We start from the raw sequence: 115726 nt of genomic DNA, 5'->3' as shown, positions 1-115726 counted from the left end.
TTTGACTGCAAGTATAGAAACCGCAACAGATGAGTGTTTAATTCAGGGGTCCTCAAACTTTTTAAACAGGTGGCCAGTTCACTGTCCCTCAGACCGTCAGAGGGCCAGACTATAGTTTAAAAAAAACCAAAAAACTATGAACAAATTCCTATGCACACTGCACATATCTTATTTTGAAGTAAAAAAAAACAACGGGAACAAATACAATATTTGTATTTGCATGTGGCCCGTGGGCCGTAGTTTGAGGACCCCTGGATTGAATAGGAGTTTATTTTACTCATATAACAAATCTATATGGTTCCAGGGTAGTGCTACAGTCCAGTAAAGTCAAACATGAGGTTGGCATGTCTGAGATTTTCTTAGTCTTTCCCTCATTGTTACAAAATGGTTGCTGTAGCTCCAAACATCACATCCTCAGTTAATGGTCACCAAACTGGAAAGAAGGGAGAAGGACAGAGGAGAGTAAAGGGCGGGGGGACTTACCTTGTAGAAGAAATCTTTCCCAGAAAGATCCCAGAGGGGTCCCCTTCTTTCTCATTGCCTGGGAATAGCTCATCTGGTTACCTCTAGTTGCAGTGGAGGTTGCCCAGGCAAATATTAACAAAGGGCAGAGGTGCTGCCACAACTGCCTACAGAGTGATGACCCACCCCCTGTCTGGGCACATTGCCACCCAGCCAAATCAGGGTGTGAAAAGAGAATGCCTGCCAGGTGGGAGACTGATGGGGGGGCCTGACGTGTCCAGGGTCAGGCAGGGACTGGTGGAGAAGGCAGGACTAGAGCCCCAATTCCCTCTCCACCGATCTCTGGGTGGGAAGAACCGTTCTGACCTGGTGCAGCAGATGCTGCTGAGCTGTGCTGGAGTATCAGAAGCCCGTTGCTGTGGGGGTCGATCCTGCCCTCAAGCCAGTCATGGTTTTCCTGTGCCCTTTGCTGGAGGCTGACCGAGAACGGGTGTGACGCAATTCTGACCGGTGAAATAGGACAGAAGCTGCTACGGGGATTCTGGGGAAAGTTCCCTAACTCTTACTAGTAAAAAGACATATCCAGGAAGAGGTGGTCCCTCTGCTGGGTGTGGTCATGTCTGAATGTGATGCCTGGAGCAGTGGCAGCAAGCTGGTGGTCACGAGGGAGACTGGCCCGAGAGCAGAGCTGGCCCACTGAGGGCAGCATGGGATGCAGATGACACCGGGCCTCTGTGGCTGTCACTGCAGACTGAGCGGACTGGCCTTGGGCTGTTGTACCTCAGGGCTTGTTCGTGCTGGAGACGCATCTCCTTCCTTGTTCAAGGCCCTGCCCGTTGGGCCTTCTGTTCCTTGCAGCTGAGAGCACTCTAACTAATTCACTGTTCCTTCTGCTCCACTTCCTGCTCCTGAGGCAGGTGCGGGCCAGAACCGAGCAGCTCCACTCTGGGGAAAGCAGCACTGCCCGTTCTCTGCCCACAGGCTGGGGGCAGGGCCTTGGGGGGCTGGCTGCGCATTTCATAATGACGCTGCCCAGCAGAGCCAGAGAGAGGGCGAGAACTGTGTTCAAAACTCCAGGCAGCGGGGAGGAGTGGTTTGGGTGGGAGGTGTTGTGGGGGCCGCATAAAGAAAGGCCATTCCTGACCGTCAGAACCCCATGTGGCCCCCACCGTGGCCCTGCCCAGCCCAGTATGGCCCCTGTGTCCCAGAGACAATGCCAGCAGCCACCCACCAGCTGCTGTGGGCGGGCGGGGCAGGAAGGCTGGTGGTTAGGTGCCAGAGAAACCAGACCCTGGATCTGGCCCAAATAGGCTATTGTCGAGGAGGTATGACCATTCTCTCTCTGAAGCCGCCTGGTGCAGGATGAACAGAGGCCAGTTAAGTACTTTCCTGGCAACTGAGTTTATAGATTTGCTTCCACAAGAGCTCTTTCTTGCAATGACCCAGGACGCCTGGAGGGCCCGCCCCCCGATGTTTGTGTTGAAAGCATTCTGAGCAGGCCAGCCCCTTTGCTCTCAGGGAAAGGGGCTCTTTTACAGGTAGAAGGACCTGGGAAGAAATGCTAGAGGGCCTGAATGCCACCACTCCCACCAGGCCACCCACCATTAGCTGCCGAGTGAAGCCTGCAAATTGCAGATCCCTGATCGGGGGTGCTGATGGTGCCTGCTGACCCTGAACTGCTATGCCTGCTCCGGGCAGCCCGCTGTGCTGCTGTTCCAGCTTCATGGTGCTGGGCCTTTGCTCATGCCATTCCCTGTGCCAGAATTCCCTTACTGTCCCAGGTGGCTGTGCCACCCCGATGTGGTCATCAGTCATAAGGGTTGGTTCAGGCATGGGCCTGCGACTTTCCACGGGCCAAAGAGAGTCAGCCCTGAGGCCTTTGGGGGAACCTTTGGAAAGGCACCCCACACAGGTGGCATTGCTTCGACCATGTCTGTCCCCCGTGTGGTCAGCTTAAGAATGAAACCAACCCAGAAGAAAGCAAATCAGAAAGGCATCAGGGGGCATCATTATTTAAGCACCAGAATCTACCTATAATTCTTTACTTTTCAGTCATTTGAATAAATAAGTGTCTTAGTGTTTGTTGTTGTTTTAAATATATTTTTATTGGTTTCAGAGAGGGAGGGGAAGAGAGAGATTGAAACATCAATGATGAGAAAGAATCACTGATTGGCTGCCTCTTGCATGCCCCCCACTGGGGATCAAGCCCGCAACCAGGGTATGTGCCCTTGACCAAAATCAAACCTGGGACCCTTCTGTCCCCTGGCCGATGCTCTATCCACTGAGGCAAATCGGCCAGGGCTGTTGTTTTTAAAATAAAACCACAACACGCCCTGGCTGGTGTGGCTCGGTTGGGCGTCATCCTGTGCACTGAAGAGTTGCTGGTTCAATTCCTGGTACATGCCTGGTACATCCCTGGCGGGGGGCATGCTGGAGGCAGCCAGTCAATGTGTTGCTCCCATATTAATGTTTCTCTCTGTCTCTCTCTATCTATCTTGCTCTAAAAATCAATAAAAACTCTTAAAAACAAAACAAAACAGTTTGAGCTGGGCTGTCACTCACGTTGAAAGTCATTACTAACATAAAGGTGTGACACCATGAGGCAGACTCAGTCTGTCCTTTGCTGCTCCCACCTCAGCGGCTTTCCTGGTTTCCTTCTCTACCTGCCCAACAGAGCTATTCCCTCTGGGGGAGTGGACAGTGCTGCGCCTCAGCTTCCCCTGGACCTCGGGTGGGTTTATTTTCTTCTTCAGTCGCCTTAAACTCGGCACATTGCCTTTGGTCCATATAAGACTCCTCCCTTGTGTTTTTATTCTTTCATTTCTGGACTCTCTCCTGTTCCTTCCTCTGCATAGGCAATGTGCTAACAAGTCTTTTCCCCCCTTGTATGTGCTCCTGCAAAAGGAGTATTATCTTTAGGTGGTTTTTGTTTCTGCAAATGGTAGTATTTTGGTTCTCATGTTGTGTCTTACTTTTTTTTTTTTTTTTTTAACTCAGCATCGTTTTAAGGCTCATCCCTGTTGCTCTCCTAGCTGCTACGGCATTCTCCGTGCTGTGAACCATTCTCATTCTTCTTCCCAATAGCCCTGAGATGGACCCCTCGGTTGCCTCCAACAGCCTCTGCCCCCCCTCACCACCATAAAGAACTCTGGAGTGATCATAGTGAAATGCATGTCCCATGCAACTGTGTCAATTCTGTTTGCGTCTCTACCTGGATATGGAATTGCAGGGGTGTGGGGGATGCGTACTATAGACTAACTACCCCCACTGTGACCTCACTGCTCTACCTTAGCATAAGCAGCGCTGTCACCAGCATCCCCACATGTCCACCCAACACCAACACTTGTCTCTATCCAGCTAAGTTTGGCCTGCTTCACAGATTGCATTAGTTCTCTACCACTGGGTAACAAGTTACCACAAACTGAGTAGCTTAAAATAATACCCAGTTTTTTTCTCCTTTTTTTTTTGTGGACCAGGAATTGGCACAGTGTAGCTGGGTCCTCTGCTCAAACTGCAATCGAGGCATCAGCCAGCCTGCCTTGTTATCAGAGGCTGGATTAGAGAAAGAGCCACTTCCAGGCTGCCTCCGGTTGTTGGCAGAATTTGTCTCCCCGTGGCTGTAAAATTCAAGGTGACTTGCTTCTTCCAGGTCAGCAGGAGAGTCTCTGACCTCTACATCCTTTTTTAAGGGGCTCACCTGATTAGGTGCGGCCCACCTAGGTTCATCTCCTCTTTGATTAATTTAAGGTCAATCATTAAGGGTTTTAATTACATCAGAAAATTCCTATCATCTTTTCCATAAATTGTAACCTAATCAGAGGTGGTGCCCCATAACTTTTGTTAAATTCTATTGATTAGAAGCAAATTACAGGTCCTGCACACTCAAGGGAGATAATTATATAAGGGCATGGGCACTGGGGCTCATCTTAGAATTCTGCCTATACATAGGTGTAATGTGATATCTTATTGTTTTTAAAATTGTGGTAAAATATACATAACATAAAACTTACCATCTTAACCACTTTTAAGTGTACAGTTCAGTGATAGTAAGTACATTCACACTGCTGTGCAGCCACAACCACCATCCATCTCCAGAACTTCTCATCTTGCAAAACTGAAACTTTGTACCCATTAAACACTAACTTCCCATTTCTCCCTCCCTTCATCCCTGGTGACCACCATTCTACTTTTTAATTTTATTTTATGAATTGGATTATTTTATGTCTCATAGTATTTGTGTTTCTGTGACTGGTTTATTTCATTTAGCATAATGTCCTCAAGGCTCATCAATGTTATAGCATGTGTCAAAATGTCCTTCCTTTTTAAGGCTGAATAATATTTCATTGTATGTATCTACCACATTTTGTATACCATTCATCAGTCAGTGCACACTTGGGTTTCATCCATTTTTTGGCTGTTGTGAATAGTGCTGCTATGAACATGGGAGTACAAATATATCTTTGAGATCCTGCTTTCAATTCTTTGGGGGTATATACCCAAAAGAGGAATTCCTGAGCCAGGTGATAATTCTATTCTTAGATTTTTGAGGAACTGATATACAGTTTTTCTAGTGGCTGCACCATTTTACATTCCCAACAGTGCACAAGGGTTCCAGTTTCTCCAATCCTCAACCAACACATTATTTTCTGTTGTTGTTGTTTTTACAATAGCCATCCTAATGGGTGTGAGTTGGTACCTCACTGTGGTTTTTTTCATTTCCTTACTTAGTAGTGATGTTGAGCACTTTTTCATGTGCTTATTGGCCATTTGTATGTCTTCTTTGGAGAAAAGCCTGTTCAAGTATTTTATTATAATCTGCATTTCTCTACTAATGATTTTGCCCATCTTCTCATGTATTTCTTCCAAAAATTGCCTGCTCATAACCTTTGTCCATTTATTTTTCTTGTTAATTTGTAGGAGTTCCTTGTATATTGAGGCTCTACTAATCTTGTAAATTTTAGACTATGCATATTTCTTCTTTCATTTTGTGACGTGTCATTTGGAACAAATAGCTTTTATGTTGACATAATAAAGCGGGCCCCCGCCCCCGCCATGTTTTTTTTTTTTTTTTTGCATGAATTGTGCTTTGATAGTTTGTCTAAGAAATCTTTTCCTCCCTCTAGGTCTCAAAGATGATCCCCTCCATGTTATTTTCTACCAATGTTATAATTTAACCGTTCAGACTGACTTTTTTTTCTATTATTAATCCTCGCCTGAGGGTATTTTTTTCCATTGAGTTTTAGAGAGAGTGGGAGGGAGGAAAAGGGAGAAAGAGAAACATTGAGGTGAGACACATTGATTGGTTGTTTCCTTCGCGTGCCCAGACCTGAGCCAGGATCATTCCCAGGTACATGCCCTTGACCGGGAATCGAGCCCACTCACAACCCTTTGGCCCGGAGGCCGACGCTCTACCACTGAGCCACACCAGCCAGGGCCACCTTGACTTTTTAATCCACCTTCTCAGCACCCATCTTTTATGGGACTACATTGTGGCTTTTTTCTATAAAGCCAGAGTTTCCCCAGTAAGAACAACTCTTTCCCCACTGACTTGTGATGTATTTTTTTAAAAATATATTTTATTGATTTTTTACAGAGAGGAAGGGAGAGAGACAGAGAGTCAGAAACATCGATGAGAGAGAAACATCAATCAGCCGCCTCCTGCACATCCCCCACCAGGGATGTGCCCGGAACTCAGGTACATGCCCTTAACCGGAATCAAACCTGGGACCTTTCAGTCCGCAGGCCGATGCTCTATCCACTGAGCCAAACCGGTTTCGGCTGTATTTTTTTATTGTACCTAAACTCCCCTATAGCCAGGATCCATCTCTGAACTCGCCATACTGACCCAGTGGGTTGTCCATTCTTCCACTAACACCATACTGGGGATTTTAAAACAATGTCATTGTATGTCTGAATCTCTGGGTGGGAGGGGGAGTTTCCTGTAGGCCTTTCTCCCTCCTCACACATTTCAAAATAAGTTCATGTAGCTGGAACTTTTATTAGGATTACAGTGAAGTTATAGATAAATTTAGGGAGAATTGACATTATATATTAGGCCTCCTCTCCTTGATAGCAGATCCAGGTCTGAAAGGTGATGCTTCTTTTGAAATGTCTAATTGCAGCAAACAAAAATTACTCACATTTCTTCCAAAGATGCAACATAACAGGCAGAACTCTACTAGATGACAGACGGGTCTCTGCCATCCCAATCTGTCCAACTGTCATGTCTGAAGCGTCTGTCTTCAGATGACTTCTCAGCATCAAATCTCCCTACTGACCACTGCAAAACCCCACTGCCTCTTTACATGGAGTTCCTAGAGCAAAGAGGTATTGGGTAAATTCAAGTCTGTACTCTCAGGAGGCAACTTACGACTTCAAAATAGAGGTGTTTCTGTTTTGGAGCTTCAGAATCCCGGGGTTTAGTTGTGGGCAGTGTATTCCGATACAAAGAAAGACAAGAGGAGGGAAAAAATGGAGACTGCAAGTGCTAAAAGGACATTGCCAACGTGGGTGGTTATGGATAGACAGCCTGGGTAGATAGACACAAAGTGGAACAAAAAAAGGGAACTATGGCTCCACCCTGGAGAGGAAGGGTGGCGGCAGTCCCATCAGGGTGGTGTGTCAGAGAAGAGGGGGGAATGCGACCCGCCTTGGACTCTCAGGCCCAGCCAGGCTCCGCTGTGGCTTTGTTCATGGGATTCTCTGGCATCTGAAGTGCGCGCATCACATAGGTGCTGGGTGGGAACAGATCACAGTCATCCCCTTTCCTAGTCCGCAGGGCTTGCTGGTCCCCTGCGGGTGCTGGGAACGGCGGGAGGAGGCGAGCGCTCGTTCACCCGAGCTTCAGGCTGAGGTAGGAGTCAGGTATTAATCAAATGACCGCCGGAATAAAGACACCCTGGTCATAGCACCAGCTGCAGCCCGGGCAGCTCGTGGCTGCAGCTTTCCCTGACTATGATCTGGAGTTCTAATCAACAAAGGAAATGACACCGGCTCGGCTTGATTTGTGTTTTCACGACCCAAAACTTGTTTCTGGTGACTTTCTGTCTTTTCTAAGTGTCCCCAACTCGGAATTTTGCTAGAACCTAAACTCCAGCTTGGCGGCGTGTGTACCTGGAAACTCTTTCATTAGAACCTGGCTGTCCTCATCCACCCTGGGGGACCCGGGGCCTCGCGGATGTCTCCGGGCCCAGCGCGGGGACCCGGGGCCTCGAGGATGTCTCCGGGGCCAGCGTGGGGACCCGGGGCCTCGCTGATGTCTCCGGGGCCCAGCGTGGGGACCCGGGGCCTCGCTGATGTCTCCGGGGCCCAGCGTGGGGACCCGGGGCCTCGCTGATGTCTCCGGGGCCCAGCGTGGGGACCCGGGGCCTCGCTGATGTCTCCGGGGCCCAGCGCGGGGACCCAGGGCCTCGCGGATGTCTCCGGGCCCAGCGTGGGGACCCGGGGCCTCGCTGATGTCTCCGGGGCCCAGCGTGGGGACCCGGGGCCTCGCGGATGTCTCCGGGCCCAGCGCGGGGACCCGGGGCCTCGAGGATGTCTCCGGGGCCCAGCGTGGGGACCCGGGGCCTCGCTGATGTCTCCGGGGCCCAGCGTGGGGACCCGGGGCCTCGCTGATGTCTCCGGGGCCCAGCGTGGGGACCCGGGGCCTCGCTGATGTCTCCGGGGCCCAGAGTGGGGAGCCAGGGCCTCGCGGATGTCTCCGGGGCCCAGCGCGGGGACCCAGGGCCTCGCGGATGTCTCCGGGCCCAGCGTGGGGACCCGGGGCCTCGCTGATGTCTCCGGGGCCCAGCGTGGGGACCCGGGGCCTCGTGGATGTCTCCGGGCCCAGCGCGGGGACCCGGGGCCTCGAGGATGTCTCCGGGGCCCAGCGTGGGGACCCGGGGCCTCGCTGATGTCTCCGGGGCCCAGCGTGGGGACCCGGGGCCTCGCTGATGTCTCCGGGGCCCAGCGTGGGGACCCGGGGCCTCGCTGATGTCTCCGGGGCCCAGAGTGGGGACCCGGGGCCTCGCGGATGTCTCCGGGCCCAGCGCGGGGACCCGGGGCCTCGCTGATGTCTCCGGGGCCCAGCGTGGGGACCCGGGGGCCTCGCTGATGTCTCCGGGGCCCAGCGTGGGGACCCGGGGCCTCGCGGATGTCTCCGGGCCCAGCGTGGGGACCCGGGGCCTCGCTGATGTCTCCGGGGCCCATCACGCTGGCAGGCGCCCAGTGACAGGCCAGGGGCACAGTCAGCCCCGCCCCTCCCGCCCTAGGCGCGGGTCACGTGGCCAAGCAGCACGCTGAGGGGGCGGGACGTCGGGCCCAGCGCGCCTTCCCATTGGCTCTCAGAGCTGCCTCCCAGAAGGCGCGCAGAGCCTCCATCCATGACTTCCGCTTTCTGTGAGGCTGAGGCTTTGGCGGGAGTTGGTCGCCGGTGTGAGGTAAGACCCTTGGGTTGGCTGCTGGGCCGGGTCGGACCGGGCCTGGGATCGTCCAGGGCCCTGTCCGCTTCAGGAGCCACCTGGGCGCCCTTGGGGGGCGGGGGGGGGGGCAGGGGGAGGAGCGGGGGCCCTGTGGGCCTGCTGAGCCGCGAGTGCTTCCCGCCGCCATGGTGTGAGGGCCACACTGGCGACACCGCTGCGCTGGGCCTGGCCTATGGTCACCCTAGACAGGTGTGTGTGTGTGAGAGAGAGAGAGAGAGAGCGAGAGAGCGAGCCGCCCTCTCCTCAGCCTCAGGCCGAGCAGGGAGCACGCGCCGTGCGCCTGGCGAGGGCCAGGTTCTGAGGGCCAGGGCTGGGGCCTAAGGGTGAAGAGGTCCGTTCAGGCCGTGCTTCTTTGTAGGGGACAGAGCGGGATGTCACCCTCTGATGGAAGGAAGGCTTCAAACTTAGGTGTGGTGGCCGGTTGGTCCCGTTGCCGCCGGCCGGAGGCCTGTGCGCTGCCTCCCACAGAGGCCCGGCCAGGGCTCAGGGCTGTTTTCTTCACCGCAGCAGCCGGACACCATGCGCTTTAACCTAACAAGCTCCAGTTTCATCATCATGTTCCAGAATATTGTGTGGCGGCAAGGAGGTGTGTGGCTGCATTTGGCCCTCGGGATGGCAGCTTGCCGCCTGGGGAGGGGAGTCCAAGTAGGAGCTGCAGACGACACAGACCCCCTTGGGGGCTCCGGTGCCGGGTGGGAGGGTATCTCCCAGAACCGACCTCTGGATTGTGTGTGCCAAGTAGGTGCCGCCGTTGGCGAGTGGGAGTTACCCTGGCCCTGACTTTTCTTCTTTCAGGCCCCTTCAGGGTGAGCACGGATCTAGTGGGTTTAGATTCTGAGTGAGGTGGCCTGGGGCTGGGGGAAGGCACCCTCCTTGCAAAGCAAGCAGAGTTCCCCAGATTGCAGTCCTGGCTTGGGAGCTCCCTGTGCCCAGTGTCTGTGCGTGGGGCTGTGAGAACATTTTCAAAGTAGGAGGTGCATTTGGGATGAGTCTGCCCGAGCTCCTGCACTGCAGGAATCGTGACCCTGGTACCACTTGGCTTCCTGGTTTTAAATAGTGCTAATTGGGGGGGGGGGGGGGCAGAGGAAAGTACGGCCAGTCATTGCGCACTTCCTGGGTCCCTCGCCTGTGCAGGGCAGACTGCTCGGCAGAGATGAGGCAGCTGCCGCCCTGGCCACAGGACACTGGCAGACCATGAGAGGAAGTGAAACTCAGCTCTGGAGGAGGCTCCCACCCAGCCCAGCAAGGAGGAGAGGAAAACCCTAGAGCAGGGGTGGGGAACCTTTTTTCTGCCAAGGGCCACTTGGATATTTATAACATCATTCGTGGGCCATACAGAATTATCAGCTTAAAAGTTAGCCCGCTGTAGTTGGTCAAACATTTCATTAACTCACCCCTCATGCCTAGGCAAGGCCAGACCACACGATTTCACGGGCCGGACATTGCCCACCCCTGTCCTAACGGGCGATCCAGAAGCATCGTGGACTTAGAGCCATGGACAGAATTTGGTGGGAAGGGAGAAGGCACCTCTGCATGGGCATGTGCAGCGTGTGGTGGGGCAGGGATAACATGAGTAACTGGCCCGGCCTACCCCTCAGGGACACGGTAGAGGGGTTTTTAGGGCCTAATTTCGGGGCCAGGAGGGATTCCGTGCTGCTTTATGGAATAGGCATTTGTTAGTTCAGGGGAGTATTATGGGAAGGAGCGGCTGAGGAGCAACCCAGTGGATCGTCTACTTAGAGGGCTCTATGGGAGGATGGATTTCAGAAAAATCTGTCTTGTTTCCAATAAGAAGAGCATTCCTTGGAGACAGATCTGTGTGGTATTTCTCCGTGTTCTGACTCCCCAGCTATCCCCACCTAGTACCTGGTCCACATTCGGGTGATGGTTGAGTAGGTGAAGTGCCATCTTCTGGTGTGGAGGAGAAGAGCAGCTGAGCAGGACCCGGTGGTCTTGCCGCCATGGTCCTGTTCCTCTTTGGCCGTCTCATAACTCCCTCCTGCCAACCCAGCCTTGTTCTTTCCCTCTGCACAGAAGGGTCTGACTCTCCAGTGCAGCCCTCATCTGTGCTGGGATATGGCAGGGTGGGTGCTGATGTAAGACAACTGGCCTCTGTTACGTTAACCCTCAGGTTGGCCCCGATCTGGACTCTGAGACTTTTTGAGGACAGCTGGCTCCGTGGTGGGTCCAGTGGAGTAAAGGGCATGGCTTTGGTCTAAGTCAGCTTCCTGCCTCGTTTCTCACCACTGCTGGCCTGGGTGTCGTCTCTCTATCCCAGGGATGGGAATTTGGTGGTCACATCAGGACTTCCAGGTTGTGGCTCAGACTCCAGTACCCCCTCTGTCCTTCCATCTCTCCCCAGGTCATTTTGCTGTGGTGAGAGGAAGAGAGGCAGAAGTGGCTGGTTCTCAGATCTTACAGCCCTCCCAACCCCCCATGGACACCATGTTGGGAACCAGACTCCAAGCTCAGCAGAGCAGTAGCCAGAATGGCCAGGAGGTAGTATGGCCCCTTCCATTCCCAGAACACCTTCTGCCCTCTCCCCTCCCCTCCTGTACACCTCACTCTTAGAGCCTCCCTCCTTCTGCCAAGGACTTTGAGTCTTTTCACCCCTCCCTGTGGCCACTTTCCAGACTAGCCCATGGACCTCGGGCTTGGGGATGAAGCTGGAGGCTGTCACCCCATTCCTCGGGAAATATCGCCCCTTTGTGGGTCGCTGCTGCCAGACCTGCACCCCCAAGAGCTGGGTGAGTAGTGTAGAGCTGGGCCCCAGCCTGGGGAGCTTGAGGTAGCTTGGTTGTGGTTCCCTTATGCCCTTCCAGGTTTGGCCCTCCCTGCCCATGCCTTTGTTCTTGTCTTAGCGGGAATGGAAGCACTGGTACTGGCTGTGTGGTTGGCCTGGGGCTGGCTCGCAGCCCTGGGAGAGTTGGGTGGGGAAGTGCGAGGCACCTGAGAGGACAGGGTGTGGTCAGAGAGCTAGGATCTGACCATGCCTGCACAGTCCCGTTGTTCAGTTTGGGGGACCTGCCCACTTAGAGTCACCCAGCACTCAGCACGGGCTTGAAGTCCTACTGTGTGGGTCCACGCCTCGTGTGCTGGTGCTTATGGAACCCACAGTTCTGGTGGAGATCCAGGCTACGTGAATGTTCTCTGCGGTAGACGAGAGACCTTCTCAGAGGCTTGAATATGCCACTCTGCAGGGGGGCGGTGCTGTAGAGAATGCAGCCCTTCCGCTTTGGCCGCAGAACCCCTTTTCCTGAGTGAGCGTCAGGATCTTTGGGGAAATGCTGTATACAGTCCTGTTTCCTGGTAGACACGGTAGTCCATCAGGCAGAGACTACAGAAGGCAGAGCAGGGGCTTTCCTTTGCCGTTTGCAAAGGCCCCCAAAGACATGCCATCCCTGCCCCTCTTGGGCAGGAGTCCCTCTTCCACAGAAGCATAATGGATCTGGGCTTCTGCAATGTGATCCTGGTAAAGGAGGAGAACACCAGGTAGGCAAAGCCGGGGGTGGGCAGGGCCCTGAGGTGTGGGACTGCTAGGCTCCTGCTTGTGGTGTCATTTTCTTTATTCAGTGGGGAAGAAGGGCCCCTACCCTTTGCTCCATACCCACAGGCAGGAAAGTCAGGGAACTGCGGAAACACCTGTGCTTCCTTCTGTTAGTATTGATGGGCTGCCCACTATGTGTCAGGCCCTGAACCTGTACCCCACTCAGTGGCGAGTGGGTGGGAATGGGGCACAGGTGGGCAGGTGCTTCCTCATCCTGCTCTGTGATAAGCCAAACTCAGGTGTTCCCTGGCCATGGGATTGGGTGTGATTCCTCCCTGACGCACTGCCCTCTGTGGGCCTTAGTGGGAGGTAAGCTCTCTGAAAGATCTTCCTCTTGCTTCCGGGGCTGTGTTCAGGTTTCGGGGCTGGCTGGTTCGGAGGCTCTGCTATTTCTTGTGGTCCCTGGAGCAGCACATACCCCCCTGCTGGGATGCCTCACAGAAAGTCATGGAAAGCACTGGGTGAGGAGCAGGGACTGGGGTTGGGCTGCCACTCCTGGGATCCTTGAAGGGATGACACCTCTAGGCAGGGGAGGTTGGGAGGGCTGGCTTCGAGAGTGTTAGCTTTGCCTAGGTCTGAAGCTATGCCCTGGGCTGAGGGAAGTGACCTGAGGGACCTTAGCCATGCCCCAGCCTGACACCGCTCCCTTCACACCATAGGGTACAGGATGTCATCTCAGGGAGGGCTCCAGGGGGAGCTGGGGAAGGCCAGGTGCCCAGCTCAGTGAAGAAGGAGGTACAGCGCATCCTGGGTCACATCCAGGCCCCGCCTCGCCCCTTCCTGCTCAGGTAACTGTGCTGAGGGACATTCAGTCCCTAGGCTAGGCCTCTGCCCTTTTGGAGAGTGAGTGTTGACTGTGCTTGGGGAAGGACTGGACTCCCCCACTGGGGAGCCAGATGGTGTGTTTACCAGAGGGCCTGAGGGAGCCCCTGATCTGGACACTGGCCTTTTGAGGACATCTGGCTCCATGGTGGGACCAGTTGGATATGGGATGGGGCTTTGATCTGAGCCAGCCCCCAGCTTCCAGCCCAGTTTCTCACCACTGCTGGCCTGGGTGTTGACTGTCCTGGGTTGGGAATTTTGGGTTCACCCAGGAGCCTCTGGTTGTGGCCCAGATTCCAGTACCCACCTCGAGCTTTTCACCTCTTCCCAGGTCAGGTTCCTGTGGAGAGAGGGAGACAGGCAGTGGTTTCCCCATCTTATAGGTCCCCATGCTCCCTCCCGAATTCATCCTGTTGTCATCACTTGCTCCCTCTCACATTCATTTGCACAGTCTGGGCTCTTTTTAGATACAGTGTTGTTCCCGGGGGAATGAAGGGGTACACATGTCAAAGCGAACAGAGATACATATGGCTGCAAGAACGGGATAAGTGCTGGGACTCAGAGAACCTGGAGGGCAGTAAGAGACCTGAAAGCCAGACATGAAAGGGGGAAAGGGAGCCAGCCTTGGAGGAAGGGGTGCAAGGATGGGACCAACAGTCCCACTAGAGCGAAGAGCATGAGCTGTGGCCACAGAAAAGGGCCGGGATTGCTCATGAAGCTGTGGTAGCTGGAAGCTGGCAGTGAGCTGCTGAAGATGAAATCAGAGGTAGAAGGGACCAGATACACAGGGCCATACAGGAAGTTTGTATTTGACTTCTAAGTGCAGTGACAACTAATGGAAAGTAGGGAATGACAACAAGATTAATTGAGATCAAGAGTAGAGATCAGAAGACTGTCTGGGAAGCTGTTTTGTTAGTCCAGGTGAGACATGGTGATGGCTTTGATGGGAGGTGATAGTAGAGGTTGGAAAAAGGGACTGAGAGACCAATCTGAAACTAACAGGACTCACTGACGGATTGGAGGTCAGGGTGGGACAGTGAGGGAAAGGGGAGAACTCATGGGAGAGCCGTTTTCTGGTCAAGCACCTGGTGGTGTGGATGGAGGGTGCGGGTTTGGGAGGAGTGTGTTTGGCCCACAAAGGATGTTTGGATACAGAGTTTCAGACACCTGACATGCTGGTGGAGGCATTTGTTTATGTGAGTCTGGAACTCAGAAGAGGGCTGAGACCAGGGATGTACATTTGCAAAGCTTTAGCACACGATGATGGTTAAAGTTAAGCCAGAGGATGAGTGAGTTACGGAGGGAAAAAGGGTGCAGGGAAGTGTGTGTCAGACTCAGCTGTCCTGACAGAACTGAAACGTTAACTGGGAAGGATCGAGAGTAGAGGAGGTTGGTGACTGTGACCAGCCTCCACATGAAAATCCTTTTGACTTTGTTGAGACATCCAGTCCCCTGACCTGGCCACCTTTATAGTATCAGCTACTCCTGGTGCAGCTTCAATTCCAGGGCTCCTCATGAGGATAGCGCCCCTGTGAAGGAGTCACTGGGCACAATCACAGGCACCTTTGAACCCCGGTACCTGCCTTCTCTGTACTGAGCAGCCAGACATTGGTAGAGAAGAACACACTGTGTGGCTTTGCTTCCTTCTGAGTGCAGTTCTGCAAGGGGCACAGGCTCCGATCCAGACTGTCTTTCTCATCCTGACCCGCTGTCAGTTGATGCTCCATCTTGTGCCATCAGATGAGGACATGATGCTTGTCCACCACATCTTCAGGCTAGCTGCACCTATGCGCCCGCCCTCATTTTAAGCCAGTCCCCTTCAACTATCCCTTTTCCTTCTCATATCACAAACTCCTCCCTTTTTATTTCACCTTTCCCAGCAGTTGGCAAAGAGCCGGCCAGGCTATGCCTGGAGTGAGTCTTAGTCCTCTAATCTCCTTTGGGGTAAACGGGGGCAGGGAGATGCTCTGAAGCTGATGTGAAGCAGCTGCACCATGAGGTCTTCCTGGGGGGGCGGGGGTGTCAGCATCTCACAGGCATGGGCTGTGGTGTCAGGCCCACCTGCCAGTCCAGTACCTCTTAGCTTTCTCTACTACTCAGCAGTTTCTGTAATCTCTCTGAGCCTCACTTTCCTCTTCTGTAAAGTGGGGACAGTATTGGAGGCTCAGGGAGATGCTGAGGGGCCCTGTGTCATGGGCAGTGCATGCCACACCTCAGACGGGGCCTCGCTGCTCTCCAGGCTGTTCAGCTGGGTGGTTCTGCGGTTCCTGAACTGCCTCTTCCTGAACGTGCAGCTCCACAAGGGCCACATGAAGATGGTCCACAAGGCCGCCCAGACGGTAAGCCCTCCTCACGATGGGATGGGATGGGATGAGATGGCAGGAGCAGAGCTAGGCCGAGCCCTTAGTCAGGACCAGCCTCACTGCCTGGTGGGAAAACGCCATTGCTCTTTGATGGCCATCTCTTCGTGTCTCAAGCTCTGCTCCCAGGGGGCTTCCTCTAATGTCTTTTCGTCACGGTCTTAACAATCATTACATCAGTGCGTTACCTTAAAAGTTGTCGACAGAGCTCCTCTCCTTTTGGGAAATGTGCTCCAAGGAAGAACTACCCAGCTGAACCCTTTGTCACTCTGTGGCTGGTTTCAGCTCCCTGCATCGTCAGGGTGGAGGCGGGTTGGCACTTCCTTCTGGCTCTCCCCAAGCAGGGCTCGCCGCTCGTCCTCCTTTCTACCCACAAGTCACTCCTGGATGGGCTCCTGCTGCCCTTTGTCCTGCTTTCCCAGGGCTTGGGCGTGGTCCGTGTGGCTTGGGACCCATGTGCCTGCTCCCCCATCCTCAGGTAAAAGCTTTGTGCCCCCAGACATGCATGGGGATGTGGGGATGTGGATGGGGGTGTGCTGGCAGCAGCTACCCCCAGACCCTCTTCCTGGCCTCTTTGTTCCCAACCTTCTACCAGTTCAGCCTGTGGGCTCAGATGGTCAGCTATGGGTTCTGGGGCCATACCTGGTTTCAGCATGTTCTGGCAGGACCCAGGCTGCCCTGGGTGGACTGAGGCTCTTTCTAGCCTCCTGCTTGGTCCCATCTCCTGAGCCCCTTCTCTCATCAGGCTCTGTCTGCCCTGTGCCCCACAGAGCTCTGCTGAGGAAGCTTGGGGCGCTTTTCCTGCCCCCAGAGGCCAACCTCTCCCTGGACAGCTCCGAAGGGATTCTTGCAAGGGCTGTGGTCCAAGCGGTGAGTGCCCCCAGTGGTTTTGTTTGGGGCCCAGGCCAGGGTATCAGTGCCTGTTGCAGCTCTGGCCTTGACACCTGCCTCTGCTACCATCCCCCCACCCCTTCCAGGTTGTGGAGCAGCTGCTGGTCAGTGGGCAGCCCCTGCTCATCTTCCTGGAAGAGCTCCCTGGGACCCAGGGGCCTTGGCTGTCAGCCCTGGGCCAGGCCTGGCTGGGACTGGTGGTGCAGGCGGTCCAGATGGGTGTTGTCCAAGATGCTATGCTGGTGCCGGTGGCCATCACCTATGACCTGGTTCCAGATGCATGTGATACACACCATGTGAGACCCTCCTGTCACTTGGGACTCCAAGTGGACACCAACTCCAGAGAGGAGGCACAATGTATTATGTCCTATGGCTGAGTGCCCCTCAGCGCTAGGGTCAGGGAGGTGCAAAGGAATTCTCCCCCTACAGTCATCATCCCGTGGCGCCTGCCCGGCTGATACAGAAATCCTCTATTTCATCCTCAAAGACCCCACTAGGGAGGGATTTCTCGTTTCATGGATGCGAACATGAGCTTGGAGAGGTCCTGGTCATGTACCAGTTTGCAAGATAAAGTTGAGCAGAGAGCATTGCTCCAGGTGAGCCAGCTCCCTTAGCCCCTTCCTTCCTGCAGGCCACAGCCCCACAGGGGCTGTGGACAGGAGCTCTGGCTGTCCTACGAAGCCTGCGAGGCTGGTGCTGTGGCCCCCGGGTCTGTGCCCGTGTGCACCTGGCCCAGCCTTTCTCCCTGCAGGTATGATGTCTGTTGGGCAAAATTGGGAGGATCTGTGGTCTGTCGTGGGGCTTCTGGCAGCTTGGCCCTCAGAGCCACTGCAGGGAGTGTCTCACCTACCTCCGTGGGCTGTGTGCAGGTGTCCTGGTGGGCAGGTAGGCCACCTGAGAGTCTTGTTCTGGGCAGGAATACACCATCAATTCAAGAAGCTGCTGGGGCAGCAGGCAGACCATGGAGCAGCTGCTGCAGCCCATTGTGCTGGGCCAAAGGTAGGGATAGCGGCAGGGGAGGGTGTGGATCTCGGGGGCCCAGCAAGCAGTCCTTCAACACATACCCATAGACGTTACCAGCTCCAGCCTCCTCTCATCAGATATTCTGGGTCATCTAGAACAGCCTGACACCCCTCCTTACCTCTAATCTCAGTGTGGGAAATGGCAGGGGCTGGAAAGGGCTGGGGAGCCATCCCTGCCCTGGGGCTGGGCTGGGGAAACACCCTTTTTTGAGAAAGCTCTGGGCTTCCCCAAGATTGTCTTTAGGCTGGCTCCCCTCATCCTATGATCTGTCTCTATCCCAGTACTGTCGTCCCAGACACTGAGAAGGAGCAGGAGTGGACCCCAATAACTGGGCCCCTTCTGGCCCTCAAGGAAGAAGACCAGCTCCTGGTCAGGAGGCTGAGCCGTCACATCCTGAATGGTGAGGGGAACTAGGTCTGGGCATTTGGGGAGGGTCCTGGGCTGTTCCTTCTCTCTGGGTTAGCAGGTTTTAGGGGCCCTCCATTCTAAGTGGGTTTCTGTACCTGACCCTCCCTCACGTGTGGCCCACCTGGGATATGTGAGGAGTGAGGCAGCCAGGGGGAACATGAGGGGCCCCTAGCGAGCGCCCACAGGTGGCTGCCTGAGCTGCAGAGTATGGGTTGTGCAGAGTGCAGGTGCCTGGATCCAAGGTCACCCTGGCCCTGTCTCAAGTTCACCGCTTCACCTCTCTGATCTGCACTGTAAATGGCTGACTGACTGGGACAATGCACGTGAGGGACTTAACACAGTGCCTGGAACAGAGGGACTCTTAACAAAATGGTCATTACTACTGTCTTCTTAGGTGCCCCTCTGTGGCAGAGACTGTGGGTTGGTGGGTAGACCTATAAGGCAGGGAAGGTCCCTGGGCTCCCTGCCTGTCTCCGTATACATTTGGTAAACGCCAGTTCTCCACTGGGAAGGTGGTTCCCCAAGCACCCGGCAGGGAGGGTGGCCACAACTCCCTGGGGTAGAGTTGTAGGGGAGGCAGGCTGCTGCCAGGGAGGCAGGGCAGGACTGTTCTTAGCACAAACATTGGGTGATGGAACCGGCTACTGGACCTAGGCCCCTGACCAGCATCCCCCAATCCCGGCTACAGCCAGTGTGGCAAGCTCTGCAGTGATGAGCACAGCCATTATGGCGACGCTGCTGCTGTTTAAACACCAGAAGGTAGGCAGTGTGACAGGGGAAGATGGGGGGTGGCTGGGGAAGGGATGTGACCCTGCTGCTCAGCCCTGGTGCTGCCCACCAGGGTGTGTACCTGTCGCAGCTCCTGGGGGAGTTCTCCTGGCTGACAGAGGAAACGCTGCTGCGTGGCTTTGACGTGGGCTTCTCAGGTCAGCTGCGGTGCCTGGTGCGGCACACTCTGAGCCTGCTGCGAGCACACGTGGCTCTACTGCGCATCCACCAGGGGGACTTGCTGGTGGTCACTCGGCCCGGCCCAGGCCTCATGCACTTGGCACGCCTGAGCACCCAGCTGCTGCCTGCCTTCCTGAGCGAGGCCCTGGGTGGTGAGTCCTGAGGGCTCAGGGATGGGTAGGGTGTCAGATTAGGGGATGGCTTCCTCCTCATGCCTGGCCCCCTCTCTAGCCTGTGCAGTTCGGGCGCTGCTGGCAAGCAAGGTGCCACCAGAGGGGCCCTGGGAGCTGCAGGGCATCGAGCTGCTGAGCCAGAACGAGCTGTACCGCCAGGTCCTGCTGCTGCTGCATTTGCTGCCACAGGACATGCTGCTGCTGCAGGTCAGGCCTCCCACCGACCCACTTGGGCCTGGCACCCCTTCAGTTATAGGAGGGGCTGTGCCTGCCCCTCCCCTGCCCTTAAGCCCTGCCTGGCTCTCCTGAAGCTACATGGACGCCTTTCTCCCCAGCCTTGCCAGTCTTCCTACTGCTACTGTCAGGAGGTGCTGGACCGTCTCATCCAATGTGGGCTTCTGGTTGCTGAGGAGGTAGGCAGGGCCGCTGAAGACAGAGCCCCTGCCTCTGCCATTCTGTGCCTTGGGACTTGGTGGACCATCCCAGCCCTGGGCCCATGTAGCTATCATGACAGGGCTGCACAGTTGTACCGCTCAGGGTCTCTGCACTCCTCCTGCCCCCACATTTCTTATCCACAGGGCCGTGGACCTTGAGGGTGGGTGCCTATTTCCTCCCACCCTGCAAGTTGGCTCAGCAGGTCTTGTGTGGCCCCAAGAGGCCTCTTGAGGTCCCTAGGTCTGCTTTTACTGGTTTTCCTCCATGTGCCTGGTCTGCCATGTACCTGATCTGGGGGCTCAGGGCTGAATCTTGGCCAGCCTGACAGAGACCAATGGCTCCTCCGGCTCCCAGACCCCAGGCTCCCGGCAGGCTTGTGACACAGGGCGACAGCGTTTGAGGGCCAAGCTGCTGTGGAAACAGAGTGGGGACTTTACTGATAGTGACAGTGACAGCGATGACTTCGAGGAGGCTGAGGGCCGGTACTTCAGGGTGCGTTGGGAGAAGCCACTGGGGAAGGAGGCAGGGGAGACAGTGGGAGCTGCCCTGACCTGGTCTGTCCCCCTCCAGCTCAGTCAGCAGTCTCGCTGCCCCGACTTCTTCCTCTTCCTGTGCCGCCTGCTTAACCCGCTGCTCAAGGCCTTTGCACAGGCTGCCACCTTTCTCCACCAGGGCCAGCTGCCCGACACTGGTGAGGCCCGAATTCTCCTGGCCATCCTTACGGAGGGGCTGAGAGCTTAGGCTCTGCCTGTGCCAGCAGGCCTAAGTGTCCTCTGCCCCACAGAGTCGGGCTACGTGGAGCAGCTGTTCCAGTTCTTGCAGGCCACTGCCCAGGAGGACGGGTTTTTCGGTGAGTCCCCAGCAGCCAGGTGGCACCCAGGAGGCAGGGGCTTGCTGGTGGTTGCTGCCCTCTACTGGGCAGTGACAGCCCCACTCCAGGAAGGAGGGCTGGAGTAGAAAGGCCTTTAGGTGCAGTGCAGTCTGAGCCCTGCCCTGGGTTGTTCCTTCTTTTGACAAAAGAGACACGTAAGCCAGTAGCTCTCTGTACCCACTAGAGCTCAACTTCTTTCTTTCACCAGAGTGTGCGGATCCAAGTCTCGCCATCAAAGCTGTCTGGACCTTCAGAGACTTGGGGGTGAGCGGAGCCATTCTCACCCTCCTCCTATGCCCCCTGCCTCCATCTTGATAGAGCTGCTCAGGGAAGCCCACCTATGCCCACCCTGGGTCTTCCCCAGTGTCTCCCAAGAACAGGTGTGACAGGAGTTGGAGATGGGATGGTTTCCCTGTCCTTGGTCTCCCAAACCACCACTTTATTCTACTGGGACAGTGTAAGAGGCTGCATTGTGTTCAAACCCTATGGCCTAAGGGGCCAGAGGTCTCACTGCAGGTTTCCCCATGGTGAGTGCTCACAGTCCTTCTCATGGCACAGGTGCTGCAGCAGAAGCCCAGCCCTGCAGGCCCCATGCTCCACCTGTCCCCTACATTTGCCAGACAGGACAACCAGGAGAAGCTGGAACAGTTCATCCAGCAATTCATTTGTGACTAGAACTGTGGATTAAGCCTGTGCTGAGACTTCTCAGCCCCAGAACACACCAAGCCCTGGAGCCAGAGGCTGCCCATAAAATCATTGAGGTTTGATTGTCTCATTGCCTCTTGCTTTCTCCGTCCCTTGGTGTGATAAATGAGAGGCCTGGACTGGACAAGTCCTCTTTCCAAGCCCAGCAGTGTGATTTGAGGTATGTAGTGTTTGCTCTCCTTCCCCACCCTGTGGCAATGTCCTATCTTGATCCCTGAAACAAACCTTAAAAGACAGGCAGAAGTCAAGCTACTGACTTAGTCTGAGAAGTTTATTGAAGAGGAGAGGCTCCCTCCACCCACAACACACACTAGATGAGGAGCCTTGAGGGGGCAAGCACTGGGCCTTGCCCCATACAGTGAGAATGGATGCCCGCCTCTTAAGTCCAGGACCTGCAGCAGGAGCCATCACACCACCTTGTTGATGATGACACCCAGTTCTTCAATCTCACACTGGACTTCATCGCCCTTCTGCAATGGAGTGGTCGCCAGGTTGTCAGTCCTTAGTCTGACACACACAAATCTACACATACATACACAGGCTTGGGTTTCTCAAGCCTGAGCCACACCTGTCAGCCTCTGGGTCCTTCTCCCTTTCCTCCTTTCAGCCAACCTACCTTGAGAAAGACAGGAGGTTTCCTGAATACACCAACACCTGGTGGGGTACCCGTCAGGATGATGTCCCCGGGGTAAAGGGTGACGAACCTGGGCAGGCAAAAGGGCCAGGTGGGACCAGGGGCTGAGGGGCCACAGCCAGGGATGGAGGGCTCGGCTCAGCTGCAGGTAGCTGTGGTGGGGCAGGGCTTCATCTCACTTACTGGGAGACCCAGGCTATCAGCTCTTCTGTCTTAAACACCATCTGATTGGTGTTGCTGCTCTGGACCACCGCCCCATTCACCCGGCAGCAGATCTTTAAGTTGTGTGGATCTGAAATGCATAAAACACCACCTTGGGCCTCTTCCTGCTCTTCCTCAACCCTACCTGGATGTGTCCCAGACCCTCCAGGGTGAGGGAAAAAATGGCAATTTTGCCTTAAAAAATGGACGTCTATCCACAGCAAAGGCTGACAATAATAAAAAGGACTCAGCACCTGTAATGCAAAAAGGAAACTGCAGGAGCAGGGCAGTGAGCCTCCTGCACCTGACTGGCAGGTGGTGGCTCACTAGTAAGTGTCCTGGCTCACCACATTTTTATCTTAACTTTTGTTTCACACATTTACAAACACACCCTCTTAGAGCTTGCCAGAACACAACTTCACTGTTGACGGCTAAACCCCCCAGACACACACCCCAACCCAAATGGCTATGCTCTGCCCTCTGCACCACGGCCTTTCTTCCTGGCACCTGGTGCCCTTGCTACTGGTAGCCAGTGTCGCCCTGGCCACAGTGGCTGGGCAAGGTCCTGTCTCCCTGACAGGAAAATGCATGGGCTTTGTGACAGCCATTCCTTGTGATGCTCAAGGGCCAGCCTTGCTTCCTTCCAACCTAAAGACTCCCAGATGGTGGCAGCCAGAGAGCCTAACCACCACTAGGGGAACACTGTGGCCTGTAATTCGCCTGATGAAGGCAGATTCACCACCTCTGGCTGTGGTCCCCTAGAGGGTGAGGGGATGTGGAAGAAGGCCCACGAGCCCAGGTTGAGACTTGCTCTGTAAGGAATCAGGGAAAGGCAGCTGGGGAGGGGGCTCCACATTGAACTGTCCCCACACTCCCATTTCCTGAACGTTGCTATTTCTTGGCTCTGACATATCCGAGCAGAGCAAGGTGCGTCGTCATGGGTGTTGTCCGAGACCTACCTGCTACACTGTCCTTGGTCACCAAAGCAGGACCCAGGGGACAGAAGGTGTCAAAGGTTTTTCCCAGCAGCCACTGCCTTCCATTGCGTCTCATTTGCCAGTCACGAGCACTTACGTCATGTGCCACAGTGAAGCCAGCCACGTAAGCCATGGCATCTGTGGCCTATGGGGGCAGGGGATTTGGCCAGATTGGAGGTTAGATAACAGTGACACCAGCCCCATAACAAAGCCTTTATCCCAGGCTAGTAGCCAGAGCTCACCAAAAGTGTTAGGCCAGGAACAAGGCAAGTGCCCAAGCCAACCACTTCCTAAGGCCAGGGATAGTGGGTACCACCCACTCAACCTCACCTTGATGTGCTTGCCTTTCTTCCCAATGACCACGGCCAGCTCCACTTCCCAGTCCACCTCCTGCAGTGGGAAAGGAGCAGTAAACTGCCTGGCCCTGGGCCTCTCCCAGTGCTGAGGAACTGCATGCATGTCTTGGGGCCTGGGCCCCCACCAGTGGGGTCAACTGCTGGCCCACAGTCGTAAAACGAACCACAGGGGCAGGGGGAGTGACTTGTACACCCATAAACCTTGGGCAACAGCAGGCAGCACCACTGATGCAGGTACAGTTCCCATGCTGACTAGAGGAGCAACGCTAGTCTGGGGACTGAATTTAAAAGTCATTCTTGCCCAGCCGGCATGGCTCAGTGGTTGAGCGTCAACCTATGAACCAGGAGGTCACGGTTTGATTCCTGGTCACGCCCTATTCCTGGGTTGTGGGCTCGATCCCCAGCGAGGGGCATGCAGGAAGCAGCCAATCAATGATTATCTCTCATCATTAATGTCTCTATCTCTTTCCCACTCCCTTCTCTGCAATCAATACAAGTATCTATCTATCTATCTATATTTTTAAAAGTCACTCTTAATACTTCCAAAAAGGGATGGATACCAAGTAATAATAGCTAATCCTACTGTGTGCCAGGCGCCATTCTAGTGCATTAATGCATTAACTCATTTAAATGATAAAAAGATCAACATGCTAAAATTAAGGTGGGCAAAAGGCTTGAATAAACAATTCCCAAAAATACACAGGCCACAGAAAATGAAAACATAATCAGCTTTTCCCATTTTAGCAAAGTGCTACAAAAAAGAAACAATCTAACTTTTTAAATTGGCTGCTCTTTGGAATGGTCCAGAGCTACTATGAGTACACCTGACACTGACTGTGATCTCTAGCATTGCACCCCACTAGAAAGAACCAGGTTCCCTGGAGAAATGGCTAATTCCAGGTCTAATATACTAATGAGCCTGTACTAGACAGAAAGCAAGGAAGTGCTCAAAAACGGATGGGGCTGAAGGCCAACCTGAACCTCCCGCTGGCTAAACAGATCATTTGCATGTAAAAACTGTAAATGATGGATTACAACATGTTGGATAAAAATCAAATTCATGATACTAAAGGAATGGACAAAAAAAAGAGGAGGCATCTCTTGTTCACAGAATGCCAGCTAATAAAGAATAGAAGGCATGGTGAGAAATCACATTTTTCTAACCCCCGGGGCAATAGAGTAAGGTAAGGATGACCAGGGAATCCTTAGATGAATCAGTGGGGCAATAAGATAGTCCCATGGTCTCAAACAACTACAGACTGCTTAGTACCAGACCAGAGAAATGCACCTTCACAATGGAGAGGTCTAATGAACAGCCAGTAAACCAAGTGATCAAACTTCAAGCACCTGACAGGAGTCTCCCAGTGGGACGCAGTGTGAGGATACATCTGTGCTATAGACTGCATGTTTGTGTCCCTCCAAATTCATGTCTTAAAACCTACCCCTCACTCAATGTGGTGGTATTCGGAGGTGGGGTCTTTGGAAGGTGATTGTCATGAGGGCAGAGCCCCCATGAGTAGGATTATGCCTTTATAAAAGAGACCCCAGAGACTCCCTGTCCCTTTTTACCATGTGAGGACACAGGGAAAGACATCTTCTAGGAACCAGGAAATGGCCTTCCCAGACACAAATTTATCAGTGCCTTGATCTTGCACTTCCAGGCTCCAGAACTGTGAGAAATAAATGTTTATAAGCCACCCAGTATATTTTGTTATCATAGCCCGAATGGACTGAGACACTTGTGTAGAACTCGACAAAAATGTTTAACCTGGATCTGATCATGAAGACACAATCAGACAAGTCCAGACCATGGGACATGCTGAGACAACTTGTGTCACAACAGATAGAAAACGGGCTCGGCCAGGGTGGCTCAGTGGTTGAGCATCCACCTATGAACCAAGAAATCCCAGTTTGATGCCTGGGTTGCAGGCTCAATCCCCAGTGGAGGGTGTGCAAGAGGCAGCTGATCAATGATTCTCATCATTGATGTTCCTATCTCCCTCTTCCTTCCTCTCTGAAATCAATAAAAACATTTTTTAAAAAAAAAAGGGAAAGAAAATGACAGTAGGCTGTTGGTCAGAGACAGAGGTCAGCAAAGTACGGCCTGTGGGTGAATCCAGGTTGCTGCCAGTTTCTGTAGATAAAGCTTTCCTGGAACACAGCCATGTTCATTCATTTATGTATCAGCCATGACTGTGTTCACACTGCAGTGGCAAAGTTGAACTGTTGCAACAGACACTACTGGCATTCAAACTCTAATACTTACTAACAGGCCCTTTGAGAAAAAGTCCATGGATTCCTGTGGATCTGTAAATTACAGGTCCCAAAGAGACATAACCAAATGCAATGTGTGACCTTGTTTGATCCTGGGTCAGCAAACAATAAAACTACCCAAATTGAAAGTCACCTCCCAGTTGGACTTTGTATCAGAGGTTATTCATGATAATATTCTTGGTTGTGATAAAGGTATTATGGTCACGTAGGACATTGTCCTTTTTCTTAGAAGGTGCATGCTGAGTTTTATAAGTCCCTACGATGAAAGTATATTACTTTTGTAATCCAACTAGAAATAACGGAAAGCTCTCTTCTATTAACTTTTTTTCCTGAGGCCAGGCTTATTACTGTATAACCCCCTGTAGTTTCTGTTTAATGCACTGCAGGTGGCTCCTGTAAGCTGGGTGCTGCGCCTCTGTGATGGGCCCCCGTGACTTGAGAGGGCCATGGGGAGGCACCGACCTGGCTCTCAGGAGGGAGGATGACCTCATCGTAGGGCCCCACGATGGAGCTGGCAAACTTGCTGAAGATGATGGGTTCCTTGGGCACGGGCACGTTCTGTTCCTTGCAGTGGTCCACGTAATTCATGCCCACACACACCACCTTGTCTGGCCGTGTGACGGGAGCCAGGAAGGTCACCTCTGACCGTGGTAAGACTGGCAATTGGGCAGCCAGGGCTCTGCAGAGACCGGAGCAGGAGAGAGGGGCTGGATGGGAGCAGCCGGCAGTCCTGGGCACGCTGGGGAGATCCCACAGCAGCTGCAAGTTTTGCTGTTTATATTTTTTAGATCTATCAACCATCAGAGTCAGTGTGAAAATCAAGGCCAGTATTGTTCTTTGACATCAGAGCACGGTTTAAAATTTATCCAATGTGAGTTTCCTTTCCCCCATCAGGCAATACATGTCCATGTAAAGGAATTCAGAAGGTGCAGATGGGAGTAACTGGGAAGGCCTTTCTTCTACCCTTTCTCCTAGTCACCCGCTGTAGCCTTGGAGAGACACAGTGTCCTATGCAGCTCTTCACAGCTACTCTATTCTTCTCCTCCTGTCATTTTATACAAATGATAGCACACTATATACACCTTACTAAAAATATAGATATATTTTAAAGATCTCGCCATAACAGTTTATTACGGCTGTGTACTACTGCACTATAGAGACAAACTCAATTCCCTGTTGACAGATATGGAAGTAGGTTCCAATCTTAGGAGAACATGAAGTTTGGGAAACATATTCTTACCAACACTGTATACTGTCAAACATTTGTATTTTTGCCAGTTTAATAGGTAAAACGATATCTCAAAGTGGTCTTTACTGTTCATCAATACCTTTAGACCAAATGCCAAGGGCTCCTCCACTTCTGGGAAGTCACCATCTAATCTAGGCCAAACCCAAGAATCATCTTTAAGAAAACCTCCATGCAATTCTCTTTCCCCTAAGAAGCCAAGAGTCCAATCACTCCTCCAACTTTTCAAGATGCTATTTAGGACTCCTGGTCCCACACCCCTCAGGCAGGCAGCAACTTCACCCCCAGGGAAGTTGTGATGAAGTGGAGTTTGTGGTCTTTGGATAATCACCCTTGCTGGGCCTTAGTTTCCCCCACTGTACACTGAGGCTGCTGTCATGTAACATTTCTAAGAATCTTTACTAAGAGAACAGGTGAGAAAAGAAAGCTGAGGCTACCCTGCTTCCTTGCAAAAGAGCTCCCTGCTGGTTCTGTTTCCCAGGGCAACCACCACAGGGTGATGCTGCCTGCTGATTTACCTTCTCGCCACTGAGAGAGTGGACTCTCCCTGCTCCAGGAACTCTACCATGGTCTTGGGCAGTGTGGGGTCAAAGGCATTGAGGTTGATGACCCCTCCGCCATTCCCTGACTCCAGGCCCAGGTGAGGTCCGGTCAGGTGGGGTGCCTGGAACTGCACCAGCCTCATGTCTCTGGAGGGTTGAAAGGGCCAGCGCTGAGCCTGCAGCAGAGCCGTGAGCAACCTCCTTCTAGCAGGGAACAGCATCCGTCTATGGAGAAAACAGTGGGTCACAGGGTACAGAGGGAGTGGGAGCCATCATCAGGATCCCCATGTTCCTCGAGTTCCAGCCCAAGTTCCTGGCACACCATGGAAGTGGTCTGGATTTATAAGTTATTTCACCCTCTATGCGTCATAAGGTGGTTTTTTGCTCAATTCAATGCATATAATGAAACCTTTCTAGGGGAGCAACTACTTCATGTCAGGCCCTACGCTAGGTGCCAGGGAAGCCAGCGTTACTTCAACCAGCGCTTTCTGAAAGCACACACTGTACCTGCACCACTAAGGCAAACATATAGAAGAGACATACTCAGCCCTGCCATTCTGCTCACAAGGAAAACTGATGTTAACAGCTGATAAGATTCAGCAATGGGGCTCCTGCTGTGACAATCAAGGGTCCTGCAAGGGTGACCAAGGCAGTGTGACACAGGGGTTTTGTGACCGTGGATCATCAGCCCTCCACGGCCTCAGCTCGCCCCTTTATTAACTGAAGCTGCTGTCATGTAAGATTTCTAAGGCTCTTCAGTAAGACAGGTGAGAAAGGAAAGCTGAGGCTACCCTGCTCCCTTGCAAAGAGCTCCCTGCTGGTCTGGTTTCCCAGGGTAGGGCTTGGACTAGTTTCTTGAAGTGATGCTGAGCTGCGCTGGGCTAAGATGAGCAGGACTAGCCCTGACCGGTTTGGCTCAGTGGATAGAGCGTCGGCCTGCGGACTCAAGGGTCCCGGGTTCGATTCCGGCCAAGGGCATGTACCTTGGTTGCGAGCACATCCCCAGTGGGGAGTGTGCAGGAGGCAGCTGATTGATGTTTCTCTCTCATCAATGTTTCTAACTCTCTATCCCTCTCCCTTCCTCTCTGTAAAAAATCAATAAAATATGTTAAAAAAAAAAAAAAAAAGATGAGCAGGACTAGGCATTAGGTAAGAGTGGGGCCCACCATTCGCAAATGACCACTGGGAAAATGGCTTCACACCTGCCATAGCAGTTCTTTAAATGGCAATCTGATGGTTACCCTCCTACTTAAAATGCTTCCCACCGCTCCCATTACCAAGCCATAACCCCCTGCTCCAGCCTTCCAGGGGCAGCCCCCACCTGCCTCTCCAGACAGTAAATGTTTAGTTTTTCCTGCCGGAGCCCAGGCTGCCTGAGGGAAAAGGCTGCAAAGGGCAGGGCCTAGGCCTGACGGGCATCACCAGGCTGTCTCCTCTGGTCCACTGTGCCTGGCACGCAGAGGCTCTCCGCTGTTCTCTGCTGAGTGAACAAATGCCTGAGCAGGGGCTGACTTTTCGTTACTTGGGAAGCTTGGTGAGTGTCAACCTCAGGAGGCATGGCTGTGCCTCCCTCTTCAAATCACCTGGAAGGTACCAAAGGGCTCAAACCCTGCTTCAAGTTCCAGTTCGCTCAACGAGAAATCCCTTTTGTTTTGTTTCTAACCTAAGTCTGACCTCCAAACAGTCCCTCCCCTACCTGGCTCCTTGCTTTTAAATTCAGCCCTTTATGCTCAGGCATGTGGCGGTTAGTCCCAGACTCCGAGACCCCATCTAATGATTCCATCGGCTTTGTTCAGTTAGAGACACATTAGACGCATGTAACTGATCTAACTACTGTGTTGGCCAATGAATTTGACCAGAAAAATGGGGCTTCAAGCCTCCTGCCCTTTATAAGCCTAACCATGCCACCGATAAAGGTTGGTCTAGCCCAGTAGTTCTCAACTTTGGCTGCACATTAGAATCACCTGGGAATCTTTTTAAAATCCTGATTTCTAGGCCTCATTCTCCGGTAATTCTGTTTCTTTGTTACTAATGTTATGGCCCCACCCCATAACAAAGAAACAATTTCCGGAGGATGAGGCCCAGAAATCAGGATTTTAAAAAGATTCCCAGGTGATTCTAATGTGCAGCCAAGGTTGAGATCCACTGGTCTAGCCAAAGTGGGTGCGTTCAGACACTCTACCAGCTAAAATATATACAACAGTAATCACTCCCACTGAATGCCAGGTGTCATTTAAGTGCTTTATCCACAGTCTGATTGATTTTGATAATTGTGAAAGGTAGGTATTGTTAGTCCATTTTGCAGATGTAAAAACTAAGAGAGAGGTTAATGGATTTTCAATCCATGTCCAGGTGACACTGAAGTTCTTGGTTCAGAAACCAGGCGGTGTGCCAGCAACATACTCTAGCTTTAGCCCACCCCGCCTAGGGCACTTCAGCCCAGAAGACTGGTGAGAAGCAGGGTCCTCCAAAAGAGCCTCATGCCAGGCACGCTGCCTGCTCTCGGCCACGCTCCGGGAACCTGGTCACCTGCCGGCTGCCGCCTCAGGGTAAGGCTGGTTGCTCACCCGCTCTCCCCCGGCCCACACTGACTGTGCCCTCCCACGTGAACCGCACATGCAGGTTCTCACTCGTCCTACCACAATCCCCTCGGGCAGTGCGCCCCCTTTTACGGGAAGGGGCACTGAGGCCTCAAGAGGAGCCGTCACCTGCCAAGGTGTCCGTCAGAAGGGGGCCCCGGCGCATCAGCTGTTCCCTCCGCCCCAAAGCCCGAGCTCGATCCAACCCTGACAACGGATGCAGCGACGTGAGGAGGAAACAGCACACAGTGTGTGCCTGGGACAGCGTCCCACCCTCAGTCCCCACGCCCTGCGCCCGGGCCGTCCCTCGGTTTCCCTACGTGCTCAGCTAGGTCCCCTGCACTCAGTGGGCGCCCACGAGCCCGGAGGCGTGGTCCGAGGGGCGGGCCCGAGGATGCCCCCACGCCGGCGGAACCCGACCTACCTGGCAGCGGCGGCGGTCGGGAGTGCGCCCTGCGCTATCGGACCAGGCTCGCGGGGTGCGGTCTGGAGTTGGCCAAGGGACTTGTGTCAAGTCGCCAGACTAGGACCCGCAGGGGGACCTCAGTTGCAGCGCGTCCTCGGCTTCTCGAATTAGACGTGGGCAGAGGCGGCGCTCTTGGTGACGTCCAGAACGACGGCCAGAGCGATGGCCAGCAGCAGGACGCTGCGTCCTGTCTCGGAAGTCACGTGCGGAGGGCGGGCCCACGCTGGAGGGGCGGGCCCACGCTGGGGGCGGGCCCACGCTGGAGGGGCGGGTCCAACGCTGGGGGCGGGCCCACGGTGGAGGGGCGGGCCCAACGCTGGGGGCGGGCCCAACGCTGGGGGGCGGGCCCAACGCTGGGGGCGGGTCCAACGCTGGGGGCGGGCCCACGATGGAGGGGCGGGCCCACGATGGAGCCTTCAGGCCTCTAGTGGTATCTGCGGAAGCCGGCAGGACGGCGCCCTTCCCTCACAGCGACCTGAGTGGGTGCTTCCTGACGTTTTGTGCCCTGGGCCTGGGCGCCGCTCTCCCCTCCCCCGTGTCGGGTCCCTGCCTCTGAGCAGGGCACCATTCCCATCGTTGGGCAAATGCGGCAGAAGAAACCAAATTATAGCGCGCTGGCTGACAAAGGCAAACCTCTGGCTTATTATTGAGGAGAGGAGGGGTGATGGCACCGTTTTACATAGGGGACACCTGAGGCTGGAAGTGCTTTGCGCAAGCTGACACAGGCAGTGGGGAGGGGAACCACCTTTGACCCCGGGTCCAGCCTTTTACACCATCTGAGCAGCCCTGTCTCACATGCACTGTGTTGAGCTCAGGACGGGGTAGTGGGAGGCAAAATCTCCAGCTCAGAGGACAGGCATTCTCCCGAAGAGGTGGTTTAATTAGCAGGCTCTCCAGCCTCTGGCAGGTGAGGACCCGTAAAGGGGCTCTGGGCAAGAGGTCCGAGATTTAATCAAGGGCCACATGCTCAAGGGCTTCAGTTGTCCCCGGAAGGCGTTTGGAGCCTTACCTCGCACACAGGAGGCCCCTGGGCAGTTTTACACTGGTCCTCCTCCAAGGAAAGGGGTCTGAATGGGGGCGCGGATGAGAGCAATGGTGGCTGGTGTGCAACGGAGATGATGAGCGTTCAGAGATGTTCAGGAGGTAGAACTGACCGTCGTTAGTGATGACAGGAGTTGGGAGTGAGGGGGAAGGAGGGGCCAGGCTGCCTCCTAGGTCTCTGGCTGTGATGGCAGTGCTAGTCATGCAAACAAGTTCTGGAGAGACAGCAGCTCTGGGGGGAGGCTGGTGAGCTGGGTGTTGGATGGGTTGTATTTAATGTGCCTGGGGGACATTCAAGTGGGTACTGCAGAGCGGCAGTCGCAGCGTGGGGCTCTAGTCTGGCTTCAAGGGAGAAAGAGGTCAGCATAGAGATAGAAATGAAGACTGAGGGAGGGAGTGTGAACAGGGGGAATGTCCTAGAGAGCCTGGCATAAACCCTAGTCAGGAGACACACCCTGTAAGGGTGGGCAGCACCAGAGGAGCAATCAGAAGAACTGCAGGGAACCGGGAGACAGGGGAGCACATAACTTAGGCAGAGTCGGGGAGCCACGCCTTCCAAATGGCAAGGAGAGGAGGACTTCTGCTTTTGGACAAGATCAAGTGAGAGGGACAGATTTACCCTGCATGAAACAAGAAACTCAGACAAAATATGCAAAACAATGGTTTTCAAGAAATTGGACATCAAGTAACGAAGAACAGGGATATCAGACAGGAAACAAATGAGACCCTGTGGTCGCCCCTGCTTAATGCTGTGAGAGAGTTTCCGGGCTGTGGCAGAGGGAGGGTGGACCCAAGTGGAGCCTGCATTCGCCATGAGTTGCAGAAATGGAGCTGAGGCCCGGTACGACCCAGGAAGCTGGAGTTCACAGGACAAAGCACTGGAGTGGGCATTCTGTGGAGGTTCCCCCTCAAGCGTCCAGCAGAGTCCTGAGCGGGGCATGTCTGTGAGGCAACTACCTGAGAGCAGGGAAAGAATCACCAAGCAGAATCAGAGGGAATGGTGTCAAGAGATTGCACCAGGCCAGGAACAGCGCCTCTTCCCACTAGTCAGATTGGGAAACTCAGAAATCCCGGACACGGGGTAGAGCACTCATGAAGGTGTTGCCTCCACAGGGAGGTGGGGAGTAATGCCCCACACATCATAAAACCAGGATCCACCAGGACCAAATGCTGCACGTAGCTTAATTACATCACAGCCCAAGCTCAGTAATGTTTATAGAAATAGTAAAAAATACCCAGCAACCAACAAGATCAAATTCACAAGTTCTGATATCTAATCAAAGATAACCCAGTCTTGGAAGGAAGCAGGAAAACATGACCCATACCGAGAAGAATCTAGCATTTTAGTGGAACTCAGAACTGACAGATGTCAGAATTAACAGACAAGAATATTACAACAGTTACTATAACTGTACCCCATCTGTTCAAAGTTAATTAGAAACATGGAAGATAGTTTTTAAAGGGATCCAAAGCAAACTTCCATTGATGGAAACTACAATATCTGAGATGAAAAATGCACTAGATGGGTTAGTGGCAGAGTCGACATTGCGGAAGAAAAGATGAGTGAATTTGCAAACAGGTTAATTTGCACTCACCTGCTGGCTGGAGCCGAAGTTACCAACACAAAGGGCAAGAAGAGAGGCATCCATTCTGCTCGCCCTGCCTTTTAGAAGCACAGAGTTGCTGTTTTGGCCACAACATGCGAATGTACAAAAAGATGGCGCTGTAGACATGGGGGCCTGGGGACTGCCCAAATAGGAGTGCCCCAGAAGTGTGACCATGGCAAAGCTGGAAGAGCACCAGCCTGCTCCTCTTGGAGAAACAAAACGGAGAAATGGGGCCTCCGCTCTGGGAGCCCGTGCACAGGGGCCTGGAGGACTTCGCAGTCGTAGTTGGCTGGCCGCTGGCGGGCAGTGGGCAGCCTGGGGCTGACGGATGGCCTGCTCTTGGGGCCTTATTTGTAGCTCCTGGATGGCTTCCTGTATTTGGTGATTTTTCAAAACGGGAAAAGCGCTGCCTGGTTTTGTTGGTGAAACTCGCAGGAATGGGATTCAGCCAGAATTTGTCAGGACAGGAAAGTGGGTGGGAGAGAGCTGGGCTGGGTGGGTAGGGGTGGGTGCTCAGAAGGAGGTGCCCTTCAGTGCAGGCCACATGTTTCAAACAGACTTTGACCCTGGTGCCTCCCGAGCTGGCCCGTGACCCAGCAAGCTCACCTGGGCTGTCTGCTCCCCAGCAGCCGCTCCTCCCTGTAACCTTTGGCGCAGCAGCATTACTGGCCACTCCCTCCCGGTGTGACCCCCAGGGCTTTTGCTGGCAAGAGGCCCACAGTCTGGCGGGGATACAGGCTGGGCATGGTGTCCCGACCCCCTCCCCTCAGGGCTCACTGACGTCTGGAAAGCACATTCCGCCCCACGACTGAGCTTGACATTAAGGGCTGCAGTAGATGAGACGTGTTAAGCGAGCTTGGGGTGGGGTGTTGGGGTGGGGAACCTATGAGTGGCTCACATAGCAATGGATCTGAGATCGGGAGGGGCTTGCTTAAGGGACAGTTTGGTTTTGAGCTGAAGGGCTGAACCCTGCCCCCTCCCCCTTGCTCTCTCTGTCGCCATCCCTCAGCCAGCTTACCCTTCTTCTGCTCTGGCCTCATTCCCTGGCTCCTCCAGTCACCAACTAGCAGCCCCAGCCCCACGACTCGGGTCCCTGAAGCCTCAGGTGGTGAGGAGCAGAGGCGTTACCAGCATTCCCGCTGGGTTCCCGTGGCCCCCTTCGCCCCAGGTGCCCACCCTCAACCAGCCACTCTGAGCAGGGAAGACAGGTACCAACGGGCTGAGGGCTGGCCTTGGAGGTCGGGTCCCTGACTTTCTGGACAGAGAGCGGGAGGGATCCCAGGGAGACTGGGGGCTACTGCCCGAGGAGGGGAATGCGAGAGAGGCGGCAGGCCGGTGTCCAATCAGCTGACCTTCCTCAGCGCACACACGAGACCGCATGGGACAGAAACTCCCGAGGCCTTTACTGCCGGGGCAGTGGACGGGCCATCTCGGCAGACGGTGGGGCAGACATGGATTCTGCACCCAAAGGCCAGTTTGCAATCTTCAAAGCCAGCCCCGAGAGCCGAGCAGAGGGGCCCCGGGCCTGCGTCCAGCTGTGAGAGCAAAGAGGGGCAGGGCAGGTGTGGGTGAGTTAGAGGATGCTGGGATTCCTGGTCAAGGAATAGACAGAACCAAAAGGCACCCAGCAGACAGCAGGGAGCCCAGTTCTAGCACTGATGGCCCTTGGCGGTCAGGGGAGCCGTCGGGGGGAGTTTGTGGGTGGCATGGCCTCCACCGCCTCCCAAGAGAGGGCTGCCTGCAGTGCCTGCTCAGGCTGAGCCTGCGGCGGTTCCAGGGCCATTCCAGGCCTCCTGTCAGGCCCGCTCCCATCACAGGACCCTCAACTCTGGGCAAGGTCTACTTAGGCCTTTATCTTCTCTTGGAGGTTTATGCGATTTCCCCATGTGAGTGGGCAGGGTCTGAGTGAGATGGTAGAGTTTCTTCCAGACGCCCCCATCTTGGCCCTATGTAGGCACAGGATAACTGCTGGCCCTGCTGGCTCTGGTTCTGGCCGTAGTCTCCTCCCTGTGCAGATTGGGCCCCACCTGTATCCCACTCTCCTCTCCAATCTCAGAACCTGGCTGAGCTCGCTCTGCAGGCAGCTGGCCTCTGCATGTTCCCTTTACAGCCAGCTGGTCAGACGGTCCCTGTGATTGTCGCTGACCCAGGTGAAACCAGAATGTGTGTTGTTTTCAGTGGAAAGAGTAATGTAGATTCTAGGTTCCTGCATACTCCATATTATTGGAAACTAGTGAGCCTGTATTTTTTTTCATCCTCACCCGAGGATATTTTTTTCCATTAATTTTTAGAGAAATTGGAAGGGAGGGGAAGAGACAGAGAGAGAGAAAAACATCAATGTGAGAGAGATGCATCAACTGGTTGCTTCCTGCATAAGCCCTGACCGGGGCTGTACGTGCCCTAGACCGGAATTGAACCTTAGACCCTCAGTCCATGGGCTGATGCTCTCAACACCGAGCAAAATCGGCTCGGCCAACAGCTTGTGTTTTGTGTGTGTGTGTGTTTTAATGTTAAACCTTGCATTTCTTGGATAAATCCAAATATGGGATATGTTACATATATCATGTATATGCATATTATTGAAATGACTAATATTTTGATTTTTACATCTTTGCTTATAATTGACAATATCTTGTAATTTTCCCCTAATCCTATCCATGACTGATTGCTCAGGGGTGCTTCTAGACTCCTCACTGTCATTATAGCCACACAGAGGACACAGCCAGCTGTCCCCTCTGCACTGAGTGTCAGGAACAGGAAAGTGCTGAGTAGATTTACAAATTGATGGATGGTGGATGGATGGATGGTGGATGAATGGATGGATGATGGATGGATGGTGGATGAATGGATGGATGATGGATGGATGGTGGATGAATGGATGGTGGATGGATGGTGGATGGATGATGGATGGATGGATGGTGGATGGATGGATGATGGATGGATGGATGGTGGATGGATGGATGATGGATGGATAGTGGATGGATGATGGATGGATGGTGGATGGATGGTGGATGGATGATGGATGGGCTTTCCCTAATTTGAGCTCTCTGGCCCATCATGAATGGGGTATTTCAGTGCTTACACCCAGCCTGACTCCATTCTTTAATGGCTTGGAGGTCTTAACACCTTTCAGCTCAGCTTCCCCATCCCGCCCGACAGGCTGTGGCCAGGGTGAACGGGCTCCACATAGTGGCCAGCCAATGGCAAATGCAGGCCATCCCACCCCAACAGCAAAGTCAGGCGGCTCCCTTGCCAGGATGGTGCCAAGGCCCTCGGTTTCAGGTGGGGTGGAACTTTCGGTGTGTGTGGTGGTAGGGAGTCCTCTCCTCTGACCTCCTCGCTCCTGCTGAGATGCTCATCAGGCAAAGCTGGTGACCCAGAGAGGCTTGGGTCTCGTCACTGTGATGATGTCACATGGCCTTGGGTCTGGCCCTTGAAGCACTACCAATACCCCCAGAACCTACCTCTTCTCTATCTCCAAGTTAGGGACCCCCTCTCACTCCTTCCCCCAGGTTTTCATTCCTTGCCCCTCCCCTGGTGTAATCCTTCCTGAGTTTACACTTTTGAAAATAAAAAGCAGGAAAGGAAGACATTTTCAGGCAAATTCTGTTTCCGCGCTGTAGCCTTTGCCCTCCAGCCCAGGGGACATGCAGAAATGACATCCTGGAACTGGTAAAGAAGAGTGACCTGGGAGTGAGATATAAATGGCACCTCAAGAAGGTGCCCTGCCCGCTGGCTCCGTGTGGAGGCTGCAGGGCTGGCATTTCTCATAAAGGCTTCCAACTGCGGCCTTCAGTGACATTACCTCAGGAGCTTGCAATCAGCATGGGAATTGGCACAGGCTACAATGAGGGGCCTGTTACACACTTACCAGCACAGCACTGGGCAGGAGCCATGGATAGCAGCAGAGGTGGGAGGGGCTGGACCAACACTCACAGGATAAGCCAAGGTGAGCCCCACGCCTTTGTCAAGTTTCTTTTATTAAAATATACAGGACTGATGTTGGTGGGCGCTGAGAACAGGCACCACCCTCCCAGGTGTGCCCAGGGGAGACGCTTCTGCCATGCAGACATGCGGCCAGTCCTCGTCCCAGCGTGGGAGACAGGCCTCTGGCCGAGGCCACGGGGGACAGGGGGATGGTGGCCACCCTCTCCTATGACCTGGGCTCCTGAGAAGCAGAGCGACACCAGCTGGGAGGACCGGGCTGGGGGCGGGGGGAGGAGATCCCTGAGCCAGGGAAAGCTGATGCCTCCTGGAGGAAGGGAGGGACCCCAGTCAGACTGGAGATGGGGTGTCAGTGCATCTCCAAGCCGAAGACCACCTGTGGGTGCCCAGGAGTCCCCGTGGCCGAACCAGACCAGTCTCCAGGGCCTCCGCCGTCCCACCCTTTCTGGAAGGCCCTGCTCACTCCGGGCCAGGCTGAGCAGAGGCGGGGCGGTAGCCGATGGAATGTATGTTTGGGAATGTTCCTCAGAAGTCCCCGCTGCCTGGGCAGGAGCAGTCATCGCTCTGTGTGTCCTGGAGGCCCTGTGGACCTCCCGCCGGCCTCAGACCCTCAGCCCTCACTGCTGCCTCTGGCCCCATCCCAGGGCAGAACCCAGCCAAGCAGAGTCCGGGGTTTGTGCTTTTGAATGTTGGTGAGCTGGGCTGGGGAGGGGCTTGAGCCCCGACTGCTCTGAGTCACAGAACAGACCCCCGCTTCCTTCCCTGGGCCACCCACAGGCCACCGGTACCAGGGCTCCCAGGCCCAGGCTCAGCCCACCAGGAGGGCGTCTCGGAAAAGCGGTGTCCTCAGCTCCTCGCGGCTCCACCTGAGCTCTGGGGGTGCTTGTGCTTTGTGTATGGGTTGGGGGGAGCCCCTGTGGAGGTGGCCACACTGCTTCAGGACCCACCAGAGGGGAGCTCAACCCAACTGCTGGGCCACGGGAGACGGAGGCTGGGGGACAAAGGACCGAGAAGCCCTTCCTGGGCTGGCTGCCACCGGGCTCCTGGGGGGCCAGTCCCTGAGCCACACGGCCTCTTCTTGGAACCTACGATGACTTGGGGCGAACAGTTCAGAGCCTGAGGGGTGGGGGCAGCGCCACCACTGTGTCCCCACTGAGCCTGGCCTGGGCAAGCAGGGGAGGGCTTCTCCCATCTCCTGGGGTCGGCACAGCCTCCTCACTTTCTCCACCAGGAAACCCAACCCTGAGCTTAAAGGGCCCCCTTCCTGGGACGGAGGGACAGCAGGGATGGCCCCTCCTCCTCGCAGCAGAGCTCACCAGGAATCCTTCCCAGGAAGCAGCAGGCTCTGCCTCCATCACTTCTTTCCTAGTCTGAACACCCTTTATCCCGGCTGCCCCTCAGGGTTCTGCGGTGAGGTGCATCCTGGGAGTGTGGGCTGGGAATGGCTGGGAGACAAGGAGACCAGAGCCTGGCCCATGGGTGGTGGCAAAGAAGGGAAGCGGGAGGGAGGGGCCTTCACTCTGGAGACTGGACCCTCCTTTGCAGGGGAGCTGAGCACTTCCCTGCGCACACCCAGCAGCCAATGGCTGCAGACACTGCTCTTCCCTCGGCCGCTGCAGAGGCAGCCTCACTCCGCTGGCCCGGGATGGGCTGGCTGAGGGTGTAGCTCATGTCACCTGGACCCAGCTCCCAACCGGATGCCGCACCCCTCCCCCACCTAGCCCAGAGGAATGGTGCACGCACGTGTGTGTGTGTGTGTGTGTGTGTGTGTGTGTGTGTGTGTGTGTAGCACACTGTTCACTTTTTGCAAATATATTAGAAAAAAGTTTCTCATGGAGGCTGTTCCTGGCAGGTTGAGGTGGTGATGACGGCCACTTGGGGATCCCGATGTGTCCTAGATGACGTTCTCGAACAGCTGCATGGAGCTCATGATGTTCTCGTCCTGCGTGGAGAGGGGACGAGAAGCCCGGTCAGACCCAGGTGGACAGGACGGGCGGTGCCCACCTCTGGTAACCTTGAGCGGATTCTGGTCAGGGACCGGCCTCTGCAGGGGCCACTCGGTCTATGTCCCTGGCTGGGAGGAGCTGGTCAGGCCCAGCCCATCTTCAGCCCGAAGGCCTGACTGCAGCCCACCTGGGATCGGTTAACTCACTGAAGGACAAACCTCCCTGGCTGCTCGCCCAGCGGAGGCCACGGGCCATGGACAGGTCACTCTGGGAGCGAGGCAAGTGGCAGAGGTCTGATGCCCTGCCTCCCCGACCCCAAGGGCTCTGCAGAGGGAGGCTCCAGGTGCCTGTCCCCCCGTGTGACCTGCCCAAGGGCCACACTGCCTCATCACCCCTGCGGGCCCACATCTGCCCCCTCTGACTCAAAGCACGCAAGGGCAGGGCTGAGCTACGGTGCCCACGTGGGCTGTGGCTGGCAGGAGCCAGGGGAGGGGTTCAGAAGAAAGAGTGAAAGTGGAGCTCGGAAAAGTGGTGTCTTCAGCCCCTCATGGGCTCCACCTGAGCTCTGGGGGTGCTTGTGCTTTGTGCAGGGGGTTGGGGTGAGCCCCTGTGGAGGTGGCCACACTGCTTCAGGACCCCACCAGAGGGGAGCTCAACCCAACTGCTGGGCCACGGGGAGTGGCCTGAGGACTGGCCGGGGAGGACACAGTGTTCTCAACTCCCGAGGACACCTACCTTCTGACAGGTCTCCAGGAACTCATCAATGGTCACTACCCCGTCCTGATTCCGGTCCATTTTCTGCAACCCAAGCCACACCCTCGGTGAGTCTGTGTCTCACCAGGCACAGTCCCTGTCCCAGGCCTGAGGACGTGCAGATGTTGGGCCTCCTCCACCCCCACCTCTCCCCGCTGTCCCCTACACTGGGTCCTCAGCCCTCGCACCCCACAGCTGCCCTCTCCCGAGTCTGCCCTCCAGCCCCAGAGGCTTCTGACGGCCTCCTGGGCCTACAATTCCCAGAATTCACCCCGACAGGCAAGTAGGACAGGTGGAGCAACCAAGGCACAAAAGGGCCACATGTCCCACGGAGACACAGAGAAGTCACCCCAACCCCATTCCTCCTGCAGACAGTTTCCCTGGAGGAGCTGGGGGGGCACTTGGAAGGCACCAGGACATGGCCAAGATGTCAGCCGCCTTGGAATCTGTGAGCCCAGCCGGCCCTGAGCCGAGGCTCAGCTGCCGGGCACGGCCATTGACCCTCCTGTGGGAGGGGAGGCTCAGGTGGCTCACCCAGGTGCCCTGAGCGGGAGCCCCTTTCTCTTCCGGCCGCACATCCAGCTGGAGCGCTCACCTGGAAGAACCGCTCCACGTGCTCCAGAGGCGCGTCCTCCCGCAGGAGGGGGTAGGTGTGCCGGCCCATCATGTCATAGATGGACTTCATGATGGCCAGCATCTCCTGCAGGGGCGGAGGGGCTGGCATGAGTCCAGCTGCAAGGATGGGGGAGGGTGCAAGGGCCAGAGGGGAGGGGGCTGCACCCATGGGTGGAGAACCCCTCCAGGGCAGGTCTGAGCCAGCTGGAGGCCGCCCTGCTCTGCCCCCGCCCCGGCTCTGCCCAGTGACAGCTCTGACTCTTCAAGAAAAGGCAGAAGTAGATTTTTGTCTCCAAAATTTGAGACTGTAGCTACTATTTCATATATAAAAAGTGTTTGGGCCAAAAGAACCCACCTGTGGCCCCATGTGGTGAGGATTGCCCCTTGATTGGTGGGAGCCAAGGCCAGCCCCACCCTAGGCTTCTCCACCCGTGTCTCCCCAGGCCCTTCTGTAAGAAGGACTGGTCCTAGGACACTTGCAGAACTGAACCCGATGTGTGGTGAGGGGCACACAGCCCCATGCTCCCTGCACTCAGGGGCCCAGGACAGAGCCCAGGAGAGGAGGAAGCCCCCTGGTGGCTGTCCCCCACCTGGTCTCTGGGTGGGGAGGGGAGGGGAGGCAGGACAGCCTGGGCAGGAGGGAGGGCAGACGGGCCAGGCCTCAGTCCCCGTACCTCTTTGGTGATGCAGCCATCCTTGTTGATGTCGTAGAGGTTAAAGGCCCACTTGAGCTTCTCCTGGACTGTTCCTCGCAGGAGGATGGAGAGGCCAACCACAAAGTCCTGGGAGGAGGGAGGGTGAGGCGTGCCGATCTGACCCCAGGTTCTATTTCCAGATCGCTGTGGGCCTCCACTGAGCCACAGCTCCAGAGTGAGGGGCTTCCATTACAGAGCAGGCAGGGGCCCACGGGGTTGACAGTGTGTGCGCATGTGCATGTGTATGTGCATGTGTGTACATATGTGTAAATGTGTGTGTGTGTGTGTGTGTGTGTGTGTGTGTGGTGGGGATGACATGGTGGCTGATACTGATCTTCTCAAGTAAAGCCATTCGAACATATGGTGTCTCAGACCATAATGCATTGCTCTGATGGAGGACGCCTGGGGGCACTCTTTAAGAAGGGGTGCCCTCCCTGTAGTTTGCCAGGATCTGCATGTCAGGGTGTTTGAAACTCCCAGCTTCCAAAGCTAAGCTAACAGCGCTCAATTCTGGGCCAGGACAAGCCTCTGAGTGTGGTGGATACCGATCACTAACGTGACAAGACAGACGTTCCCACGGCTCCCACTGGAAACGTCCACTGTTGTGTCACAACAGCTGGGGGGGACGAGCCTTTCCCTCCGCTCCCGGGAGCCTGCAGGCCGAGCCTCCCGCCCGCGGTCCTCCCGGGGCTTCCTGAGGGAGGGGGGCAGAGAAGGCCGGTCCCAGGAAGGCGGAGGGGCAGCCTGTGGAGGGACAGGCCGTACACCCGGGGCTTAGTCCCCACTCAAACCGCATACTTCCTGGAGCTGAGGACGCCCGGGTCACAGAGAGAGAGCCGAGGAAACAGAGAAAAGCGACTTGGAAGAAACAAAATTATTACAGGAGGAAAACACTTAACAACAACTTTTGGATTTGGAGATTGGAAATCTGACATTCCTAAAATAAGAACAAGATGCTATAAAAAAGGAATGACTAAGAACAAGAAATAGCTTTTGGAAATAAAAAATAAGAAAGCAAATGACACACTCGGAAGCATGGTTGGAGAAGCACGTGGAATCTTCCGTGAAGTGGGGGGGGGGGGGCAGAGCTGGAAAGTAGGGGAGAAATGGCGGTGAAGAGAGGCCCCGGAGCAGGAGCAGCAGGAGTGCCAGGAAGAAGGGGGGACACGAGGCGTGAAGGGCGCGAAGGGAGGGAAGACCGGCCACAACGGAAGGCTGTGCCTGTGCAGGGCCTGCCGAGGCCTCGCGCCTGCAAACAGCCCGCAGTGTCACCTGCGGGCATGTATCCCGATGCCATTCAGAAAACTGGGTGCAAAGAGAGCCTCCAGGCTTCCAGAGAGAAAAACAAAGCCAAAGAGAAAGGCAGAATCAAGCCCGTCCACAGGGCCGGGGTCAGCAGGCTTTGCCTTCAGGGCAACACTCGGAGGAGGAGGCCAGGGGCCTGGTGGCCACCATCCTGAAGGACCGCAGCTTCCCACCACGCTCTGGTCCCGCACAACACGTCAAACAAGAGAACAGAATCAAGACCCTCCCAGACCTCTACCTCCCACATACTTTCTTCCTAGATGGTTGCTGGGAGACGTGCGCCTGAGAAGAAAGAGTAAAGTAGGCAGGAGGAGGGTGCTGGGACCCGGAGACCTGAACCAGGCCACCCAAAGCAGGGGAGAGGGGACGGGACGCCCAGGAGGTGCCCAGCCCCAGTGGATGCTGGAGCCTTGAGGCTGGGGAGGCGTGTCCTCCGGGAGGTGCCCGTCCCGGTGACTGGAGAAGGACCTGGGTGAGTTAATGATGAGGTCCAGAACCCAGGCAAGTGAAAACTCAGGAAATTGCCAATGGCAGGCAGAATGAGAATGTGTGCAGAAGAGGAGAGGCCGCCACAGTTTACTGCAAGGCTTACTGGGCTCAAACGCCCATGATCAGGCGAACCGCGAGTCCTTGTCCAATCGGAATCCTGTGCTGTGGGAAGCTGGGGATGGAAAAGTGTGTGCCTGCGAGGCCGCGTCCCCACCACCAGGGCAGACGGCCGTGTCTGAGATGGACAGTCAGGAAGGAGGAGTGGAGGCGTGCTGCTGTGAGAACAGTCAATCAGCTAAAACAAGGCTGCCTCCTCGGGGATGTGGTGTTCCTGCTGTTTCCCAAGGTCTATACCCTGTAACCTGCGGGACTCTTGACATCACGTGTGTTTAGGTGAAGGAGATGAGAGTATGTCTAGGAAAACCATGGCCAGTCCTCAGAGTCGAGGGCACCGCTGACTCCTGCTGGCGGTTTCCTCAGCCGTGAAGAGTCAAAGCATCTGAGTTCACGCCCTCCCTCTCCTCTGGGGTCCGACAGGCTCCCTGGTGGGAGGGGAAGGACTGGAATCCCACACAGGACCCGTCTCGCGTGGGCCCCGGGGGCACCACTGTCCCCCCTCTGGCCTTCAGACGTGGGTCTGTGGTGCGGAAGCCCTCGTGGTCAACCACCCTGGGGACTGTCCCGTTCAGGGTCCCTCCGTGTGTGTCGTATGGCAGCGGTGGTGCCAGGAGAGGGGTGGTGGCAGTGTGCCCTGGGCCCACTGGACCATCCTCGGTGACACACAGATGATCCCACGTCCAGACCACTTTCGAGTTCTAAATTGCCACCCCAAACAGCACAGTATGGGTGGGGCCAGCGCTGGTTCTGCGACTCCTTGCCCTTATGTCCGAGGCATAAGCCACCTGTCACATCCACAGCCCTGCTCTCCGGCTGCCCCCGAGGCAGAGCCCCGGGAGGCTGAGGGGCTCCTATAGCGACACAGCGATGCAGAGAGGCCTCCGCACTAAGACACCCAGCGTGGCTCCATGCTAAGGTTGGCTGGTCTTGCCCATCTACTTTCTGGTAGTCTCTGGTGAGGGCAGAGAAGTTATAACGTTTTCCCATATCAGTCAATTTTAATTAATATGGGTCTTGTCTCTCAAGAACATACGAAAGCATCGGGATCCCTGTAAATGCCCATAAACTGACCTGAGTGTCCATTTCCAGAACACGCCGAGTCTGAGCCATGAGGGGGCTGAGGGTCATCCCAACCTGCCGGGACCCTCCTGGCCTGTGAGCAGCCGGCATGGAGCGCTGCTGGTTGGGAGGACCCTGGGGAGACACACGCCCTCCTCCCTTCCTGGAGCACCTCCCCACAGCAGACCCCGGGTCAAGAGGAAGTTAGTCATGGAGAACACACACCGTGTGGACCCAGAGGCGCTACCTTCACAGGCAGAGCGGCACATGGGAGGCCAGATGACACCGGAGGGGACAACCTGAGAGGTGCCAAGCAGAGGGGCCTCAGCACCAGCACCCTCAACTCAGCCACTGACAGCAGCCCCCCAAGACCCACCACCACCTTAAAGGTATCAAAAGACCCCTCCCTCGGGGGATGGGGAGTGATGGCCACAGGGGAGGAACCTGGACCTTCCTGACACCCCCTGGGCACAGAGGGGCCCTGCTGAGCCGTCGGATCCTCCGATTTCAGAACAAGAGGAACCACCACCACGCCCTGGCGTGTCCCTCACACTAGCCCCTTCCCACACCCCCTTCCCAGACGTCTCAGGTGCCTCCAGAAGGATCTGCAGAAACTGGTCACAGGGAGGGGCCCTGGGGACAGTGGGTGTTCCCTGCTGTCTCCCCCTCTGCACGGACGGGATCTGTACTGTGTGCAGGCATCACTGAGAACAGGGAAGCTGGGAACACTGCACGTTCTCACACGCACAGGAGCCCTGAGAGCGTGGCCAAGGGGGCGGGCCTGTGGTCACCCAGGCGGTGTCAGTGCAGCAGTGGGCGGGCGGGCACACGGAGGAATGCAGCAACGCCAGGATGCGATGTTAGAGCCATTATCTCCCCCGGCCTCTCGGGTCCGAGGCTTTCCTGTCACCGCCCTTGGCCGAGTGGTTATCGATCACGCCTGGCTCTCAGCATGGGTTTCCTCCCCAAAGAGGTTTCAGCTTTTCACCTGCAGCTATTTTTAGGGGCCTAGGCTCCGCAGACCTGCCTCCTTCAAATGATCTTGTGGCCTGGCCGGGGTGGGACCCACGGCCGCCCACACTGAGCCAGGCGAGGCCCTGCTGGGGACACGGTGGGGGGCAGGCTCCCCTTCCCGACAGCGGAGACACCAGGCTGGGATGGCAGGAGCCTGCTCAGGCCGGGTGCTCTGTGTGTTTTCTGACAAAGGCGGTGAGTCTGGGGCTGGGGCCTGAAACCCGCTGTCAGCACAGATCTCTCAGTGGAGCCTCATCTCTTTCTCCCGTGCAAACCCACCCTGGGTCCCTGCCACCTCAGGGTGCTGCGGTGGCTCCCTGGGCTCCCTGGGGCTGGACTGGAAGACAAGGCAGGGAATAGGAGCCCAGACAGCAAAACCAAATTCTACTGACTTCAGAGTTAGGCCCGGGCCAGCCAAACACAGCCCACCTGTTCCCCAGGGGACACGTGGACCATGCACACCAGGATCAGCCAGACCCTCTAGAGAGCCCAAGGGTGTGGCACCAGGGCAGAGGGACGCCTGGCATGCCACAGGGGATGTGGGAGGGTACAGCAGAGACCTACCTCGAAGCAGATGGCCCCGTTCCCGTCAGCGTCGAAGGCATTGAAGAGGAAGTGTGCGTAGGTGGTGGCATCTGGAGGAGACAAGGGCACTGGCTGGGGTGAGGGGGGCCTCCTGGCAGCCAAGCCCCCACCTCAGGCAGCCCCACTGGGGGTCCACCTGTGTCCTGAGCTGGGGTACCCCCTTCCAGTGGGATGAGGCAGCATCAGGCCTCCAGGAAGCAAGTGGTGGCGGGGAGCATAGAGGTGGGGGTGAGGGTCCCCTCCCCATAAAGGGACACCCGCCCTCTGCAGAACTGCCATAGGGACAAAGTGGGGGCATCGGGAGAAGCGGGAGCAGGGGTCTGGCCTCAGACTCACCTCCCTGAGGGAAGAACTGTGCGTAAATGAGTTTGAAGGTGTCTTCATCCACCAGGCCCGAGGGACACTCCTGCAGCAGTAAGTCACCCTCAGCAGCCTCGGCCACCCCCAGCCCCGCACCCTGACTCCTCCCTCTGAAGGATGCCTACTGTCCAAGGCACTGCTGGGCTCTACTGAGCCCCCAGGAAAGTCTGATGGTTGGGGGGGGAGGTGGCGAGGCAGGAAGGGTAGGTGTGTGTGTGGGGGGGGGGGTGGGGGCGGTGGCTAGTCCCCTTGGGCCAATCTGGTCCTTCCCTTGCGCCAGCGCATAGACACGCAGAAAGGAGACACGGACTCTGGGCTCGGCCCACACACTCCCCAGACAGGCCTCCCGCAAAACATGAGCCTCATCAAGGCCCCAGGATATTTGCTGTTCCATGAAGTTTCTAGAAGGTCCGCCTGAGCCCGAATTCCCCTTCCTGGAGCCAAGGATAAACGGGTGGGGTGGGTCAGGGCCTCTCCTGACGGGTGGGGATCACTCACATTCTTGAAGCCCCTATACAGGGACTGCAGCTCCATCTTGGTGAACTTGGTCTGTGCCTGCAGCTGCTCCAGCCCCTCTGGCTGGTGGCGCACCATGGACAGCTCCAGCTCAGTGTCGCTGGTATCTGGAGGGGCACACAGACCCAGGAGGGTGGAACATGCACCCCTCCCCCGCCCTTCTCCTTCCTGCTAGGGAGTGGGTGCCAGGCCAGGGGCTGATGTTGGGGGTGGAGGGACGCTCCTCGCAGACTGCTGTGTGTGACCACACAGGCTCGCACTGCACAAACGGAGGGGCTGTCGTGGAGCAGCACGCTCAGGCCGCTCTGCCTCCCTGTCCTCACACAGGGTGGGCCGTCCCTACTCATCTCTCCTGCAGCAGGACCACCCTATTCGCCACACAGTAGGACAGGGGCTGGGAGCTAGCTCTGCCCTTAGAAGACACTGAACAAGGGGAGACAGGAGGGATAAAGACAGCAAGACAGGCTTGAGGGACCCGCAACCTTCAAGACCCAATTCATGGCCACCCCCTCCATGCAGGCCTCCCTGACTTCTGCCGGGAATGGGGAGAGGACCCCTATGGCCCATTCAGCCTACCACACTGTTGCTTGCCTACATTTTGTGGGGGGACGTACTCACATTTGGACATGAGGTCAAATCTCAAAGGCCCATTGGGCAGGGACAGCCCTTTTCTTTAATAATAAGACATCCAAGTGTTAACTATCGTAGCTGCCTCTCAGCAGGGTGGGGAGAGCATGGATTTCAGATGATCTACTTTTTTACTTATCTTTTTTTTTTACCTCTTCCTAAATTTTCTTGATGTGGCATGCATCACTTTTATAATACAAAACAGAGCTATAGACAGAGAAGCACTGAGTACCTACACCTGCTGAGCAACCTGTTCACATAATTACAGACCTTCCACCACACTGTCACCACCCCCGCCTCCCCAACACCCCACAGAATGATGAGTCTGTGGTGATCTGTAGCCCCTTTGAATTGCCCACCCTGTGCCCACAGAGCGCAGAACAGTGCCAGGCATGGAGTACTGCTAACCTGAGCCTTTAGAACCCTTTGCTGGACCTGCTCCATGCCCGACCTCTCCCAGAAGCACTGCCCACTCTCACTGGCCCAAGAGCAGCCTGCACACTGCCCGGCAAGTGGACTCTGTTGCCCTGGTCATGCACACTCCCAGTCTCCAAGACAGCTGTTTCATACCTTTCCCTCTTTGAACTGCCAGTACCGCCTCCCCATCCTGCCCCTCAGGCTGCTTCCTATATCACCAACAAAATAGAAGCCACAGAAGAAAATTTTCTGCCACAACACCGACCCATCTACCTGCATCTGGCCCAGACCTCCGCTTTTCCTCTTTCTCTGGGGATGAACTGTTCCTGTTCTTGGCTAACTCCTCCACTTACACTGTGGGTACTGTCCCTTCTCACCTACTCAAGCATGAGGCTCCAGAAATTCTCCCCACTCTTTCCTCTCTCCTCACCATTATTCTTTCCTCACTTGAGGATCATCCTATCATCATATGGACATCTGCCAATCCTCAGTCAAGTTTAGTATAGGCAAACCTTGCAAGCCAGCAATTCTACTCTGGGTTCTAACATCCCAAATAAAATCTTTCCCAGCTAAGGCAGCCTGTAGAAGGATGCTCATGGCAACTGCATTTTTTTAAGGGGAGCTAGAGGCATCCCAGGAGTTTGTCAAAGACAGGATGGGGAACCACACTATGAGGGATGCATACCAGGAAGCACTGTGCAGTGGATTAGAGGTACACCCCAATACACAGATCCAAGAAGCTCAGTGAACCCCAAGAAGGAAAAGTAAAAAGACAAACACATGTAGGAACAGCATGGTCAAGCTGAAGAAAACCAAAAATAAAGAGGCAATCTTAAAAGTATCTATCTAGTGGGGAAATGGAGACTCTACAAAAGAAGAACAATAAGAAAACAACTAACCTCTCACAAGAAATTATGTAGACCAAGAGACAATGGAGCAACACTTCATATTGATGAAAGGAAAAATCTGCTAACCTAGAATTTTGTATCCATTGATACAAAAAACAATGTGAAAGGCATTTTCCAGTAAATCAAGCATGTCAAACTCAAAGGCTAACACAGGCCAAATAAACAAGGTGTAAGTGTATGTGGGCTGCAAAAAACCAAAAGCTTCAATTTCCATAGAAATGTAGATTTATTTCGATAGAGACATGCTGAATACAAAGGGCTGAAATAAATGAGACATCGTTAACATAAAATAGAGCATTTTAATAAAAATTAATATTTTTTCTTGAACATTAACTTACCAGACACGGAATAACTGCACAAATTAATAAGTATAATGCAAATACAGTGGGGCCTTGACTTACGAGTGTCCAGACTAACGAGTTTTTTGAGATACCAGCTGTCTCTCGGCAGATTTTTTGCATTGAGTTGATAGAGTAATTTGAATTAACGAACTCCTTAACGAGCTCCGTCTCAGAACAAATTAAAATTGTAAGTCAAGGCCCCACTGTAAAACTATTTTTCTTGTTCTCTGAAAGCAAAATATTTCCTGTTGTGCACACCAAACAAGTCAGTCCAAGACTAATGACATGGCCATCGGCTGCTAAAATATTTGCTGCTAGTATTAGTGGAGAGAAATGGTGCGCCTGTGTGTAAGGGAAATGAATGCAACATGATTATACTAATCAGTCATTAGCGAACGTTGTAGTTCGTTATTAATAATTATGTATAACAGGATAAAAATTAAGTTATGAAATTTTCATTAAAACATTTCTTACATACCATTATATTTGCTGGGCTGCAAAAATATCCGTTGTAGGCCACATGTGGCCCGCGGGCTGGGAGTTTGACATGCTTGCAGTAAATGAATGCTAGGGAGTTTTTTGCCAGCAGAATTGCATTACAAGAAATGCTAAAGGAAGTACTTCAGGATGAAGGAAAATGGTATCAAATAAAAATCAAGATCAGCAAGAAAATAAGAGGAAGTTATAAGAGGAAATATTTTGAATTGAATTTTTGAAAAGATAACATCAAAATTTGTGGCAAGCAGGTAAATTACTTAGAGTGAAATTGAAAGCATTAAATACCTATTTTAGAAAAGAGGAACGTTTCTAAATAAGTAAGCTCCCCCCTAAGGCTAAGACCAGGCAAGAATATCTGCTCTCTCCTCTCCTATTCAACATCATGATGAAAGTCCTAAGCAATGCAAAAAGGCGTTGGGTTGGGGAGGAGGAAGAAAAGAAAAAAGAAGAGAGCAAGAATTAGATTAGAAAGAAAAAAACACACTATTCTTATTTGCAGATGACATGATTATTTATGTAACTAATCCCAAATAACATACAAAAAAACCCTCTAATAAGTGAGCTTAGCAAGGTCACAAGAGACAACGTTAACACACAAAATCAGTAACATTTCTATAGACCAGCAATATACAATTGGAAACAAAAATTTAAAAACAATACTATTTGCAATTGCTTGCCCCACAAATGAAATACATAGGTATAAATCTAACAAAACATGCACATAATCTGAATGCTGAACACTACGAAATGCCGATGAAAGGAACCACAGAAGACTGAAATAACGGAAGAGACAACCATGTTCATAGATTGAAAGACCCAATATCATAAAGATGTCAATTATTTCCAAAATTTAAGGATTTAACAGAATTCCAATAAAAATCCTGGGAAAATTTTTTGTAGATGTACACACAATAATTCTAAAATTTATATGGAAGGGCAAAGGAACAGAGTAGCTAAAACAGTTTTGAAAAAGAATCATGTGTGGGAAATCAGTCTATCTGATTTTAAGAGTTATTATACAGCTACAATAACCAAGACTGTTAGGTGTTTGAGGAGAGATAGACACACAGATCAATGCAATGAAACAGATAACAGATTTTTGACAAATGTGCAGTGGAGAAAGAATAATTTTTTAATAGATGGTACTAGAAAATTAGATATCCACTACCAAAAAATGGACTTTGACTAAACATTATCTATACTAATAAAAGGGTAATATGCTAATTAAACCAGGAGACCTTCCAGACAAAGCCATGGTGGCGAGGTCATGCCAGAGGCGGTTAGGGGCGATCAGGCCAGGAGGGGAGGGCAGTTGGGGGTGAGCAGGCTGGCAGGGGGGCAGTTGGGGCGAACAGGCCGACAGGCAAAGTGGTTAGAGGCAATCAGGCAGGCAGGCAGGTGAGCTGTTAGGAGCCAGCGGTCCTGGATTGCAAGAGGGATATCCTAGCTTGGAAAGGGTGCAGGCCAGGCTGAGGGACACCCCCCGTGCACGAATTTCATGCACCAGGCCACTTGTATCGTATACAAAAATTAACTCAAATGGAGCACAGATTTAAATGTAAGACATATAACAATAACACTTCTGGAAAAATAAAGTGGAAGAAAATCTTTATGGCCTGAGTTTAGGCAAAGAGTTCTTAGACATGACATCAACAGCAAAATCATAAAAGAAAAATTTGATAAACTGCACTTTTTCATGAAAATGTAAAACTTTTGCTCCATAAGACAGACTGCTAAATAAAAAGATAAACTACAGACTGGAAAAATATTTGCAAATCACATATCTGACAGAATTTATAAACAACTCTTAAAACCCAGCAGAATTAATAAATGGGCTAAGGACTTGATCAAACACTTCACCCAAGAGGATCTATAGATGACAAGTAAGTACAAATAAAGGTATTTAACATCATTTGCAATGAGGGAAATCCAAATTAAAACCATAATGATATTTAACTACACACCTATTAGAATCACTTAACTAACAAATACTGACAACGTCAAGCGAGGATGTTCATAGATTAAGGAGCGGAGGAATGGGAACTATTATACTTTGTTGGCAGGAATGACAATGGTGCTGACCTTCTGGAAATCGGTGTGGCAGTTTCTTATAAACATACACATACCACATGACCCAGAAATCCCACTGCTGGTTATTTACCCAAATGAAATGAAACCTATTATATTTACACAATAACTTATGTAAATATCTAGAGCAATTTAATTCACAATCATCAAAAGCTTAAGACAACCCAAATGCCCTTGGACCAGTGAATGGATAACTGAACCGTGTCACATCCGCACAGTGGAATACTCCTCAGCAATTAATGTGAACAAACTATGGATAGCCACGCAACAGGGATGAATCTCAAATGCATTGGTAAGTTAAAGAATCAGACTCAAGAGGCTACCTAATGTAAGACGCCAATCATACGACATTTTGGAAAATATAAAATTATAGAAACTACTAGGGGCCCGGTGCACGAAATTCATGCACTGGGTGTGTGTGGGGGGGGAAGTGTCCCTCAGCCCAGCCTGCCCCCTCTCACATACTGGGAGCCCTCAGGCGTTGAGCCCCATCACCCTCCAATCGCAGGATTGGCCCCTTGCCCAGGCCTGACGCCTCTGACAGAGGTGTCAGGCTTGGACAGGGGACCCCCATCTCCCCCCGATCACTGGCTCTGGCCCCCGCCCAGGCCTGAGGCCTCTGGCCCAGGAATCATGCCTGGGCAGAGGACCCCCATCTCCCTCTGATCGCTTGCTCCACCCTCCGCCCAAGCCTGACGCCTCTGACCCAGGCTTCAGGCCTGGGCAAGGGGACCATCATATCCCTCCAATCCCCGGCTCTGCCCCCAACCCAGGCCTGATGCCTCGGCCAGAGGAGTTGACCCTCATCACCCTCCAATCACCAATCACCGGATCGGCCCCTTGACCAGGCCTGAGGCCTCCGGCAGAGGTGTCAGGCCTGGGCAGGGGACCCCCAGCTCCCCGCGGTTGCAGGCTCCGCCCCTGCCAAGGCCTAATGCCTCTGGCCTAGGTGTCCGGCCCAGGCAGCGGGGACCCGCAGCTGCAGCGGCCCCGCGATCGTGGGCTTCGCTTTAGGCCCAGGCAAGAGACCCCTAGCTCCTGGGACTGCCAGCTTCGACCGTGCCCAGCTCCCATCGCTGGCTCCACCCCTACTTCCTGCTATCACTGGCCAGGGCAGCAAAGGCGCCTGATTCTCCAATCATGGCTGGGGGGCAGGGCAAAGGCGGCCCCCCAGCTCTTAGCTACCCCCTGGGTTTCTGATCACTGTCAGTGGCAGGGGGCTTCTTCCTGCTTTCCCTTTCGCCTCCCTGCATTGTGCCTACATATGCAAATTAACCGTCATCTTGTTGGCAGTTAACTGCCAATCTTAGTTGGCAGTTAACTGCCAATCTTAGTTGGCAGTTAATTTGCATATAGCCCTGATTAGCCAATGAAAAGGGTATCGTTGTACGCCAATTACCATTTTTCTCTTTTATTAGATAGGATAGGGAAGGAGAATATATCAGGGGCTGGGGGCAAGGGATGGGCTGACTACAAGATGAGGGAATTGTTTATTGTGATGGGCTTGTTCTAGTGCAGTGGTTCTCAACCTTCCTAATGCTGCAACCCTTTAATACAGTTCCTCATGTTGTGGTGACCCCCAACCATAAAATTATTTTCGTTGCTACTTCATGACTGTAATGTTGCTACTGTTATGAATCGTCATGTAAATATCTGATATGCAGGATGTATTTTCATTGTTACAAATTGAACATAATTAAAGCACAGTGATTCATCACAAAAACAATATGTAATTATATATGTGTTTTCCAATGGTCTTCGGCGACCCTGTGAAAGGGTCGTTCGACCCCCAAAGGGGTTGCGACCCACAGGTTGAGAACCACTGTTCTATAGCTTGATGGTGGTAGTGATAACATGACTATGCATTTGCCAAAATCACAGAACTGGGAGTCACCAGACACATGCGTGCACAGAGGAAAGACCCCACGAGGACACAGTGAGAAGGCGGCATCTGCAAGCCAGGGAGAGAGGCTCAGAGGAACCAAGCCTGATGGCACCTTGATCTCTGATTTCCGGTCTCCGTGTGCGTGAGGAAATAAACCTGTGCCGCTAAACAAAACAAAACCCAAACCAAACAAACAAAAACTCATAGGCCTGGGCGCCCAAGCAGGCAAATGGCACTCTACCATGCAAATTATAAAGAATGAAAATTAGAATAACAGCTCCAGGGAAGGAAGAAATGGGGGAATAAAAGGGAAAGGGAAAAATAAAATAAGAGAGAGGTTTTAAATGAGTCAAGACTGGCACTGTCCCATGAACTAAAGAGTCTAAACAACCTAATCCTCTTCCTCAAAGGCCAAAAAATAAATAAAATGAAAATCCTGGATAAATATATCGAGGGGTGGGCAAAAATAGGTTTTCAGTTGTGAGTTCATGAAACACAGTTTATTTTTGTATTATTATTTATTTACTTATTATTGTATTATTCATAGACCTACTCTTTATTAATTATTGTATTATTTTCTTTTTTTTAAAATAAATCTTTATTGTTTAAAGTATTACATATGTTCTCTCCCCCCCGCCCCCCATTAACTCCTTCAGTTCACGCCCTGCCCTCCACCCCAGGTCTTTAGCACTATATTGTCTGTGTCCATGGGTTATGCATCTATGCATACAAGTACACTTTAAATTTACACAATGTTATATGTCAATTATATCTCAATAAAGCTGGGAAAAAAACAAAAAATTATATGCTCATTTCACTTTTGAGCAAAGATGAAATCAAATGTTAGCCAACTTCATCTAACAGTATTTTCAAAAAGTAAAAATGCAACCTGATCAAATAGATTTCAAGAGAATAAGGAGGGAAAATCATTGAAAACCCAAAAAAGGCACTGATAAATATTGGCATCTATTTATAATTAAAGCAAACAAAAACTCCTAGCAAACTAGGAATTCAAGAGAACTGTCTTAACTCGATGCAGCTTACATTTGCAAATCGCATATTTACAGAAAATATTAGATTTAATGGCAAAGATAAAGACACATTCTCTTTAAGATCTGGGCCGCAATCACAAGGTTGGCCTTAATCATCACTAATTGATGTCCTACCAACGCTCTACAAAAATTTCAAAAAAGATGCCAAAACCAGTTTGGCTCAGTGGATAGAGCGTCGGCCTGCGGACTGAAGGGTCCCGGGTTCGATTCCGGTCAAGGGCATGTACCTGGGTTGCGGGCACATCCCCGGTGGGAGATGTGCAGGAGGCAGCTGATCGATGTTTCTCTCATCATCGATGTTTCTAACTCTCTATCTCTCTCCCTTCCTCTCTGTAAAAAATCAATAAAATATATTAAAAAAAATTTTCAAAAAAGAAATAAACAATGTGAGCGTTAGGAAGTAAAGGACAGAACTAACATTACTTGTCAATAATACCGTCCGCAGGGACCAAAAGAATCAACATACATGAGGATTTGTAAGGTTGCCAGCTGCAAAATTAATTTATAAAAACCAATAACAACTTTCTACGCCAGTAATAACCACCTAGAAAATATAATTAAAAAGGTAACATTCGTAATATCAATAAAAACCAAAAAGTACCTAAGCATTAATCAAAACTCAAAGGATCTCTGTATAGACAGATATCTGAATACATGAGACATTCCATTTTAGATGGGACCATATAATATTATAAAGATGTCATCTCTCCCCAAAGTACTCTGTAAATTCAGTGCACTCTTAATCAAAAATCTAGTTGGCCTTTCTGAGGACCTTGATAAATTTACTCGGAAATGTAGAACGAGGAATAAAAAGTCCATTAAATTCTGGAAAAGAGGAGTACAGAGGGAGCTTTCCCTATCAGATACTACTACATACTGTGCAGTCGCGGCATTAAAAATTGTGTGGTTGTTACAAGAACAAACAAACCCGCAAGCAGACCAGGGAGCTCAAAGAAAAGAGGTATAGAGGGGGCTTCGCAGAAGCCTGAGGGGAGGTCAGATTGTGTAGTTGATGGAGTTAAGGAAGCTGGCTCCCCACATACAGAAAATGAATCTGGATCCCTTTATGCCACATGCAGCAGTGGGCTCCACCTGAACTAGGGCCCAAATATGAAAGGTGAGCTGCAGAATTCAAAGAAAATGTATCTTGCTAACTAAATGGTAGGGAAAGACTTCTGAAAACTTCGAAAACTCAAACCATAAAGGAAAAAAATGGAAAAATCCAATCCCATTAAAATTAAGGATTTCTGTTCAACAAAGGCCAGTTAAAGACACTCGCAGGACAGGAGATGACAATGTCCAGTGCTCACAGCCGACAAAAGAAGAATGTCTAAAACGGAGAATCATCGGAGAAGGAGACCACTGCTCTAAGATGCGACGCTCAGAAGGCGGTGCCCAGCTCCGAGGGAGCAGGTTGTGTTAGCTCCCATCGCTTCTGGCAGAAATGACCTGGCCCAAGTGACCACAGGGTCACACACCACTGACTGTGTGCTGGAAGCTAGTGGGCAAGGAGGATGCACGAGGCAGGCTCTTTACCACAGTGCGCACCCTTCACTATGTCCTCTGTAAGAGCCAGGCGGGCACCTGGTCCCCACCGGCCCAGGATACTGCCTGCTGGGCTGGCTCCAGGGGAAGGGAAGAGAGAGGCGGGCTTTGCAGGGTGGTTTCTGGCTTCTGCTGGACAGGGAAGTGCAGGGGTGGGCAAACTTTTTGACTCGAGGGCCACAACAGGTTCTTAAACTGGACCGGAGGGCCGGAACAAAAGCATGGATGGAGTGTTTGTGTGAACTAATATAAATTCAAAGTAAACATCATTACATAAAAGGGTACGGTCTTTTTTTTTTTTTTTAGTTTTATTCACTTCAAACGGGCCGGATAGGGCCCGCGGGCCATAGTTTGCCCACGGCTGGGGAAGTGGGCCGGAGCCCCAGGCTTGATGTTGCTATAGGCCGGGGTCTTGAGCAAGGCCCTCCCTCCCCTAGTCTCTGGCTCAACTGTTGCTTATCTGGACACGGTCAGTGGTTTCTGGGAAGTTTAGTCAGGAATTCCACATGAAGCCTTATCTGCAGCCTGTCAAGTGCATCCTCCCTGCCCACTAACCTCTAGCACAGTCAGTGGAGCGTGACCTGGGGGTCCTCTGGGCCAGGTTCTTTCTGCCAGAAGCGCTGGGAGCTGACACATGCGCTCCCTCTGTGCCGCCCTCTGCTTCCTGGGCTTTGCTCACGTTCGCACAGTCAGCCCTCACAAGCCTTGTGAGCGGGACTCTTCCCACTGTAGGTTTGGACCCAGGCAGCTGCTTCCACTTTGAGCTCCTGACACCTGTGCGGTAAGAGACTGAGCAAATCCAACATTGGTAGGAGAGGGTGCTGGCGGGGAGGTGAGCAAGGAGGGGGTAGGTGGAATAACAGTGGCCCAAGTCAAAAGTAGCCACAGGTCACCTTGGCAAGGCCAGGTCCCCATGGGTGCTGTGGGAAGAAGGCAGCTATAGAGGGTGGGGCTGCGCTGGAAGAACAGTGGTGGTGGGCCAGGCCATGCACAGGTCTGTTGTGAGATGCCCCATGCTCCCCTTCCCTCCTCTTCTCTTCACCATCTACACTCCAGCCTCACAAATGAGCCTCCAGACGTTACCAAATGTCCACTGAGGGCCAAACTACCCTCGGCTGAGACTACTAGTCTAGAACTTAGCAAACCTGAACTGAGATAAGAAGCAGCCAGAGTCAAGCCTTGGGCCACAGGTGTGGACACAAGGTCTGGAGTTAGGGCTCTGTTGGTCTGGAGAACAAGGCTGGTCAGCCTGGGTGCGCCCATCCCTAGGAGTGTCTTAGCACTGAGTCCCACTTTTAATTTTGCAAAGTGCGGTTGTTCACCCCACCTCTCTGAAGTGGATAGGGGGAAGTAGTCTATTACTATCCTCATTCCACAGATGTGGAAATTACAATACACCAAAGTCACCCAGTAAGCTGGTGAGCACACCAGGCTGGAACTCCCCTGACAGAGTCACCAGAGACAGAGCCTGACAGGGGACCAGGGCAGAGAGAGGACGGCCTGTTGACTTCTGCATCTATTTCTAGAAACCCGCATCCCTACAACCCGGATCCATTAGTTCCTAACAATCCCCAGGGGCCTCATAACTCTGGTCTCTTTCAGATGAGCACTACGGAGGCTCAGAGAGGACAAGAGACACATCCCACTGCGTGTGTGTGTGTGTGTGTGTGTATGTGTGTGTGTGTGCGCGCGTGCACACACACATACACAGGCTTGGAGAGAACTTGGGCACCAGCTCCCTTCCCTTCATGCCAGCCCACATCCAGGCTGGAGCCCAAGGCCTAGGGCTCCTCACAGCCATCTGACAGTCCCTTAGACACTGCCTGGCCAATGGCCCTTCCAGGCACTTACCAGGCCACACTCCCCATCAATAAGGAACATCTGAAACGTACAATCCTCTCCCTGTGATGCAGGCAGGGGCCTGTCTGAGTGAGAGGATGTTTTCAGCAGTGAATCACTTCTGTTAGTACAGCTCATCACTGTATTACTCGTTATTGATGACAGCAAGAGTTCACAAAGCTTCTGCATTTATCACACACCAAAACAGTTCTGGGGCCATGATGGCCCCACTGACCAGTTACAAGTCAGCCACAGCGTAACAGGGCAGGAATTATCATTGGCCCCACTTTATAGAGCGCCAAACTAAGGCTCAGAAAGGTTAAGCGAGATTTACAGCCAGTATGTGTGGGTGACAGACTCCCGGCTCAGACCTGGCTGACTCTGGGGTGCTGTGCTCCTCCCACAGCATCCAGACTCCAGAACTTCAGGGGAACAAGTGGGCAAATATACCAGAAAGAGAAACTCATTTGAGCCTGAGGTGGGTGTTTTAGAGGATTGACTAGAGCCGTGGTCGGCAAACTGTGGCTCGCGAGCCACATGCGGCTCTTTGGCCCCTTGAGTGTGGCTCTTCCTAAGCCTTAGGAGTACCCTAATTAAATTAATAACAATGTACCTACCTATATAGTTTAAGTTTAAAAAATTTGGCTCTCAAAAGAAATTTCCATCGCTGTACTGTTGATATTTGGCTCTGTTGACTAATGAGTTTGCCGACCACTGGCCTAGAGCATCTGCAATCTTGTGCATACTCTCCACCTTGTGTAGAAATCCATTCTCCTTAGGAATCACAACGGCTAACTTCAGTCTGAACCAGACCTGTGAGCAAGATGCCCGGTAGCACTTTCACCCACATCCCTGACTGTCCTATGGCCGCCCATCTGCCAGAGCAGCCCCCGGTGAGCACAGCCTTGGTGGTCCACCCGGTGGAGGGAGGTGAGACTCCCACACCGACCACACCTATCCTTTGGGAAAGGATAGGGAACAGGGGATATGCTAGTGCCTGGCAAGAAGCGGGGTTCTACAGCAGTGCGGAGTGCTCAGCCCCCCACCTCAGCCCAAGTGCCTGCATCTCCCACTAGGCTCCTCCTGGCAGATTACCCTGCCAGGGTCAGCATCCAGCCAAGTGCAGACCTGGCTTGGACAAGTTTCCTCTCCAGGAGCAAAGTGTAAGGTGATAGCTCTCAGAACCAACCGAGCAAGCTTCTTCTACCTGGGCCTCCTGAACTCACCTAGAAAAGGTGTGATGGAGCGGGATGGGTTTTGAAGGGCACACGGCATGAACTTCAGGTAAAGAAGGCAGAATGAAGGTCAAGCCTGGCTTCCTGGCCCTGTGCCCTTTTTGCCCTCCGCAGCCCTTCGCAGGGGTTGGGGTGCATCCCCAGGGGGCGACGGGCAGTTCAGAGACAGGGCCAGGTTCCCTCCCTCCCCTCCCAGGGCCTCTGGGTCTGTCCCAGGAGCTGGACCCTGGCAAGGTCAGCAGAGTGCTGAGGCAGGCGATGTCCACCCTCTTCTGAGAGGACAGCAGGGGAACACAGGGGACATGAACAGGACCAGCTGGCCCCTTCCCGGAAGTCCAGGGGTACGACTGCCTCTTTGGTGAGGGGGGCGGGGGGACAGGTTACAGCCCTGGTGAGTCAAGGTCCCCTTCAGAATGGGTGTGCCCTGCAGGGGCTCCTCCCCAACCTGCGGGTAGTAGGGAGGCACCAAGGGTTGGGAAGCAGGCGTCTGCCAGGGGTCTTGGGGAGCCGGCAGTGCCTGATTTAAGAGTAGGTTTGTCTCCTCCGTTAATATTTTATTGGGACAGAAATGTGGCGCCTGAGGATTTGGTTACTGATCCCGTGAGCCTGAGCTTTGCCTGATGTTGGATGGGGGCGAAAGGGACAGCCCTGAACGCACGGCAGAGGCCTGATATTACACCCTGGGCGGAGGGTCTTCAGTCTTCACCCTGCAGCACCTCCGGCCACCGGGCCGCCTGAGCCGCTGTGCTCACCGCGGACGACTCAGACCCGCAGGACTGAGACGGCCAGGGCTGCGGCTCGCGGTGCCACCTGGCAACTCGCTCACACCCACCTTAAGCACCGCGGCTCCGTTCCCGCGGAGGCCACTCCGGCCCAAGACCTCTCTGACCCCTTAGTCCCCGGCCAGCGCTCCGGAGCCAGGAGGCGGCCCGGGCGGCGGAGCTAGGCGTGCCCAGCCTGAGCGCGTGCGGCTCCCTCCCCACGGACGCCAGCCCTGGCCAAGGGCAGCGGGGCCGGGACCACACGGTACCTTCCATGGAAATGGGCTCCAGGATGCCGAACTGCTTGAGCACGGCGATGAACAGCAGCACCACCACCGCCATGGCGCACAGCTCCATGCCCTGGATGCCCATGGCGGCCCGTGCGCTGCCTCCGAGGCGCCGGGCCGGTGTAGCCCGCCGGCTCTGGGGGAGGCTGCGGCTCACATGCCCCCAGCAGGCGGGGCTGCGGGTGTCTGCGGGGCCGGGGCCCCGCACAGGGCGGCGGCGGCGAGCTGGACCCGTCCCGGAGATGCGACGCAGCGCGGCGGCCGATCCGGGGCGCAACTTTCTAAGTCAGTCGGCAAACTTTGAGCCGCGGCGGTGGCGCGGGCCAGAGGCGCCTCCATGCCCCGCACAGACGCCGCGCCTCTCGCCCCCTCTCCAGCCGGGCGGGAGCAGGTATGCGAGGGTCCCGGGCGCTGCTGGCCACCCAGCCTCCATCACGGCTCCCCGCACGCTCATTGGCCTAGGCGTGGCGACCACCCTGGAGGCGTCCCCAAAGGTCCCCCCCTCCACCACCGCGGGCCGGGAAAGGCGGGGGGAGGCGGCCCCGCCCCGAGAGGTTCAGCCCCGGACGGAGCCTGGCTCCTGGCCACCGCTTCCCCGCCAGCCCCGGGAGGCCGCGGGCTGGGTGATTTCCCCTCCCGTGCAGGGAGGGGACCGGGAAGAAGAGAGCGCAGCATCGCTCCCTGGAGCCAAGGCTTCCCTCTCCTGGATGAGGGGGCGCAGGCTGGCCGCCGCGGCACAGAGTCGGCCTTCGAAGGATCCCGGAGCCCTCTGGCCCGGCGTTTTCCAGAGTCCGGCCCTCAGCCGGAGATTAAACTTGGCCCCGGTCTCCAAAATTCTTCGGTTCTGGAAACCCGGGTGCGCTCGAGGCTTTAAGAGGTCGTGTGGACTTTGGCACCAGAGTCCGCGAAGCTGAGTTCAAGTCCTGCCTTAGCTGCGTGTCCTTAGCCTCCTCCAGGAGGGCCTGTTGCCTGCCTTCCCAACTGTGGGAAAGAGCTAAGTGCGTGCCAAGCGCGCCGCATGGGCCGGGCAAGGAGTGCTAGTTAGTTTGTGGATTGCCTTTTTCCTGCCCAGGGCACTGGGTAGGGAAGAAAAGCGGCAGAAAGGAAGAAGAAAAGGAGGGGCGTGGCAGGGCGGAACCCGGGATCCCCGGAGTGCCCACACTCCAGGACTCAGGGGGCTGGAGCCGCTCCGCCCTGCTCCTCCAGTGGGCGCTGCGCACCGTCCTGGGCTTAGGGGGCGAGACGCGCATGCCGTGGCGGACAAATCTGTCCTTCCCGAGCCTTAGTGGAGGGAAACCCGGCCCGGTCCACGCCCGTGAGTGTGAACCCTGTTTGCACCTGGCACCTGAACAACCGCCACTCCCACTTATGGAACCTCTGCCACGCATTCATTCAACCATCACAGATCCTGAGCGGGTGCTTGTGTCCCAGCACGGAGCTTGGTCGCCGGGTGGGAAAGCGGCGCTGCGCGCGGAGGGCCCTCTGGAGCTAGCGCCAGGAGCCAAGTCCTTAGGGTGACCTGTCACCCTGAGGGCTCCCCCAGGAGGCATTTCTTTCCCCGGTTGTGCAGAGGAAGAAAGCGGGACCTAGAAGGTGGATGAGGGTGAGGACACAGGTGCATCCTGCTTCTGTGGAAACGCAAGGGGAGGAGGCTGCAGGGAGCCTCACTTTGGGTCGAGCAGTTCAACCTCACTATTTAACACTGGTTAAAAGTCTGAGTTGTTGGAGACATTTTTAAAGCACCGTAAACACAGTTTTCAATTCCATTTCAGTGGGATGTGATGAGTCTCCAATGGCCAAAGGCAGCGTAAGCAGAGAGGCTAAGATGCAGAGATGGCAGCGCTGTGAGACCAGGCAAGTTACTAGAGTGTGTGAAAGTCTACAGAAGCCAGAGCCTCCTTGGGTGGGGCCTACAGGCCGGCATGGGCCCTTTAGGGTGTGTTCGGAAGCTGGGTGTCCAGGGTGCCAGATGTGAGAGTGGTGGGAGGACAGAGAACCAAGCAAGCAAAGGAAGCCCTCTTGGGTCCTCTTGGGGCTTCCCCAGCCCTCCTCTCCCGCCTCAGTTTCCCCTGGTGCTCCTGCACATCTTCCCTGGGAAAGCTTCAATGGCTGCCCATAAACACTGAGCTATAAACAAGACATCGATCCCCTGGCTCTGCAGCGTAAAATATTAACGATGCCTAAGTAGATAGCAGGGCCAAGAGCAGAACGTCCGCTCAGCATCGGCAGCCGGGCTGCGGGCCTAATGGATGGAAGCTGACTCCCTGCTCGCTCACTAGCTTGGGGCCTGCCAGCTCTGGGGCCAGCCCAGGTCCACTGAGGCTGGGCTGGTGGCCCTGTCACACTGGCTTCTTCCCTAGATCTGGAGAGGGAGGCGGACACAGACAAGCCCCCAAGGCCCATAGGTGCACCCCACACTCATGAACTGCCCAGCCAGGGCTTCCCCAGCCACCTCTAGCTCCCCTACCAGGGACCATTTGCCCTGGCATGCATTCATTCCTCCCCAAATGCCCCAGGGCCTCGTGTGGCAGAGGATATGCTGATGTCCACAATGCTCCTGGCCTGTTCCCTGCCTTGGGGAAGGAGTGGGCTAAGGGAGGGGCACAGAGAAATCTCTGCGGGTCAGGGTGCTGAGGGCTGCCACAGAGGTAGGGAAAGATGAACGCCCCTGAGTAAGGAACAGCTCACTCTTTCTCAGCTGAGTGGGAAAGCTGGGGCGAGCCCGCACTGGAAGATTTCAGGATGTCTGGGGAGCCCAGAGAGGCCTGGTGTCTTGATATAACTTAGAATGTTTTTAGAGACCCAATGGCTTTGGGGCAGGGTAGGGCACACTCCACACCTAGGCTTGCACCCCCGCCTGAGCTCATGGTCTTCCTTTTGTCTGGCACACTGATGATGCCACTCCAGTTCTGTCTTCAGGAAACCACCCCAGATTACATCAGCCCTGCATTAACCCCTTTCTCCTCAGAGCCCCCATGGCCTCTGCTGCATTGAGTTTCGGCTGTCTACCCAGACGTCTTCCATGTCACCCACGCTCCTCATGTCTAATCACAGCTGTATGTCAGCTCCTGGGGAGTGGGACCCGTCTGTTTGACTAACATTCATTGCATGCCCTTACCCTGCTGGTCCTGACCACCTAGGTCCTGAGGAGTCTTTTACTCTTAAGGGAGGGACTAGACCAGGCAGAGATTATTCCAGAAACACATTCCCTGCAAACAGCTCAGTAAGTTGTTCCTGGAGTGAAGGCTTCCCTTGGTTCTCATGCATTCTACTGGGCAGAACAGCCATTATTCAATTTATTTATCTTTCTTATCTATAAATATAAAAGGCTAATATGCTAAGCGTCCATCTGGGTAATGGCGTCACATAGCAATGCCTGGCTTCCTCTCCCTAGCGACGACTAGCCTCCTTGCAGTTCCTTCAGCCCAGGAACATGACTTGCTTTATAGCCAGGTGGAAACATTTTACACTTTGACCAAATATCTATGAAGTGTTTTCCCGTGCCTCATCTCATTTGATCCTCACAGAAGTCCAGGAGTAGGTAGATAGGAGACCTGGTGGAATCCTATTTCTTTTCATTAGCCGGAAAACAGAGATTTAGAAAGCTTAGAAACTTGACCCGACTGAAAAGAAGTAAGAAATGGTGGACCTTGAAAATGACTTCAGGTTTTCTCACTGCAGAGAATATAGTCAAACACTGCTGCAGTTAAATATTTACCCTTTGTTCTCCCTGCATGATCTACAATAATAATGCGCTTCGTGATGATATTTACTACTGTGTTGCTGACAATTACCTGAAAGAGAAGTTGGGGTGCTTCACTGGGCTGGAAAAAGTTTAGCTACCTCAGAAAGCAGGTCTAATTAAGCAAGTTTATTCTATATATATAAAAGGCTAAGTTGATTCGCGCATGTGCAATACATATAAAGCTCTCGCTGGCGCCAATCACACGCCTGTGTTTTGATCTGTCATTGTCAATTGTGAATTCAGTTGATACTTCTATTAGAGAGAAAGGCTGAATAGCAATACTAAAATATTCTAATTAATTTCCTTTCAATGTGCATGAATTCATGCACTGGGCCACTAGTATTTCATAAGAACCAGACAAGAATGCCACAAAAACATGCCTCCTGGACTCCTACCCATGGATTTCCCGGGGCTGCTCAAATGCAGGGCATCTAAAGGTGAACTCTCACTCTTCACCCCAAATCAACCCTCCCACAACCGGCCCCTCCCTGAAGCCCCCTGTCTCAGCTGCTTGGGCCAAATCCTGGCTCTTTGCCTACAATCCACCTGTCCCCACTCCTGCCCAGTCTGTCACCAAGCTCTGGCTCTGTTATTCTTTCTCATCCATTTCTGCTCCACTGCCACTAGCCCGGCTGTGACATTGAATGCCTCTCCCCACCTCTACTCTGCCCTCCTCCTATCTTGTCCGTTCAGCAGCCAGAGTGATCATCTCAGGGTCATCAGACCCTGTCTATCCCTCCCTGTGTAAATATCCAGTGTCTCTCTGACTCAACACTGCCTGTGGCTGCCTGCTCAGCCTGCCTCTTCCCAATTTGGAACAGCACCTCAATTTCCTTTTAGAACACCCTGCCAACCTCAGGCCAGTGATCTTGGGCCTTTGGGGATCTCACTGGCCGCTCAGCATCAATTCCTCTTTTCCTACTCCACTCCCCTTCTCCACTGCCATGGTGACTGGCTCAGGGCTGGGCACCAGATGGGAACTAAGTCAATGAGAGACCTCCATGAGACTGGCCCTGGGACAAGCAGGAGAGAGGCAATCTCTTTCATATGGTAGCTAAGTGGCCACCCTGCCACCTTGTGACAGGGAGCCTGAGAATGTAGTCACCTCACTGGAAAGCAGAGCAAACAATGAAGAGAGGGTGCTATGTGCCTGGATCCAGCCAAGCCTGATGACACATATAAACCTATATATTTTAGCCCTGGCCAGTGTTGCTCAGTGGATAGAGTGCCAGCTCATAGATTGAAGGGTTGTGTGTTCGATTCCTGGTCAAGGGCATGCACCTGGGTTTCAAGTTAGATCCCTGGCCCTGGTCAGGGTGCATGCAGTAGGCAACAAATCAGTGTGTCTTCTCTCTCTCTCTCTCTCTCTCTCTCTCTCTCTCTCTCTCTCTCTCTCTCATCATTCCTCCCTTCCAGTCTCATTGAAAATCAATGGAAAAAATACCCTCGGGTGAAGATTAACAATAAATAAATAAACCTATATTTTTTCAGTTATATGAGCTAATAAATCACCCTATTGTTTCTCAAGCCAGTGAGTTGGGTGGCTGTTCCTTGCATTCAAGGGGGTCCTCCATTACTCACAGAACATAGAGCAAAATCCTTAACAAGGCCCATACAGTAGCTGACATCTACCAAGTACTTATTATGCATGAGGCACTCAACACAATCAGATCCATTTCTCACCGCTCCAGATAAGGTAGAGACTTGATAAGAGGAAGAAATGGAAGCACCACATGGTTGATGGTTTGCTTAAGGGCACAGTGCTGTCAAACCACAGCTTCAGGATTTGAATCCAAGAAGTCCAGCTCCAGAGCCTATGATTTTAATTCAACAGCAGCCTTCCCTTCCAGACCCACTGGAGTGGTCTGGCCCTCCAGTCTCTCTCCCTGGATCACGTGAACCCAGCCACATTTGCAACCACCTGAGTGAGCCCAGGACTCTCACTTCCAGATCTCTGTGCACAGTCTTCCCTGAGCCCGTATGCTTTCCCTTCTCCTCTGAATCATTGATCAGCTGCCATCTGCATATCCCCCTCTGGGGATCGAGCCTGAAACCCGGGAATGTGCCCTGACCAGGAATCAAATCGTGACCTCCTGATTCATGGGTCGATGCTCAACCACTGAGCAGCTCCAGCCAGGCTTTCTCCTTCTTTGCACCCAACTCATCTATTGGGTCTCAGCTAATGTTACTTCTGCAAGTGGTGTCTTCCCTGGCCTCCTCCTTGTTGAGCTCTATCATGGCCCCACCCTTCCCTCTTGGCAGTTTTCACAATGTGAACTTAGATATTTACTTGTGTAATCATTTATTTGTTTCTGTTCTCCCACTAGATTGGAAGCTTCCCAAAGGTACTGGCATTACCTGCCTTGAATAAATATTTAAAAAGAAACAATTAACGAGATGTCTGATGATGCCTTTCCCCAAATTATTTCAGCAGAGGCTATACTGATGTCACCAGCAAGACTTCTGGACTGGTGTCCAGGAGAACCAGGGTGGAGTCCCTAGTCCAACCCTCACCTGTTGGCAGAGTTGGCCAGGGTTCACCATCTCTCCAAGCCTTCCTTTCCTTCTTGTAAAATGGGGTCACTTGGTGGCATTACCTGTCTGTCACACAGTGAGCCGTGGGGATCTGACAAGCTGATGAAAGTCAGCATCCCAAGACATACATGAAGGACCTTTTTCTTTCCTAGGACATTGTCATGTTGGGATGTGATGTCTGGCACTAGGCATCTATCTTGTGATCATGAGGGGAGCAGGCTGGGGATAAGGGTGCTGCTGGCAGTGTAGATACAAGAACGTAGGTCCTTAATGATACTGCTGGTCAAAGTTGACTGCTCCTGGAGCCACCCCCTGCTGGACTTGGGTGCGACATGATACATTTCCTTATTATTGAAGCTAAAGGAATGGAGGTTTTCTGTTACTTGTAGCCATAACCCTCCCACAGTTCATCTGAAGTTGGGCCAGAGCAGAGAATATGTGGATGGGTTCTGTGTGGCCCGCAGGGGTCTGTTGAATTGGAGGGCTCGGGCAGTACCATGAGATAAGGAAAATTGGATTCCCTTGGTGCCACTTCCTGGGTGGTCCTGGTGAGATATAAATTAGGGCATTCCAAGTAAGCAAAACCTAAGAAAACAGCCATCTGCAGACACATTCCTCAAGAGGTACTGAAGAGAGAAGTGTCCCGTGTCAGGATCAGCTTCTGGAAAAGGCTTTCACCATCACAGAAATCGTGAGCCAGAACCAAGGCCTGTGGTCTCTGGAAGATAAGCACCTTCATGCTCCTTAATTAAGGCGTTCTCGTTCACATGGTTCTCATGGCCTGGAAAGGCTTGGAAGCCAAGAGAGGACTGAGCTGCTGGCCGTGCGCACGCGCCTCCAGGTGTCACTGCCGACTTATGGGAACATGCTCAGGATTGCCCAGCCACCTGTTTGGCTCCCCCTTGGTCAGGAGAAAAGGTCAGTCTCCATGCCTCCATCCCCAGACAGGGCATAGCCAAACCCCCATCGGTTGTTCCAGGGGTGTACAAGAGTCTAGTCATATTGAACAGGCGATGCAAGGAGGGACACTTGAGGGCCCCTGGTCCTCAGAGCCCCTTATCCTGCTCCTTGCTCCCCTATGATGGCGTATTCCCAGTCCCTCTCTCATGTGGAACTTTTCATCTCAAGTCTCCTCTTAGGTTCACTCAGCTCCAGCCCAGGGAAACCAACCAGCCCCAGCCTGGCAGGACCGGGAAAGGCCAACTGTGGCTCTTCTCAGCAACTTCACATCAGACCCTAGAGTTTGCACCGTGTCCACCATGTTGGTTCATGAGCCCCTTTGGATAAACTTATGTTCTTGACAGAGCTGGGCTTCCCACCCCTCTGTCTGCAAGAGGACAGGGTACTGATGAGTCAGGAGATCCAGGGCTACATTGCTTCTCCCCTCCTTCTGCCTCAATTTCTTCATCTCAAAAGTGGGGGAACATTCCTTCACCCTGGCCTGCGCCCTAGTATTGTGGGAATCAGGGGCACCCATGCCTGTGGGCGTGCTCTGTACACCGGGGGGCTCCATGCACATGTTACCTGGTGTCGTGTTACATTAATGCCCAGCTGAATCCTGGCTGGGGCCCTGTGCACAGATATTAGGAAGTATCGCTGGCAACCTCGAGTTTGCTGGCTCCCCTGGCAGGCGCCCCAGTCACACAGGGTTATCAATCCTCATGGTTTATGACACTGATGCTAAGTGCTCCCAAGTCCCTTTCTTGCTGCTGGTCTGGACATAAGCATTTTTTTGTTTGAACTTGAGCTGAGGGCCCCCGGGTGTCTTGGGGAATTTCCACCCTGGACAGTTGATGCCAGTATCTCAGCCTCTGCGGTGGCCTCTGAGGTGGGGGCGGGGGGGTGTTACAGATGCCCTGCTTCAGCTGGAGGCAGGTTAGTGACTTGGGAATCAAAGCCCAGGGGTGGGAGATGGAAAACAGAGGGAGAAGCAGAGTCCTGGCTTGGGAGCGGCAGTCCTGGGTCTGAGTCCCATGGTGGCTGCCCACAGGCTGGGGGCCTCCCAGTCCTTACTTCTCCCGAGCTCAGAAAAGCGAGGGAGCTGGCTAATGATAGTAATAGTAGCCTCTTCATTTATGGGAGCTTACTAGATGCCAGCCACTCTCCTAGGCACTCACCTGCATGGTACCATTGACCCTCACAACATCCCTATCACACCCCCATTCACAGCTGCAAAGAGCAGACAGCAGGACTCGCCCCCACCCAGCACTTTCCGGAAGTGCTGGGACTCCATTCCGAGCATCTGTGCTGAAAACTCCTTGGAGATGCCCAGCATCCCTGCTGCAGGGCGGGGACTTGTGAGGCCTCCACAGAGGAGGGCACGGCCCAGAGGGGCTGTTAGCTGGACCCTGAGGAGGAAACATGGCTTTGAGTCCCCCTTCAATGGGGAGAGGTGTGAGACGCAGAGTCAGAGGAGGCCAAGGGCCACTCCTCCACAGACACATTCTGCGGAGTGTCCGCTCTGTGCCGCAGACACAGCACTCCTGTGGCGGCCGGGGCACTGGCTCCGGAGCTTGCACTCTGGAGAGGGAGACGGACAATGAAAGAGCTGGGACAGGGCAGAGCAAAGACTGCAGTAGGAGACACACGTCAGAGGAGCTCCCACTCCAGACTCAATGCCCTGGTCTGAAGGCAGAGGAGTGTGAGGAGGATCTGGGGCAGATGGACCAGGCTCCGTAGCTCCAGGACGGCAAAGAAGGACGTGGCATGAGCAGGGTGGGCTGGGGCGGGACTGAATGTGAGCAGCATAATGGCCCATGGAGAGCTGGTGGGGGGGCGGGCGGCGGGGGGGGGGGGGGGGCGGGGGGAGGTGGAGAGGATAGGGCCAGGCAGGGCCAGAGTTCAAGCTGAGAGTTCAGACTTTATTTCAAGGACAATGGAGATTCCCTTCCCTTCCCTTCCCTTCCCTTCCCTTCCCTTCCCTTCCCTTCCCTTCCCTTCCCTTCCCTTCCCTTCCCTTCCCTTCCCTCCCCTTCCCTTCCCTTCCCTTCCCTCCCCTCCCCTTCCCTTCCCTTCCCTTCCATTGGAAAGGCCTGTCCTGGCTGCAGCACCGCCCCATTAGAGGGTGGGAGAGGCTGCCTTCCGCGCACCTGCCACTTCACAGATGACGGGCTGCGAAGTCACACAGTGGCACAGCGGGGACAAGTGCCCAGCTTCTCAACGCCTTGGCCAAGACTCCTTCCTCGGACCTCCCTTGGCCTGGACCAGAACCTCTAAAGACTGGCAATGGCTTGAAAGGGAGGGAGGAACACCCACAGCCCCACCCCCAACCCAGCAGCAGGAGGGTCGGGCTGCCCTGTGCTGTACGCAAGGGTCAGGGCGCAGGACAGGTAGGCAGCACTGCCCAGGGCTCCCCTGGAGTGAGCATTCTGGTCTCTTCTCACATGTCACTCACGTATCTGGAAGAGCAGGGTGCGCAGCCCACCTTTCTAAGTCGTGTGTGAAAAGTTAAGTGCACAGCTGCCCACTTAACAGAGCGTGAAGCAGCAAGGAGACGGGGCCCTGCTGACAGAACCCCCACGAGGCAGGGGCCCATGTTTGTACACTCCGTTCCATGCCTATCATCTTGAGCCCCTGCCACCGGGAAGACAGCCAGGGGTGTCGTGGTGATTCCTATTGAACAGACGAGGACATCAAGACCCAGAGGAGCAGAAAGTCCTCCCAAATGTCACAAGAAGAAAGAGGCAGGTGGGGGTTGAGGACCCAGGTCTGACCAGGACCCTGTCTTCAAAATGCGCACAGTGCGGGAGTTCACTGAGCCACACCTGCCCGGCGCCTCTCACAGGCACTCGACCACAGAACCCCTTCCACAGGCGCATGTTCACATCCATCTGCCACGTGAGCTTCAGGGGCTGTGCGGCTTGTCTTAGTTCCGTGGCCCCAGCTCGGAGTCGGCAGACCCGGAGCAGACCCTCCCCCTGACTGTGGGCCTGGAAGAGGCCCAGCCGCTTCGTCTGGGTCTCTCAGGTACCAGGTGCGGCTCCCTCACTGCATCGCTGGGAAGGTTCAATGAAATGACACTTTTCCCCTTAGCGACCCTTTCCTACGCTCTGCTCTCCCAGTGCCTCCTTCCCCAGCTTCTTTTAGAGCAGCGGTTCTCAACCTGTGGGTCGCGACCCCTTTGGCAGTCGAACGACCCTTTCACAGGGGTCGCCTAAGACCATCCTGCATATCAGATATTTACATGACGATTCATAACAGTAGCAACATTACAGTGATGAAGTAGCAACGAAAATAATTTTATGGTTGGGTCACAACATGAGGAACTGTATTTAAAGGGCCAGAGGGTTGAGAACCTCTGTTTTAGATTAACGCTGAAACTCTCCTCCACGACCCTCAATTCTTTTTTACATTTTCATCTCTTTATCTTTTCGTTTCTACAACTTGATGGAAATTCTGGCTAGAGTCAAGCTCACGGGTTTGTCTTGTAGGGGGACGGCTCTGCTATTCACACCGTCAATGACTTTCACTTCCAAGGTTGTTGACTCTCTGCATATAATGTCCTCCGGGGTCTCTGAGAATAGTAGTTACCCGGATTCTAGTCTGCACTTCCCTTTCGCTTGTCTTGTCTTAGTAACTGTGCTGATCTGCTGTTTACCCTTCCTTCCATTTCTTCGGTGTTGTTTCCTCAGCCGGGCAGCTCTCAGGCACACGTCTCTGTTTGCATGTGAAGTGAGTGGCGGTGCAACGTGTGGGGTGTGCCCACGCTCTCCTCTGGGACAAGGTGCCCTGTGCTTCTTGGGCATAGCCAGTCAGCCGGGCACTGCCATGCCTCTCAGATCTGATGGCCCTATTAGCTCTGGTCTGCAGCGGCACCTTCATGCACAGATGGGCAGTGGGGCAGCCTCTCGCCAGGGACCCCTACTTCAGCTCCCCACCCGCTCTGTTCACTCCCTCTCGAATCCGAAAGCTTCCCACTCGGCACTTGTGCAAGCTTCCTCCTTCGGGGTGAGACCCTTCTGGGGGTTCTTACTAATTTCTGGCCCGCTGAAGGCACCGCTTCTTCATTTTTTCTGGTTGCTTTTTCTGTCCTCCAGGGGAGAGCTGGAAGCAGATGTGCATGCTGCAGCCTTGGCCCAATCTCCTAACATGAGTACTCTCCTAACACGTGCACTCTCCTAACACGTGTACTCTCCTAAACGTGCACTCTCCTAACACATGCACTCTCCTAACACGTGCACTCTCCTAACACGTGCACTCTCCTAACACGTGCACTCTCCTAACACGTGTACTCTCCTAACACGTGCACTCTCCTAACACGTGCACTCTCCTAACACGTGCACTCTCCTAACACGTGTACTCTCCTAACACGTGCACTCTCCTAACACGTGTACTCTCCTAACACGTGCACTCTCCTAAACGTGCACTCTCCTAACACGTGCACTCTCCAAACACGTGCACTCTCCTAACACGTGCACTCTCCTAACACATGCACTCTCCTAACACGTGTACTCTCCTAACACGTGCACTCTCCTAACACGTGCACTCTCCTAACACGTGCACTCTCCTAACACGTGCACTCTCCTAACACAAGTACTCTCCTAACACGTGCACTCTCCTAACACATGCACTCTCCTAACACGTGCACTCTCCTAACACGTGCACTCTCCTAACACGTGCACTCTCCTAACACGTGCACTCTCCTAACACGTGCACTCTCCTAACACGTGCACTCTCCTAACACGTGCACTCTCCTAACACAAGTACTCTCCTAACACGTGCACTCTCCTAACACATGCACTCTCCTAACACAAGTACTCTCCTAACACATGCACTCTCCTAACACAAGTACTCTCCTAACACGTGCACTCTCCTAACACATGCACTCTCCTAACACGTGTACTCTCCTAACACGTGCACTCTCCTAACACATGCACTCTCCTAACACGTGTACTCTCCTAACACGTGCACTCTCCTAACACATGTACTCTCCTAACACATGTACTCTCCTAACACGTGCACTCTCCTAACACATGCACTCTCCTAAACGTGCACTCTCCTAACACGTGCACTCTCCAAACACGTGCACTCTCCTAACACGTGCACTCTCCTAACACATGCACTCTCCTAACACGTGTACTCTCCTAACACGTGCACTCTCCTAACACGTGCACTCTCCTAACACGTGCACTCTCCTAACACAAGTACTCTCCTAACACATGCACTCTCCTAACACAAGTACTCTCCTAACACGTGCCCTCTCCTAACACGTGCACTCTCCTAACACGTGCACTCTCCTAACACAAGTACTCTCCTAACACGTGCACTCTCCTAACACATGCACTCTCCTAACACAAGTACTCTCCTAACACATGCACTCTCCTAACACGTGTACTCTCCTAACACGTGCACTCTCCTAACACATGTACTCTCCTAACACAAGTACTCTCCTAACACATGCACTCTCCTAACACGTGTACTCTCCTAACACGTGCACTCTCCTAACACGTGCACTCTCCTAACACGTGCACTCTCCTAACACGTGCACTCTCCTAACACAAGTACTCTCCTAACACGTGCACTCTCCTAACACATGCACTCTCCTAACACAAGTACTCTCCTAACACATGCACTCTCCTAACACATGTACTCTCCTAACACGTGCACTCTCCTAACACATGCACTCTCCTAACACGTGTACTCTCCTAACACGTGCACTCTCCTAACACATGCACTCTCCTAACACGTGTACTCTCCTAACACGTGCACTCTCCTAACACGTGTACTCTCCTAACACATGTACTCTCCTAACACGTGCACTCTCCTAACACGTGCACTCTCCTAACACATGCACTCTCCTAACACATGTACTCTCCTAACACATGCATTCTCCTAACACGTGTACTCTCCTAACACATGCACTATCCTAACACATGTACTCTCCTAACACATGCACTCTCCTAACACATGTACTCTCCTAACACGTGCCCTCTCCTAACACGTGCACTCTCCTAACACGTGTACTCTCCTAACACGTGCACTCTCCTAACACGTGTACTCTCCTAACACATGTACTCTCCTAACACGTGCACTCTCCTAACACGTGTACTCTCCTAACACGTGCACTCTCCTAACACATGTACTCTCCTAACACGTGTACTCTCCTAACACGTGTACTCTCCTAACACATGCACTCTCCTAACACGTGTACTCTCCTAACACGTGTACTCTCCTAACACATGTACTCTCCTAACACGTGCACTCTCCTAACACGTGCACTCTCCTAACACGTGTACTGTCCTAACACAGGTACTCTCCTAACACGTGCACTCTCTTAACACGTGTCGAGTAGCAGCCAGAGCTTCCCCTCCCTAACCCCTCCTCTCTCAGGGAGTGTGCAGCAAATTCTCCTGAAGGTGACACTCACCCAGGCCAGGTGTGTGCTGGCCTCTCTGGTGTCCTGTCCACACACCCCTCATCATCTGCTTGCTGAGGGAGGTGCTATATTAGGGCTCCTGGGTGCAACTTGCTCAGGCAGAGGGATTTGTTGTCCCTTAAACCAAACCACAGGAAGAGAAGGGGACAGAAATGATCAGAAGCGCGAGCTCAAACTGTGTTGTCACTTCTCGCACTCCCACTCAGCACGTCAGCCTCACTCTCCCCAAATGTTCTTTCACGTGGCTTGACACTTGGCTACTAGTGTCAGGCCTGCGTGTCACAGCCTCTCCGCTCCAGACATGGCCCCAGAGGATGCCAGGGAGCACCACAGCCAAGAGGCCCTGCACCGGAGACTCAGGCCCAGGAGACGCTGTAAGTGCTTGCTCTGCCCCACTCCCCAGCCCACGGCAGGAGCATTGCTGCCTGGGGCCTGGCCAGGGACCCATTCAGGATGGGCCTCCCCTGTCACCTCAAGATGCCCCGTGTCCTCCCGGCCCCCTCTCCATTCTTCCGCACTGCAGGGCTCCCTGGGGAGCAGTGGCCAGACCTCCCTGCCCCTGCCCCTCCCCCTCAGCCCTGTGGCTCAGTTCCTCCAGGCCCTCCCCTTCCTTCTCCTCCTCATCCTGCTGCTGCTGCTGTGGAAACACCAGATGCCCCAGGCCGAGCCCTCTGGGAGTGGTCACAGGTGGGCATGGAGGCCTGGGTCTGAAGCAGAAGGGGGTGAGGGCCGCGGGCAGGGAGGTGGAGCAGAGAGGGACAAAGGCCTGAGCTGGCATTTTCAGGTTTGCTTTGGAGGCTATGAGGAGCTGAATTATTAATGCCATGTGAGAGCAGAGGCTGTTTTTAAGAAAGCATGAGTAAGCAGGGCTTGCCCAGCAGCTCCCGGGATCGAACCGATCAATCGCCATAATGGCTGCAAAGGTTTACTCAGCTTATGTGAATGTGCTCCAGTGTGTACTTAACAGGGGTCCCTGCCCAACAGACTCCCCATCAGGCTGCCTGAGGGGTGCAGCTTCAGCCCCCTGCCATGTGCCCTGCTGGCAGCCACAGGTGAGGGGCTCCTTGAGGGACCAGGCTCTGCGATCAGAGGCCGAGGGGCCCTCCTAGCTTGGTCACTTGGGGCGGCTGCTCAACCTCCCTGGACCTCAGGACGCATCTGTAAAATGGGCTGGTGACGCCCACCTCAGTGCACAGAGCACACCCAGGACGGCACTCAGCAAATTCCGGTCCCGCTGGCCTGGGCCCAGCGGGTGGGCGGTGAGGCCCATCTGGGGCAGGTGCCGGGGGCTCTGGTCTTAGCCCAGACCTTGCTTAGGTAGAATCCAGAACCAGCCTAAGTGTCAGATGTGGGTGCTCTGAACAGTAGCCCCGTCAGTGTGAGATGGCCGGGGTGAGGCTCAGCCTGGGGCCAGGAGCCCAAGCATTTACTGAGCACTCACCAGGGGCGGGCGCTCCTGGGCTACGTGCTGCGTCTTACTTCTTCCTTGTAGCAGCCAGAGAGGAGAGTTCTAGCATCACTCCACACTTCACAAAAGAGGAAACAGGCTCTGAGGTGAAGTGACTTGCCCAAGGCCACCTCACGGTAAGTGGCACAGCCAGGACTGCAGCCCAGGCCCCTCCCACCCTTTCTAGGAACCCTCTGGGTTGCATTTAGAACCCTTCGCCCAATCTCTACCTTTCCCCCCTTCTCCATGGCACCCTCTCCTCTTTCCATGGGCCAGTAAGAGGTGCTCAGCCCCCACCAGCAGCTGGCATGCCTAAGGACACATGTCTAAGAGTTGGCAAAGGCCACAGCCTAAAGGGTGCCCAGCTTGTCACTCCTCTGCCAAGGCCTGTTACACGCAGCAGCCCTCCACCCTGAGATCCTGGCTCCAAGGGGTCTGCACCGGCCAGGCTGCCCCAGTGGTCAGTCAGCCAGTCTCTAAGGACCTCTGATCGTGGATGAGGCTGTTGCTGCAAGTACAGCGCCTGGTTTCCCCACCCTCACCCAACAGGCCAGTGGTCGGCAAACTCATTAGTCAACAGAGCCAAATATCAACAGTACAACGATGGAAATTTCTTTTGAGAGCCAAATTTTTTAAACTTAAACTATATAGGTAGGTACATTGTTATTAACTTAATTAGGGTACTCCTAAGGCTTAGGAAGAGCCACATTCAAGGGGCCAAAGAGCCGCATGTGGCTCGCGAGCCACAGTTTGCCGACCACGGCAATAGGCCCACATCCATCACAGAGGACCTGCAGATAGTAAGCGTGAGCACACACATACGCACATGCTTATGCACACACACACATGCATGCGTGCACAGGTGAACACAGCCACGCCAGCACATGGCTTCTGGCCTCCCCACAGACTCCCTTCAACACTTTCCTCGTGAGAGCCATGCTTGGAAATAGCTCAGCCGCCCACAGGGCACCCCCCGCCTCCTCGGAGTGCTGAGGCAAAGCCCCCAGCCCTTCTGTGAGGGACACTGAGGCTGAGACACCTGTGGGGAGCAGAGGGAAGAGCACTGTCCTGGGAGTCCCCAGACCTGTGCCTTGCACAGTTCCCATTCTCTTTCCAAGCCTCAGTTTCCCTATTTGTGCCATGAGAACCAGCAGGTCCCAGAGGAAGTCACAGGGCTGGGGCGGGGTAGAGTCTGCCATTGTATTTGATCCATTTTCCCGGGCCTGGGGAAGATGATGTGCAGGCAGCAGCGGGCCTGATTCTCGGGGTCGCCAGCACTGGACCAGCTGGGCAGCCTGAAGCCTGCTTGTTCTCCATGCGGGAAAGCTCCGGCGCCAGCGAGCAGGTGGCTTGGATTCCCCAGAAGAGACAGCGGCCTTGTCAGATGCCATTTGATCGGGCACCTAAGGGCCTTCGAATGTGGTGGGTGCGGGGCTTGGGGTGATCCCGCAGGGCAAGTGCTCTGAGGGGGCGGCATTTGAACTGGCTGAAGGGGGAGAACAAGCCGCCGAGCAGAGGCTCTGAGCAGAGAGGACCCCACCAAGCCTCCTGCTGAGGAGCAGCGGGGGGCGGGGGGGGCACCTTCAGGGGCTCTGGGTTTCGCAGGGTAAGGGGCGCCACCCGGGGCTTTGGGCAGGAGAGGCATTAGTTTGTGAAGCTCCGCTGGCTGCTTGCTGGGTGGAGCACGGGCTGGAGGAGCCCCTCCAGGGAGAGACCCACCCAGACCCGGGACAGGACATGAGGAGAGGAACAGGGAGGAACGGATAAGGAGCAGCTCCCTCTGTGCTTCCCACCACCTGGCAGGGGCCCCCACGCTCACGGGTCATGGTCCACGGGGCATAGCGGGCGGGGGCGGGGCACCTCACCCTCCACCCTAAGGGGAAGCTCCTGGTGCTCCCCTTCAGCCCTCCCCACCTGCCCCTGGCTCTTCTCTCACCTTTTGGGGCAGATCCTCTGCTTTGGGGGAGGCAGCCTCCCATCTGACTGGGGGATCCCGCGTGAACCCTCCTTCCTGCTCTCTCTCTTTTCTTCCTGGAAACGTAGGTGGTGCGGAGGCTTCCCTGGCTCGCCTCCTGCGGGACTGCGGCTCAGTACACCTGGGTGGCTGCTTCCTCAGTTGCTCCTCTCTGGTTCCTGAGGCCCAGCCAGGACACCTGCCCTCCCCATCCGCCCCTGGCCTCCGCCTCACCCCTACCACGGCCCCTTTCTAACCTTCCAGCTTCCGTGGGGCAAGGGCTTCGAATGTGGTCCCACGGCCCCTACCACCTCCTATTTCCCCCACATTTGGAAGAGGGTACACAGTGTCACCTTTTATTTTCAAAGAGAAGGAGGACACGCACCATTGGGAGGGAGTTTACTGAGAGTCCGACAGCCAGGCCGCCGCTGTCCTTCCCCGTTTCACCTCGGAGACCCTGCCGGCCGAGGGACGGTGGTCAGCAGCCTGGTCTGCCCGTCTGAGGGAGCATTTGTCTCAGGTCATCATAGCCCCACCCCAGGCCAGGCACAAGCCAGGGCGTGGGCATGGCCCCTGTCCCCCCCTTCACACCGAGGAAGACGGCTAAGGAAAGCCTTCCTGTGTGACGCCCGAGGCCTCCTGAGGCCTCTGGGGTGATTCCAGAAGGAACCACTGCCACCCCAAGGCACACAGAGCCCATAACTGGGCAGGCACTCATGGGCAGCAGGGGGAAGGGATGCCTGCTGGGGAGAGGGTCCCAGACTGTCCTAGGCTTAGCTCAGGGCATCAGGAGCCAGGATGCAAGGATAAGCCCTGGATGAGAGAAGACAGCCAAAGGTGTGCAGAGGCAAGGGAGGCGGGTGGGGAGAGGGTTACTGTCAGAAAATGCAGAGCTGGTGGCTTAAGATGAAAATGGTCCGGGGTGGCAGACGTGTTGGTCCCTGCTGCCCCCTGGTGGGAAGGTGGGGGAATGCCTGTCAAGAGAGAGCCTTTGGCAGGCAGTGAGGAGAGAGAGGCCACAGGACTGGGGTGGCCCCGCCAAGGAGTTCTGGATTTTGCCTGAGCAGCCCCGAGCATGGCACAAAGATATTTCTTCCCATCCAGAGTATCTGGAAGTGATTTCTGTCCCCCTACACCCCCAAACGCACACATTAAAAAAGGCCCAATCCCCCTCCAAGCCAGAGTTCAGGGACTGGGCCCCACAGCAACAGTAACACCACACACACACACACACACACACACACACACACACACACACACACATCCCACATGGGAACCAAGTTTGGCAGGAAGGTGGCAATGGGGCCCAAGGGACCAGTGTCTGGGCAGGTGGCTCTCAAACACCTTTCTGGGGGCTCCCCGACCCACCTTTCCAGCCAGTGCCCAGTGAGCCTCCCCATTGACCCTCTGTCTGCATCTCTGTCTACACCCATCCTATCCATTCTGATCCGGCCATTTGGAGGCAGGCCACGGGGAGGCTGTGTGGGCAGAGGCCACTGGAGGGGTGGGGGCCATAGCAGCCCATTATATCGGTCTGCAGAACCCCAGCTTCCCCACGAACGCTAAGGCAGGATGTCAAGCTGCTCATGTTAATGAACTTCGCCTTGTTAGCAACGCCCTGGGAGGGGTTTGGGAGATGCTCTGAGTGGCGGAAGGGATTTGGAAAGAACATCTAAGGAAAAGCCAAGGAGAGGCAGAGTGGGCAGAGGCTCAAAAGGCAGGCCCCGCCCACCCCAGGGTCCAGGAGCCACAAATGCTTCCCAAGCTCCCAGGCCCCTGTGACCAGGTAAGAGTGGAGAGGGGAGAAATCACAGAATTCAGAGATGATACTTGACCTTGAGATTGCCCTCTCCAGCTCGAATTTCACAGGCAAGGAAAAGAAAGGAGGAAGCCCTAGCTCAGAGTCACGATGAGTCCCCGTTATCTCCAGCTCTGCCACTGAAACTTCGAGGGGAAACACTGCCCTGGTCCTTCATGGGCTCTGGTAGAATCCTCAAAACCAGCCTCCATTATATCCACTTAATGGGTGAGGAAACAGGCTCAGACAAACCGAGTCACTTGCCCAAAGTCACACACCGATATAACGAAAGCCTATATAAGAAGCCACCATGGTGGGAGGTGGAGAAGGTGAAAGTCAGAGATTTTCATGTGCATCTGGAAACAACCTTCATAATGACCTCATTATTCTTAGGACCATTTTACAAATGAGAAAACTGAGGCTCAGAGAGGTTAGAAGAAATTTGCTTCATGCAGAGCTATGTTCCAGTATTTAAACCAGGAGGCTGCGGACTGAGGCGGCTCTAATGCCATGGTAGCTCTGCAAACAAACCAAAACCTAAGCCAGAGTCAAGTCCGAGAAAATGAAACTTACGAACAGCCCATCACAAACAGCCAGTGAGGCTTTCCCCAATAACTCCTGCTCCAGCTACAGCCAATCCAGTACATCCCTTGCTTTGTTTCCACATCTTCTCTATACAGTCCTCTCCCCGGGCTCCTGTTGCTGGAGCTCTCCTAACACCTTTGCTTTGGCGTTGCCCGGTTCAAATGGCTATTTGCTCAAAACTCTTGACAATTTTAATATGCCTCAGTTTACCTTTAACAGCAATGAGTGGCACAGATGAGATTCTTAAAAATCATTTTTAAATTTTGAAAGGAAAGCCCCAAGAGTATGGAAAACTGATAAATGAACAGAGAGCATAGGCCCATGGGTGGGTTTTCTCTGCCCTGGGTTTCTGTTTCGTTTCGAACTGAACACTCACTTCTCGGTGCTTTTCCTTCCACCCTCTCTGCAACCCCCCTGGGTGTCTTTTTGAACCAGCTTTGCCATTCTGCTGCTTCCCTCACCCAGGACTTCAGCAGAACCTGGACACACAGCCTGTCTATTTGCAGAAGAATTCTATTTTTAACACATCAAGAATGATGCTTTGACACGTCAAGCCAGCTGTGCCCACCTTTGTCTGGAATCATGGGTCTCTGCAGCCTCAGTCTCTGCCCCCTTCCCTGGTCGCTGGCCCCTCCCTGCCTCTGCCCTATGCCTGCCTCCTCCGTGGGAGCCCTGGGCCTGGGGCCTGGGCCTGTGCAGAATGGGCTGCATGGCCCAGAAGACAGGCTGTCTTGATGTGGATTCCAGGTGTTAAGTGTGACTTTTCATCTTGAGTTGGCAGAGATCCCAACGGCCAAGACCAGCTATGCAGGTCACACCCTCCTCGTCCCACCAGGGGCAGAGAAGCCGAAGGCTGTGAGGTGGAGGGAGGGCTTCTTTGGAGGGGCAGGCTGTGTGCTGGGGAGTTCCACCTCCTGCCCTCACCCAGCCAGCTGAGGGGCTGCTGGGAAGCCTGTGGGATCTGGGCCTGCGTCCCTGCAGCTTAGGGGTTACAGGGCCAGAGGGGTCTGACCCACACTGGGAGGAGGTCAGGGTAATGGCCACTGGCTACACTGGCCAGAGGTCCCAGGGTACGGGGAGGGACATGGATCCCCCCAGCGATGGTGGTGGAGGCAGAGGGTGTTTCTGCAGTGCTGCCTCAGACCCTGTGGAAGAAGACAGGGAATCCATCTTCAACGTTCCACCCTCCTCCTTGAAAGACGACCTGGGGAGGGGCCACCTTCATACTGGGACGAGACCATGGGGCATCATGTGCTCCGATGGGAGTGGCACTGGCCTGGTCCCCGAACTGAGGGGCCTGGGGACACCCAGGGCCCTGCCCACCCTCTGCCTTCCCTCTCCATCCCTAAGCCTGAGACAGTCATGGGGAGGGGATCCCCAAGTAAATGGGGGTCTGGAGGTCTGATATTGGGCCAGAAAGGAGTCCGTGAGTGCTCCCCGACGTGGGAGGTGAGCACAGGGTCTGCATGAACTCCATCCACAGCACAGGAGCCCCTGTTCCCCAGAGCGGACTGAAGGGTCACGGGTGATGAGAGCCACGCTTCCTCTGCGTGTTCCTGACTCAGTGCCAAGGTCTGTGTTCTCAGCAGAGTCTCAGGGTTCACACTCAGCCTGCTCTCAGCCCCCTGGCTCCCCGCTCCCAGGGGCTCCTCCCCACCCCACCGTGGGGCTGGAAGGAGCCCGGAGGTGGGCCAGCAAGCCCATGCCTGTGTTTTGCTGGTGAGGGACCTGCAGCATCATGCCTCCCCTTGGAGATGGACTGAGACAGAGAGACAGGCAGAGCGGGAGAGAAAGCGCCCCCTCCCTCGCCCCTGCTCCAGGCTGCAAGTATATCAGGCAGGTAACACTGATCATAACTGAGCCCGAAGCTACCAGAAGCAAAGACCCCCAGTTACTGAGACTGTAGTCAGCACGGCTGTCACTGTCCTGCCCCAGGAGACCCTGGGCTCCTGTGCCCTGCAGCCCGAGTCCCCCCACAGTGGGCCCTGAGGTCACACCCCTGCCTCAGACTCACACCGCCATTGGACCCCCTCAGCCAACCTTCATTCTGTCGGAACTCCGTCTTCTTATTCATAGAGATTTCTATTGCTTTTGAGTATTTTAAACCATTATTATTCCACGGATTTTGAGATGGTTGGTTATGTTTTTATTCTTCTTTACATGTTACTCATTAGCATTCAGATACCGACAGGTATTAGCGCACCAGGCTCTGGGCGAGGCTGTCAGGATGGGGCAGGGCACACGCTGGGGGACTAGGCACCACCCTGGCGCGGGACAAAGGCCGGCTTTCCCAGCCCAGCCCTGCTCAGCGCTGGCACGTGATCCCCGGCAGCTGCGAACACCTTCGGGCCGCATAAGCGGCTTCTAGCTTTGGCCAAGAAGCCAACACGTCACCGTCTACACGGACATCTTTCTGTTAGGGCTCTGCTCTATAGCGCTCCAGGGAATCACGTGATTTCTGTAGCTTCCTTTCCTTTGAGTCCTTCCCATAAGAGGAGACAACAGGACTGGAAGTTGCTGGGGTCGCCCCTTGCAGAGGACAAGTCTCCTGGCACCCCCTCCGGGCATCCAGCCAAGGAAACAGGGGTCCCCCATGCAGGCGTTCCTCTTCCCGTGCTGCCTCCTGGGCCGTGGCCTCCCCTCCTTCTGGTCCTGCTCAGCCCTGGGCCCCTGCACACACGTGGGCAGAGGAGGCCTGTGGCAGGGGGTCTGGCCTTCCCAGGAGACCCTCCCACACGGGGCTTCTCCCCGGGAGGGGAGCTGGAGAGCGTGGTCTCTAGGGGTGCCCCCTGGATCCCGGCCAGCAATCCCTGGGCGGCTGGTTTTCATGGATGCTGCAAGATGGCTGTCCCTGACTGAGCACTTTCTGCCGGTCTGTGCACACACTCACTCCTTCGTCATCTGTCTCTGATGGGCAGGGAGAGGGCTTCCCAGGGAGGGGGGAGGCGAGGAGCAGGGCATGGGGTCAGTGTGCACATGTGGCCATGGCTCCCTGCTGCCTGGACTGCGCCTGAGTCTGAGGCCCCGGAGAAGGAATCCCCTTCCTTGCCTCCTTTCCCTCCCCAGGCCCACGAGTAGGGGAGCCCTGGCTTGGCACTCACTGCCCACAGGTCCCAGGGCAGGGCCACTGCCCCCAGCCACACGCCCTGTTCTACGTGGGTGCCTGCGGGGCCCCTTCCTGAGCCGCCTCCTGCCCTGCTGAGTGCTCCTTCCCTCGAGCCAGGTTCCCAGAGAGGAAGCGGAAGAAGAAGCTGATGGCATCGCCCAGGAACTTCCGGCAGCCATGCCAGCCCTTCTGCAGCCTCAGGTGGCCCCCCAGGCTGGGCCAGAGGTCTCTGCACCCTGCCATCCTTGGGCTTGACCTGGTCCCAGGGGCCCCTCTCCTGCCCCCGCCCTCACTCTGCCACCAGCTCTGTCCGTCCTCTGCCTGCCTCTCCCCAACTGAACACCCAGAGCCTTTCTTCCAGAACATTCTCTCTCTCTCTCTCTCTCTCTCTCTCTCTCTCTCTCTCTCTCTCTCCCCCCCCCCCAGCCCCCCTCTGGTCTGTCTCAGCGTCTCTCCTGTGGGTCTCAGCCTGTCCACCCCTCCTGCTCTCTGGGTCTTCCTCAGCCCTCAGCCGGGGATCCCTGCTCCCACCCAGGGCCGGCCAGGCCATCCCTGAACCTGGCTCTGGCTCTTCAGGACCCCGGAGCCCACTGCCTGGAGGTGGACGGGCTCCTGCAGCTGCCTGGGCTGGGAGGGGGTGGGCCTCGCTCCTGAGCTCCCACACTGATGAGGAGGAGCCGCTGGTGTGAATTTTGGCTGAGGATGTCATCTCACTGCAAAGGGGCCTCATCCAGGTCCCAGGGCTTCTCTGCTCCCCAAGGAGCAGCCCTGCTCCTGCCCAGCCCCTGTGGGAGGCTCAGGGGCCAGGGACCCTGGGTGGGGCTGGGGGATGGGTGGGCCTGGCCTCTGCTCACTGACCCCATCCCCAGCCCTGCTGGTGCCTCTACAAAATGGGGAGACGGGCAGGGGTCCCTCTGATGAGGAGGATAGGGAAAATCAAGTGTGTGCCTGGAGGAGGAACTGCTGACCGACCACCCCTGCCCCCACATTTATTGAGAACCTAGTGTGTGCAGGCAGCTTGCTAAGGTCCTCTGGGCGCCGGTGCTTTCTGTCACCATGACCCTAGGAGGCAGGTCTGGCAGAGAATGCCACAGCATATCCATCCTCCTCTGCTTTTTCAACGACACAACTCAGATTTTGTCGGAGGTGGACACATGCCCAGCTTAAAAACTGCCCCTCCCCGCCTTCCTTGCAGCCAGGGCGCCTCCGTTCTGCCTGTGCCACGTAGAACGAGTCCTCCAGAGGTGTCTGCGGGTGTTGCTGTGCTGAGGTGGGTGCCACCACTTCCTCTTTCCCCTGCTTTCCCCTTCCTCTCGCCTGGAGCAAAGCCATGGTGGCTGGAGCCAAAGCCACGACCTTGCGACTGAGGGAAAGGGCAGGAAAACCCAAAGACCTTGAAGCTGCTAAAGTGCTGCCGGCCACTGCCCAGCCCAGATTCTCAAACAGGAGCTGCTTGCCTCTAAGTTAAGTCACTGTGGTTCGGGTTTCTCTTGCATGTGAGTAAGTGCAGTGCTTTCTTACGCACCACAGTTAGTGGCTGCTCCAGGCTGCTTCCTGAGAGCCAGGGAAGCGAGGCTGCTCTGCCCTGGGCCTGATGACCAAGCACTCGGTGGCGCGCCAGGTCATGCAGGCCCTTGGCAGGCCCCATGCAACAGTCCATGGTCTCCTGGGGTTTTGAACAAAGCCAGGCTTTCTTTGGCAAAGATCTCTTCTCTGGACATGGAATGAGTGGCTTCTTACTGGGCTGTCATGGAGAGGGGATGCCTGAGTGTGGGACTCGGGTGGCCCTGAGGCCGGGGATGCCCACCAGGAGCGCGTATCAACTCTCCCTCGGCGCTAAGGCGCTGTCGTCATGCACAGGCGCTCTGTATGGGCTTAGGGTTGAGGCATCTAGAAGGCTCAGGTGTATTTGTAGGGGCTCAGCCCCTCACCCCCAGGTAAACAGCGGCATTGCCATCTTTCCCTCAACCCACACCCCAGGCCCCCTGGGGAGTCCCTACGACCATTTGAGGAGGTGTGTTCGTATGTTGTTTGCAGACAGAGCTGCAGGAAATGCTGGCACCAACTCTAAGTTGGCAGACAGCCCACCTGGGGAGGGACGTGGAGAAGGGACGTCACCCTGGCGGGCAGAATGTTGAACATGTCTGCTGGCCCACATGGCCTGGCAGGAGAGGTGGCCTGGGATACAGATTACAGTGTCCTGGGCAGTTGCCAACCACTTGTTCAAGGGCCAGGGGAGGGGAGGAAATAGGTTGGAGGAGTGACAACCAGGCGGTGTGAGAATGTCAGTCTTTTGCAACGCCCTCTGAAGGGCCTGAGGCGGCCCCGGGTCAGGTGGGCAGGATGGCCTGTCTGCTGGTCATCCGCCTGTCTTCCTGGCTGCGGTGGACCAAAGCTCCTTAGGTCCCCTCACTGGGCTGGGCTGGGCTGGCGGTAGCTGCTGTCGAGTGCCCAGCTGGCCAGCAGGTGGCAGGCCAGCTACACTGCATGCCTTTTCTCCCGGCAGGGTTTCTCGCCAGGCACTTCTGCCCCCGCCCTCCCCGCTTCTGCCAACACCACCACCCATCACAGTGTCCCGCACATCACTGTTCTCATCAGCGACTCATTTTACAACAAGGAAGTGTAGCTAAAGGCCAGTGCCTACAAGACCCCTGGCCTCACCCTGCCCCAGTGCCCAGAGCCTCACAGAGCAGCGGGAGTGCCCCTGTCAGCTGGTTCCAGAACAGCCGAGGCTCAGGGGCTGTCCTGTGGGAAGTGGGTGCTGCTCCCCCTCCAGCCAGGAGCGCGGGTCCAGGGGCCGTGGGAAGTGGAGGCGGCGGCCCTCACACCATCCGGCCAACCACGCACAGTCCTTCTGCTTTCCACTTCCAATGCTGTTGACTCCGGAAGGAGGTTTTAGATCCCAAAGAAGAATGCTTCTCAGAGGGGCGCTGCCTCTGGGCCACTGAGATGGCCCCCAGTGCCGGGGGGGGGGACACTGCCGGCCCTGAGCTCCCCTTTCCTGGGCACAACCACTCTAGAGGGCCCTTCGCAGCCCAGGAGTGACGCCAGGGCACCGCAGCAGCCGGTCAGCCTGGGCCCGCAGGACTCTGGCCCCTGAGTCCCACCAGCTCTGGGCCGAGGTGGCCCAAGCTCAGTGACACAGTGTGGTTTCCTGGGCCTGGGCCTGGGCCCGGGCTTCTGCTCTGGCTGCCCCAGAAACCCGCCTCTCTGACTGGCTTCTGTGAATGGAAAAACCCTGACAACAAGGGCACAGTGTCTCGGCTGCCCGTGCTTTCCGCTGGTGCGAGGAGCCGCACTGAATGGTGCCCATTGTTCCCTGTGCCCAGAGCCCGGGGAAGCTCCTGGAGGAGGAGGGCGCCAGCTGCTCAGCTCAGCCTTTCAGGTGTGAACACTGCCCTCCATGGGACCAGCGGTGCCGTCCTGTGGGACACACACAGGACGTGTGGGATGGAGGAGGCAGGCATGGTCTCCGCTGCCCCCTGCGTGAGCATGTGCTGCCCACACAAACCCCAGAAGCTCCCTCTTCCCTCAGCTCCCGAGAAAAAGACCCGGGAGACACAGGTCAGGGTGGGCAGAGGGAGAAGTCCCAGGTCAGAATCCACGATGCCCCTCACTCCATGCAACCTGCTGAGTCACGTGACCCCCCTGAGCACCAATCAAGTTTTTAGTAAACAGTGATCTGCACTGCCTGGCGAGCTGCCTGGTAAACACATCCACCCAGAGCTGTTGATGGCTCTTGGGCCTGCCCCCTCCCCCTCCAAGTTGCTCAGCAGACACATCCAGATCGCCCAGGAGGAGCTGAATGTGAAAGGCCCTGCCCTCGCAGAGCCCACCCCGAGCTGAAGGTGGGACTTGTGGGTGTGGTCGCCTTGGCCCCCTCACTGTGGCCTTAAACACAGCAGCCTGCTCCCAGCTCCTCTTTCTCTGCGTCCACCCACATCCGGGTGTGCTAACAGCCCCAGCGGAGAGGTGGCGCACCACACCCAGCCCAGCCTGAAAGTCGGAAACTGGAGACAGAGAAAGGCCTTCGGCGGGTGGGGTGCTGGATGGAGAGACTTAGGGAGGGAGCGACAGGGAGACACTGAGGCCAGGCCGAGGGGCTGCAAGATCTCCGGTGGAAGGAGAGGATCTTGTGTGGCCAGGAGGAGTGGGGGTGGGATGGAGCCTCCGGAGAGGGAGGAGGCGCCATGCCAGTCAGGAGTGCCATGCCCCCCTCTGCTCTCCCCGGGGGACGCGGGCACCGCCCGGTGTTTATCCTGCTGCAGAGTGATCAGCGTCCTGTGGGAGCTGCCCAGGTGAGCTGTTTGCATAAACTTGTAACGACTTCATGTTTCTGCCACCTGCAACATCTATTCGCCTGCCCTGAGAAGTTGAGGAGTGCACATGGACCCCACATGTGTTCACGTGCATTAGCGCTCCCGTGGGTGGCCAAGAACAAACGTCAGGCCAGGGTGGCAGGGCAGCACAGACAGGCAGGCGCCCGAGGGCAGCGGTGGCTGGAGTGTAGCTGGGAGCCCCCTGGATGGGTTCTCAGGTCAAGGACACAGGCCTGGCTGGAGTTGGCTACCAGCCTCTGTGCCGGCTCCCCTCCGCCCTCCACCCTCCTCACTCCACCATCCTCACTCCACCCTCCTCACTCTACCCTCCCTCCTACCCTCCTCACTCCTACCCTCCTCGCTCCTACCCCATCATGCTGGGGGAATAGGGCCATGGCTGTGCCCATTCTCCAGCAAAGGGGACTGAGGCCCCTGGAAATCACAGAGTGTCTGAGACAACAAACAAGACAGCTGTCAGAGCCACATCTGCACCCTTTCCTTAAAGTCAGAGCGGCAGAATCTCATGCGTACTTGTTTGTGTGTGTGCCTGCGTGTGGCATGGACACCTGTGTATGATATGTGTGTGTGCATGGTGAGCAGGTGTGCACAGGTGTAGCAGATGCACAGGTGTTCATGGTTGGTATGCACAGGTGTGCATGGTAGGTGTGCGCAGGTGTGAGTGCATGGTCTGTGCATGTATGTGAGAAGACGGGGCTGTACAAGGCCACACACAGCAAACACCAGGTATTGCCACAGCCTGCACAGGGCAGCCACTTCTCTCCATGCCTCACAAACACCCAGAAAGCAGGCCTGGTAAAGAGCCAGCACCAGCCCTGTGCGTGCTAGGGAGGCCCCTCTTCCCAGACCCCTGCACACATTGCTGCCCGTCTTCACATGTGCCCTACATGTGCCCTGCAGGTGAGCACCAGCCCCCACCCCCTTTTTAAATATATATTTATTTATTTCAGAGAGGAAAGGAGAGGGAGAGAGTGATAGAAACAAGAGAGAGTCATTAACCGGCTGCCTCCTGCATGCCCCTCAACTATGGATCGAGCCCACAGCCCTGGCATGTGCCCTGACCAGGAATTGAACCGTGGCCTCCTGCTCATGGGTCAATGCTCAAACACTAAGCCACACTGGCCGGGCAACAGAGGACTTAGAAAGGATGAGTTCCGGCCCCATGTTACCCAGCAGGTGAGGTGGGTGCAGCAAGCCCAGCCTGCCAGCCTCTGAAACTGGGCCCCACCCCACCAGCGACCCCAGTAGCACCTCAGCATGGTCCCAGCCCTCTGTCTCCACCTTCGGAGGCCTGCCTTGAGCCCCGTGGCCTGCATGGATGAATGAGGACGGGCACGAATGAATGAAAACATCTCCGATGGAGACAGAGATGGTGAGGCCTGGGTTGGGGCCCCAGGTGGATCTCTGAGCCCCCAGACAGGACAGAGCTCCGATCAGATCCCCAGCCCCGCCCCAGCCCTACCTGAGCCCTGTGGGGCAGCGCTGGACAGGATCCACTTGACCAGGCAGCACCGCATCACGGCCTGGCGGGTGAGCCTCGGCCTCTGCCACTTGACACCCTGCTTCTTGCTTAGTGGTGTGTCCCCAGGGTCCCCCAGGAGGCTGCCATCGGACACCTTCATCATCTCCTGCAGCAGGAACAGGCAGAGGGGTCCTGAGCCCTTGCTCACGAAGGGCACCACCAGATTGCTCCAGACTCCCCCACTCTCCTGGGCAAGGCCGTCCCGTCCTTAACTCCACCCAGGGACCCGTCTTCCAGGGTTGCATGCCAGGAGCCCCCAGTCCCGGCCAGAGTGTTGCAGGGGCCCTTCCCTCTTGCACGGGCCATCTCCTGCCCAGTGCCTCACCAGCCTACCTCTCTGTGCAGGAGCCCTTGGTCTGCATGGCGAGGCCATGTTGCAGGCACAGACAGTGTCCACTAGGAGAGCAGCCCAGTGCCCAGGACAGAGGAGTGGGTAGAGAATGACCAGCGAGGCCATGAGCCTCCCACACACACTCTCCTCCAGCCACACCAGCCTGGCTGTGGACACACCACTCTTTCCCACCCGCTGTGCTCCTCACGGCTGTGGAAAGCCTTCCTCTCAGGGCCCAGGGAGCCCTACTCATGGTTTAAGACCCAGCCACCAGGGTTCCCCGGCTTCTGGGCCGAGGGACTGGGCCTGCCCTTGTGTGCAGTGGAACTCCGGGTCAAGGGCAGGGCCTGTGGGCTCCCCACTCTGCACCCTGGTCTGGCACACGACGGGGTCCCTGGAAGGAGGGAGATGAGGTCTAGACTTGCTCATCAAACTCCCGCCCTGACATGGGTCTGGTTGTCAGAATTGGACAGTTCCTTAGAGATCACAACCTCTCCCTTGACTGAAGCCCAGAGAGGGCAGTGGATCTGCACCGGGTCACACAGCAAAGCCCGGCCTCCTCACTTCACCACCGCGCCTCCCATCCTTTTCTGCCTGAGGGAAGGCGGGGCTGCAGGAGAGACCCCGGCCTCCTCGGGGAGGCACACAGATGGAACCCACTGCCCTGGGTTGTGCGATGATCTGAATACACAGCTCAAACAACAAGCTGGAGGCATCTGGGCGGAGAGGCCATAGGAGTTATTCGGAGATGCTGGACATGAGCTCCATGGTGTGGACGGGAGAGGACAACCTGGGGAGAGGCCCCAGCGCAGCCAGATTTGTTTTTCTACAACAATATTTTGAGCCGCACCCCATCCTGGCCCTTGGAGCACCCACCGTCCTCAGTGCCCACTCTGGCAGCAGAGCGACCCCTTGAGGGCAAGGCTTGGGAGGGTCGTGTGCAGCCAGCAGCCATGGTGGCCCCTCTGGGCATCTGCCCAGTCTCCTGCAAGGGACGGCTATGCCATGGGTGTGGCCTGGCCAGCTGGGTCACAGCCACAAGCAGCCCCCAGGCTCATTCTATTTATGACAGGCCTAAGTGCTGGCTGTGGGAGGCAGCAGCACCCCGTGTGGGTGGGTGGGTGGCCAGGATGGTGGCCACTGGACTGGCTGGTGACGTCCTCTGAGGGTCAGCGTGCTGTTGGCATAGCTCTGAAACTCTTCGGTTGTTCAAAGCAAATAACAGATAGCTGTGCAATTAGGTGGCTTCTGCAGAGGCTGAGCCCCAAACATAGCCCTGCCTCAGGTCCTCAGGTGCAAGGAGCAGAACCTGACCCAGGCTGATTTTAACCAGAAAGGAATGAGCAGGGCGCAGCAGGGCCAGTCCCAGCCTCCCCAGGGAGGACAGACAGCCAGACCGACAGACTGCAGCAAAGAGCAGGCGGCTGGACAGCCAGACCTCAGTCATGGTCACCCCACAGAAGGGGCTCATGAACAACTATGCACCTGGGTAACACTGGGCTAGGGACCCGCCTTCTCCCCCCCACCCCGCCCCCAGGCTCATGCCCTGCTGTCCCTGGAACCTGGAGGCTGCAGCTGGGGTGTCTCAGTTGAATCACTAGCTTCAGGTTCAAGGCCAAGCGGAGAGGAGTCCATTGTCCCAGCCCAGTCCCTGGCTGCAAGGTGAATGGGGAAAGCAAGTGCCTGGCCTGTTAGACTCTCATCCTGCCCCGGTGGGGGCTCTCCTACACGTGGGGAATAAGAAACCGCCACAAGCATCTCATCTTCTAAATGGTGGGATCTGTGGGTGCCAAATGGTGAGGGGAAGCTGGTCTGTTCATCTTGAAAGGTCCCATTAGGTGGGAGGTCCCCCATGAGGCTCAAACACATTTTGGGGGGAATTGGGCTTCCTGGTCAGTATCTGATGAAGTGGCCACCTAGACAGGCCCACTTCCAAACCCCTAATCCTGACTTTTGGGGCATTCCCCAGCCTGGGGCCAGCCGCCAGCTGCCCCTCTCAGAGTCATCAGCCCCCCGCAAGCCACGTCCCACCACACACCCGCCTTGGTAACCCCCCCATATTCCTCTCCTCCTCCAAGGCTCAGCCTGGCAAGGAGGCAGGGGAAGTGGTGCCCAGAGCTGCAGCAACCTCGCCATTCTGATGGCACAGAAGGAGGGAGCAAGCAGGGGGAGACAGGGCCCCAGGATTCTAGGGACGCTGAGGGAGGCCCCTCCACACACTACACACGAGCACATACTCACATGTACAAACATGCACGCACATCCATACATGCACACACACCCGTCCAGGGGGGCATCTTCTCCATTGTTTATTTTTATTTTTTAAATCCTCACCTGAGGATATTTCTCTATTGATTTTTAGAGGGAGTGAAAGAGAGAGGGAGAGGGAGAGGCAGAGAGAAATATTGATGTGAGAGAAACACATCGATTGGTTGCCTCCTGCACTCGGGCTGGGGAGGAGCCTGCAACCCAGGTGCGTGCCCTTGACCGGAATCCAACCCGGGACCCTGCGGTCCACGGCTGACACTCTATCCACTGAGCCAAACTGGCTGGGGCCGTGTTCTCCATTATTAATGATCTTATTCAGGAGAGAAATGGCCTGATGAATAAAGTCTTTATTTTGGTCCCAGGGGTGGGGTGAGAGGAGGCAGGCAGCTGCTGCTTCGTTACCGCATGAATTTTTGCTGAGGGCTCTGGGTTAGTGGAGGGTGTCAGAAGTAGAAACTGAGGTGGCCTCAGAGCCTGGGCAGGACCCCCTCTTAGGACAAGGTTGGCACCCCTGGCCCCGGGGACTCCTTCTGCAGCCCAGGCCTGAGCTCTTTCCTCTTGGAAAGCCTGGAGGCCGCACAGCTGGCCAAGAGCTCCCCTCCTGCATTCTCGTCTGGGTCTCAGTGTCATCTCATCCTCATGACAACCCAGAGGTCGGCGTTGCCACCCCATTTTAAAGATTAGGAAAGAAGTCCCAGCGGAGACTTTCATTTCAGGGCCACAGCGCTCATGGCTCCTGGTTCCACAGTCAGGCGGTCTTGGCCATGAGCCGCTTGGCTCTCCTGGGGCCAGGCCCCCTGAGAGGCCTGGAGAGTTGAGGAGGGCTTCCCCAGCCCCCGAGTCATGGCCCAGCCCCTGCTCACAAATTCCCCGCTGTGCTCCCGGGCTAGGAGCCCTGGTGTGTTCTCCCTGAGCAGGGTCCAGGGAGGGGGATGGCAGGAGCCGTGGGCCAGGTCCTCCACATGACTGAGGGCCGGGCCCCTGTGAGCCACTCGCTATGAAGGGGGTCCTCACAGTAGGAATGAGGGGCCCACAATGGCTAAGCTGGGGCAGAGCCACACACCGCCAGGAGGGGTTGAGTCCTGTGGACTAGGCCCATCAGACCTCGGGGGAGGGCAGGGAAGTGACAGCTTCTCATCCTCATGAATATTTGACACTTGTCTGTCTGGGAGAGGGTCTGGCTGGGCTGTCAGGGACTGTTATAGCCACTCCAGCTCCCGCCCCTGGGATGGGAGGCTCTGGGGCACCGAAGGGAGGGGGGGCGTGAGAGATGACACATCACCCTCCAGCCAACTGGGCCTCTGTGAGGGAGGTAACAGTCTAGGACCGTGGGGTCAGTGAGGAGACCCCCACAGGAATGAAATCCCCCCTCACCCTGCTTAGCACACCCAGGGGCATTTCAGATAAAACCCCAATGACTGGGTCCAACGTGCAAAGCCCAACTCCAGTCAAGCCCTGCCTCACCCTGGTCAGCCTCACCTCATCTGCCTGCCACCACCTCACCCTGCTCTTCACATGCCCAGCACAGCCTGCTGTCCTTCACCTGCACATTCCCCTCCTCCACATGCACATTCCCTCCTCCACCTGCACATTCCCCTCCCAGTGCACATTCCCTCCTCCACCTGCACACTCCCTCCTCCACCTGCACACTCCCTCCTCCACCTGCACATTCCCCTCCCAGTGCACACTCCCCCCTCCACCTGCACACTCCCCTCCCAGTGCACATTCCCTCCTCCACCTGCACATTCCCTCCCAGTGCACATTCCCTCCTCCACCTGCACACTCCCCTCCCAGTGCACATTCCCTCCTCCACCTGCACATTCCCCTCCACCTGCACATTCCCTCCTCCACCTGCACATTCCCCCCTCCACCTGCACACTCCCCTCCCAGTGCACATTCCCTCCTCCACCTGCACATTCCCCTCCACCTGCACATTCCCCTCCCCCTGCACATTCCCCTCCTCCACCTGCACATTCCCCTCCCCCTGCACATTCCCTCCTCCACCTGCACATTCCCCTCCTCCACCTGCACATTCCCCTCCCAGTGCACATTCCCTCCTCCACCTGCACATTCCCTCCTCCACCTGCACACTCCCTCCTCCACCTGCACACTCCCTCCTCCACCTGCACATTCCCCTCCTCCACCTGCACATTCCCTCCTCCACCTGCACATTCCCCTCCTCCACCTGCACATTCCCCTCCCAGTGCACATTCCCTCCTCCACCTGCACATTCCCTCCTCCACCTGCACACTCCCTCCTCCACCTGCACACTCCCTCCTCCACTTGCACACTCCCTCCTCCACCTGCACATTCCCCTCCTCCACCTGCACACTTCCCCCTCCACCTGCACATTCCCTCCTCCACCTGCACATTCTCCTCCTCCACCTGCACATTCCCCTCCCAGTGCACATTCCCTCCTCCACCTGCACATTCCCTCCTCCACCTGCACATTCCCCTCCCCCTGCACATTCCCTCCTCCACCTGCACATTCCCCTCCCCCTGCACATTCCCTCCTCCACCTGCACATTCCCCTCCTCCACCTGCACATTCCCCTCCCAGTGCACATTCCCTCCTCCACCTGCACATTCCCTCCTCCACCTGCACATTCCCTCCTCCACCTGCACACTCCCTCCTCCACCTGCACATTCCCTCCTCCACCTGCACACTCCCTCCTCCACCTGCACATTCCCCCCTCCACCTGCACATTCCCCTCCCCCTGCACATTCCCTCCTCCACCTGCACATTCCCCTCCTCCACCTGCACATTCCCCTCCACCTGCACATTCCCTCCTCCACCTGCACATTCCCCTCCACCTGTACACTCCTTCCACCTGCACACTCCTCCTCCACCTGCATACTCCCTCCTCCACCTGCACTCTTTATCCCTTGGACTGTCCAGGCTGACCCCTTCTCTCTGTCATGCCCCCTTCAGGTCAGGTACTAGGAGTTCCCCTCACCTCCAGGTTGCCCTCCTTCATGCAGGCTCAATCTCATCACTTACAGTGCCGTACAGCATGCATGGCGTTTGAATTTATCTTATGTATTAGTTTTCTGATGCGTTTTCTGTCTGTTTCCCACTTCCCCTGCCCATGTCAGCTCTGAGGGCTGGCCCTGGCCTTTTGTGTGAATTTCTCTTCCCCATCAAGCACCCAGCACTCAGGAGGCCCTCACTTTCAAAACCCAACAGTAAAAGAACAGAGTATCCGTGAAAAGATGGCAAAGCCCCGCACAGACCTTTCCCCGAGGAGGACACGCTGGTGGCCAAGGAGCACATGAAAAGATGTTCAGCATCATCAGCCTCCCGGGAAGTGCAAACGAAGCTGTCATGAGATGTCACTCATACCTATCGGAATGGCTGAGAAGTAGTGGCAGCACCAAATGCCTGCAAAGATGCAGACAAGCCACCTCACTGCGGCTTGCTGATCCTGATGTGATGCGTTAGCCATTCTGGAAAACAGTTGGTGGCTTCTTAAAAGCAAATATGCAACTGCCACCCAACCCAGCCATTGTGCCCTTGAACATTTATCCCAATGAACAAAGCCTGCACAGAAATGTGCACAGCAGCTTCCCCTGGAATAGTCCCACACTAGACAGGCCCAAGATGCCCCTTTTTAGGTGACACCATGGAGTACTGGGCAGCGATCAAAAGGATTGGACTATTACCCTGGCTAGTGCTCTCGGCGGTTAGAGCATTGGCCTGCACGGTGGTTAGAGCGTTGGCCTGCACACTGAAGGGTCATGGGTTCAATTCCCAGTCAAGGGCGCATGTACCTGGGTTACAGTTCGCTCTCTGCCCCCAGTCAGAGCATGTGCAGGAGGCAACCAATTGATGTGTCTCTCAGATCTCTCTCTCTCTCTCTCTCTCTCTCTCTCTCTCTCTCTCTCTCTCTCTCCTTCCTTTCTACTGTCTCTGAAAAGCAATGGGAAAAATATCTTCAGGTGAGGATTAACAACAAAAAAAGGAATGGACTATTGTTGCAAACAATAAACTGGATGACTCTCTAGGAAATGATCCTGAATGAAAAAACCAACCTCAAAAGATCGTATACTGTACAGTTCTATTTCTATAGAATGACAAAACTTTAGCACTGCAACAGATTAGTGGGCCGGGGTTAATAATGGGGCAGAGGCGGCGGAGGGAGGTGCGGCTGGCCAAGGGCAGTTCATGAGATGCTTGTGATGCACCTGCGCTGTGTTGTGACTGCGGTGGTGGAAACACAAAGCTACGTAAGTGCATAGAATCGCAAACACTAAGCGCACGCGCATGTACACACACACACACACACACACACACAATGAGCACGTGTAAAACTAGGAAGGCCAGATGAGACTGGTGGACTGCACCACTGTCGTGTCCCACTGTGACCTTTGCACTACAGTTTTGCAAGATGCTACCGTCAGGGGAGCTGGGGAATACGCAGAATCTCTCCGTATTATTCTTTCAGCTGCATGAAGATCTACAATTATCTCAAGTTCCAAGTCAAAAATGCTCTCTTACACTCACACACAAAAGAGTATTAAAAAATACAACCACACACAAAGCCCTCAGTAAATATTAACTATTGATTGGATTCAAGTCCCATGATACTCTCCATAATTTACCTTCCCTCCCCCCGTCACTTGATGTCAGTGTCCTTGCAACAGGAGACAGAGCTTCCATCTTCCATGGGCCTCAGGGGATGGCCCGGGTTGAGTGACAGAGACCAATGAAGCCAGAAATCTGGGCCCTCGGGTCATGCTGAGTCCCCTGTTGCACATCTGGTCCAGGTTCCAGAAATGGCCCTAGGCTGGCACTGGGGACCTGCTGCCTCCTCTGAGGTCTACAAGGCTCCTTCTGGGCAGAGGCTGCAGGTGGGCAGGGCCAGGCCCTAACACTCACCCCAGAGCCCCGAGACTTCCAGCTCCTGCCTGGCCAAGAGGGCCAGGGGCAGGTCTCAGAGTCCCTCCAAGTCCCCTGCCCAGGAGCAGCAGGGGAGGGACAGACAGGATGCCACATGGCGATGCACCTACTATGTGCCTTATTTCATGTGCACACCAATCTCTTGAGGTCACTTACAGCCTCCTCCAAATAAGCTAACTAAAGCCCACACCCTGCCCTGGTTTCTTTCTCACGCCCTCTTACCAAGCTCCCCCAGGCCCTGTGCTGTGCTCTCACCCACTCAGGTCAAGGAGGACTCAGCCCAACTTGCTCAACTTCAGGTGTGTCCCGGGGGCCTGACTGGAGGTCACTGGCTCCAGGGAGAAATGGCCCTAGGCTGGCTCTGCCACTGGGCACCCAGGAGCTACCTCTGCCTGGCACAAGAGATGACTTAGCACCCCTCTAGCTCCCGATGGTCCCCCTCTTTTACAAAAGCAATGGAAAAAATATCCTCCGCAGGCAACATACGGACGGGTTATTGTTTTCATTTTGGTGACGTTGCTATGGTTACTTTTGAGGAAAGAGTGAAGAAATAAAATGGACTCACTGTAGTCAAGCTGCTAAATTACTAAAATCAAGTAGACTGGGGCGTGAGGAAATGATTCTATTCTTGCTTTAAGTAACCTGGGAACTTGAAATTTTTAACTCTCCGCTTAGGCCTGGAGATTATACATATATAAATACGATATAAATACTACAGCTAACCCTCTGATCACCCCCTGAAGGACTTAGAAAAGAATGGTCACATATCCAACAGCCTGACACGACCATCCAGACCATCAGCTACCTTAACGATTATCTCCTACCTAGACCAACCCAGAAGCTAGGAAGGCAGGACTGATTCTTCTCAAGAATGTCGTTTTTTCTATAAGGACTCTTAGCTTTTCTTTCTTCTTCAGGACCCTTAGGCATTGCCTAGTTGTGTTTGGGGTTTATAAACCGGAAGACCCTTGAATGGATCCTCATCATGTATTTCCAGCCGAGGCCTCCTGATTCATTTACACTCGATCGACACCTACTTCAGCAACTGCTACCAGCCCTCCATTTACAATAATGACTTAAAGACTCCCTTTCAGAATTGCTTGTCAAAGCTTAAAATGTGAGTTCATTTAAAGAAAAAAAACAGTAGCACAGATAAAACAAAATTGGTGAAGGCAGAGGACAAACAGGTAGGAACTTAGAGGCCGAGAGGCCCACTGAAGGTGGCCAGGCTCTGTCCCCCACGGTGGTCACTGGCCACCTGTGGCTGCCAAGCACTTGGAATGTGACTGGTCCAACTCCAGATGTGCCCTCCGTGTAAACACACACTGGATTTCAAGCCTTTGCTTACTAGCACGCAAAATGGCTCGTGAGTAGTTTTTATGTCGATTGCACATTGAAATGATGACATTTACAAAGGGTTAAATAAGATACATTATTAAAAATGATCTCACTCTTTAAAACATGTCCTCTGTGGACCCACCCGGACATTAGAAGCGGCTCCTGTGGCTCGCACTGTTCTATTGGGCAGCACTGCCCCCGGCTTCCCTCTCCCTCCCCCCTCCCAGCCAGGGCCAGGCAGAGTCATTTCAGAAAGGCGGCCTGGTGGAGTGTTAGGAGGGTTGGGGGACAGTGAAGCAGGAGGCCAATTTGGGGGGCTGCTCCCGCCCAGGGAGAAAGGGGGGCTGAGCCAGACCCTGGCAGTGGGATGGGTGGCGGAGATACTGTGTGCTGGTGTTTAGGACCTGCTGCAGATGTGGGTAGTGATAGGGGGTCGAGGTGACTCCTCAGCAGCTGAAATGTCACCACGGAGATGTAGGAAGCAAACCCTCATGCCTTCCAGCTCCCCCGGAATCCAGTACAGACTCTGCCCCAGGAGCACCATCCTCTGAGAGTCTTCACCACACTTGCCAGGCCAGATCACCTTCAACAAAGCACGAACCTGGGCCCAACATCCCACCTCATGGCTCCCCACTTCCCACAGGTCCCCTGAAAGGTCAGGTGCCCACAATTCACAGCCCCCTTCCCCATGGACGCAGCCTTATCCTGTGGGGCCCATCTGGTCAGGCGTTGGGGGCAAAGCGAGGCAAGACCTTTGAACAGCCAGTTCAGTCTATGGTTCTCACCAGCTGTTCTGAGAACCCCCGAGAGTGGCCCAGAGCAGGCTTGGCAGAGGCCACCTGCAGACAAAGGCTGCTGTGGGGATGGGGTGCACAGCTGGAGGCCATGGAGGGCCCCGGTCCACCTGAGTTACGATACCCAGGCTCCGTTCCCAGAGCTGATGTCATGTGAGTAAGCACCTATGTGAAAGGCATGGCCGACGTCTCCCAAGACACGTATGGATGCAAAGCAGCACGAACAGCTTCGGACCAGCAGATGCTGGTTCAGAAGACGCACTTAGGAGGGGCTAGGGGTGGTTTCAGGCTGCTTACTGTTACTTCAGGCACCAAGAGCAGTGGGGAGAGGTCTTGGTCAGCCGGACAGGGACTTAAACTCTGGGCCCTCGCCTCCTGGCTGGGTGACCTTAGACAAAGTACCTGACCCTGCTGAGCCTCAGTTTCTTCATCTGTAAATGGGGATGATAATGTGCCCGCACAGGACTGTGGGAAAGGTTAACTGAGCTGACATGCACAAAGCCTCCAGAAGGAGTGATTAGCACTATTCTTCACCCTTCTGATGCCAAGAGAGGGCCTGGCCACCCGGTTCCAGGGGCATGGCCAAGCCCATGGCCCCGTGGTGTTTGGCAGGGAGACCCAGCCTCTCTGCTCAGTTAGCGGCACATCAGAAGCGCCTGGAGTGCCCACACCTGCCTGCCTGAGGGCGGCAGTGCTTGCCTGCACTGCTCGGTTTGTTAAAGCCCCTCAGTCCATTTGAAAGCTCTGCTCAGGTTTAGAGCCTCTCCCTCCAGACAGGAAATGCTGGGCCTGGTCTGTGAGAGGGACAGGCTCCAGGCTCCAGCCCAGTCTCTCTCCTCCCAGCAGAGTTGCCCTAGGGCGGTAGTCGGCAAACTGTGGCTCGCGAGACACATGTGGCTCTTTGGCTCCTTGAGTGTGGCTCTCCCACAAAATACCACGTGCAGGCGCGCATGTACAGTCCGATCGAAACTTCGTGGCCCATGCACAGAAGTCGGTATTTTGTGGAAGAGCCACACTCAAGGGGCCAAAGAGCCGCACGTGGCTCGAGAGCCACAGTTTGCCGACCACTGCCCTAGGGCACACACAGGCCTGTTCAGGTGGGGGCTGCCTGGCCCTCATCCATCGGGGTGCTGCAGCGCAGGCTGGCTCACTGAGCACCCACTCATCACCTGCTCTATTTCCATCGCTTGGGACAGATGGCAGGAAGTGGCGGTGGGCGTCACGTCGTGCGGCCCTGAGTGTTTGGAACGGGAGGCTTCTGGGATCCTCGATTCTCCACCCACCCCTGGACAGAGACAGATGTGGGCCAGGCAGCTTGGCTGATGAGGGGGAGCTGGGTTTGTCATGAGTCCCTGCAGACACCTGCATGGGCACGTGCTTGAACACACACACACACACACACACACACACACACACACACACACACCTGGTGCTACCCCTCTCAGAGCCCTGGAGCAGGAGAGGGGAGAACTGGCCTCTGATGACTGCCACCTGGGCCAAGACACAAATCATCTGCTCCCTGCCACGGTGCTGCCCAGGAGGGGAGAGTCTCACTAACCCAGGGGTCCCCACCCCCCGCCCCCAGCCGCTCACTGACCACATTCTATTGTCCGGCCTTTTCCGGGCTCCACCCAGTCACCAGGAAACAGGGGCACTGACACCTCCCGGCATCATGGGGCTGTGCTAAGAGGGTTGGTATAAGATCTCATTGTCTCTAGAGGGTTGATAATATTTCCTCAGGAAAGTGAGGAGACCTCAGCACAAAGGAGCTGCATAACTCGCCCAAGGACATACGGTCAGCTGGTGTAAGGCTGGGACTGAGTCAGGCTAGCAGCCCACAGGTGCAGCCACGTTACCTCTCCAGGCCCCAGGTTTCCTGGCAAATGGTGCATGCAGGGCGCTGTGATAGGCCAGGGCACAGATGTTGTGCATGTGGGCAGGGATCTATGTCATGGCACCTTTGGAGGTGATCCAGGCCTCGACACCCAGCCCCACTGGTCAGCACACGGCCCTGACTTAATGTGTGGGCTGAACAAAGGCTCTACGTGAACCTGAGTCCCAGATGCAGAAACTGAGGCCCAAGGGGGGGGGGGATGGGCCCTGCCCAAGCCCACAGACTCAACAGGGAAGAGTTGGGGCTAGGATTGGCTCTCTGGGGTCCCTGCCTAGATTGCCCATCTCAAGAGAATCGTAAAACGGCCAGGATGGATTGGGCATAGGTGGTACCAGCAGCAGGGGGGCCCACGTTTGCCTCTTGATGCCCTGGAAGTGCCCATGTGCAAAAGGTGGGGAAGGGCGGTGTGGGGGGCAGCGCTGGGGTGAGGGGCAGCGCTGGGGAGGAGGCTGGAGAGAACCAGCAGCTGCTGTGCCCAGCTGAGCCAACATGGGCACAGGCCACCTGATGGAGGGGGACTGGGCAGAGACCTGAAGCAGCAGATCCAAGGGGGGAGGCCAGGCCAGCTGGGAGGTGGGACAGGGCCCTCTTGGCTGTCCTGCCTCAGCTCTACTCAGCCCAGACCCATCCCACCCTGGTGCCTGCAGGGCCCCTGGGTTCTCTCCCTGTCCCGTGACTGCTCTGTGGTTCCAGGACGTGGGCTGATCACCGCTGACAGATGCACCTGTTGGAGGGAACCTCAGTCAGCCGGGGATGGGGAGCTGGTCGGGGAGGGGAGCAGTACAGCACAGTGACTCACTTCACACTGCACCCTCCTTCTGCTCAGGCTCCTTCCTGCCCTGTCTGGGACCAGCGAAGGGAGACTTGCCAAGCTCTCCCCCTCTTCTTTCTTTGCCTTGGAAATCAAGGCGGCCCTTGTGGTTCACAGAGGTCACATCAGGCTCAGCAGCTGCTCCTGGGCCTCACCCGGGCTGCCTTGGCGTGGTGGGGGAGGGGGCCCGAGTGCCCCAAGCCAGACTGAGTCTGCAAAGCAGCTCCCACTCTTGCAGAAGCTTCTGCTAGGAAAAGGGATCCTGAATTCACAAACCCCGGGTTCTTTTCTTTGCAGCTCTGGCCCTGCATCCCAGAAGGGGGCTCTGGAGGCTCCAAGGTGCACGGCTGATCCAGGAGACGTGGCTGGGTGTGGGGCCTGCTTGCGTGCAGTCACTAAAGGGTTCAGAGGATTCGAAGCCACAAGCACACAGAGCCAGCCCCCAGCTGGGAGAGAGCCAGTCCTCAGCAGGTATGCATCTGTCCCCTGCAGTCCTCTCCCAGGACCCCCCCTCCCCCAGCCCTAGGGAAGTAAGACAGAGCAGGTTTCAAATCCCAGTTGCAGCTATGTCACTTGCCATCTAGGGCAGGCCTCAGATTCATCTGTGAAGTGGGTACAATGCCAAGAGCTACCTCGTGGGCCGCACGTGGGTCCAGGGAGATGATGCAGGTACAGGGCTAGCCCTGACCTCCCAGCCTCCACCTGGAGAACAGTCAGAGCCTCTTCGGGCATCTGACTCATGCCTCAGCTCCAGCCGGGCAGATTGAGGGAGCAAGTCGGGGCCCACCTCCTGAAAGTGCCCTGTAGGAAGGCTGCAGCCTGGCAGGTAGAGGTTCCCGGGGCACACTCCCTGGAACCCCGGCAGCAGGCATGCCCACTCCAGCAGAGCCCACTACTCACAGAGTTCAAGTCTGGGTGCTGTGATGGGCAGACTGCTCCCTCCTCTGAGCCTCGGTGTCTGCAGAGGGCAGTGACTGTGCTTGCCCTTTGGGGCTGCTGTGAGGACCCATGCATGACGGGAGGGTGCATGCAGGAGGCCAAGGACTGGGCCCTGACCATGGTAGTGACAGGCAGCCTGCGCCCTGATTTGCAGTCCCTCCTGCCGCTAGTGAGGAAGGTGAATTTCACAACTGGTTCTCCCGCTGACCTTGGTAAATGGCCCAGGGGCAGCTTCCTCGAGGACCACTGGCCATGCCCGGCCCTGCACCAGCAGGTGTGGGCCCTGCTCCAGTCACAGGAAGGCTACTGGCAGGTGCAAGGCCCCTCGAGATCCTTAGGGACAGGAGCCAGTTGTGGAGGATGAGGAGGGCGGGTGGCAGTGTGGGGTCACAATGGCCAAGGGGAGGGCCAGGTGCAGTTGTTGGAGGGGAACACTTGAGCTACTCCCACCACCCATCCAGTAGGGGCTGGCCAAGCTCCCAGGATGAGCTCTGGGCGTTAGGGCAGAGGCAAGGCAAGAGGATGACTGTCTACATGCAACTGTGCAGCCCAGGGCGCCGGGGGCAGGTGCTGCGTGTGGCCATGCGGTACGTGCTCGCACTGACCTGCGGATGGGCAGGGACTGTGCTGGCAGCGGTGTGTGTGTGCACTGAGCCTGCAGTGTGTGCGCCTAAGAATAGGTGCTGTTCCTCTACGTCTGCCTGCCCGCCGGGGCTGCTGGGAGAACAAGCACCCCTTCAGCCCGCCCTGTTGCCAAGCTTGAAGAGGTTTGTGTTGTCACCTCTGCTAATCCTCCTGGCAGCCCTGGGAGATGGACTAGGCAGGGCAGGGGCGGCCGGGCTCTGAGCAGTGTGGCCTGAAGTCAGCCACAGCCCACTGTTCGCCCCTTGTTCTCATGGGTGAGAGATAGGAGTCCATCTCTGGGGCATCCACTCTCCCCTCGCAGGAGACCCTGGTTGTATTTGAGTTTTCTGCCCTCTTCCTACCGCCTGCAGTGCTGGCTGGGGCTCCCACAGCCCTGTGGGCCCGTAAGGTCCCCTCAGAATGGGAGCCAGGGAGCCCGATGGAGCCTGCGTCCCTGCTGACCATGGCCCTCCGTGCCCGCCCTCCTCTGCCCCCTCTGGACTTCAGCCCGAGAGAGAAAGGCAACCAGCCTTGTTCAGAACATTGTTATTTGGGACGTTCTGATGCACACAGACCTACTCTCAGTGCCACTTCCTGCCGCAGACAGACGGTCCCGGCACACAAGGAGCTCGCACGGCCTCAGGACGTTTTCTGAGTGCTAGCTGTGCTCTGGGGGTCAGCTATGTTCCTTTCCCTCCTTCTTCACTTAATTATTATGCATCCTTCCCACTACCCTGTCACCAAATCTTGACCCCCACCCCAGACATTTCCCTTGCTTTCTCTCTCTCCAAACTCCCAACAGCCCCCAGAGTGAGAACTCTCAGCATGTGTCCTTGTTAGGGAGTAGGCATTCATTCATTACTTGAATCATTAAAAGGTGCATCATTGGCCAGCCCTCGAGCATAAGACTCTCCCTCCCAGCACACAGGGTCCTGGCTCTAAGGGCTATGGAGCCAGGCTCAGGGACCTCACAGAGCAGGACCAGCCACATGGCTGACCCCAGGTTCTCCTCTGTCCAGCTTCTGTCCCACAAACACCTAAAAACTCTCTCCCACCCAAATGGGACCCCAGAAGTCTAGCCTCCCAGCCAGGACACCCCAACACTTATTTCCCCAAAGCGATCCTATAGGGGACAGCAAGGGATGCGCTCAGAAAGGGAGGAACAACAGGTCCCTGGGTGGTCCGAGGCAGCCCCCAGCCCACAAGCCCCCAGCCCCGCCACCGCCTACCTTGGCGTGCTGCATCCTGGGTGCTGAAGGAGACGGTGGCCGGCCTCCCCTCCTCACAGCCCAGGAGATCAGGACTGCCGGGCAGGGCTGGCAGCTGCCTCATGTTTGCTTGGACTGGCAGCTTCTCGCCCGCCCCCTGCCCACCCCTCCCTGCCTGTCTGCTTCTACGGGCTCCACCCCTTCTCTCTCTCTCTCTTTCTCTCTCTCTCTCTCTCTCTCTCTCTCTCTCTCTCTCTCTCTCTTCTCTCTCTCTCTCTCTCTCTCCACCCCGCCCCCTGCCCCAGGCAGCACTGTCCCACTCTGAATAAATGGATAAACGGTCCTAATCCTGCCCTCTCAGCCTGTTGAAGTCCTGCCAGTCTGGCTCTCTGGGTCTCCCCTCCGCTCCTGTCACCAGGGGTCCTCTCTGTGCCACCCCCACTCTGTCCCTTTCTCTAACACACTTTCTCTGCTCCCCCACTTTGGTGAGGGGAGGCTGGGATACGTGGGGGGGGGGGGTGTAGAGCCCAGGCTGGGGGAGGGGCTTGAGTTCCTGCCCAAGTGAGGGGCAGCCCTCCTGTCGCTGCCGTCCCCTCCTCACAACGCCTGTGGAGGGACCAGAGAGGACCTCAGGCCATGCATTGCAGTCAAGAGCCTGGTGTCCCCTCAGCCGCCCTCCTCCCTGTGGGGACATCATTGTGGAGCGCTGGGTCCGAAATGGCCTCACAGATGGAGGCTCACCACCTGGAGAGGGTGACAGCTACCGGGACCACATCATCCGGGTCACACACAGGGGTCCTTTCACCTCTTTCACCTGCCACCACTTAATTACCCCTTTTTCACCCCTGGGGCCTCGCCATGTGAGAGCCCTCCCAGGTAGCCTGTCCCTCCAGGGCCTGTCATCTGTCCCTGCCTGGAACCCCATTGGGTGGCTGGGGGACCTCATCATATCCCCTGGGTGGGGGCTAGAGGAAGGGGTGAGGGTCCCTGGGCATCTTTGGGAGGGTAGCAGACTCCTGGGCATTCGCTCAGCCCCCAGGGAGACCCCCCCAGGAGCCAGGTGCCTGAAACCTCGCCAAGTTTCCCTTTTCTGTACCCCAGCGCCAGCCTGAGCCAGTGGTTCCCATGGAAACAGAGCCCTGTGACACCCTCCTCTGCAACGGGCACAAGGCGCTCACACGCTCTTTTCCTATTTTTTAGCCAGTCAGTTCGCTCCAACTCTCAGATCCGCAGGGGAAGAGAGCGGCCAGAGCTGGACCCACTGAGTCCGGACGACCACCTGCAGAGCGGGAGGCAGCCGGGTGTTTGCCCGGCTGGACTCCCAGGGCCGGGCCTGGGAGGAGGTGCAGTGTTGGTCCCAGGCTGAGCTCCCCGGGAGCCCCGGGGCCGTTCACCAGTGGCCTCTCGCTCCGAGCAAGACCCCACAAGGGACGCACGGAGCACGGAGTCTGCACAGTGGCCTTGGGGGAGTGTCATCACCTGATGTGATGAAAGTGAGAAAGTTAAGGACTTGCCCAGGGTCCACAAGAGAGTGACACAGCCTGACCTGAAAGCCTGGCTCTTCCACTCCAAACAGAGCACGAGGCTCAGCCCCACCTTCCCTCCCAGGTTCCTTACACCAACCTGGCAGTCTGCCACCACACTGCCCAGCACGGGCCTGGCCTTACTTCTGGCCTGGCCTGAAGAGGTAGGACCCCAAACCACTCAGAATGGCTTCCTTTGCGTTTTAGAGCCTCAAGCTGTGACAAGACATGCCCAGGACAAATTGTCCCCCACCCCTGCTCCACCAGGCCCTTGTGCCTTTGGGCTTTGGGAACCTCCCACTGCAACTGCCATGCAAGGGGTGCCCCTCATAAAACACAGATTTGGGGAATGTGTGCCAGGCCGTGACCCCTGCCCACCCCCGCTCGGCGCCCCAGGTACTGCCAGCGGGATCCCTCCACTGGACCAGGAGAGTGGAGGTGGAGGCCACCCCTTGGAGGCCCCAACAGTGGTGTGGGCACGTGGGGTCGGCAGACTTCCCCAAGAGTGTCTGGGAGTTTCTGAAGATTTGTGGGCAGCGTGTCAGACCCAGAAGAGGTTGAGGCAGGCAGGCTGCGGGAGGCCCGACCGGTCAGCATGAGCACTTCAGCCTGAGGTTTCATCAGGGGTGGGAGCAAGGGTGGCGGAGTTTGAAAGAGGGAAAGTTAGGGGTTGTTTCAGAAGGTGGAGTTTCCTTATTTACATTTGAGTGCACTGCCATAGAGAGGAGGCAGACGACAGCCATCTCAGCTGGCTGGGGCCCTCTCTCATCCCACCTTAGGGAGGAGCTCACAGCACCCCCACCCATGAGTGTTGGGGTTTCCTGGGCTTTCCTCCATCCAGGCCCAAGGTCACCCCTCCCCCAGTAGGCACTCAAACCTGGCTCCCTGGAACCCCTAGCCAATATCTTTTTTTCCTGGGCCCTTTTCTTGGGCTCTGGCTCTGCCTACCCTGCTAAGGGCAGGGAGAGAGAGAGAGAGAGAGAGAGAGAGAGAGAGAGAGAGAGAGAGAGAGAGAGAGAGAGAGAAGGGAATAGGAAGAAGAAAGGGGAGAAGGAGGAGGATTGAGGGAAGGAAGAGTGGGAGGAAGAGATTGAGAGAGAGAGGGGTGCTCAGTACAGTTTCAGAGTTTGGGCCACTGCCCACCAAGAGCCACTGTCTGTGAGGAAGGGCCGTCTAGGTAGAGGTGGGTTTCCCTCTGCACATGGAGCTCAATAGATGTCTGTTGCCCAAAATCAGCCCTTCCCTGGACACCTCAGCCCTCCGGCACCACTGTGAGCCAGCACAGCTCTGGAATTGGGAAGCCACCTGACACCATATGTCTTCCGCTGGTCCTCACCCTCTTCGGCAGCTGGATGGACGCCTTGCAGAGCCAGGATGCTGCTTGGTGGTGACCCAGTGGTTCTGTCACTTCACATCACACAGCAGAGTCTAGGCCAGTGGTCAGCAAACTGCGGCTCACAAGCCACATGCGGCTCTTTGGCCCCTTGAGTGTGGCTCTTCCTAAGCCTTAGGAGTACCCTAATTAAGTGAATAACAACGCACCTACCTATATAGTTTAAGTTTAAAAAATTTGGCTCTCAAAAGAAATTTCAATCGTTGTACTGTTGATATTTGGCTCTTGTTGACTAATATCTGATCTAGGCCCTGGTCCAGCTCCTGTCCCGGTGGGCCCTCCTGCTGGTGGCCTGGTGCCCCACCAGTTCAGGTGGGGCGGGGCCTGCAATGGCAGCATCGGCCTCCTGAGGGAGCTCTCGGGAACTGCACTCTGGGTTTGGCAGAAATTTAAAACTGTATCTCTTCTCCCGTGGGCACCCCAGGCTGGGCACATCTCTACCATCCCCTGACTAGGGTCTCTCACATGGGCTTCAGGGGAGCCAAGGAGCCCCGACACCCCTAGGAACTCCACCGTCTCTGCTGAGCTCTGTTCACCCTCCAGGCTGGGCCTGAGGACCATGCTGCCTGTTCCTCTCAGGAGGCCCTCATCTGGACCAGCAAAGCAGCAGGTGGGGGTGAGACGTCATCCACTGGGTTTCTCAAATTATGGGGACATCATGAAGCTTCAGGGGACTCTGTGTAAGCCCCTTTCCTTCTGGCTTGAAGTGAAGACACCCCATCTATTTGGGCTCAGCTCACCTACCCCAAACCCCCTCCTTTAACCTCAACACCTACTCCTGGGTCCCCTCTGTGTGTTGGGGGTTCAGGTGCCTCAGTTCTGCATCCCTGTGGCAGAGGTCAGGGGTGACGTCGTCTCTGCACACCCCGCCTTCTTCTCACCAGGCGCTGTGGTGCGCAGTGCATGTCTGTAAGATGGGGAGTGCCAACTGCTCCAAGACAAACACGTCCAGGCAGCACAAGAGAGAATTGTGGACCCCAGGGAGAGGGCATCATTCCAGCAGCACCTGGTGTGTGGACAGGACAGGCCACCAGTGTACAGGCTCAGTCCCTGGCATTCAGGCCTGGAGACGGGCGCTGGGAGTTAAGTGTAGGGAGGGCCTGGCTCTGGGATGGTGGAGAAGGACATTTGTCTGTCTGTGACCACCCAGAGCAGGGCCTCAGGCTGACCCCAGAGAATTCAGATATCACCAGAAATTCCCCAATTATCAGGTGATTCCTTTGGGGAAGAGGTGCCCTTTCTACTCCGCCGGCAATCAGCCTCAGTGCCTTAGTTCTCTCAACCATAACTAGGTAAATAGCAACGTCAGCCTCTTAGTTAATTCATGTAAAGTGCTTAGCACATTTGTAGTGTGTACATTCCATCGCTCCATGTCTCTGTCCCCTTTGGTAGCCTGAGCAGGCCTCTAGCTCACCTGTGCTTAGCACAGCTGCTAGTGCATACCATAGCTCCATAAATGTCTCTGTCCCTTTCTTTTACACACCTGAGCCAGCCAGAACTGCCCTATCCAGCCACCTGGGACCTCAGACCCTGGTGGGACTCGGACCCCTGGCCCATATAGCATTTCTTTGGCAGAATCTGCCACTTGTGGCTCACAGGGCCTTTGCTCCGGGATGGTCAGGCTGGAGTCTGACAGAACTCCCAGGCCCTCCAACCTGCCATCCCTCCTGCCACAGGACAGCAAAGATGCTTGCAGAAATCTCCTTGGGGTCAGGGCCTCCCTTCCACAGACCCACAGGGAATGGGGACTGGCAGCATGCCCAGGAAGGAACCTCTAGGGCCACCAGACTAGGGACCCTGAATCCCAAACAAGGTCTACTTGTGAGACCTTGAACCAGCCACCCAGCTTCTCCGAGCTTCTTTTGCTCAATGTGAGACAAGGACAGTCCCCACCCCCTTCAGGGCATGTCGGGGTCACAGATGAGCCTGTGGGAACCAAGGGACTCATTTCACATGTAAAGTCGGATTCACATTTTAGGATGCCGGCATTTTAAAATCAGGGAAATGTGTAATATATTTTTCTCTGTGGCTATTTCTGTCTCTCTGTCCCCTGCCAAGTGCCAACTTCTCTCCCCAAGAAACCAGAGCTTAGGGTAATTCCTAAAACACGGAGGCTACACTTCCCCTGCACAGGGCAACAGATAAGAAATGAGGGAGGGGGGGACTCTCAGGGAAAAACCAAAAAGAGGCGATAGTGCTACATTCTGGGATGTGAGTGCGAGTGTGCTTATAACTAAGTGTCTGAATGGCTGGGCCAAGGGTTCTGGACACCAACAGGGTTTTCCCAATTCACAGGGGAAGTCATATCTATGTTTTCAGAATTGCTATTTCTGATCATGGTGAACTAAATCCCCAACTGAGGTCAACTTAAAAGTTGCTCTGATATAGTTTTAGTCTGATTTGGGGTATTGAGGGCCAAACAAGGCAGTAAGGAATCACAGGGCCAAGGTCAGGGAAAGGAAGGAACCCAGAGATGTGTGCCTGGCATCTGGAGCTACTTTCTCCCTAGGGTCCCGCTGGTCCTAAAAGATACAGTGAGCTGCTGAGCAGAGCTGTTAGTCTCTGGGGCAAAGGAGGTAAAAGCCCCACCACAAGAAGGGGTGCCTAGCAAACCTTGCATGTCTTAGATTGGGACTCCAGAGAGCTTCACTCCCAGAATACGAATGGAAACAGGTCAGCCCTGCGAGGGACTGCAAGTCATTTCAGCCCCAGAAAGTTGAAAGCCATTCTGGTTTGCTAGATCCCAGGCCACCTGCCAGATGTAAACATAACCCTTGTCGGGGAAGGAAACTTTATCCTACCTCAAATTATTTCTACAAGTTTCAGATGTAATATGTGGTACTCAACCAAAAATCACCAAGCATGTGAGGACACAATACAAAACTAGCAAAAAACAAGAGAAACAACAGACACTAGAAACAGACCCATGAAGGCTCCATGTTAGGGAGTTACTGAACTTCAAAATAACTATGCTTAATATGCTCAAATATATCAAAGAGAGGATAGGCAATTTTGATAGAGAGCTGGGAATTATTTTTTAATAGTTTGTTTCTTTTTTTATCCCATCTATTTCATTCCTAAAACACAGGGGCTACATTTCCCCTGCACGAGGCGACAGATAAGAAGTGAGGAAAAAAAACAACTCTCTGGGAAAAGCCAAAAAGAGGCGATTGTGCTACATTCTGTGATGTTTGTGTGAGTGTGCTTACAACAGTGACAATACATTGTGTATGCACCATGCTACTTCCTAATACCAACGTTGTTGTTGGTTTGTAAGATGCAATTAAACACAGACACTCCCGAAACTCAGCAGACCACAGTCTTAAAGTGCCTTTGCACAGGGGCCCCCCTCCCTCTTCCCTTGCTCCTGCCTAGCCCCAGCTCTGTCCCTGATTCAGTCATGGCAAAACGTAGCAGCATTTGAGCATGTGTTTTGTGCCAGGCCCCTGCCAAGGGCTTTCCACACATTGTCACATCTTCCCCAGACCTATGAGCAGGCTATGACTCTGCTCCCATTTTAAACATGGAGAAACTGAGGCTCAGGACCTCCATGTAACATGTTTGAGGTGCCCCCACTAAGAAGCGTTAGAACGAGCACATGGACCCGGGTCTGCCTGCTCCTGGAGTGGGCCCCTGCCCACCTGCTGACTGCTGGGGGAATCCCTGATGCCTGTGACCAGAGGCCTTGGGTTCTCCTCTCCACACTCATTAAACACCGACCGCTTACAGGGCCCTCACCTGGGAGACCTAGTGTTCCGGACCCAAAGCCAAGGCTTAGGAAGTGAGAGCACTTGACTGGCTCAGGGAACCTATCTCTCCTCCTTTCTCCGCTTCCTCGTCCCTTCTTCTGGAACCCGGGGCTCAGCGTGCAGAGAGCTCAGGGTGGACCAGGGTGCCCCCAGGCCACATGCACAGAAGGAGCAAGGGCCACAGTGCAAAACCCTGTTGTGACCACCAGGTCCTGCTGGGGAAGCTGGGTGAGGGCTGTCAAAGAGCTACCTCCTGGGGAGCCGAGGGGCGACCCTGCTCTGGCCCAGGTCCCAGGTTCCTTCCCCCGAAACAAATACTCGGAGATTTGCTTGGAACAGTACTGTTTCCAAACAAGGATGCAGGCAGGGGCTCTGGCTTTACACAGGCTGGGGGGCCAGGAAATCCAGGCCGGGGCTTGTGGAGGGTACAAGTCTCCAGGCAGTCGTGGGCTCAGAAGCCATGAGGCAGCCAGCCCAGGCCTGGCCACGTGGCCCCGGGCCTGCTTAGTGGCTTTACCTGATTAGTCTGGTCAGGCAGAGGGGTCCCTGGGTCCGGCAAGGTGGTGGGATAAGCTAAGGAAAGGACAAAGGGGAACGAGCATTCCTAGGGGAGGATGTAACATGTGACTGAGGAGGGGACAGAGCAACGCTGGGGAAAGGGGAAGGGAGGGGAGGGGGAGGGGAGAGGAGTGTTGGGGGGGCATGTGCAGGGAGCGGGGTGGATGATGACAGAGGGGCTGGGCAGGGCCTCTGTCCCACTCAAGGTGCTGAGAAAGGGTCTTCTCAGTGCTGACCTGCTAAGGAGGAGGGGGAGGGCTCTAGCTCAGCAGCAATTGAGCTTTTGAGAATGAATAAGGGGGTCGTGCGCAGACAGGGGTGGGAAGCTGGAAGTGGGGGACAGTCCAGGCCTGGACGCTGGCCTGGGCTCCGGGGGCAAGAGAGGCGGGATCCTCTGGTCCAGGCCAAGTCAAGGTGGAAGGCGGCAGCCCAGCATCACCTTGCAGCCAGCAACCCTGTCGTGGATTCGGAAGGAAGGAGGTGAGTGAGAGAGATGGGGTACGTGCCAGGGCTTGTCGGTGTCACTGCTGGGTGGGCCAGACGCCACACTCTGACCCCACCAAGTCCCAGCGCCTGCCTGCCCGCCTGGAGCCCCCAGTTGTCGAGAGGGCCTGGCGCCGGGACAGGAGGAGGATGGCGGCGCATGCACCAGAGCAGGGCTCCCCCAAACCTCTGCCCTGGCACCAAGGAATTAAGGGGTGACTCACCCAAGGGGGTCCTACAGCTTCAGGGAGGTGACCCGGGGGATGTGGAAGAGCTGAGTCTCCTCAGAGCTGCTGGAGCTGTGGCATCACACAGAGAGTGAGGCACCCCACACAACCCCAGCCCAATGGGGACAAGCCCAGAGCCCCGACATTCCTGCCTCAGACGCTCTCCGGGGGCGGGGGGTTGGGGGAGCGGAGTCTGAGCAGCAATGCCTGGTGGGTGGGTGTAGCAAGGAGCAAGGGTGGCTCCTCAGTGTGGCTCCTCGGGGCCAGCAGGCGCCTCCTCTGCCTGGTGGGGGGTCTCAGGAGGGGTGTGAGGCCCCGTTGCCCCCACAGTCTTGGCAGCCCCTCACCTGAGGCGTTTCCAGATGGGATGGAAGTATTTGGAGGTCTTGATAGCAAAGATGATGCTGGGGACCAGGAAGAAGGTGCACCACGCCAGGCAGAACCAGAAGGCATTCTGGAACAGAGGGTGTGGGGTTAGCTTGCCGGGGCTGGGGCTGGGGTGGGCAGCTCGGTACCGCAGGCCCCACAGCCTCAGGGAGGGGCACGAGGCAGTGTTCCCAGAGCCGAGTGCAGGCCTGGGGCAGGGACCCTGCCTCGCCTCAGGTCCTGCTCATGCATGCCCCCAGGGGCCTTAATGTCCACGAGCCCGTATGAGTGCCCCAGCACTCACCCAGGGGTCAGCCATCATGTCACACAGGATCACGCGGCCATTGTCCAGGGCTCCAGAGAGGGGCTGGCAGGTGGCGATGTGCTGAGTCACCTGTGGCACCACATGAGGCAGGTACATCCAGACCCACAGGTGCACACCCCACAGTCAGAGAGAGAGGTTGACAGACACAGACAGGTCCAGGGACACATAGGGGGGACACAGGGATGCAGATCACATGGACAGACACATGGACACAGGAACACAGAGATGTAAGGACACACAGCTCAGCTCCTGCCCTTTCCATCATGCCCTAGCCTGTATTAAGTGCCTACTGTGTGCCCAGCACTGTGCCTGCAGTCACACTCTCCCTGGAGAGGCAGCACAGGAGGCGGCAGGCTGCGGGCTGGGTTGGACTCAGACAGGATGGGCAAGGGGCCAGCACGAGGAAGGGCATGGGAGCAGGTGTGGACAGCACATTCGGGACCTGTGGCCAGTTCCGCTCACACTCAGGCCTCAGAGAAGGGCTGCCTGGAGGGTGGGTGTGCAGAGCCCAGCTAGCGAGCAGGGGCATGGATGCCAAGTTTGGGAGTTTGGGTTCCAAGGCACCTCCAGGGCATCCCCAGGGGGCTCTGGGGTGGAAGAGGGTAGAGCAGAGTGAACGGCTGGTACCGCTGGGAGCGAGCAATCAGCAGGGGCTCTGAGGCCAGGAGGGGCCTGTGCCCCACTCACCTCCTCTCTCACCCAGGCCACGTACTGGGAGAAGTAGCCCATCTCCCGGGCCAGGAAGCACTCGCTTTCCTGCAGGAAGGAGAGGAGCCCTGGCTGGCAGGAGTCCCAGGAATCGGCACCCAGTACCCATGCGTGGCACCATCAGGTCAGGCCCAGCTGGCTTTCCTGGGAGCCACGGTGAGGGGACAGGGCTGGAGGACAGGCCGGGCTGGGAGCCATGTGTGCCTCAGCCCCGCAGCCCTCCCCTGGCTCTGAGGCAGCCGCCACCCCTCTGCCATCCCTCACTCACATTCCTCAGGATACGGGCAGCCCAGGCAGGCAGCTCTCCTTGTAGGCGGGTGGCCCTGTCCAGGACACCTGAGGTCTCCCGCTGGGGAGAGGAGACGGGCTCACTCAGTGTGCCGCTCGGTCCGAGGCGGCCTCACTCATTAACTCAGCATATAGCACACAGCACGCTCAGCCTGGGGCAGGGGTGTTAGGCCCTAAGGTCACAGCGGCCCAGACAGTGGTCCTCGGGGATCTGTTCACCCACCCCAGATCTTCCCACCCAGCCCTCAACCTCCCGTGGGACCGGGCAGAGCAGGTGAGGTCCCAAGTCAGCTGGGCCTCCTCCTCCCTCCCTCTGCTGCCCACCTGCTCCTCCCCACCCTCCCGTCTCCAGAGCCACCTGGAGGTCTGGTGCTGAGAATGCCAGGGCCCTGACACTGATGTTGAGCTTGGCCTGTGGAGGAGAGATGGGGCTGGTCAGGGCAAGAGCAGGATCCGATGCCCGCCTCCCCGTTCGTGCCCTCTGCCTGCCTGCCCTCCTCCACAGGCCCCAAGCTCCCTGGGCCTCCAGCTTACCACCAGGCTCTGCTGGGGGAGGACCTTCTCCTGGTAGAGGGTTCTGAGCCCTTGGGCCTCCTCCTGCAGCTGCTTCCCCAGCACAGAATTGCCCTGAGGGGAGACAGGGACAGAATGGCCTCTGCCCAGAACTGGGCAGCCCTTGCCAGCATGTCCTTTACCAAACTGTTCAACCAACATGCTGAGGGGTGTGCATGCCAGGCTCAGATGAAAACACTAAGGCCTCCTTGAACTCCTGGGCTGGATCTGGGTTTGGAGGCCTGAGCTCAAGTTCAAGGTCTACCGCTAGCTTGCTGGGCATCCCTACGTCAGCCACAAAACCTGTCTGAGTGGCATCTGCTCGGTGGGGTCTATAACCTATCTGGAAAGTAACTTTTAAACTCGAAATGTTTCTAAATACAAAGTGCTATCTTCCCAGTGGAGTTGAAACTCCTGAGGGGCAACTGTCGTGATAGCTGCTCCATCGCACTGTCCTCGTGCCACCTGTCCCAGCGGCCCCCACGAGCACTGAGCACTTACAAACGCTTGCCCCACGGGGTGATGTCAGACCAGTCAGTCCGTCTGATCTCACAGACAGAATAAACAACGCCCCCAGATGGTAAATGACTTGCCCAAGGCCACACAGCCAATTGGTGGCCAAACTTGAGTCAGAACTGATACTGCAAAACCCTTCAGCCCTGCTGGGGGTGCGGAGCCTCACTGGTGGGAGCCTCAATCCCCTGCCTGTGCCCTCGCCCCCTCCCCAGTCCAACCACTCCCACCCCCTCCCACAGCACAGGCCTCTCCCCGACTCCTGCCTGCCCGGCGGGGTCCCTGTTCCCTTCTTACCTGAGAGCGGGACAGTCCTTCCAGGTCATGGGCCAGCTTCTCCACACTGGTGTTCACCACCGGCTTCTTGGTCTGGGGGCAGATGGAGGGGCCAGGAGGGGATGAGCCCTGCTTCCCCCTCCCCTGAATTGCCAGTCTCTGCAAAAGTCCTGCACACCAGGTAAGTCAGTAGGGACCCATCAGCAGGTTTGACTGAACCTGTGACTGACATACGCCATTTTCCATTCAGATAGAAGAGAAAAAGTGAGGCGCCCTCTGGTGTAACCCAAGGAAGAGGGGACTTCCCACCAACATTTGCCACAGCAGAGGGTTCAGAACCACGGACAGCGGCACACTCTGGGGTTGGGGGGACATTCACTCCAGCCCAGAAGGATGGGGACACCAGGACAGGCCTGGGGCACGTGGTCTGGGGACCCCCCTCCCCCAGAGACATGGGAGTTGAGAAAAGATGGAGGGCTGGGACAAGGCGAGATGCACCCTTCCAGTTCCTCCACGGGCCCCTCTGTTCTGCAGCGGTCTGGCCTGAGGGGCCCACGGCTGACCTGGATGAGGAAGCCAGGGTAGTGGATGTTACTAAGCCCACTGCTCTGCAGGGCCTGCAGGTCCCGGAGGCCAGCTGGGCTCAGCAGGTCCAGACTCTCCATGTCCACTTTGAGGTTCTGCAACTCCTGCTCCAGTTTGGCCGAGTACTAGGAGAGAGGGGACAGGGTGGGGGCATGCCCAGGCTCTGAGCCAGGGCCCCAGAGCTGCTGTCCTAGATGGGGGTCACCAGGGCCTCCATGCTGGATCCTCCCAGCCCCAGACAGGCCCCCACAGACCTCTGCTTCCTACCCACCCTCTCCCTCCAGCCCATCCCCACCAATACCCAGTCCCCCTCAAGCACCTGTCTGGCTATTGGACAGAAACACAGACCTCCCCTGGCATCCAGTGTAAAACAGCTTCCCCAGCCCACCTGTCACATCACCACATGTCAGGGCTTCAGAGCACCTGCCCCTGTGACACTGGTTATGTGTGCACCTGCCACTGCCATCAGCTCTGTGAGAGCAGCGCCTCCTCCGCCCATTCTGAACCAAACCCTCGGGGTCTAGAGCAGGGGCTCACGTGTGGTGGGCGCAGGACAAGTGTGCTGAATGTGTAGAAGTGAATGGATGGATAGATGATTGAATGACTTAATGAATGAACACAATCACTTAAGCCAGACCACAGTTTCAAAAGGGACACTCAGCATTTCCCAGCCATTGCTGGAGGAGATTTAAAGGGTGTGACACTCAGCCATGTTTAACAGATGAGAGACGGAAGCCAGAGAGGAGCATTCACCTGCCCGA

General features: G+C 55.4%; 4 protein-coding genes across 9 annotated transcripts in view; 1 reads left to right on the top strand and 3 right to left on the bottom strand.

The window, feature by feature from the left end:
- Positions 1-11260: 11260 nt before the first annotated feature.
- Positions 11261-21161, top strand: GPAT2 (glycerol-3-phosphate acyltransferase 2, mitochondrial). Its single transcript, XM_059659125.1, has 21 exons — positions 11261-11420; positions 11555-11668; positions 12340-12413; positions 12825-12929; positions 13128-13256; positions 15530-15629; positions 15995-16128; positions 16421-16520; positions 16628-16837; positions 17173-17292; positions 17458-17540; positions 17846-17964; positions 18661-18731; positions 18814-19072; positions 19152-19300; positions 19429-19506; positions 19883-20020; positions 20099-20219; positions 20313-20378; positions 20608-20663; positions 20958-21161. The coding sequence occupies exons 1-21, from the start codon at positions 11358-11360 to the stop codon at positions 21072-21074; spliced, it is 2406 nt and encodes an 801-aa protein (XP_059515108.1). The 5' UTR covers positions 11261-11357; the 3' UTR covers positions 21075-21161.
- A 193-nt stretch (positions 21162-21354) lies between these two features.
- Positions 21355-30560, bottom strand: LOC132213078 (fumarylacetoacetate hydrolase domain-containing protein 2A). 2 transcript variants are annotated; one of them, XM_059659124.1, is made up of 9 exons: positions 30338-30560; positions 30047-30120; positions 27311-27559; positions 26009-26225; positions 23247-23306; positions 22899-23061; positions 21922-22030; positions 21721-21808; positions 21355-21574 (listed from the first exon to the last, which is right to left on the bottom strand). In XM_059659124.1, exons 3-9 carry the CDS (start codon positions 27553-27555, stop codon positions 21512-21514), a joined length of 945 nt encoding a protein of 314 aa, XP_059515107.1. In that variant the 5' UTR covers positions 27556-27559; positions 30047-30120; positions 30338-30560; the 3' UTR covers positions 21355-21511. The 2 variants fall into 2 exon arrangements, with proteins under 2 accessions (XP_059515107.1, XP_059515106.1); XM_059659123.1 differs by lacking the exon at positions 30047-30120.
- Positions 30561-36993: 6433 nt separating this feature from the next.
- Positions 36994-103554, bottom strand: KCNIP3 (potassium voltage-gated channel interacting protein 3). Of its 3 annotated transcripts, XM_059659119.1 has the most exons (9): positions 103441-103554; positions 88254-88419; positions 46409-46533; positions 45887-45956; positions 45530-45600; positions 40961-41068; positions 40267-40371; positions 39654-39716; positions 36994-38914 (listed from the first exon to the last, which is right to left on the bottom strand). In XM_059659119.1, the coding sequence occupies exons 1-9, from the start codon at positions 103453-103455 to the stop codon at positions 38867-38869; spliced, it is 771 nt and encodes a 256-aa protein (XP_059515102.1). In that variant the 5' UTR covers positions 103456-103554; the 3' UTR covers positions 36994-38866. The 3 variants fall into 3 exon arrangements, with proteins under 3 accessions (XP_059515102.1, XP_059515103.1, XP_059515105.1); XM_059659120.1 differs by lacking the exon at positions 45887-45956 and having other exon boundaries at positions 46405-46533; XM_059659122.1 differs by lacking the exons at positions 88254-88419; positions 103441-103554 and adding an exon at positions 59892-60401.
- A 5791-nt stretch (positions 103555-109345) lies between these two features.
- The window catches only part of PROM2 (prominin 2), a 14706-nt gene continuing 8325 nt past the window's right edge, over positions 109346-115726 (bottom strand). Inside the window, exons 15-24 of one of the 3 annotated variants that reach the window (XM_059659116.1) lie at positions 114944-115090; positions 114402-114473; positions 113574-113666; positions 113398-113451; positions 113020-113100; positions 112731-112799; positions 112023-112112; positions 111700-111806; positions 111350-111424; positions 109346-111097 (exon numbers count right to left, since the gene is read on the bottom strand). In XM_059659116.1, the coding sequence (XP_059515099.1) occupies positions 111361-111424; positions 111700-111806; positions 112023-112112; positions 112731-112799; positions 113020-113100; positions 113398-113451; positions 113574-113666; positions 114402-114473; positions 114944-115090 (777 nt within the window). In that variant the 3' untranslated portion in view covers positions 109346-111097; positions 111350-111360. The remainder of the gene's footprint in view (positions 111098-111349; positions 111425-111699; positions 111807-112022; positions 112113-112730; positions 112800-113019; positions 113101-113397; positions 113452-113573; positions 113667-114401; positions 114474-114943; positions 115091-115726) is intronic. The other 2 variants (XM_059659118.1, XM_059659117.1) reach the window with 2 other exon arrangements.

This window comes from Myotis daubentonii, chromosome 12 (genome assembly GCF_963259705.1).
Source record: "Myotis daubentonii chromosome 12, mMyoDau2.1, whole genome shotgun sequence".
Lineage (NCBI taxonomy): Eukaryota > Metazoa > Chordata > Mammalia > Chiroptera > Vespertilionidae > Myotis > Myotis daubentonii.
This window is presented reverse-complemented; position numbering and strand designations above follow the sequence as displayed.

Coding starts and splice junctions, on each gene's coding strand:
- LOC132213078 (XM_059659124.1), bottom strand. CDS start 27,555: ATGCTGTTCCCTGCTAGAAGGAGGTTGCTCACGGCTCTGCTGCAGGCT. Junction 23,062..23,246: donor AGAAAGGCAAGCACATCAAG/GTGAGGTTGAGT, acceptor CTGCCCCCATAG/GCCACAGATGCCATGGCTTA. Junction 22,031..22,898: donor GACCAAGGACAGTGTAGCAG/GTAGGTCTCGGA, acceptor TATGCATTTCAG/ATCCACACAACTTAAAGATC.
- GPAT2 (XM_059659125.1), top strand. CDS start 11,358: ATGGACACCATGTTGGGAACCAGACTCCAAGCTCAGCAGAGCAGTAGC. Junction 11,669..12,339: donor CCTGCACCCCCAAGAGCTGG/GTGAGTAGTGTA, acceptor CCTCTTGGGCAG/GAGTCCCTCTTCCACAGAAG. Junction 20,379..20,607: donor CCAGGAGGACGGGTTTTTCG/GTGAGTCCCCAG, acceptor TTCTTTCACCAG/AGTGTGCGGATCCAAGTCTC.
- KCNIP3 (XM_059659119.1), bottom strand. Junction 46,534..88,253: donor CGCTGCCCCACAGGGCTCAG/GTAGGGCTGGGG, acceptor GTGCCCCTCCAG/ATACCAGCGACACTGAGCTG. Junction 45,601..45,886: donor ACAGTTCTTCCCTCAGGGAG/GTGAGTCTGAGG, acceptor TGTCTCCTCCAG/ATGCCACCACCTACGCACAC.